Source organism: Argentina silus (genome assembly GCF_951799395.1).
Source record: "Argentina silus genome assembly, chromosome: 7".
NCBI lineage: Eukaryota > Metazoa > Chordata > Actinopteri > Argentiniformes > Argentinidae > Argentina > Argentina silus.
Genome location: NC_139661.1, coordinates 2,464,295 through 2,602,014, shown reverse-complemented (window position 1 = coordinate 2,602,014; position 137,720 = coordinate 2,464,295). Strand labels below are relative to the sequence as shown.

Here is a 137,720-nt window from a genome sequence, read left to right as displayed (position 1 = left end):
TCAGCTCTAATCCTCTCTCTCTATCTCTCTCTCAGGCGGTGATGAGCGAGCTGAACTCGTACCCCTTCCTGCTTCGTACCTTTGTGTCCATGTGGATGAACTCGATTGGCGTGGACATCTTCATGACCCGCACCGTCCACCAGGTGCTGTGGGGCTTCAAGGACCCTCTGCTCTCCCGTATCCACGCCATGAAGCCTGAGGTGGACGACACCTTTGGGCTGATGTGGAAGGTAAGCCCTGTTTTTTTACATTTTACATTTATGGCATTTACAGACGCCTTTATCCAAAGCGACTTACAACAAATACATTTGTTTAAGTAAGTGACTCATCTATCCATCAGTCATCATAAGATAAAGTTATCTATTCTCAGACCAGGGTTAGGGTTAGGAGTTAGGGTTTACGGTTAGTACAGGGGGGTAGTGGAGATGAAGAGGTCTTTAGGGTTAGGGTTAGTACAGGGCATTTGAAACTGGGATCACGTATGAGATTTTTACAGGAAGGAAACCTCTAAACGTCATTGAACCTTAGGTGCTGAGAGATGGAAAGAGTGAGAATGGTATATGCTGATGAAGCTGCTCACTTCCCCTTTTCTCTCTGAGACTTCTGTCCGCAATTTGGCATCACATGATGAAAATGTGCAGATATTGCAGTTTAACCAGCAATTGTCGGGACCTCACTGAAATTTGAGAAGGGGAAACTGAAGAGAATAGGTACAGGAATAGTATTTATGTATGAGAATATATAGAGCAATATTCATCCTGATGGACTATTTTCTATTCAGACATCACTCCTGTAAGCTGTAAATAAGTACCTTCCCAAAGTGTTTTTACAGCTTCAGAGGAAGATGTTCAAGTGCTGCTCGTCAGGAGATGATGTGACTGCTTCTAATTCTGTACCTGTCCACCGTTTCCTGGACATTTTTTGATTTATTTGTTTTGAGTAGTCTAACTGAACTGTGTGTCCCTATCCTTTTTCCTCTTAGAAAAATGGTACTCACGATGGAGAGTTTGTGTTCCTGACCGGTGAGGAGGACTTCATGGACTACGGCAAGGTCGACACGTGGAACAGTCTGAGGTAAAGCATGGGAAACGTCTTATGGTTCTGTAAATGTTATGAGGGAGAAAGAAATCCCTTCCCCTCAATCTTTTTTTGCCCTCTTGTTTTTCAAATAGTCCCCCTTACGTTGTTGTAATTAATGGATATCAGGACAAATTTCTCTTGTCAGCTTTTTGCTTTTTGATCCTTACCCCACAACAGTGGGGGCACTCCTTGCGGGAATGAGTTGGGATCTGGCCAAGTCAAGTATTCAAAGTCCAAGGAAAAAACCTTTTCCCCCCTGTCAGGGAAGAGCAGAGTGCAAAATGTGTTTGAATATCCTAAATGACTTTTTAGGGAATTTGAATGGAATCTGCACATGAAGTTATTGAATGTTTTAAATGTTCTAAAACCTTGTGTAAAATGATGTCTACATGTTGAAGTCTCTTATGCCTGTGTTTTCCTCTCTCGACAGACAAATGTCATGGTGGTCGTCCAACCAGAGCAACATGATCAACGGGACAGATGGCAGTATGTTCCACCCACTCTTGTCCAGGAACGAGCTGCTCTATATCTTTGCTGCTGACCTCTGCCGGTATGTCATTTTATCCAGTCCAAATCTACATGGGTTTATGGTTTGTTTACAGCCAAAGCAGCAAAGCAAAGTGAGGCAGAGGTTTAGGTAATTATGAGTGAGGCAGTAGAATTAGTGGGAAACCTCAGGTGACTCATATCCAGGTGAGGTTAATAAAGTGTTGCTGTGTTCAGCAGTGAACACCTCACCCTGGTTAGTATGATCCAGATCTAAAAAATAACCTAATTTCAATGTTGTGTGAGAAGCTTTGACTCAAGAAAGAAATCAAGGAAACTGGACTTTTTCCCCCAGTCATTAAGCATTCAGCACAATGCTTGACTACATGTGATCACACCATAAAAGCTCCATTTGGGATTAAATGTGCAGCAAACAAATGAAGAATACCCAAAACCTGATACATTTAACACTTGTGTTTCAGGGAGTCCCACATGTTCATTTATTATATGTAAGTGTATTTATTTCTGTGTCTATTTCCCTCTAGGTCTATCCATCTTGCGTATGTAAAGGATGTGGAGGTGAAAGGCATCCCAGCCTACCGCTTTGCCCCCCCAAGCGACGTCCTGCAAAGTCCTCAAGACAACCCCACCAATGCCGGCTTCTGTGTGCCAGCTGGTGACTGTCTTGGCACTGGTGTGTTAAAAGTCGCTGTTTGCCGAGAAGGTAAGAAACAGTTCATTGCCCCGGATTGCCCCTGGTTGCTGTAGCAGGTGTTCAATAGGCAAACCCCATGATCTACCTTTTTTAAACTGCAAAAAAAAAAAAACACTCCAAAAACACTCAAATCAATCCAGTTTCAACCGCGATCACGGCAGGGTGCGTATCAAACATGCTCTTGTTTGAGGAGCTAGATTTCGAATCCATACATGGTTAATGGTTAACTTGGATGATGGGCTGTAAAGCACTTCAACTTGTTGAGAACGTGAGTGCTACGATAAGGCCATCTCTATATGATTTCCTGCTATAAGACAATCTGCTACCGTTGTACCCTTTCGCTTAGTCCCGTGAGAAGAGTGAATGTGCTATTTTGAAGTCCCAGACACGTAAACTTCCGCTTTCAGTGTGGTGCAATGGAGAGTTCCATAGCATCCTTAGGATCTGGGTGATCACCGTGATCTCAGGATCTCTGGAGTAAACTAGGCCTGATTCCTTGTTAATGTCTTTTAGTCAGTTGGTATGAAGTCCACATATTAGTTCCTGTCATGAGAGTTATCAGCTGAAGTACCATGTGGACCTTCAGATGGTCATGCTGATCTCATATATATATATATATTGGGTTGTTTTAGGATGTAAAAGCTTATTATTGCTGCACTATCTGTTCTGCTCTCTCTCTTTTTAGGATAACAATACTAGATAGCACCTGCTAACTCGAACCTTTCTCTTTGTTGTTTCCTGTCCCCCATTTTTTATTTATTTCTTAACTTTGTTTCACTTATCTGTCATAGTTCCCGACCATAAAGGGTTGCTTGTCTTGATTGTCTCTCATATCATGTTTCCCCCCCTCTCTTGTTTGTTTGTAGGTGCACCTATCGTGGTCTCCTTCCCTCATTTCTATCAGGCTGAAGACAAGTACATATATGGTGTTGAAGGACTCACCCCCAATAAAGAGGAGCATGAGACATATCTGGACCTTAACCCGGTATGAATCGACTGTTATTTACTGTCTACTATATAGTGCTAAAGTCTGTGGGAGCTGGGATGATTAACCCTATATTCTGTTTGGTCAAGGGTTTGTTTGTCTATAAACGTGTAGCTATTTTGTTGAGGCAAATTGCAATTGTCGACTTTCAATATATCTTATATGGAAAGGTGAAGTTGTAACTGAACGAATGCATATTTCCTAATTCCGATTAATTAATTAATGTGTTTTAATTTAATTTCTAGATGACTGGGGTTCCCATCCGTGCCTGCAAGAGAATGCAGCTCAATATAATTCTGAACAGAGTTCAAGGCTTCCCGTAAGTTAAAACATGATGAAACCTCTACAAATTGTTATGTGTTCTCTACGCATTTTCTTTTGACCTTTTTCACTCACTTTCTCTGAGGCCCGAGAAGGCCTGTTGTTGAACCTGGCGTCCTCACAGCATATTTTCTCTTTCACAGCAAAACCAAACACCTGAACGAGACCATTTTCCCCATCATGTTTGTCAATGAGGTAAAAGAAAATATTTATGATACAACATTTTAGACCAAGATGCAAGTCAGCCTGTTCTGTTGATTTATTCTAAGACTCATGTGAAACCTAGGGGAATGCCAGTTATACCAGTTAATGACATCATCGCAATCTCCCTCCCCTTACAGACGGCGACCATTGACGATGAGTCTGCCTCCCAGATGAGGACGCTGCTGCTCATCGTAACGCTGGTGTCCAACTTCCCCCTGCTCATCGTGGGCATGGGAGCCATCTTGCTGGTGGTGCTCATCATCCTGGTCTGCAGAAACCGCCAGAAGAAGGTAAGACCTTAAACCATGTTAATGAATCTGGCCTCATATTCTCCTGGTGTGAAAGTAATGCAGTCATAATATCAGTGGTTGTCATATGAGTCAATTTAAAAAAAAAAAAAAAAAAAAAAAAAAAAAGGTTTAGTTTTGAATGTGTTCTTGCATGTTTTAACTGTTCTGATGGTTGGGCTGGTGAAGGTCTTCTCAAAACACTTGCATGTTAACATGATGCATGAACCTTATGAGCTGTAGTCAGCATGTGCTATTTCCAAACCTGGATGAAATGTTATTCTTGCTGTCCTTCTTAAATAGTTTAACAAACTGATGTCAGTAGGCAGAACATATGTACCTTATTTTAGCAGTTCCATATCAGCAGCCAGCTATGGCTACCGGGGTTGGGGATGAATTCCTTTTCAATTCTAAAGCTTTTTATTTTCATTTTGCAGAAGAATGTAAAGAACACACACATTTGAGTTGCTGGCTATTGGAGCATACAGTACAGTATACTCAGATTTGTTCAAGGTATTGAAAAGTCATTGAAAACTAAGGTGCTTTTTTTCAACCTTATTGGAATTCAATTCACTTCCGGAATTGAAAAGGAATTCCACCCCAACCCCTAATGGCTACCTTTAGCACCAGAGTCCAGTGAACTGTAGTAATCCCCAGGATATGCAGTGTACTTTCAACACTTTATCTGTGTTTGTCTAGGCTAGTCCCCCTAACTCTTGTGCATGACCTCATTCACCACCCACGATTTTTAGATACTTGAGGTCTTCCCCCTAAAATGTTAAGCTACAGACAAATTGTGTTCAAGATAACAAACTAGTTTATATACAGCAGACAGAGATTGGTATTTGAAATTGCTCAATCAATGACTGAAAGGAACTGTATAGTAACCGTACTATGATTTTACATTTTCTGTAACCCCCCCTTTTTTCCTTTCTGTTTTAGAATGAAGTAAAACGCATTGATTTTACTGAAGCTTTTCATTCTTTTACTGTAAGTCTTAATTTTGCCCGTTTGCTATTTTCTTTAATTTGTTAGATATTCCTGCTTATTATTGATCTTCATCAATAGTTATCCTTAAGGGTCAAATATTTATTTTGATTCTTGCTTCATAATGATTGTTTTAATTTTGTGAAATATTTTGGGTGTAAAGTTTAATAGTTGTGGTTTTGTACAATGATGTGAATTCATAAATCATTGACCATTTGTCTGATATGATTATATATGATATGATTACATTTAACATTGGATGATAATGTGTGTAAAATATTTTTACATAGTTAGTTTGTAAATTAGTTTGAAGACTGCCTGTCTTGTCATTTACAAAAAAAAATTTCCTCTCCCTCTCCAGACGGCAAAGGATGAAACGGCCTACACTCAAGTCAGTGACAAACCCGAGGAACCTTCAGAAAACCACACGACCACCACCACCAGCACCACCAACAACCAGCCAATGAGGAACGGCTCCTACATCGCCATGTCTCCCGTGGAGGCGCAGAAGTGTTGATGGAGGCTGGCCGGGTGGGAGGGAGCCGTGTTAGGGCGTGCTATAGACCAGGGTTTTTCTCACTTTTTTGAGGGCCAGCCCCAATAAATGTTGTCAATCAAGACGTTGCTCTTCTCAAAGACCCTCTTGATTGTCCTCCTCTACCTGCTGAGCATGGCCTTTCTTCCTGCCATACTGCAACACAACTCCTACTGTCTCTTCTTGTCTGTTCTGGTGGGCTCAGCACTGGTTCATGAGGGAAACGCAGGCTCGCCCCGGCCAGGACAAGCCTTTTGGGTATTGTCTGCTCTTCTGAGGGAATAAGTAGCATAGGCTGTACCGTATGCTCGTTGAGCAACATCCCCTGAGCAGTCCTCAGCCTTCTCACAGGGCTCCAAGAGCACTGACAGTTAGTATTCACCTGAACAAGGAAGGGGCTTCTCTAACAAAGGGTCCTATTTATTTAAGATTTCTTTTCCATCAGTGTTTGTGATATTAACCTCTAAACCAAGCCACCAGATAACCTGTGCAAATAGTGAAATAGTGACTAGTATTCCCTGAGTCTGCGGGCTCCAGAGTATAGATGGTTTTGCTAACAAAACTGTGGACTGACTTACCATATCCTTTTGTATGGAAAAAAAAAAGAAAAAGAAAAAAAAGACTGAGCCAAGCTATTTTTAAAATAGCATTTTTGCCTTTTTCTGATATGAATCAGTGCACACACACACACCACTTGTATCCTATAATCAAACAGAATTTGTGAAGGTGTGTGTGTAAGTGCTTGTCTCACTGCAATGTTCTGTTTTGATGGAATATAGGTGACTATTTTTCTTGATGCAGACAGTAGTATTATGACACCTGAGATACTAGTGATTTAGATTGTCCCCGTCCTTTCCCCTGTCTTTTTTTTTCTAAACATTAGTTAAGAAGTAGACATTTGGAGACCTTGACTACATTTCCTAAGTCTCAAACGTTAAGGCATTAGTAGATAGCTGCTGACTTGTTAGGAATGTTACCTACAGTTTAGTCTGAAGTAGATATGCCAGCTTTCATCTAATACAGAAAATGGAGGAAAAAAAACACCCACAAAACTTACAAGGGAGACTTGAACCTACTTTCTGCCTTACAACTTTTCATTGTGTTACTTCTTTATGTTAATATGGTAAAAGAAGAAGAAAAGAAAGCTGGAGATATTGTACATATGTAAAGGGGAAATACCTCTGACTAAGATCCAGCTAGTCAGAGGTGTGCTGAAGACACTATAATTTTGAACGTGTGTCGACCACTTTGTGCATCTGCACAGATACTTAGAGAAAGCACAATAGGATTGCTTAAACAATCCTTTAACAAGGTGACCCAGGTTTTCATACAAAGACAGTATCCTGTTAAAACACAGAAGGATGCTGTGTATTTCAAAGTGGAATCATAGAATAAACAGTCAGGCCCAGCACACCGCTTTCTGCTGTGCATGTTATGTCGAAACAAGAGTCATTTGGTAAGCCAAGGAGCTGTAGGTATTCAGACAAACATGGCACTTGAATCTCTGTTTGTCTTCTGTTGGATGTGTTTCGTTGCTGTCTGTCAGTAGTCTTGTCATGTTAAGCCTTTGCCGGTTGCTTCTGGAAAATGAATTAAGGCCATAATACTGTCAACTTGAAAATGTGATTCCTGCACTTTCCCCCCCAAAATTGTGCCCTGTGTTATTTTTTGGGGTCATTTCAATGTAAATGCAATGGTTCTAATGTGCATTTCAGTGGTTCACCCAGGTTCGTCTTCACTGTGGTGGGTGTTATTGTAGATAGCTACTTTGCCTTTGTTACTTGCTTTTCAGTCCATTGAGTTTTGTTATTATTGCTGCTAATAATTGCCATAACCAATGGACTTGTGTTTTGTCTATGGATAACCATGGGTGCTCACATTCTGTTTGGGGTGTTCCACAGAAACCTGTATCAACTCTTCTGAATTTGATATTTCAGGCCTCTGTAACGCCAGTCTTGGATGTCAAGGAATATTTGAGCACAGGATACAACCCAGAGCTTGCTGTCGTTTACTGGAAATAGCAGATACAGTAACTATAGATAGCAACATTGTAACATCAAGTGTCACGATTTTTCAAATGTGTTACTGCCACTCAGTTGTGGCCAATCTTAGTCGGTCAAAAGTTGTCCATGTTCAGATTATTTCATGTCCTAGTTGTTTTTGCGGGTAATGATAGGGTTTGATAAAACTGGAAACTCCGCCCATGGAGTTTTTGCTGGATGCCCTAGTAAACAAATGAAGGAGAGCTGTTGAAGCATTAGTTTGGTCGTGACATTAAGGATAATGTTTCGAGGCGCCTGTCAGACAAATGGCTTTAGGGATCTACTTTAAACTCTGTGGTCATGATTTATATATCAAGAACCATTCACAGTAGGCCTTCTTTTCCAACTGGAGAGAACCTACATACAGGCAATCATGGCCTCGTGCAAACTTGCTGTACTTGTATAATCACAGTATATCTTCACCATCCTTATTGACTTGAATCTAAAGACCTTAAACCTGCGAGTTGTGCGTGTGTGTGTGTTTAACATACCTGAGCCATTTCTGTCAGACTCCCGCCGCCCCCCCCCCCCCCCCCCCCCTGCCCACTGACCTTTGAGTCCAATCATTCAAGTCCATTGGTTCCCTCGTGCTTGACCAAAGATAACCTACATAGATCTGTTCCAGCTCCACGTTTACTCTCCTGAGAGATAACGGTCGTGCCACCACCACCACCGCCTACCTTCTTAAAACAGTGCCAGGATCCAAGTGCAGTCTTAACAACAGTGTTTGAGTTGTGTGTGCTTCTCCTAACAAGGCAAAAAATGTTTTTTTTTTACAATTCGATAAGTATTTCAGAGACTATGGTGATCGGTATTGCTTGTTCTGCACAAAAGCAAGGTCTTTAAAGGTTAAATAAGGCTCTAATGTGCGAAAATCACTCAGTATTATGTGTTGACACAGCAATACAAGGTTATGTAAAATGAAATGTTTATAAATAAGTGTTTTTTAATCAGCCACACAATATTTATGTATACTACAGTATATGTTCAAGGGTATCTACGTTTTCAGAACTTTTTTTTTTTGGTTGTTTGTTTATTTTGTTTGTGGTCCAGTTTCATTTCTATATTTTTTTAAGTACAGTATAGTAATTTTGTAAAAATTCAACTGGGGTCATAGAGTACATTTCAGTTTTTTTTTTTTTATTATTTCATTATTTTCCAACTGACACAAAGACAAGTGTAAAGATGGAACAGTATTTCACATTGTAAAATATCAGTGTGAGTGTCACAGCCCCCAAAATGTCTGCGAGACAGTTCCTTGATGGTTGTGAATTGTTTGTGTGGGGATGATGATGATGATGATAATGATGTTAGACCTATTTTCGTGGAGCCAATGCACTGTATTGTCAAACTGGAATGATATATTGGAAGGCTGATTATCTTTGTATACATGTGTAGGGAGATTGCCTCTGTGCCACGGTGGTCACTAGGGAAGTATACATGCAGTCTAACCCATAGATGAATGAAGCCCTCCTTCAGGGATGAACGCTAGTGCCATACCATCCTTATTTTCCTTAATTTGCTTTCAAGTATGAATTTGTTTAAGCAGTGTAGCAACTGTATGTTATTATTTCCGATTGCGTCTATACGTTCCTTAGTCTCAGATTCACCAACTAACAGACACTTCATGTTCCTTCTGAGAATTTTTCTTTTGCTGCTGAAAATGACAATCCTCAATGTCATGTTAGGTGCAAAGTTGATTTCTAAGTAATATTCATTTTTTGTTTTTGATAATTTACACTGCACAAATGTTTCTACAATGCTTTTGTAAACATTTTTAGTGTATTTGCAAAAAAATAAAATAAAGTTGCAACGAATGCAAAGTCTTGTGTTGATGGCTATTTTATTTGTCCTATATTGTTTGCATGTAACACACCACCAGTAGTACCAATACAGAGATCATTTCACTACTAATAGTCTGGATAGTACTTCAGCATGCCTTTTTACTGCACAGGAAATGTGAAGATTCATTCACACTGTATGTTAGAATTTCAGTAATCTTTTTTTTAAATAACTGTAGGAAATGAAGGGTTTTCATGAAGTTTACGCATCTTCACATGCTAGGTCAAAAAGACAACGATGATACACAGTAGGTTAATTAAATATTGATGACTGCCAGTCAGTGTTTACTGTGGATGGTCTTACTAAAGGAGGCCTGTGTAGCCCTGAGGGTTCCCAGATGATCTCTAGTCTGCTGTTCCCCAGTAGATGGCATGAGTCCGTTGGTCTTATGTGAAATGCTCCAATGTTGATAACATTCCACTCTGGGCAGCTGAACTCTAAGCTTTAACTAAATGTTTTTCTAGCAGTAGTTTGGATTCCAACCTTACCACTGACCTCATCTTAACCCCCCAAACTTCCCTCTTACATTTGATCCAACCTCAGTTCCAACCCTGGGCTCCAACAGCAGGTTTTTAACTCAGGCTTTTAGGAGAAGCCAAAGTAAATAGTATCCTAGACCACCTATGGTCAGGATTAACAATGGTTGTCCTCCACTGCTCCCAGAGCCTCGCTCTCAGTCGTCACCAAGGTGTGAGATGGGGGGGGGGGGGGGGAGGTTGGCTGGCTGGTTGGCTGTGACTGAGCGGGGGTTGAGAGGGCAGGCTGTGGCATGTTACTTCAGTCTATAGCCGAATGTACCACCCTCACATGATCTCACGTGGCTGAGAAACTAAAGAACACAGACAGTTGTTTGAACCTGTTTACTTTTTAACTACTCGTCCAAGTCAAGCATATAGGACTAATGCTGTTTGAGGGTAGGCCCTCTTCCTGTTTGTCGTGTTTGTGACATATTCCACAGGCTTATCCCTTATCTTCTACTAAAGCTGTTTTGAAAGAGTTGATAGCGGTTGAAAATTGACAGTTAGAACTGTAGGAAGCCTACCTAGCCTACTGCATACCATTAAACTGAATCTGAGGCGTGTTTAGGCACTGTTAGCCGTGAGTGGGTGTGGGACCTTATCTCGGTTACGTGTTCTCTGCCTCTCTATTCCTACAGCTGACAAGTAGTGCTCAGCTGTTCTAATGTCAGGCAACTCTGAACATGACTGAATGGTCATTCATTTGAAAACCTTTAGAAAATAGTGTCATATGCATGGGCGTAGGTTTGATTCTGATTGTGGGAGAGGCAATAACGCAAAAATGCAGAATCCCACAAATGTGGGAGTCCTCTTCCAGAAAAATGTGGCCTTATGTTAACACATGTTCTACATGTTCTTGCTTAATACTGAGCCACATCAACAGAGAAAAAAACACTAATCCATGTGTGGCAGGAGGGGACACCCTCCTCATCTCTAGAGAAACCTACTCCCATGACTTACTTGACTTAAACCCCATTGCTCTTTGGGGAGCAGAGGTCATTCACAAATTTCCTCCGTCAGGTTAGTTTATGTGGGGTTTTCTCCACTTCTTTCAGGGATGCTTTTGCTCCTTCTTCTATGCTCATGGTTGTATGCTAGTTTCTGATGCTTATGATAATAATAGTTTGTGATCCTGGAGTACAGAAGGGCCATACATTGACTGCTGCAAGCTACAGGTTTATTTTATCACTAAAGATGTGGTTGCTTTTCATTTGTTAGGTTACTTTTGTAGAGCATTTGCAAGAGAACTTTTTTCTCAGTCAAAAGTGTAGGCCTACAGAAGAAGCATTACCTCATGTTGATCAGCAGATGTAGCGTAGTAAACTACACATGATGCATGTGCGCCACCTGGTGGTACAGAAGCGGCAGTGTTTGCTGTCATTCAATGTTATTTAGAACTGCCCATTGCACAAATACACTGCGCTTTAGACAAAATATTTCAGTTCAGTAAAGCTTTATTGTCCCACAATTATATACATAAGTGTCTTATCAGTCATTTCCTGCAGGTTGCTTTTGTAATCAGATAAGGCTGTAAGCTAATGGTTTGAGATATCCTGTGAGAGGAGGGTGGGAGGGGGAAAAAGTTGACTTTATTAGGTCTTGTTGATGTGCCTGTTTGATTTATGGTTGGTATGATTTATGAATGATTAAAAAAAGTCAAAAAAGCTTGAATGTGTCTATGATATTCTACAGAGAGAAATTAAAAGAGATCAAAATTCTATTTATGACACACACACACACACACACACACACACACACACACACACACACACACAGCTCACACATGCACATACACATACACACACTCCCAGTCAAATTCAAACAACTACTGCCTTCCATTTCTGCAGTATTTACCCATACACACACGCTTATCATGTTTGTTTAAAAACATGAATCCAAAATATATGTACTGTTTACATTTTTACCAAATGCATTCAAAATGTTACTTTCCAATGTATTGAGATCACCCAACAATGTCACCATAGGTATTTTTGGGGTATGTTGATAGGAACTGTGGGACTGTCAGGTCAATTATAGTGATTGGTCCAATGGCTTCTCCTGTTGTGAAGTCTCATTAGTCGGTGGGTGATGCCATTGAGCTTGAGGTCTGCTCCAGGGAAACACTTGGCAGTTGGCAAAGACACAATACATAATGAGTGCATAGTCTCACTGAAAACAACATCTTTTTTCTATTGCCAAGGCACCAATAACAGTCAGTCTATGTGGACTAACTGAGATCTTTATTTACAGTATGCACGTCTGGAGAAATAAATTGGTGTACCAGCGCAATTAGTTTATTTTTCTGGAAAAACAGAATTGTTCAAATGGTTGTCTCTTCATTCGTCAAATGTTTGCCTGTACTGTGATTTCCCCGATACATCATCCCTTTGGGATGTAAAGGTTATTCAAAAACCTCCCCTCAAAGTTGATATTTTGAACTTTGACCTATTGGAGGTTGTATGAGGTGGCCGTCCTCTATAATCACCTCTTATCGTCAACACTACTGTGGTTGTCCATGTCCAAATGTACGTCATCAAAGCAGCTCTCCCCTCTAGCCTCTACAGTCTTTGAGGTAAGGAATAATCAGTCGTGTTGAACTTATCTCACTAATCCCTCATATGTTCTGGTCCGCCTCCATCTTGGGGAGGTCATTGGCGGTGCCCATGAACATGCTGCGGCCCCTCTCCAGCCGGCTCTTCTTGTCCGTCAGTCGGAAGGCCTCCATAAACTCGCCGATGTCAATGTTGCCGTCCTTGTTGGAATCTATAGTGACGGCCAGGTCTGATATACCCTGTTCTGTAAAGGGAATCTTCAGATAGGCACTCAGTAGCTTCCACGTCTGCCGGAAGTCCTCCATCGTGATAAACCCTGGGGGGGAGGAGGGAAAGACACGTAGAAAATGCTGGCTTTAGTTGGGCTGGATGACATACTAGAAGATCAGTGGGTTAATCCTCAATTTAGCTGGGAGAGGCAGGCACCACCTGCTGACTGACGTTGGCTTTAACCCCCTCGGCTGGATTACAGGCGGCTGCCCTCGATAAGTACCAGACTGATTATCTGGCTTCACAGTATGTGTACACTACATATACGCATCCCAGGATAAACACAGTTCCCAAATTACATCCTCTACTACCTGTAGATGAGGTAATCTCTTGTTGCTATTGACATGACCAATCAAAGCAAAAGCAGAGCAAAAGTTTAAAAAAAAAAGAAAGAGTGAAAGTCTATTCTCACCTGAGTTGTCTGTGTCCACTATTCTGAAGATGGTCTCAAGGGTGGAGCGATGTCGGTACAGGGTCTCCAGCAAACTCTGCTCGATGTGCTGAATGGGTCGACAAGGGGAGAATGGTCTGTGAATACTTTGATTATATTCTTTTTGAAGAGATTTATTCCATGATGTGACACGTGTTCTGAAAGGATGCTACACAGTATGCCTAAATACCGCACACAGACACTATCTGAGTAGGTAGTTATTAAGCTTGGGCTTCATCCCAATACTCTTACATGCCCCCTTTCTTTTAACCTTCCTCAACAGAGGTTCTACTCCTAATTCCATTGATGAGACACCTACAGTAGGAGAGCACTATCAGACACTACTTCATGTGACCTTGCCGAGACAAAACCTGTGGTCCTCTGAGTATGGCACAGTGAATGATTTGCCGTTTTACTACCTGCATGCTTGGCTCTTTTATAGCGAGTTCTTGGAACCATTCCTGATAGTTCAACGTGCCGTCAGGAGTCTTGCAGGTGATCAGCTGAGAGCCTAGCATCCTCCAGGGCAGGCCTAGGTGCAGCACGCTCTCCACAGCGGTGGCCCAGTCAGTCAGAGAGACCCGACCTGGGTTGGGGAGAGGGAGAGAAGGTTGGAGAGAGGGCAGGAAGGGTTGTTGGAGAAAGGGATAGAGTATTGGGTTAACCATCAGGTTCAACAAAGGTAAGTCACAGGTCTGTTACTCATGAAACTGGGATAGAATCGTGGGACTAAAAACCAGGAGATAGAAACCTGTTGTTTTGCTTGATGAGGATTACAAAGCTTAACATTCAATACAAAGGCATAGGCTAAAATTTCTTCACAGCAAGATATTCTACTGTATGTCATGAAATATAGACGAGTACAAGATAAAGGGGTAAGAGTTAGATTGCAATCAAAGTAAAACTTGATCCACTGGAACTTGATTATTTGATGGTGAAACTGATCACCTGTGTTTTCTACGTCAAAGTCTTGGAAGGCACTGATGAGGTTTGACTTGTGTGCAAACAACTGCTCTCGCAGAACCTTGAGGGCTGAATGCTCCGTCCGCCCCTGGCTGTTGACAGAGAAGAGGCAGAGCACATCATTAGAACTCAGACTCGCATCTTCTGTTTATTTATTTATGCATCTATCCTTTCTTCATTGTTAAAGTCCAGCTCCTGTTTTTCAAGGGAGACCGAGCCAAGATAGCAGTATTCCATCTCTACACCAAGTTACAGAGACCAATCTCATCCAAAGAGACAGCAATGATATGCCATATACAGTATATACTATCTCTATATACAGTATATCTATACACTCTTGAGATTTCATGTCTACTGCAGTATCACAGGGAAACCTTCTAAGGCTACTGGAATTGTGGAATTGTCCATTGTTTGTTGTTGTATCTTACCTTTGCTTCTGGGTAAGTTCTCGAGTCATGTTGCTGACCTGATACTGAATCAAATAAGGCACTAAGTCTGGTCCCAGTTTTATGTAAGCCCCCCTGTTGCTGCCCACCTCATAGTAGTTGGAAGCAGAGAAAATGGTGAGGACCTGTATAAAAAGTAACAATACAAAATAAGCACAAAGCATCATGAACTCTTTTACATGCTTGATAGGTTCTTGGATGTTGCTGCAATTGAGTACATTTTGACACTGTATTCAAATGCAGCCAACTTTAGGCCTACTTGAGAGAGAGGCTTATTTATATTGTAATTCTTAATGCTCTCCTTAGTGAAGTCAGATAACATGCTTCCCTTGGGGCTATGGTGGGCATGTTAGCATAATGGTCATGAAGAGATTTAGCATTTGAAAGATCCCATTACCCATCCCTATCAGTGGAGGGTGGTGGAGGTAGAAATCGGAGGGTGGGCTCATTGTAATGCATGGCCTCCCCTGATCCCTACTATCCCTGATCCCTACTAAACCCCTTGAGGCACCTAAAAGCTGCAGTCTGCATAGAGCCAGATACAGGTAGAGTAGATCTGATATAAATACTGCTCTATCTCACTGGTAGCATGTCTGTCTCACCCTGCGGTTGTGGCAGAACTCGTAGCCGTCCTGCTTGCACTCGTGGGAGCGGATGATGAGCTGCAAGTTGTGTCTGTTGAGGAATTCCTCAGTGACGTCCGGCCCCCAATAGCAGCCTCCTCCCCTCACCTCATTGGGTACGCAGCCGTCCTGAGACATGGGGTCACTCCACAACAGGTCCAGGATCTGTTGGTAAAGAAAGAGGTTGTGGCTGTTTTACAAATGGTAGGTTATAAGCTAGGGGTGAACTCCTAACTTCCTGGGTTGCTACTAGAAAATAGTCTTCCTGGGCTCTGGTTAGATATTATGTTTTTGTACAGTATATGAGTGTCACATTAACCTCTGAAGCTTTATACCCTATTTGACTAATTTCTACCAAAAAAACAGACCCAAACTAAACAGTTTATAACGTTAGAAATATGATGATCAGATGCAAAAGCAGGATGTCATTTGATCGGTAACACCTTGAAGTTTTGTATGGATATGCTCAGATCATAGTTCAGAATAACATATTACACATGACATGAGATAAAGTAAAACAATAATCAAATTAATACTGCAGCTTAAGAGGTTGCCTCTTATACCTGTGTAGGAAATGTGCTGTAAAGACTCTAGCAACAACATTAGGGATCAGCCTTTATTCCAACTCTGTAACAGCACATATAATAATCATAAAGCAATTACCAATGCACTGTGTAACATCATGGTAAAACAATGTTGCCACTCAAGTAACTTCAGATTTACTACACAGTTTCGGGAACCACTGTTCTAATGTGGTACAAACCTGAAACTCACAGGAAACACAAAATCAGAGAGCACTGCATAATGAAAGATTAATCGTCAATCATTATTTATAATCAGAATTAAATAACACACCTGGTAACCCCCTGCTGTAGCATTGAGTTAAAATACCAGAACAAGACATACCCACTTGGCATTGCCTTGTCAAACAGAGGCCTGTCCCAGAGTGTATGTGCTTATAGTAAGGATAGCCAACTGGAAAACAAGATAGCTGTCAAGGCAGACGGATTATTGATGCTTTGGCTTACAGGCACTTTAGCGTCATTCACAAACACAAGCATCATCACTGCTTGTCTTGAGTTAACATCCGTGTGACCGACTAGGATTATGTGGGTATTAAACCTGATTAATTTGCCTGACTCAAGACCAAGTTAGCCAATTGAGCCGAAGACTTCACTTTTGCTCTTCAGGGTAACATGCGTCCTCAAGTCCAAGGCAATCACACAATCATAGTTACACATAACCTCCTCTGCTACATATGCAGATATTCACCTGTTTCCACTCTTCCTTAATGGCGTCTACGGTGGATTCCTGAGATGATTCAGAGGAGATGGAAGGATTGAGGTTCCTGTTGGACTGGCTGTATCCGACCTTCAGGAAGCTGTCCTGACGCCGGCGCACCTCCAGGTCCTCCTCCACCGTCCTGTTGACCCTGTTGTAGAAGTCCTGGAGCGAGCGGCGCTGGAAGCTGTCCCGGTCGCCTAAGGGTTTGGCGTGGATGAGGGAGGTCCGCCGCTGGATGTTCTTGGTCAGGTCGTCCTCTGCGTCTGAGTCCATAGACAAGCGTCCCACAGAGCTCGGGCCCCTCCTCCTAGGAGGCCTCAGGGCTGACACATACTGGGGGAGCCACCGCAGAGAGCATCAAGAGTGAACAACACAACGGAGTGAATCTCAAACCAGAATTTCAGCAATGACATATGAAATGAATGACATCCATTTACTTATTTATCTAGGGTCTTAGTTAGCCGTGCAACAAAGTGTTTGTTTTCTTGTTGTTGTTTTCTTTCTTGTCATGAGTTTGTAGAGCAGCCTTGGGGAAAGAGGCCACCACTCACCCTGTGCCTGTCCACCCTGGCTATGAGGCAGAGGTCAGTCGTGTTAGAAATCCCCCCGTGGAGAATCAGCACCTTCTGATCGATCACTGCGGCCAAGGGCAACCAGCTGAAGATCTTCTGGATCAGCTTCAGGATCCGTTTGCCGTGCATCTGGGGGAAGACCCCAAGAGAAAGTCAGACCTACCCGGCCATAAATACGACATTGTTGAATAGATACTGTAAAAAGAGAATGTATGGTATCCATTGTGGGAGATTAACAGCAACTTTTTGTTCTGGCCAAAAACTGAGTTGTGACACCCGAAGGACCAGAGATCTGGGAAGTTGTAACTGTATTAATTTAGTTTTCAAATATGAATAAAGATCCATGAGGTAGAACACTTGAATAGGAGATTCAAACTGCTATGTGGAATTGCAGTCACCCATCCTCCTGACTCATTAAAACCCACACACTAAAGGACAGGTGACATCTTGGTTGGTGACCATATAATCTTCTTAGTTGCATAAAAGCATGACCCACATTGTATGCCCCTAGTAAAGTGAACAGGGTTTCCCAGTTAAACTCTAAGCTTACAGCAGTGGAAAGCCAACTGCAGTTTATCATTGATGCCAATGAGGCCATTAAATAAAGTAGAGAGATTGCCCTGTTGTTTCATAAGCAGGATAAAGAATGTGTGCCATGTGGTAAACAAACTTAAAGGAAAGTCTATAAGTACAATTAGAGTCCTACATGAGACTGAAATAAAACCTACCTTGTATTTCCCCAACACCTCCTTTGTGAAACCGTATCTAAACAAAGTGCAAAAAGAGGGTTGATACTCTGCGACTTTTCACATTAGGATAAGAAGATTGACTCTATAGTTGATCAATGTTGAACTGGACCTCAGGTTGACCATGTGGTCCTCGTGATTTCCTCTGTTGAGGTGAACGTCGCTAGGATACAAGAGCAGGAACGCAAACAGGATGAAGAGAATCTCCACAGAGTCTTTGCCTCGATCCACAAAGTCTCCATTAAAAACATAGGGCCTCTCCATTGATGGCATGCCATTCTAAAAGGTACACAACCACAAATCACAACAGGAATATCTTAAATGTACAGTACAGTATCACCTCATATCAGATTTTGTGACTGTTTTACTGTTATGATGAATGTCAGATTGATATAGCAAGTGCTAATGACTTACCTTGTAAAATATCAACAGCAGGTCTTCCAGTTGCCCATGTAAATCACCTGTAATACAGTAAAGCTGAATCAATACACAGCGGTATGTCCATCACTTAAGGGAGTAAAGAAAAACATTTGTTCAATATGAACTGAGCCAAACCCTGATCGCTCACCACAAATGGTGATTTCCTTGCTGTGGCAGGTGGAGATTCGACTGATATTTGGCAGCATTCGGAGCAATTTCCATGTCTCCAAGAGAAGTTGGAGAACATACCGCGAGTGGAGCTGCTACTGGGAGAAAGGTTTATGTAGTGAAGAGAACTTGTGATAAATAAAGCTAAACCATTCAAATTCAAGGTATCGCTCTCATTCAACGGTCACAGACACACACAACAGAGTTCAGAAGGTTGTGACCGATCACATCAATGAAGGATACACACAGAGTACATGGTGGCACCTACCCTCTTATTCCTGAAAGCATCCACAATGCCAGTGACTTGGTCCACTGTGAGAGGGAAGGTGAGATGGGGTCCTGAGTAGATCTCTGGCACCTCAATGTTCTTATAGCAGAAGAACCTCTCCCACTCTGTATCTCGGCAAACTTCATTTTCTCTGAAGATGTGACAGATCAGGTTTCCTGTTAGGAGGAAATAATAGTTGTGTACATACATGACATCTCCCAGGAGAGGTAATTACAACATGTTATAACATAACAACATTGTAAAAACATAAAAGCATAAATATAGGGTAATAGCATAAAACTTACGCTCGGTGCTAGATGCAGGCGTAAAGTTGTCCATGAGGTAGCCAAGGAAATTGTATAGCTGTGAAAAGAAGGGAGAGAGGACCATGATATTTCCTATGCATAGATATTCTATAAAGATGAGGTATCAACCACCCAATGTTATCTGAATGGGCACAAAATAAATGTACAGTAACCTAGACAAAACGTTTCTCACCTTGATTTGGGCCTGCTCCCCAGAATATTCAATAGACTGGAATATGTTCCAGGTGCATCTGCGCTTCATCTCCATACGGGCGACATACTGGCGGTACCAGCGCTGGATCAATACCGCAGCCTTCATCGCTACAGGACAAAGTAGAGAGGAGCTGTTCACGGGAGGGTCCAGCCCGACCCACAGATAGGAATGTATATGCATAGCTATGGCTGTAGATATATGAAGTAATATCCTTCCCATGCAGTGCTGTATCAATGAATTATTAAAAAAAAGAATCGATAGTGGAGCTAGTTAGAATTCTTCACACGTCGACTATTCTTGGGGATCTTTTGGGTAAGTCACTGAACCACTATACACACAGATGTACAGTATAACGGTGGTGTGAAAGTCGTGCTCATGAAGGGACGATTTCAGTGCTAGAGGAGCTGTTTATTTGTAGGATCAAAAGCACAACACTTGGTGTGTACTGTCATGTTCATACGAACGCTGGGAACTTAAATAAAACAGATCACAAATAGCCACTAAGACCACATATCTGTCCACTGATCTGCAAGTGCAGCAGACAGGGACCGGGATGAGCTGAGTTCCTGTGGTCACAAATAGCTCTTGGCTTTGATTCATAACGACTGATCACAACGACTGACTGATGATCAGATGAAGAAGGTGAAATAAGCATGGGATTAATGAGACATCCCAAGGAAGCCATCACAGACAGACTTAAGTGGTATGTGACACGTTCCAACAAGACCCTGACCAGACTTGACCCAGAATCACTTTGCTCTGACCATTTAATCTACTTCCTATTGTCAGCTACCTCACAATGTAAAACACTACGGAAGGGAAGCATTAGCTTACTTGTGACGGCTTCATGAAGTGTTGCAAAGAGAAAAAAAGGCATACAATCATTTAACATAGAATCATACAGGTGAGGATTTGAAATAGCTGAGGTATGGTCATGTTTATAAAAAAAAAAAGACAGTGAAAATGTGAAAATATATATATATACCGTACCAGTCAAAAGTTTGGACACACCTTCTCATTCAATGGTTTTTCTTTATTTTATTTTATTTTTTATTATTTTCTACATTGTAGATTAATATTGAAGACATCAAAACTATGAAGGAACACATGGAATGGAATTATGTAGTAAACAAAAAAGTGTTAAACAAACCAGAATATGGTTTATATTTTAGATTCTTCAAAGTAGCCACCTTTTGCTTTGATGGCAGCTTTGCACACTCTTGGCAAGTTTTTGTCCAAACTTTTGACTGGTACTGTATATATATATATAATATCTACTTCCTATTGTCAGCTACCACACAATATATATATGAGACCAGCTACTGTACAAGAAGTCAGGTGTACTTTTCTGAGGTTTCTGCTTCTGTTTGCATATCTGATTCGACTTTACGACGCCACTTCCCATGGCTGTTCCTGCCAGACACAAACAACCACAGTTTAGTGGGACTGACAAGAAAACAGGAATCTCATGTAAAGAAAGACAGGTACAGGGTAATGTCCACCTAGACAACCCTGTAATCTTGTTATCTTCTGGCTCATTCCTGACCCCTCTGATTGGCCTAAATCCTACTGGAGCGACTATGTCTGTATTTCTATGAAAGCTTATAGCATGAACTAGGCCAAATACGTCACTCTTGCCAGTTTGGCAAGGATATGGTACATACAGTATTTTATGTTTTGCAATATATTCACACCTGTCAATTCACATGCCATCATATTGCACAGTAGGTCACTACATGTTGTTGTCACATTGAAGGTCTTCATAGTGTCTGTGTTTCATAACTGACTGACCTTTTTGCAAGGTTAAATTCTACCAATTCTACCAGGTTCAAAACTACCAGAGAGAAACAGAGACATCTTTACATGTTCAATGGGCATGCTACATGAAATCTAACAACATCACTTTTCTCCAATCCACAAAAGACAATGATTAACTGATGGTTCAGTTTAATGATGCATGTCTCCTGAGAAACATCTTTCTTACCACTTAAAAATTAGATTTCATAGGTGTCCTCCAAAGAAAGTAGATAACTCACCTGGTCACTATATCTACCCTGTCAACAAGTTCCAAGGTCCTTCGGCCGTGAATGGTTGGTCTCAGGGTGTATTTCAGAAGCATTTGCGCCTTTGCATCTCTCTCAAGTCAGGCTTTGAAAGCAGAATACTACACCAGACCTGCTAGAGAGGTGAATAATAACATTCTCCACTATTTCACTACTGACTTGCTCTCTTGTTCTCTGGTGCGGTTTGTTTGGTCATATGGCTCACTGCAATCACTTAATCAAGGCAACAAGCCTCTAGTGGATTACCTTAGCTAATGACTTGATGCGGCTAGACTGTTCTTTATATAGATGGCATACTCTAGTGTAAAGGGTAGCATTTGTTGTTTTGCAACATACCAAGACATCAAACATTACAGGGGTGGTTCACTATTTTACAACGTATTACTACTTAAAAAATAGTCTATGGGCTAGGAGAAACTGCATGGTTCAGAGTTGGCCACATCACCTCAAATTAAATCTCTGACTTGGTTGGAAGTAATGTTCAGGTGATTTTTTGTTGTTGTTTCCCAATCACTCCTATTGTTTTTTGTTAGCGGTGGCTAATGTCGTTTTTTTTGTTAATGGTGGCTAATGTTAGTTGAATTCAGTAATGGCTATTTAAACAACTCTGGCCCATAGACTACTTTCAAGGTAAGGAACCATCTGACTATAAGGTGTAAAATAATGAACTATTCCTTTAACTACAGCTTCATGCTTTTTGAGTAAATGTGTCGATTTAATTTAATTATTTGTGTGTGTGTGGGTGTGGGTGTGTGTGTGTGCGTCAAAAGCTCCCTGCTTCCCCACAAATTAATCTACAGCGCACTGTATAAGTAATGGGACAGTGAAGCATTTTTTCAACTTTTGACTGTAAACTAAATCAGACAATTATTATGAGGTTAAAGTAGCTTTTATTTTATTTTATTTTATTTGTGAGCTTTTATTTGATGGTAATTGTGTTCATATTGGTTTCAACATTTAGAAATAGTCCCTCTATATTGAAATCTTTGCAAATCTTAAATATAGCCAAAACCTTAGGCATGCCAAAAATCTACAGTTTGGAACATCATTAAAAAGAAAGAACAAGCACTGGTGAGCTCAACAATCGCAAATGGGCTGGTAGGCCAAGGAAGACTTATACACTGGATGACTGAAGAATGCTCACTATAATTAATAAAAAATAAATAAAAACTCCTGTCCCACAGATCAGGAACACTCTCCAGGAGTGAAAGTGTCAGAGAGTACTATCTGGTCAGGTTACAGTTTTCTAAAAAGTACCTACAAAGCCTGCAGAGGTCTGGAAAAAGGTCAAGATACATATGGTCATGTACCAGAGTGATTGCAAGAGGAAAGTTTGGAGAAAAAAGGATCTGACTAAGATTTATAGCATGCCACCTCATCTGTGAAACATGGTGGAGGGGGGGCTATGGTTTTTGGCTAACTTGTCTTAATTGATTATGTAACTGCTGACAGTAACAGCAGAATGTATTTTAAAGTGTACAGAAAAATCTTGTCTGCATCAAGTATAAGCAAATGACTCCAAATTCATGGATGGCGCTTTATCATACAGTAAGACAATGACCCAAAACATACTGCCACAGCAACTAGGGAGTTTTTCGAGGCCAAAAAGTGGAAGGTTCTTGACTGGCCAAGTCAGTCTTCAGATTTAAATCCAATCTATATCAGCATGCATTTAATTTGACTGATGATAAGATCTTAGACAAAAATACCTCAAAACAAACAACAACTGAAGAGAGCATCCAGCGTCTGGTGGGATCAATGGGCCGCAGACTTCAGCAGTTATTGCATGCAAAGGCTTGTTGACCAAATACTAAACACGAGTCCTTGATTTGGACATTAATTTGAAATCCATTGGAGTCTATTTACCTTTGGTGCCCTGAAATAGGGCGGCTATGTATAAAAAGTGTTGTAATTTCTGAATGGTGAAACATGTACAAAAATACCCTTAAATAAAAGCTGACAGCCTATACTTCAACGTCATAGGAATTGTTTGATTTTAAATCCAAACGTTTGGAGTATAGAGCCAAAAGAAGAAAAAATGCTTCACTGTCCCATTACTTACACAAGGCACTGTATTTTTCTTTATGCTGACAGCTCCATGTTGAGGTTTATCTCATGGTTATGTGAGGATAAATGCGTGAGGATTTATAAAAGCTTTGGGAAAATAATTTGTTTGCAAATGTCAGCATTCATTAAATATCGCTGGATATGAGACAGACTGATAGAATGCAGCTAGCAATATTCTCTCTCACGCCCACAGATAATAAACAGTACAAATGTTTATGTACTGCATGGTAATACTAATCTAAGATATAGCAATATTATTCTTTAGTAATTCAAAGGAAATGTAAAGTAATCACTGGAATACAATTCGATTAATGTTAAAACCACTTGTTTTTGTATAATGCAAATGATTAAATGTGAAGTGATAACATTTTATTACTAAGTGTGAAGCAACATGTCAAGTGAAGGCCGTCCACAGATTCTTCTTTTCATTTCATATTCCTCATTCTAGCTATCCCACACTCCTGTCCCAGGAAGTTCATTTAAAGTGTCTATATTCACCATGTGTTATCTCCCAAGTCCCATGCACCATGAATTGAATAAAGTCTACACTGTAAGGTGCTCCTCCAACAAAGAGAGGTTTTTGGCATGTCTCCTGAGAAAGCTTCCTTGTCCTTGAACTGCAGATATGTATTGTGGGTTTCTGTCTGCAAGCATCTCCCCTTCAAATGGAGACCAGCTGTGCCACAGAGAGAGATGCCCACTCTTCAAGCCTTACTCCCACTGACAGGAGGAGTTGATTAACTGTAGAAGAAGATAAACAGCATAACAAAATGCAGCTTATTATGAATGACCTTAAAGCAGAGGTCTCAAACTCAATACCTGGACGGTATGTGTGTCTGCATGTTTCATAGTCTTCAGTGAGGACCTTGAATGGTTGACTGGACTGAAGCAAAAACATGCATACTGTACACAACAGCCCTCAAGAAAGTGAGTTTGAGACATTTGTCTTAATATCAACATAAAGTATTCTTTATGTATTCTTTATGATTCTTCTAAATATAGACGATTTCTGGTATTGCTTTTGTTTGTGCCTGCTGTTTATGAGAACAAGCCGTACTAAGATGTTTTTTTAACTTAATTTTTTTTGCTTCACATTAGCTGTGTTTACATTGCGTTAGGACGGTGGACGTGGTGCAGCTGCATGGACTATAGCCCATATGACCCTAAACAGCATGAAGGGAAGTCATTAGAGAAGATAGGGGTGTGATGCAGCTGTCCGCACCAGATATTTACCCAGTCTAAAGACATATTAAAGCCTTCGTGTTCCAGCAACATAGAGAAAATGAGTCTGCTTTTGGAGGCTTCCTCTGTGATGGCAGCCTGGCTGTGTCTGTTGCCATGTGTTTGTGTGATTTAATGCATCACTATGGACACTAGGCATGTCCTTTTCTGTTGTTCCCCGGTACATGTATGACATGGCTTGGAAACTGTGGCTTGGACACTGACTATCTGGATAACTGCTTTCAAAAATGGTCAACTATAATAGATCTGAAGATGCATAATGATTGCATTCCATTACACAAACAACATCACTTGTTCATGAGGGCATGGTTATGTTGAATGCATCTCTTTTCTTACCTCAGAGGGGAGGTGTTCAGTTCTGTGTTTACTGCAAAACACCTGCTGGAAAGGAGAGCTTTATCACCTTGGAGGCAACAGCTACACTGAGTATGTGACTGCCCCCCCCCCCACACACACACACCAAAAAAGAGCAGACAAAGAATAACAAATTGTTCTCTCTCTCTCTCTCTGTCTCTCTGGTATTTCTCTCATCCGATCTTACGTCAAACAATGTAAAATATTCCAAGGACGACCTGGTGTATGAATAGATAATACTGATGTTCCCAGGCTTGTTACTCCGGGCATAAAGTCACTCCTCATCATCTCCTCCTATTCATATTCATTAAACCATCCAGGATCACTTCACTCCAGCACATCTAAACAACAGTCGACTGACTAACCCACTGCATCTCTCTTGGAATACAACTGAAGGACCCTCATCATATCTGTTTAATAAGGATTCTGTCTTGGCTGTCCACCCTAAAAGGAGAGATGATTATCTTGCCATATCTGATGGTGGTGCTTTCTAGCTGGTCTTTGGGAGAGGCTTTCGTACTGAAGCGAAAATCAGTGGAAACCTCTATAGTCTCCACGTCTGATACTCCAGTCATCACACTTAACAGGTGAGCTACGCTTGGGATAGCTACTGTACACTAAAGAAGACCTGTCATCAAACATGATTGTAGAAAGTCAGTGATTGTACAGTCAAAGGATGGAGGATATGTCAACAAGGTTGTTTTTTCAGGCATAAGGTTATAGTTTTCGAGATAAGATAGATTAATATTACAATATGTTGCCCCATGTGTATTATGGAAAACATGATTGGAAAACATTGGATTTAAATGAAAGCTTTGGAATGAAAATAACAGTTCCCTATTGACTTGTTGTAGATGCCGAAGGGAGCCACTGGCAGAAATCAAACAGTTGTTCCTGCAAAGGCTGAACCTGCAGAGAGAGCCCCCGGTGGAGGGAACAGAGCTGTCCTCGCTGAGGGAGCAGTGGAAGGCTGTGTTCAAGACCCAACCAAGCTATGCTCAGGGAACCCAGGATGTCAACGGTAAAGCTGTTGCTAAGAAGACAATGAAATTAAATTGGAAAACCTCATTCACAGATAAAAACATACAGTGAATCAAACTGCACTTAGTCGATGATACACAATCAAATTCTCTCTACCCTGTAAACGTCTGGGTCTGATTCTACTTGTTTGAGACATGATTTACAACATTGTCATTCTATGTTTCAGTCTTGAACTCTGAGCAAGAGGTCTCTGGAAATGCAACAGGTCCACATTGCTGTCAACTGGTCTCCCAGATCTTCATACAAGGTTTATATAGTAGTTTGTGTACATTACATGTCAACTATCGCCAGTGTCAGTGCTGAGTGAGTTTTTGACTTGAAAGCACTTAGCCTTAGAATAATCATTGACCCACATGTTTAGTCAATGCTGTGGTGTGTCTCTGCCAGACCTGGGCTGGGAAAACTGGATCATCTACCCAGAGAGCTTCACCCTGGTCCAGTGTGCAGCTTGTACCTCGCAGTTGGACCCTGCTGGCCCGCGGTGTGGGGCCAACATTTCCCCACAAGACTCCCCTCCAGTGGTAAGGCATGTTTGTTATGAAGGACATATCTCATGAGGTGCTGGTCAGGAAAATAGTTGAAAAAAAACGGAGCAAGAAAATGTTTCCGTAGACTTGACAAAGATCCATTTTAGTCTAAATGTTCTATTATTTTATTTTTCATACTCTTTTGAGGCTTTTTTATTAGAAGTAATAAGGACATGCATGCAGCTGCCATATCTGCAGAATGCTTTGTCTGAGCAAGTGATAAAACGAGGAGCTCTTGTGCATCTCTCTATGTAAGGCCACAGGTTTAAGGCTTAGCAGCATCTTGCTTATCTGACTTTTTCTCACAATTGAGATGGTAGACTATAGCGGAAACAGCAAATGTCTTAAGAAGCAAATGGGTAAAATTCAAAAATACATTATTGTTGTGGCTCCAACCTTTTTTTGTTATCACAACACTGATGAGGACCTTTCCTATATTCTTCATTGAATCTATATTATTGATGGAACAAGTTGTAACTGCCCAGATAATACAATGATTACTTCATTGCTTCACTAATGTCAGCAATGAAATAATCCTCAAAAGAACTTTGATTTTAAAAAATGGTGTTAGAATAGTATTTAAAACGATGATCCCATGGGTCATTACAAAGCCTTTTCCTTTGTTCAGGTTTCCTGCTGCAGACCTGCATCCACACACCTGGTACCAGTGATCTACCTGGATGAGTTCAACACATTGACCATCTCCACCATGCATCTGACCCGGGAGTGCAGTTGCACAGATGACAAAACCCACCCTCTTACAAACTAAACACTGAACACCCACCCCCTTACAAACTAAACACTGAACACCCACCCTCTTACAAACTAAACACTGAACACCCACCCCCTTACAAACTAAACACTGAACACACACCCTCTTACAAACTAAAAACTGAACACCCACCCTCTTACAAACTAAACACTGAACACCCACCCTCTTACAAACTAAACACTGAACACCCACCCCCTTACAAACTAAACACTGAACACACACCCTCTTACAAACTAAACACTGAACACCCACCCGCTTACAAACTAAACACTGAATACACACCCCCTTACAAACTAAACACTGAATACACACCCCCTTACAAACTAAACACTGAACACCCACCCCCTTACAAACTAAACACTGAATACACACCCCCTTACAAACTAAACACTGAACACACACCCTCTTACAAACTAAACACTGAATACACACCCCCTTACAAACTAAACACTGAATACACACCCCCTTACAAACTAAACACATGTCCCTTCTCAGAGCTTCATATGCAGCACTGAACTGTAAATATGTATATATTTGGTCATGCCCTCAATATGGTAACTGTTTATCTAAAAATGTGGTTTCATTGTGGTGCATGCCTCATAACACATGAATATCTTTCAAATAATAAGGGAATCATTTATGTTTTCATTTGTGGGGAAAGCAGAAAAGAAAATGAATCAGATGTAAATGCGTAAATGAGTCTTCTGATGACTTCGAATGAAGTATGTTTAAATTGCTTTTGTTTTGCTGATCTGGGTTTGGATTTTTTTTTGCCACAAAATTAGAAGTATAATTCGACTTTTGTATTTATTGTACAGTATATTCTTGCCATGCAAAGTGTCACTGTGGTATTGTCAAAATAGTCTGTATTTGCACGTGGTCGTAAAAAATCTATTGAGGTATTTCATTTTCTCATTACACTATGTTTTTTTTTTTTAAGTAAATAGAGTATGTGAATGTCCATGTGTAGTGTGTCATATCTGTTCTGAGAAAAGATTAATTATATTTTGTTAAATTTAGTTTCAATTTTGTACAACACAAAAACATCACCTACTGGCCTTGAGGTGTGTTTTGGGGTTTTCAAATGGCTTCAATAGTGTATAATTTCTCAAATTTTACTGGAGTTATGCCAGCGATTATATATACACATATGTTCATGGTGACATAATATCCAAATCTTGATATCAAACTAACTGACGCAACTGGTATGATATTTATTAACCAACTTATTTTGCCATTAAAGATCATGTAAAGTGTGTTACGTTTATGTAGTAGTATGAATATTCAATAAACGTACAGATAAAACGTGCAAAGCTCATCCTATTGTCATGATTAATCCATGCTGTATCAATTCGTTAAATCAGTTCACTTTGCTTTTTGACATGGATTGCTGTGAGTGTGTTTATATTTATAGTATAGGTAAGGAAACAAATAAGTCATTTCAGAATTTGGGTGAACTATTCCTTTTAATAATTGGACATTCGGCCTGAAACAATTTAGACATAAACGCTGTGAAACGTTGCAGATTTTGAATGCATCATAAATCGAGTATCTGTGGGCGTACAAGGAAGAGTTTCCAGTGGCTGCTGCGATAACGGTTGTGAAACAGTACGTCCACATGTCCTTTACTACATAATCCTGGGCCTTCGATCCTATGTGTGAATGAACGTGGTGAGACGTGACTGAAATAATCTACCTCCGTTGGGTTGTAGGCTATAGGGTGTGCCATATAAGAAAGTGTACAGTATACATTGTGAAAGGTGTGACGAGAATGATTTCTGCAGTGAAACAGCTCTGTCTCTGCGCAGAGAAAGTTGTTTTGATCTAATGAATGAAATTTGCTTTTTTGACATTGTAGAATAGTGCTTGAAATGTGCATTAGCTTGGATTTATGTACTTATTCAAGACTAAACACGATTGAATGAATCTCATCTCTTATTTGACTCGCTTAGTAGTTATCTGGTGGGAGACAGGGTTCCATAAACCATGACTAAATAATGCTGGATGCCGACAGAGGTTCTCCTTAGGATGAAATGTACAGTAACAGTATGGCCCAACTCCTGCAACCATCGGCGGCTGACGCAGACGCAGGATGGAGTGAAGTGGAGTGAAGTTTTTAATACCAGCAACCTCTTCAAACGATTTGGACTTCTTGGTTGCATGTGATGCCCATCACTGTAAACATATCATCTGCAATCATTTTGTAATTTCTTGGTTAGATTTTGAGGATGAACATCTGACTGTTCTCTCTCACTGACCCCTTTTATCCTTCCACAGTTGCAGAAATAATCATTTAGGATGGATACACCACTCACCGTGTGAACAGACCTTCAATAGCGTTCACATTTCATGCTAGAAGAATCCTACTTTTATTCTCTGTAGTGCCTGAGGCAATCATATGGGCCATTATCGGACATTACAAATTACTTGTATTCTCAGTATTGCCCATAGTCCCCATTTGAATCATGACTTTGGAAAAAACTTTCCTTAAACTCACTATTCAAATGAATAAGATGTATTTTTCTACACTGAATATTATTGAGGATTAACTGTGTTAAGGTTTGGACTTCAGGGTTGCTTGTCTGACTTTTTGCAGCCATCATTAGTATATGTTTTCTCTCTAGGTGGTTGTGGAACACAATCGTAATCTACCTTTTAAAGAGGTGCACAGCCATCTGCAGTGCAGACATACTGTAGGCTAAGTGCTCTCGATGCTCACAGTGAACTACCGTTCACTACCTGGGTTACTAGTCCTTACTTGAACCTTCAAGTGTCCAAAAATACGAGTGATACAAATCTAAACTCTTTGAAGAGAATGAAACAAACAAACAACAGTGTCCATTCAAGTCATAGGGCCACTATGGCTACTATGACCACTAAACATGTCCCCGACAAATCCAAGCCATTTTATTTGGTATCAAGTATTTTTTGTATTCATAAAATTACAAATGTTATGGGTTCAGGCATGTACCACTTGCCATGGCACTGCCGGTGTCATAACAATAGTTTAAAAGTGATTTTAAAGATTTGGGGAATGTGAAACATATTCTGCTGGTAAACAACATATGCAAATTATGTTGGTAGTTTTAATTCATCCCTACTTTTCAGGATGAGACATGAGGCATGATTTATGAATTTAGAATAAAATGCTATACAAACAACTAAAACAAAGATTTCTTTCTGCCTATGCTTCATGATGTTATACAACATGGGCGTGAGCTACGCAGCTGACTATTAAAAAGTCATAGTTCGACCAACAACTCAGCTTCACTTGTAACTTGCACAGCTACTGTAAATGTGAGTCGTCTAACTCTCTAGAATGTTTTAGAGGAAGGGGAAAATAGAAGTGGCCTATCGTAAAGCAATCATCTAGAGATATCATTCATTTTTCAGAGTCTAAAGATGAGGATAGTCGTGCTCGGAGCCACGGGCCAGACAGGGCAGTATTTGGTGAGCCAGGCACTTCAGCAGGGACACACCGTCACAGCCGTCGTCAGGAACCCAGGGAAACTGACAGTGCAGCACGAGCAGCTAAAGGTACTGTCATGAAACGTGTCGACTGAGCTGTTCTGTGTTGCCTCTAACAGACTGGGATGTTACATGATTGAGCTGTTCACAAATTACTTTGATCCCTTTGATGATGCAGTACAGTACGTGTGTGGATTTTAGGCGACTAAATGGCCTTTCTGTGAACATCATGTATCGATATTGTATGTATGATTGTGCACATACGGTAGGATTGTGTGCACTGCTTATGCACCATTACGCCATACTGTACTCACTTGCACACAGGTAATACACACTAGAAAACCTTTCTTGCCACATTTTTTTCCAACAATACACTTGTTCTTGCAATGTTTTGTGGAGGCTTAACAAAGTATTTTTGTAACCCAGACACACCATGAAATTGCCTTTTTTCCCTGCTTCTTTTAGGTGGTTGAGGGTAACATTTTCTCAGAAGACAGCCTAAAACCTCACTTTAAAGGACAAGATGTTGTTATTTCATGCCTTGGGTTCCCTACATCCGTAATCTCTGGAGTCACAGGCTACACCCTGTCCATGACGGCAGCAGTCAACGCGATGCGAGAGGTCAAAGTGAACCGGCTCATCACCATGACGTCATGGTACACTGACCGTAAGTATAGTAAGAATGGGGTAGTATCACTGCATACAGTAGGGGGACTGAAATCCAAACCACAAGGTCCAGAATACTGCTTGTCCCCCCCCCCTACTTGTTAGTTAATTGATGGAGGCCCAGGGTTGAGAGAGGGTGGGATAATACTGTATACCTAGCTGTAGTACCTTACTGACCACTTTTAATCTTGTCTCATCTCCACAGCTAACTCTGGCACCCAATCGCCCTACTTCATCCGCTTCCTCCTGCTGCCAATGATCCGAAGTGTCCTTAACAACATGTTTGAGATGGAGCACTACCTGGAGAACACGGAGGATATTAACTGGACTGTTGTCCGACCACCTGGTCTCAAGAATCTACCTCCCACAGGTAAGACAGACAAGCAGTGTCCGGTTGAATGTTATACCTTAAGCAGAGTTTGAACTGAAAGACTATACTAAAAGACGCAACTCTTGTTTGATTTTTGCATTGATAGTCAGTTAAGTTACAGGATCCATGTTGTCACAAATATGTTTGTTAATACGCTGTAATGACTTTCCCCAGTTGTGTCTTTATTGCACCATATTGTATCCGATAGATTGAATCCCATATTGGTCTTGTAAGGTTCTTCTAAGTAACCCTGGCCTTGTCCTTAGGGTCGTTGTTCACAGTCAGCTCATACCCCTGACTGCAATACTGCCACAGTATTTGCACCTTCCTCTCACTAGACCATGTGAAATGGACTTTTGATTTACAGTAATGATAAAGATGGTGGTAACAAATGGGTTTCTTGTTGCTTTGTTCTTGTGCTTTCTCAGCAAAGGAGTTTCTGACCCACGAGGGTTACTTTGTCCCTGACCCCAATGGGAGTTCTGTTGGCAGGGGCGATGTGGCTCGCTTCATGCTCTCCCTGCTCAACAACAACGCCTGGGTCAGGAAGGGGGTCGCCTTCACAACCAAATGAGTTGCCTTTTTAAGCCATCACAATGACATCATGCACTATGTTGTATGTGGATGTAATTGCAATGTTGCATTATTTAAAATCCTTTGTTATCTGCTGAAAATGAAATGAAATGTGTTTATGCTGGTTTTCACAGAAATCTATTTATGTACAATTATGATGTTTCTATTCATGAAATAAATCATTTTTAATATGGAGATATTAGATTTGAATAATATTTGTTTCTTTTATGCATTAAAACATGTTCAGCTGTGTATTACTTACAGATAAATGTTATAAAAGCAAATACATAAAATGGTAGTACTATTCCTTGAAGACATATGAACTATTTAAAGACACCACTTGCTTTCTACATGTATCTTACACAGTTATGTTCATGTTGACCATTGACAGTAATCGCTCTGTACCTGTGATTATTATACAGTAAATGACTCTCACCACATGGGGGCGATACAATACTGTGTATCATACACTTTCTGTGAGCGCATCATTTTTTGGATACAGTAGTATACAGGTCTGTCAGGTGCTATCCACACTAAACTTGTTGTGCGTTGGTCCCATATTCAACAGACTTTCCAATTTGGCCAATTTTAAGATCAGGAGAGAAAGTGAGTCCAAATGGAAATGGAATTAAGGTTGAATTTGTATTATTAATTGTAAGTCATTGATTAGTCAACTAGACTTATGAATAAGTTACTCACATTGTTACACAAATATCAACAAGTAGGTCTGCCCAAGTGTTCAGTAGGATTCTGTTTGTTGGTATCGTGCAGATGACCAAATGTTGCAGTGCAGGTGTGAATATTGGTCAGTGTGTTTGTGAGAGATTATTTGTTTTTACATAACTTCTGTGTGGAGAACACCGTATCTACTAGGAGAGCTACTGTCTGCTAATCTAGGTGGTGACATCAGAGAGGAATGATGTTTGACAAGAAAAGAAAATAATCTTATATTCTCTTCACCTGTTCACCCATAGTTTTAATTTTAATCTCATGGAATGCTATTGAATCTCTTTATCTGAATCTCAATCATGGTAAGCATGCAACACAATCTAGACTAGACTATCTCCAAGGGTACTCACCATATGTTTGACAATCATTTTGTTCATATTGTTTCTTTTAATTTGGTCAAATGGGACTAATCTTCCTGTAGAATAAAGAAGCAGGTGCAGAGAGAGCTGAAGGATACACATGCAGGCGGAAGATGGAGGACAGCCTGCAGGACAACAACACAAGAGAGGTGTGGAGCAGCGTGAGGAAGATCACCGGTTACAAGCAGGCTAGTGACCCGCAAGTGGCTGGAGATCTGGACAGGACCAACGAGTTGAACCAGTTCTTCAATAGGTTTGACACATGGGGGCTCATTGTCTCCCTCCCCCTACCACTCCTCCTCCCTCCACTCCGCCCTCCTTCTCCTTCTCCTTACCCCAGCTCCTCCAACCCTGCTTAACTACCGGACCAGCCCCCCTCCCCTCCCCCTGCCCTGTCTGGACCCATTCATACCTCTCACCTACCCCTTTGTCCCATCCAGTACCCTCTCCCTTCCCTCTCCCTCTCCAGCCCCTCTGACTCCATTCACACCTCCCCTCCATTCCCCTCCTCCTCCAGCCCCACCATTTCCCCACTTCACAACTCTTCAGCACCCCCATCATTCTACCCCCCGACACCACTGCCACAGCCAACAACCCCCCCCCCCACCCCCCACTCCAGGGTCTTCATCAGTATGGCTCAGGTGAAGAGAGAGCTGGGGAAACTCCGCACCAGGAAAGCTGAGGGTGCTCATAGTCGCCAGCTGTGTTGGAGTACTCCAGTACCTCTTTAACCTGAGCCTCAGTCTGGAAAAGGTCCCATCAATGTGGAGAACATATTTTCTCTGGTACCGGTACCAAACAAAAGGAACCCCAGTGTTCTGAATGACTATAGACTGGTAGCCTTGACATCCCACATCGTGAAGACCATGGAAAGACTGGTGCTAGCACACGTGAGGCCCCTGGTGAAGACATTCTGTGTGGAGAACACCGTATCTACTAGGAGAGCTACTGTCTGCTAATCCTTGGACCCCCTGCAGTTTGCCTACCAGGCAGACATTGGTGTGGATGATGCCATCATCTACCTGCTACACAGAGCTCACTCCCATTTAGATAAGGCTGGCAGCACTGATAGGGTCATGTTCTTTGACTTCTCCAGTGCATTTAACACCATACAGCCCTTACTACTTGCAGATCAGCTGCTGAGGATGCAGGTGGACTCCCCCATTGTTTCCTGGATTACGAATTACCTGACCAACAGGCCACAGTTTGTACGGCTGCAGGGATGTGTGTCGGACTGGGTGGTGAGCAGCACTGGCGCCTCCCAGGGGACAGTTCTGGCTCCCTTCCTCTTCACACTCTATACCTTGGACTTCAGGCACAACACAGATACTTGCCATCTGCAGAAGTTCTTGGACGATTCTGCTATTGTGGGATGTGTCAGTGAAGGCCAGGAGACCAAGTACCGAGGATTGGTGGACAGTTTTGTTGAGTGGTGTGAGCAGAACCACCTGCTACTCAACATCAGCAAGACAAAGGAAATGGTGGTGGCCTTTAGGAGGACTAGGATCCCCCTGTCTCCTGTTTCTATCCAGGGAGAGGATGTGGAGGTGGTCCAGAGCTACAAGTACCTGGGGGTGCAGCTGGACAATAAACTGGACTGGACTGGTAACACAGATGTCCTGTACAAGAGGGGCCAGAGCCGGCTTTATTTCCTGAGGATGCTCAGGTCCTTTGGCGTGTGCAGGAGTCTGCTGAACATGTTCTACCAGTTAGTGGTGGCCAGTGCAGTGCTGTACGCGGTGGTATGCTGGGGGGGCAGCATCAAGGAAGGTGACACCAAGAAGCTGATCAAGCTTATTAAGAAAGCTGGTTCTGTCCTCAGTGTCACCCTGGACACTGTGGAGGAGGCGGCCAATAGGAGGATGAGGGCCAATCTCCTGGCCATCATGGACAATCCCTCCCATCCCCTACATGACACTGTGGCAGAGCAGAGAATCTCATTTAGCAACAGATTATTACAACCACGTTGCACTAAGGAGCGCTGTAGGAGATCTATTCTGCCTGCAGCAATAAGACTGTACAACTCCTCCTCCAGCTGGCTCGATCGGGGTGATCAGAGTCAGGCTGGGGGATGTTAAATCATACTGGACTGTTCTTACTGTATATAATGTTTCAGATGTCTATTTTATTCTATTATTCTATTGTTACTTTATTTTGATGTTGTTGTTTGTGATGTGAGCTGCTGTAATGCCTTAATTTTCCCTCGGGGATCAATAAAGTACCTATCTATCTATCTATCTATAGAATATTTATTTTTTTGTGTACATCCCACAAGAGAAATTCAGGATCTTGCTTGCAAGCAACAGTTTCGCCAATGACTACTGTATGTTATCAAGTAACCTCTCACCCTAGAGGAGATGTGAAATGTCAGAGCAATAGATCTGTTGCAAATGTTTGACAATCAGCCATATTCTTGCAACCTCAGTCCATCTGAAACAGCCTTGGGGCTTTAGCAATAGGCCATACCTAAAAATACTGGGCTATTACCATATGAAGACCTACCTATCCATTCTTGCTGGATATTTGAGTGGAAATCATAACCTTAGTTAGTTAGTGACTAATCTGAAGGATGGCGCTCTTTTCAGGTTAGTGTTGGCCACTTGACATCAAATAAGTGTTGCAAAATGGCCACATCCAGCATGGTGAGCAATGTCCTCTTCCCAGACGGTCTCCCACCAAAGTCCATGCCCAACCCTGCTTTGTCACAGTTGCTTCAGAGGAAGGGAAGTCAGTGTAGAGATGAAGCCCTTTAAAGAGCCCTTTAAAGAGTGCACTAAATACTCAAAGACAAAAAAAACACAGAGTGCAACATTTTACTGTGACGAGCAGGGCCGTGTGCTAAAGGTGACCTACTGTCTGTTCATCTAGGTCAAAGGTGGTGACGTCAGAGAGGAATGATGTTTGATAAGATAAGAAAATTATCTTATATTCTCTTCACCCGTTCCCCCAAAGTTTAACTAGAAGAGAATCTTATGGAATGCTGATGAACCTCTTTATCTGCAGATAAGTATGCAACGCAATGTAAACTAACAAGTTCTCCATGGGTGCTCAAAATATGCTTGAGCTAATCATTTTGTTCATCTTGTTCCATTTAACTAGGTCAAATGGGACTAATCTTCCTGTAGTCGGTAATGTGACTGAATACATGTACATAATGTTTACAAAATATCTCCCATGTTCACCATAACCCTAACCTGATCGTCGTCTCATGCTCATGGCTGCATGGCAAAAGCGTGCCTATTGCAGTTAGGGTTAGACAGCACAGTAGACATGTGTGTTCACCCGGTGCTTGGTTGCAGTGTTACTTAATACACAGCTTTTCCACGATCCTAACACCTCTCGTGCTAGGGTATGTGTATCCCAGTTTCTGTTACACCCCATTACAACACCACGGTCCAGGGAGTTCCCCATCTCCTTAATTGACCCGCCTCAGTTAATTGACCTGGCTGGAGAAGAGGGTTTTAATAATTAAGGGGTCACCTGAAAACAGTTCTTCAACAGATATATGAATGATGAGAGTATGGGGGTGTGAGATAGGCCAGAGAATAAGAATTAGATAAATTGGAATGTTCAGTTCACATTCTTTATTTGCTTACACAAAGCATATTCTAAAAAACACCTGTGGGGACTATTATTCCATAGTAATATGCCTCCAGGGTCAAATTCCAAATCACATTCACATGAGTCATTATATTAATTTTTTTTTTTTTTCAAAAACAAATTCATCTGCTTGTGCCAGTAAAATAATAATCACACAATTATCATATAACATGCATATTGTTGTTGTTTTTATTGCTCAGAACATGTTAATTGCCTAAATCCTTTCTACTTTTATTGATAAAGTTCATTAAATATGAGTCACAATACAAACATTTAATTTCTTTCTCATAAATGTACATAGTCATGATTCAAATGATTGTTTCCTTTACTAATAGTGATGTGTACAGCATACTGTAGCAAGATCAGGATTCTGCTTGGCTCCCAGATTTAAGGTTCAGATTTACAGAACATTGGATTGAAATCTGGCACATCTTGAGAGAACAATACAGTAGAACATATCTCATTGGACAGCGGTTACTGCAAATACTGATACTTTACAAATAATGTAGTGTTGCGCTTATGACAGTGATATGACTTCTAAGTATTGCAATGGTGAAAAACATAACAGTTAATCTTTGCAAAGTTACTTTTTAGACAACCATGCTGGTTTTACAGTTGTGGTCTTGTGAACATTAGATTTGGCGATGATGACATGGTTTATTTACAAAAAAGTGCCAATATAATTTCTGTGAAGTCTTATATACATTTAAAACAACAAAATCGATATGGAGCAGATACCAATGGCATAACTCCAGATAGCAAAAGCATTCAACAGTTTAAACATACAGCCAGGGCAAGGTTTTGTTCATACCTGACCACAAAAATATTGGTCCCTAGTTCTAGCCCACCGAGATTTTTCAATCCCTTGGGGTTCTTCGGTTATTCTTGTGCAACTCCATAAATCTGGTTGATTTTCCCTTGGTACATTTTGACAACAACAGCCCTCCTCAGCTTCATGGTAGGTCCTGGAGAGAAGATTAAGAATTTTTTTTAAAATTAAATCATACTAACTCTGTCAGAGACACAGATTTAAACATGTCGGGGTAAAATAATGGTTTTAATCAAACACTGCAACAATCGACCAGAATGTTGTTTGGCATGAAACAGTCACATGACTTGAAATTTGATCGAAAACTAAATGACTTCCTTGTTGAGTTCTTTTTTATAGCCTCTGCAGAGTGTTACAAACATACTGTGAGAACCCCTCATAATAATAATAATACCCTAAGCTTTACGAAATAACTTTTAAAAATTTATTTTTCTCGAACTGCAATAAACAACATACATTTTAGCTTTGTCATTCTGTATTCCAACCACGTGTACAAAGACGTACACAAATTCACTTGGATGCGATCGGAAAATGATAACAGCAAAAAGCACTGATTGCTGGGTCACATGCGTAGACCGAGAGAACAAGGCCAAAGAAGAAAAAACATTGTGTTGACTTCCTTCTCTGACTCACCAAGTTCTCCTCCAGATATGGAGAAGTCTCTGTCCAAAATCTCCCACTTCTGGATCTTCTGAGCGTTGGATGTCGACCTCGCGTTGACACGTTCCACGCCCTCCTGAATGGCCTTGTAAATGGCTGGCTCCTTATTGGATAGGATTTCAGAGACCTTGGTTGCCGTGACGCCAAGCTGCTGACAGAACATTACCGCCTCAGGGCTCAGCTCGTCTGTCGGCTCCCCGTTGTCGTCGACAACACACTACGGAGGGGGGAGAGGGTTTAGTAAAAGATATATAATGAGTCATTCGAGGGTTGCGATTGTTTGCTGAAAAGGGCAGAAATCTGACGCTGGAGGCCTCACCTTGAGTGTGAGCAGCATGGAGAGGAATTTCAACTTGTCTCCGATCAACATAGCGTTGCTGATGATGGCTGTCTCTGCCTTTACTGAGTCCTCAATGGGCACTGGGGGAATGTTCTCCCCTCCTGCAGTTATGATCAACTCTGTCCAGGAGAAGAAAAACAACACTTAGCTATTCATGTGTATCATTCATTACACTGACGCCCAGCTATCTGTGCAGTGAGCAGACAGGCTATAGATGATCATATAAATGCTAATATACAGTCTCTACATCCTGCACTGGCAGCCATGTTGAATTAATCCTTTACCTTTTATCCTCCCTGTGATGAACAGGAAGCCGTTCCCGTCGTGTTTCCCCAGGTCTCCGGAGTGCAGCCAGCCCTCTTGGTCCAGAGCCTCCGTAGTCTTGTCAGGCATGTTCAGGTAGCCCATAAAGACATGACGGCCCCAGAAGCAGATCTCTCCGTTCCCGTCTTCATCTGGTTTGTCCAGCTTCGTTTTACAGCCAGTCACCACCTTCCCACAGCTGAGGGAACGGACCAAAACAACATACGAGTCAGTTCTATGTACAGTGAATATGCTACACTGCTGTTGTATCTCTGTTTGACTGTTTTCAAAGTGACGTATGAAAAATTGATTCCTTGTAAGAGAGAGACAACAAGACATGGGGATAGTCCACATTATCGTGTGCAATTTACAATAGCAGCTTTATGTCACGTGAAGTTGTGTTAATGTCAATTATACAACAGGTGGAATTCTCATTGTCCGACAGCCTATCCTGCCCACGATACATTAGACAACATCCATGTCAACATCACATGTCAGTCAAAATGGTAGCATCATGCCCTTTATCTCTACTCCTGACCTCATAATCTGATAGGCGGATTCCCAGGAGACGGTGTGTGGGCCGGTGCTCTCGCTCATCCCGTACAGCTCATAAATGGGGATGCCCAGGCTCATGAAGTACTCCAGAGTGTTCTTAGTGATGGGAGCGGCGCCTGTGAAGCAGTTCCTGCAGCGGTCCAAGCCCATGGCGTATCGCACATTCTTGAACACCAGGTTGTTGGCCAACATGAACCCCCAGGGCACCGTATTCTCCCTGGAATCCACAACAAACAAGAAAGTCGTTTTAAGTTACATGCTGAAAGTAATTACGGCTTAGTCTAAGTCTAAGTCTAACCCGTTTCACCTTAAATACCATTGTGGAGTGAGTATGCATTCTTTAAAGCCCCTGGTAAGATCACGTCGACGACTGCGGGAACTATGACTTGCAGTTCTGCAATGCTGATTCATGCTAGAGTGCTGATTTGATTGAATAATGCCCATAGCCCTTATACTGTCCACACAGATACCTGACTCCAAAGCTAACTCTTACCCATTCATGGCACTGTAACTGGCCTGCAGTCCTATAGACTTGGCCCAGTCTGCCACTCTCTTCCTCAAAGGGGAGGACTTGGCGCCGACAGCTTTCAACCTCTCCTGCATCTTCTCCCACACACGAGGAACACCCAGGAAGCTGGTGGGCCGTACCTCTTTCAAGGTGGTCCCCAAGGAGCCCTGAGAAATGAAGAAAGCTGTGTTGACTATTCTTTGGTAAAGACATTCACTTTATAATATATAATAATATATCACTTTACCACACCATTATCTCTGAGCCAGTTACAACCTCAACACTCTTCAACCATTATTTTTTATATTGAAAATATATATATACTTTTAAGTCATACACATATATATATGTCATTTAGCTGACGCTTTTATCCAAAGCGACTTACATTGCAGTAACGAACCCCCAACCTAAGCGTTGTTAGCGACATGTTCTACTGCATCATTATGTTTAATGTGTAAGGAATTCTCACCTTCAGGGCGTCAGGTTCTGCAAAGTGAGTGATCCCTGCGTATTTCATGCAGATCCACATGTCGTTGACCTGGGCCGCCACGTGGCTGAGAGGCAGGTAACTCACTAAGTGCTCCTCTCCTGGCTTCAGCTCTGTCATGGCACCTGCTGCAGAAGCGATCCAGGTGATCTAGAGACAGAGAGGGCCATATTAACCCATGTTAGGCTTCAATAGTATAGTCCTCACATAATATACAGGAAATCTGGGTCACATGCGTAGACGGAGAGAACAAGGCCAAAGAAGAAAAAACATTGTGTTGAACTCTGACTCACCAAGTTCTCCTCCAGATATGGGGAACAATTAATAATGAACAACGAAACAATGAAATGTGAACTTTGTAATGTTAGAAGTTGGAAAACTGAGAGGGCTATGGGGAAGTTAGATTGATAGGGCTGACCTTTTTCCCCACTATTACTACTGTATTTACATTGGTAAATTCATATTGTGATTTGCAAACTCATTGCCACTGTATCCGACCCCAGTCAATCTGCAGGTGTTTACAGTATATCTACCAATGTCTCATAGGGATACACCTTCCTCGGGGAGGTGACTGGAACAGGAGCCAACTGGATACTTACGTTGTCATGGCTCAACATGACCCCTTTAGGGTTGCCTGTTGTCCCAGAGGTGTAGATGAGAGTACAACACTCGTTCGCCCTCTGACTGTCAATCACAGCAGTCAGGTCTTCTTCCGAAATCTCCTCGCCCAGCTTCATAAACTCAGCCCACTGTGGGGGCACACAGCACAGGTCGATGATCAGTAAGAATGTCCCAGTTACAGTGTGTGACAGATAAAACAGTACGCTACTGTATGCTGGCGGCTTTGCGTGGACAAAATACGGACACTCTTATCCGGGTGGTTTAAACATTATCTTGCAATCTTTGCTTTCTGCAAACTTACAGTGTACAGGTTTGGCAGCTTCTGTTGTAGTTCATCCTTGTATTGAACGATAGCCTTCAAGTGTGGCAGTTGGTCTTTAATCTGAGTATTAGATACACAAGACATTTTAGTATTCATCACCTCTTTCATCAACAAATGAGAATCGTGAAGCTAAAATGCTACGTTCACATTATTTCACAAATAAAACGGTAAGGGAGAGATGTTTGCGTCATTCCTATGGAAAGGTTCGGTGGCTGTTTCGTATTATTACACAACAGGGTGATGGTTGAGTGGGTTCTCCTGACCTGGAGGATTTTGACGAGCTGTTTGTGGTTCTCTACCACCAGGACATTGGCTTCACAGTTGTCTGCCACATATTGACATGCCTCTGGGGAGTTGGTGGTGTAGATCCCTGCTGCCAGACCCCTGTTGAACAACACACATCATATTTATCTCTTGTTTATGCATTTTAGTGTGATTTATGCATTTTAGTGTCATTTTAGTGTGATACTGTAACTGTCCCTGACAGGGACTGTTGAATGTGGTCAGACACAGCTTGAAATAACCTGTTTGTTTCACAGAACGATGTGCCTGGTCAGAAGCATGTCAGCAGACATACTAAATCAGCAACCTTTAACACCTAGCTAGTGCTATGAGGTTGTGTCACCTACTGTAGGTCTCAATGTGTTAAAAGGATAGTGAGGACATTTCTCAAACTAAACTCCCTGCTGGCTATAATGAGTTGTAGTTTCCCATTTCCAATAGGACCTCAATGTGATTCACAGTAACATGAGAGAGATACTGTTTACAGTGAAGGGATTAAAGGAGCACTTGGAGAATGAACACAGTGTGAGAACATCATGGAGCCCAATTATTGGAGAGTTGTGGTATTACCCAGCCAGGATGCAGCCAATGTCTGCAATGAACCACTCTGGAGAATTAAAGCCCAGAATACCAACTCCATGGAAACGCTCCAGTCCCAACTAGAGAGAGAGAGAGAGGGGGGGAGAGAGAGAGAGAGTTTAAAATACAGTAGATATGAATAAACAATGAGAACGTGGCATACTGCCTTGTTTACTTTTGACCTAAAAGATGCTACTTCATCAGCTCTTGACATGGCCATGAAACCAGAGACGTAACATAAGCTTTGAATCTAACACACCCACGTGTTGGTTTTCAGCACTCTATTCTTACAGTGAGACAGAAATTACAATGGGAGAACAAGAAAGGACACTATCACTGTGTAAACACCTCATAAACTTCCTTCAGGTGGTAATTTTTAAATAGTCAATATTAGGAGATTTTTCCCTGTAGTTGCACAGTAGGTATTGTAAAATTCCAAGTTACCATATAGACCAAAATGCTGAAGACAAACATTAATATGTTTGAGCAACTACAATTGTTTTCCTGGCAACACATCAACGTCAATAAAGATCAACTAAACAAGATGCAAAACCCATATTCTCATAAAACCCATCAACAAACAGACCTTGAGGAAGCTCTTGGCTGCCATTCTGCACTGCTGGTAATACTCCCTCCATGTCAGGGTGATCCACTTTTCTTCCTGCTTGGAAGCCAGTGCCGGCAGGTCTCCGTGGCTCTCCACCGTCTCCAGGAACATCTGGTGGACTGTCATGGGTGCCACGGATCCCTGCCCCGACTCCTCCATCCTCAGCTTGACTGCCTTGTCCCTGGAGTCGCTCCATAGCTGCTCCGCAGGTGCCAGGGACACATCACACAGCTTTATTGGCACAAGCTCTGGCTCTGGCTCTGTAGTGTGGGGACAACAGGGGCAGCAGTTAGCCGCCATCAGAGAGGCAGCTTTGTGGAGAAGATGCAGAGTATTCCCACTAAGGCTCAGTCAGATGCAGAGAGGGAATCAGCAGTGTGAGAAGCTGTGTCTGAGAAGGAGCTCCCTTATCCGTCTCTACTCTGTCCTTCCCAGACCGTCTCAGTGCACAGCACACATAGGAGTCGCAGCCTCTTTTGAGAGCTGTGCTGTCAGGTTACTTCGTAGAAAAAGAGGAAGCTATGGAATGCCCCTACAGTAGCTACCCACCAATCAGGTTTGTCAGGGAAACTGAGACAAGGATAAGTTGAAAGTTTGTTTACATGCTTCTAAGACCGGCAGGCAAAAATCATTACATCAATAGATAAGTAGTTTGCGTATTGTTTTAGTCACCTTTTCACCTTCAATTGAATCTGTATTTGATTCACAAGGGCATGGTATCAACCTGATTTACACGTTTCTAAAGTTCTGAAACTATCATTAAAAAGAAACAGCATACAGTCAGTCAAGCTCCACTAAAGATGGTATGGTAATAAACCATCTGCTTCAGTTCTGTTGGCATATATCCAAATGATGAAGCTCTGCTGTTATTACCATTGAGTGGTCCTTCTAGTCCTGGTGATCTGGGTAGCTTGGTTGGTGCATCAGATATGCTGGATGGGGTTATCATGGCTGGTTTGACACTTATCTCCAGGACGTCTTTGTCCTTGTTATCTGAGTCTGACACAGAGTTCGGCTGTGGGCTAGCATCTGTCTCTGGACCATGAGATTCTGCAGTAGAGGCACAACTCCTTGTCAGTGGGGCCTCTGTCTCCTCGGGCTCTGAGTCCACATCCTCAACTCCTCCGTTGATGAGGGGACTTCCATTCTGTTGAAGTTTGGAGTCTTGCGGCGACTGTGCTTTTTGATTGGGGATGCTGTGTGGAGAATTAGAATAGAACAAATGAAAAGAAACACTCTGAAACACTTTGAATAACAAACAGTCCTAAAATGTCATCATTTTAGAAATATTACCGTTAACAAATAGTACTCCAATAATCAAAACTAAATTCTATAACCAATGGAATATTTTTTTGCGTCTCTTAGTTGGAGGGTTGAAATTAGATCCACATACCTCTTAAAATCATTTTCCAAAACAGGAACCTCATCTGTGGCAATGGAATCCTCTTGGTCCATCTTGTAATTGCTTAAATGAAGACAAGATAATTTAAAATAAATTAATATTATATATAGAAAAAGTTAGACATGTACAGTAGCAAACACTAGATCATAAACACTATCTTTGATCATGAGCACTGGATATCAATTAATTGCAACTCATAGGAGGAAAAAACTTCTGTGATATTCGTCTGATTTTGTGAAAAAGTGTGTCCAAGTGGACCTTTATATGACACATGTCACTACCAATGGCAGATTGCGCCAATATTGGCTCTATTTAAGTGATATAGAGCCAAGTGTTGAAATTGAGGAGTCTGCCAGAATGTGTTTAACCATCCGCAGATCTATTTTACAACCTTTCACTTACTTACAGTTAACCAAGAGGGTTGACTTTTAACCAAGAAAATGACATTGAGAAAGAGTAACCTCCCTGGGTCTAGAAGTGCTGAGGGATACATTTTCAATCTTATCTTTGAGGTTATCTCATTCTCTGCATTTGACAGTATCTTTGACTCAAGTACAGTACATGAACATAGCCTAATGAAAATGTATAGATGATAGATGTATTGATGATGGATTACATGTCAATCAAATAATTGCCTCACAGTCTGCCCTGAGAGGGTGACATAAACTTTGTTAAAATGTATCCCTCACATACAGTGTATATAATGTTTTTGTTTTCTGAAGGCCAGGTTACTTGAAGGTCTCTACCCTTCTAGTGATTTCTGACACACTGTAGTCAGCCAGTGAAATTATGCCATCTAGTGTATAGAACAGTGCATTTCACAACTTCTTTTGCCTTAGCGATGAATAGTAAATCACAATAACATCACATCTTTGGGATTGTGAAATGCCAGGAAACAATATCATGTCAAAAATAATGATAGGTAACTTATACCAGTACTATATAGTGTGATTCGGCTCACAAATACCACACTTTGAACCGTTGACCTGACCTCTGGAACATTCGATGATTATGGTCAAGATTTCTCAGGGGCAAAGTTCATCATAATTGCAAAACTTAAGGCTAGCTCTACTTGTGTGGCAATATAAAGTAATCACGAAACCGTTGCACTGAATTATGCAAACATCCCTCCATTACTGTTCACACAGTGTTTCTGCAAAGAAATTAAATCACTTTACACTGGAACTGGAAAGTTCTCTCTCCATCTACTTCTTAAACAGATACACTAGCAATTTCACAGGGAAGTACAGTTGCCCCTACTGTACAGCACCTATGAGAAATGCATCAAACCTCAAAGTACTGAGCTAGTACATTTCAAATGGTAATACTGTATATTTTCAGATTTCATAGATGCTCACAGTCTGTGCAGAGCTCCTGCAACAGAGCCTCTTTGTGACTCAGCTGTTTGGTTAGCCTTAAACAACACCTGTGTAGTGGGAGACCATAAAGAATCAGGCTGGGTCTGTTGACCAAACAATAATACATGAGGAACCTGCTTAGTAAAAACATGCTTTATATCTATATAGTATAGTCTATTTAGGGATGCAGGTCATTGTGCTTGTTTTAGACACATTTACCATATATTTAAAGCAACCGACGCTTGCTACTTTAAACCTGTGTGATCATGCTATGACAACTATTTTCCACACTTAGTGTAAAAAGGCACAGTATCAAAAAATCACAGTTGGACGTGGCATGATCACACAGATACTTCATCAAATAGCATATTCATTCAACTACATAGGTTATACACACCATTTTTAACAGTTAACTCTCCGCCTTGCTCTTCTAAGCACTACATGGCCATAACCCCAAACATTCTTACATGTCCTATAGTTTAAAAAATGATTAACATATGCCAGGGTTGACAGACAGACAGGCAGATATGACCTCGAAGGACACAATACTATGTTGCAAGGTCTGTCTGTAGCTTGACTTTGTGGACTTAAAGCACACTTATTGACATGAATAGAGTAGCAACATGTACTATAGCAACACCAGCCACATGCAAAATGTGAATGAAGTTAAAGATATATATTTTTTTTAAAACAGTAGTTCCTAAGTTGGAGGCTAAATATAAACATCCTTGCAAACAAGCACAAATATCTCAATTGTATTTAGTGAATAACTATTCTACTGTATTTCATGAACTACATAGAAGGTTCACACAGCCTACCTTATTCAGAGACAGGGAGACAGAGGCAAGCAGGTGCAAAATGACATCTACTTGATGGGAGCAGGCAGGTGTAGGACAGAGGGGGTTGAACCTCTGCTTGGCAGGACATGCGACAGTCCCCCAGGTAGCTGATAAGCCTCTGGTCTTGCGTGTGGGGGGTCCATCCCACTCAGGCCCGCACTCTGGATAAGTTACGCAATCTTCCCAGACATCTACTAAGGTTCAAACCGCTAGTTAACAATCCACCAAGACCACTTGAACAAAGGTTACCTCCTGGAGGGGCTGGATAGTGAGAGACAGTGGAGTGTTTACAGTCTACATACAGAGTTGGGAGTTTTGCCTGTGTTGACAGCCAAACCTTATCTGTTTTATATATTGTGAGGGATATAACACAAATTGATAAAGCAAGATAACTCCTTCAAGTGTATGAAGAAAGAGGAGAGTTTGACCCTCAACACATGGTTTTGCATGAAATGCAGGTGAAAGTTCAACTATGCACTCAGATGACACAGGGTAACCTCTCTCCCAAGCACCAAGGTCATATACTCATACCACCCAGTCACCCCATACCTGTATTCAGCTCCTTCAACACTGAGTGTGTCTGGACATCTGCCAAAATAAAGCTTGAAAAAACTGCTGTGGATACAAGCGGCTACCTTCTACTAAAAATGATTAAAGATACCAGTGACATTGGTTAGTTGTAAGTTTTATTGCTTAGACTGTTCACAGAACAATATGTTTATTTGCAATTTATTTTTTACACACAAACTGTGCAATTTAATTATTTGACGACATAACATTTACACATTAGTCAATCAAATGGGGTGAAAATATTTGGCTTCGGAAATATTCAAATGGTCAGTCAGTCCAGAGCTTCATTATATATACCGCTGTTAACAACCAACCCCAGTCAGACAGACAGGAAACCTCTCAGCCTGGGGGCCACCCCATCTGTCTCCCACCCAAGACGTGGATGTGGAGGTGGTATACAGACTGAGCACCGTGCTTCCCATCGTTAATCACTGTAGAAGATGATGGAGAGTGATACATTGTAAATATCAAGAACAATCCACGTTCAGCAACATTTGTGTTGATTTTATAGGCTACTATGGATTATCCTTATGATCTCACTTACCCACTCTGTAACCTTCCTGTAATGCCTCTTTCTTCGCCACATTTTTAGCAACCACCAAGAGGTGCCCTAAGAGCTATACAGAGGGGTTATGAAAGAGATTTCAGGGTCAGAGAAGAAGGTATTTTTGAGGAGTGTGACAATACAATATATATTTTTTTATATATACACAGAGAAAAGGCAATACCTTAAGATCATCATCTTTGGCCTCACTAATTCTTGGGATAGGGACCCTTGGAATAACCAGAAAATGCACAGGAGCTTGGGGACTGATATCTCTGAAGACTAAACACTGGAAAAACACAATAACAAAAACATGGTCTCATAATAGGCCAAGTAAGCATTTACCTGTATGGAATATGACGTGCACCTGACTATTCATCATGGCAACGTGGAGTTAAAAACAATACGCATGTCAAAACATGTCAGGTTTGTGTACCTTGTCATCTTCATAAATAATGTCTGCAGGAATACTTCTGTCGATCACTTTTGAGAAGATAGTCGGGGCTGGAGAGCCATATCTCCTGCTTGCCTCTTCAGCCAGGCGCACCTCGTCACCTTTTAATGTGCAGAAGTGTCTCTGTGGCAAATGCAAGAATGCAGAGGTTGACCACATGGAAGTTAGCACAAAATAGTGATGATTGCAATGCTGTCCCAACCTCTTTTTGGTGAGAGGGAACTGCTCCGTGACGCACCCCCTCAGCCCTCAACATGAAACTACTGTTAACCACCATGATTAAGACAATCACGTTTATTCCCAGAATAGCTACCTCTACTCGACATGCAGGACGCAAAAGGTTGAAATGAGCACTGGTCCTGAGGCATGGTGTCCGCGAAATTAGTTGCCGAAAATTCATCGCTGTCAATGCTGCTGTCAATTCTGTCCGGAAGTGAAGTTCCACCCCCCCCCGCCCCGCCCCCTTTGGTGCATTCATGATCCGAAATGTTCCGTAGTGTTTACAAATGATGGGCCTTGCAATTGTTTGAACGCCACGATATCAACCTATGTTTTTCAATTGAATAACCTATTTCCAAATCGCAAAAACGAGCTAATATCGGTCTACCGACAGTAGCGCGGTACGATTTCACTGATATTTCAATCCTCATCCTTTCATCCACTTGGTGACGCCCGTGTGCGGTTGGGGGACACAACGATGGGCAGAAGAAGAAATCGTCATCAGAAACACATGCGAAAACATGGCGACCCGCACACGGTTGCCCTTGCAGTCATTACTTCACAAGAATGGACCTGTTTTTAGAAGCAATCGGATTGTTCATACAGAGGCAGCAGTTCAGGAGGCTGTATACCCACCCATAGTATCCTCCATCACCGCCAAAAGTAAGTCTGCAAAAGCGTATCAGATTCAAGAACACCTCAAGATAGTGAGTGCTGCCGACGTGCCCAACAAACTGAGGCTTCTCACCAGAGTTCAGCGAAAGAAATACGTCTTATCCCCGCAGACGTTTGCTCTCAATGCTGATAAATGGTACCAACATTTCACTAAAACGGCATATCTACCTGGCTTACCTGAGCAGTTCTCCATCGCGGAGGACACCACGATCAATCCAAATGCATCGACCGTCATTGAAGAAGCTGCGTTTGCTGAGATCCGGGCCCATGTCTGTCATTCAATTTTACAAGAGCAGTGGCACATGACGAAACGACGACCTTTCTTGCAGAAGGAGCAGGAACATTATGTGGCACCCTTTCTGAGAAACCTGGTGTCTGGACTCACAAACACTCTGGCCAAATACAACCCTGTGCTCCAGCTGTCCAGCTTAGGTAAACCATGTAGCCTAGAGGTATCCATTCTGAAAATGTCATGAGTTGCACAAGCTTGAGTGTAAGACAACGTTAAGATGATATCATTGATAGTCATATATGATTTGCGTGTGAAAGATGGCTGTTGAAATGTAATGTTAGTAGCTGACATCCCTGTCATGTTGATCCAATGGATGGTCAGTCTTTGTATCCATATTTGCATCCGTCTTTTGTCACATCATTCCGCTGTTTAGATCTCAACCCTCAGGTCAACTTCTACTGGATGAGGGGACAGAGGACCATTCCAAGGGGACATCGGAGTGGCCGCATCGAGCCAATCAGATTCCAGGTGGATGATAAACCACACAGCCAGATAAGGATACCTCAACAACTTCCCCAGGTAGCCGACTACTGTACACACATTTACACTGATATCTCACAACTTGATATATATCTGGCTATTAGATGGCCTTTACCTACAGCGGTGGCTTGAGACCTCCAAGCTGGGTTTTGGTTAACAGATTTCACTGGCTGTGTTGACCTTCATGTTATCCTTTTCCTCTCTTCCAGTTTGTCCCACTTGAGGCGGAGATCTCTGCTGAAGTTCCTGAGATAAAGTTTGCCCCAGACCTGCTTCCCATGTTTAGAAGACAATATGAGAACAACATTTTCACTGGTAAGGGAGTAGGTGATGAATGGAGGATGAGTTTCTCAATGTCTTGATTTGGGGAGTTGAAACTGATTTGCATCCAGGCTACATCGGTGCTAGATGTGTTAGGCAGGTATCAGTGCATGTTTTCACCTGGTTCCTCATCTCAATCCTTTTCCCAGGCGCCAAGCTTCCTGACCCATGCCGGTACGGTCATACCCAGTTCCACCTGGTTCCTGACAGGTTCCGCAGAGACAAGATGATCAAACGCAACCTGGCTGACCAGATCGAGGTCCACCTGAGAGCCAATGGCATCGCTAGTCTCTTTTCATGGACAGGAGCGCAGGCCATGTATCAAGGTGAGCAGAGTCATTGCAACTGAGTTCCATAGTCTAACCACCATTTGCTGCACAATTGTGAACTTGAATTTCTCTCTTTCTCTCTCTCTATCTGTCTGTCTGTCTGCCTGTGTGTCCGTGTCTCTGTCTCCCTCTCTCTCATCCATAGGTTTTTGGAGCAGTGAGGATGTTACCAGGCCTTTCGTATCCCAGGCTGTGATCAGCGATGGTCAGTACTTCTCCTTCTTCTGTTACCAGCTGAACACACTGGCCCTGAGTTTTCCGACTGACATTGGGAACGGTAGGAAGAACGTATGCTGGGGGACGGAGAGCATGCGTCTGTACGAGGGGGTGGAGGATGGCGCTGTGGTGGGGCTGGACGACAGCGTCCTGAAGCTTCTGGTCCAGTTCCTGATGAACAGGCCTTAGGCCAAAGTGAAGAGTTGACATTCCCAGGGGAAGGACGTGGATAACAGAGATTCAAGTCAAGTGTTCACATCTGGAGTAAACAGTGACAAATGTTAATTTTCAGTCAAAGAATTGACGCACTGTAAATGTATACTGTACATTAATTTCTTGTCTAATGTGGTAGAATACTTTCATTCTGAAATAAATGGAGAGTTGTGCTAAATTATCCAATGGGTGTATGAGGTTCTTTGTCAGCTGTTTGTAAGAAATTAACGTATAGCTCAAACAATTTGTAGGTAATATTTGTGGTATTGTGTATTCATTTGATCCTTTCTCATCCACGACATTGCTACTCCACCTCAACATATTTATCAGCAAGTGACAGTGTACAACAGATTCTAAATGTTCACTTTGGTATTTGCCAGTAGGTGGCGCAAAGTCAATGGGAAAAGCCATCTATATGAGAGACGAGACACACTGGTAAAGATTATATTTTTTGCATTTTAATTTCCCATCAGCATACAATAGGAAATGTGCATTTCAGTCAAGTGTAACCGCATTTAAAATATGATATTGATATTGTAGGCACACCACTTTCCAGGACACATGAAACACTGAAAGGCATGTAAAGTCTACAATATAACCAGGGTCTGCTATGGGATTTTCAAGGGATGAACATCAGCATAAGTTTAGCATAGAATGTAATTGGTTCTCAAAGTATAAGGCACTGCACACATAAACTAGCAAATGTGTTTAGGTTTAGTGCGGTATAAGTTCAGTTTGTAGGTAGACTAAGAGGTGATAAACAAAAACAGACAAAGGCATTTCAGTTAGACCACAGACACTTGTTTGAAAATCAGCAGAGGAGGCCTTGAGTAGTCTTATCAAGCAAACACACTAGCTACAGTATGTCAAGATATTGCTGTTGTGATAAAACAACCTCATAGGTTGCATTACTACGATAGTGACATGAATTTAACAACAAATTGCTAGTGAAATAATGCAGAAGAAATGTGTTTTGGACATAATTATTGATCCAAAAAGAGACAACATACACTGATATACTGATGTCATTGTGGAGCATTGGTAGGAAGTCACTCCCTTCTTGGTACAGAGGTTTTCTTCATCTCTATAGAAAAGGCATTGCTGCAACAGTTTCCCTATTTGGTAAGGCATGTCTTCTGAGATTGTTGCCTTTGGTCTACCATAATGTGTGGAAATAAACATTTGTATTCAAGCACACTCAAAAAACAAAACTTAGCTCCTCCATTTTCAACCCTTCCTGATATTATACCCTCTGTTGATACAGTTGTGTATCTGTTAAACCTTGCGTTGTCTAGTTGTGCTATGTTCCTCCATCCCATTACCTTCTTCCTGTGTCCTACAAGAAAGAAGAAGTTCATCAAATGCATCTGTTACTATTATACATGTCAAATGTCAATGTCCAAACAATCAATCAGACTACCAAAATGGAAGGTACAAGTACATTCATGAACACTCACAGTTTACTGGTTTGACCTGCTTGCATCCCGTTTTCTGAAAATAATGAAACATGTTAGTTACGTACAAGGAAAGTACAAGGAAAGCATAACAGCATAGCACTGTACATGAAGCATCCTTCTGTATAACAATGCATGTAACCTTGTTTGTGTTGAAAGAGAAGAAGTAGAATTTTGTTAAGTTCATTCTTTTTTACCTGTGGCCGAGTTAGTGTGCTTCTGTGTGTTCCGTCTCTCATAGAGCAGAATGAGGACGACCAAAATGATGACCTCTCCCACGATGGCTATGAAAGGCTTAAGAGGCTCTAGGAAGGTTATGACTCGAAGCTCCACATGTCCCTCACTGGCACTGATGTTATAGACAGCACTGCAGAAATACCTGCCAGAGTCCCCCTCCGTCAAGTTCAGCACCGTCAGTTTGGTCTTAACACCCTCATTGTGGATCTGGTAATGCAGGGGGTCAGAAGTAGCATTGATAGGTTCCTGAAACAAACAAGATTTTGTGATTTAATTTGCTATACCTCCGTCAATGCTGTAGATATTGCATTGTAACCGTATTGACCATTACCATCAGCATTGTCAATATTGAGATATGATTGGTGAGGAGTTTGAATAAAAAATAAAAACATCCAAAGATACAATATAGCATTCAAATCACAGGTAACTAGTTCTCCTTTCACAAGCAGTTATAACAGATGGGGCTACACACCTGCTCAGTGCCGTTGGCTCTGTACCAAAGCCAGGTGTTTGGGGCAGGCTCGATTTTACAACCAATCACAACAGAGTCACCCACATAGCTAACAATGGGCTTGTCTCTCACATCGCCCATCTGTGGAGCTGGTAGAACGGAAAGCGAACCAGCATCATGATCACAATATTGGACATACAGTGCATTCAGAAAGTATTCAGACCCCTTCACTCCACATTTTGTTATTAAATTAATTTTTTTCTCTCATCAATCTACACAGAATACCTCATAATGACAAAGCCAAAACAGGTTTTTAGAAATGTTTGCTAATTTATTAAAAATAAAAAATGGAAATATCACATTTGCAGAAGTATTCAGACCCTTTACTCAGTACTTTGTTGAAGCACCTTTGGCAGCGATTACAGCCTCAAGTCGTCTTGGGTATAACACTACAAGCTTGGCACACCTGTATTTTCTCCCATTCTTCTCTGCAGATCCTGTATTTTCACCTGTATTTTCTCCCATTGCTCTCTGCAGATCTTCTCAAGCTCTGTCAGGTTGGATGGGGAGCGTCAGTGCACAGCTATTTTCAGGTCTCTCCAGAGACGTTTGATCAGGTTCAAGTCCGGGCTCTGGCTGGGCCACTCAAGGACATTCAGAGACTTGTCCAGTAGCCACTCCTGCGTTGTCTTGACTGTGTGCTTAGGGTCGTTGTCCTGTTGGAAGGTGAACCTTCGCTCCAGTCTGAGGTCCTAGCGCTCTGGAGCAGGTGTTCATCAGGGGCGGCAGGTAGCCTGGAGGTTAAAGAGGCCGGCCAGCAATCGGAAGGTTGCTGGTTCGATCCCCGCTCCAGGAGGGATCTGGATGTGAGTTGGTGACTGGAGGGTTGCTGGCAGCATATCCAGGTCCCTACCACTGCCGTTGTGCCCTTGAGCAAGGCACTTAACCCCGAATTGCTCCAGGGGCGCTGACTTGGCTGACCCTGTGCCCAGAGCCCAGCGCTCTGTTCTCCCTGGGGGGGTGTGCACGTGTGTTGTCTCGGAGGGGGGGTGTGCAGTGCGTGTGTGTTGTCTCGGGGGGGGTGTGTGCAAAAAGACCCATTCCAACAATTGATGTGAATTGATTGCATGGCAAATAAACAGACTTTCTGACTTTCTTTCTGATCAAGGATCTCTCTGTACTACCCTCGATCCTGACTAGTCTCCCAGTCCTTGCCGCTGAAAATCATCCCCACAGCATGATGCTGCCACCACCATGCTTCACCGTAGGGATGGTATTGGCCAAGTGATGAGCGGTGCCTGGTTTCCTCCACACGTGACGCTTGGCATTCAGGCCAAAGAGTTCAATCTTGGTTTCACCAGACCAGAGAACCTTGTTTCTCATGGTCTGAGAGTCCTTTAGGTGCCTTTTGGCAAACTCCAAGTGGCTGTCATGTGCTTTTTACTGAGGAATGTCTCAGTAAAAAGCTCTGTCTGGCCACTCTACCATAAAGGCCTGATTGGTGGAGTGCTGCAGAGATGGTTGTCTTTCTGGAAGGTTCTCCCATCTCCACAGAGGAACTCTGGAGCTCTGTCAGAGTGACCATTGGGTTCTTGGTCACCTCCCTGACGATGGCCTTTTGCTCAGTTTGGCCGGGCAGACAGCTCTAGAGAGTTTTGGTGGTTCCAAACTTCTTCCATTTAAGAATGATGGAGGCTACTGTGTCCTTGGGGACCTTCAATACTGCAAAAATGTTTTCCCAGATCGCTTTCGTAGATCTGTGCCATGACACAATTCTGTCTCAGACGTCTACAGACAATTCTTTCGACCTCATGGCCTGGTTTTTGCTCTGACATGCACTGTCAGCTGTGGGACCTTATATAGACAGGTGTGTGCCGTTCCAAATCATGTCCAATCAGTTGAATTAACCACAGGTGGACTCCAATCAAGTCATAGAAACATCTCAAGGATGATCAATGGAAACAGGATGCACCTGAGCTCAATTTCATGTGTCATAGCAAAGGGTCTGAATACTTATGTAAATGTGTTATTTCAGTTTTCTGTTTTTAATAAATTAGCAAACATTTCTAAAAACCTGTTTTTAAAAAATAATTTAATCCATTTTAGAATAAGGCTGTAACATAACAAAATGTGGATCTGAATACTTTCCGAATGCACTGCATTTACTCAACACACCAATCCAAGCACCTTCTTGTAGAAAGAGGTTATTTCTTTGTTTTCATACCTTCTAATAATGAAATCAAGAGGAGTGTAAAATGACAGAGGATGGGTGTATAGAGGACACTGCTGTGAACATTTGGAATATGACAACAACATACCTGCCAAATGAAAGTCTATTTTTGCTTCCTTGTCCGTACCACCACTAAAGACGCATGTGTAATTCCCAAGGTTATTTCCATCGATGCTGAACCTGTAAGAGTAGATATACTGTAATCAATGCAAATGTAATCCAGGATTTACAATTAAACATTTGTGGGAAATATAATACATGCATGTAAAACAAGCGTATTGTCTTTATTTAATTTATAGTCTATATGTGCAAAAAATATATACATAGGTTTTGAGCTCTGGCCAGGATTGTGTAAACTCTGGCAAACAGTGTGTGTGTGTGTGTGTGTGTGTGTGTGTGTGTGTGTGTGTGTAGATTAGACTGTATTAACATGAGGCTTTTAGAACTCCAGCTGTGTATTGAGGGAGTGAACACAACAAACTAACAGCACTGGCTACAAACTTGTCCCTCATGATCTTGTTTGACTTGTTTATTCTATCTGTCCCTGAATCATTGTAATGATATAAAAAAAAGCAAACTGTTTAGGCTTTTTGATTTGTATACTTCCATTGAAAATGAGATTATTTTAACATTGTAACACCATTTCAATAATGTTTTCTGATGTGTGATGAACAAATAACAAAGGGAGAAATGCAGTGAACAAAGTAAAGCAATTGTATTTATATTGTCATTATGAGACACATGGATAAATGTGGCAACTCCTCTTTCTTGCTGCGAAACATTTTTGATTGGGCTAGTTTTCAGGCCTTGTGGGCGGGTTTGAGTGGCCATTGGGTTGGACATTTTAGCTAGACCTGGCAACCCTGCCTGATAACTCGTTGGATCAAATGACCAGCTGCTGTGAGACAAAGCAGACAAAGCCTTTCATCTCCAACATTGCGTAAGAGGAAGATTTCCAGTTCATGATATATCTAGTATTTATACAAAATAATACATAGCTGCTAGAAAACGAAGACTATAGATAGATATATTCCCGAAATCTCTGAATGACCGTATTTTTTAATTTACATGTGATGGGCGACAGACCGATAACTCTGTAAATATAACCTGATGGAATAATGGATACATACTTACACTTGTTTGAAATTATATTGTTCATTGTCCAATTTCAGAGTAACTCGGGAATTAGCAATTTCACTCCCATCTTTTCTCCAAAACCCAGTTATGTTTGGTAATTTCTTTTCATTTCCACTCCAGGTACACTCTAGCTCTAAATCGCTGGGTGTCAAGAGTTGCATCTTTTCAACGTGATTGTCACCTGTTTTAAGAATTACTGAGGAATTAATGGGATTTCAAAGACATGGACAAACAGGCTAACATGAGACAACTGATCATTCATGAAGTAGATCATAATCTGAATGAACATAATAATTAGAATTTTGCCGCAAAAGACATCTAATCTTTACAAGTATCCCTGCAAAACTGCCAGTACGGATGCTATTTGTAAAATCTAGTTACATTTCAAATATCTGATGAGACGTTATTAATTAGACCAAGGAAGTACACTGAAAAAAAAGGCCTTTGGATTGAATTTTTTTTGTGTGCATCGATTCCACATGACTGAAATTTGTTTTATCAACACAAATTTGGTCGAACATTAAGAAATTAAATAAATCAAAGAAGATCATTTGTGTTGATTAAATGTGGAACCGATGTACACAGTTTTTTTTCAACTCAATTCTAAATTCAAAGAATAAATAGTTAATAGCTGAAAGTTCATCATGCAACACAAACTAAAACAAGACATCTGTAATTACCTTTGAGGACCACTTTCTTGATGACTGGTTTGACCAGAACTATCGAGGCCCGAGTGGGAATTGTTTCTGCTAGAAGAGAAATTAATATACAATGACTCATTTGGTTTTATTGTAGGTGTCAAACATATACCAGCCTGAGTATAAATAGACACACATGAATGCATACATTAAAAGCACATTCAGATCATATGTCACATGTTTAGACATTGGGCACTATCATTCATTTCCTGAACTACAGAATAGTCAAGTAAAACAGCATTCATTTCCTGAATTACAAAATATTCAAATAAAACAGCATTCATTTCCTGAACTACAGAATATTCAAATAAAACAGCAAACAATTCATCGTTTTTGAAACTCAATGATATACAGTCTATTCACTGAACATGGTGTATGACATACACATGACATTGAAGTTACAAATGCTTGAAGGGTACAGCACATGTAATACCCATGTGAAGCACAGGTGCATTAACCAACTTCGGAGGCATCTCCTGTGCACTACCTCAAGTGACCAGCGAATGGAAAATTACATGTTAGGGGTTGCAGAACAGAAACTAACAACATACACACTGTGCCTGATAAATATAGGATCAAAAGCATATTGAATGTACCACACCAATACAGTTATTGTATATGTCTAATAAAGGTATAGTACAACATATTATGTTACTGGATTGATACAGCAAACTGCCATGATATTTCCATTGGCTACAAGGTCACATCAAACCAGCCATACAGAGAACCGGCTGTACAATGTTGATACATATCACAACCAGATGGTTATTTACTTGTATTGATGCCTCTCCAGGAGAGGAGAAGCAGGAGGATCTGAATGGAGTTGGTCCAGGCCGGTAACATGTTTTAGTGTTAGTTAGCCAGTCAGTTCCTTCTTCCTTCTACTGCAGTGAATTTTCTCACAGAGCCTTTCACTCATCTGCTGCTGCTGCTGCTGCTGCTGCTGCTGCTGCTGCTGCTGCTGCTGCTCTCCAGTGTGGGCTACACCGCCTCCCACCCCCACCTTTCCCTCAGCATCGGTGACGCAGCAGTCACTTCCTCCCGGTGTGAATACTCGATGAACACACACACACACACACACACACACACACACACACACACACACACACACACACACACACACACACACACACACACACACACACAGACCTGGGCACAGCCCTGTCCCGTGGTGCAGCAGGGGCCATGTAATGGATATGTTACCTCACAGTGGTTTGAATGAATTCTTTACTTATTTAAACTGATCGCATTCTGTGAGCTCTGTTCTTCTTCTCCGTTCTTAATGTGGTTCCACAACTGGGGGAGCATATTAAGTATCCTATTATATAATATATATATATATATATTATATCTGTTTTACTGTACAGTATCATTTCTGCATTTGGTTAGAAAAAATACTTAGAGAAAGAGCTGAAAAAATCATGTAAGATGTGATGAACTGGGTTGTGTGGTGTCATGAGAGGGGAGTTGACAGCTGAAGGTCACATGATGCTGCTGCCTTCTTGGAAATACCGCCACCTCCCCTCCCCCTTAAAAAACATCATTTTCATATTGGCCATTATTTGTCATATAGGACATTATGTTTCATATATTTATAACATGTATCAACTGCACCTGTTTTACAGCAAGAGTGGCATATTTAGTAAAAGGTTCTAATGGAATCAAAATGTTATCATTTGTTTCATTTGGATACGGCACTGCAGTCTGAGTGTAATTGAGAGATCTTATCAGACATATTATCATTTGATTTGAGGTTTTAGATGAACAGTGGTGAACAGATTATATTCTCTCTGCCTGTTTGGGACATCTATTGGCAAACACAATTTTGTTCTATGTAAGGAGATTAAGGTGTGCCAAATATGCACATGCAGCGTGGGTTAGAGTACTGTAGTAAAACATACTTCTACTACAAGTCTACCCCATGAAAGGGGCCATTTCAAAATCACTTCAAATGAATTTACTGTTCATTACTTATGTTAAACTTTTTAACTTAAACCTGTTAAATCTGTTCTCAAGAGGCTTAAACCAGATTATGGTGGTGTCCGAAATTCCTATTTCATGGCTTATTCTGTCAGTCGTCAACGTTGCCCTTGACAACTCCATCCCTCAACTTGTGGCCTCTCATTGGATTTACCCGCCAGGAGGCCAATCCAGGGGCAGTGACCAAAACCTGTGGACACAAAAAAAGGAAAGGTGCTCCCAATCCCTTGGTACTCAACCTGCTGGACCTAAGCTAGTGGAGTAGTTTGGTGAAGAGCAAGTAGAGTACAGCTACTGTAACTGTGTAGTCCCACTGCCAGAGGAGGAGTAGAGAGACACCATGGCCATTGAGGGGATGTCTAGAGAGGAGGCTGAGGAGTACCAGAAACAGTCCCTACAACAAGCTTTAAATTTGACTGTACTTCCAGTCTTCAAAAATGGAAATCTAACAGCAGCAAAGTATGCTTTGGGCTGGGGAACATGCTTTAAAGGGGCAATCTGAGATTCAAAAAAGTATATAGAGGTCTGCCCGCCACTTATTTTGGTAAACAGCTGAGGGATGGGGCTAGAGAAATGTAACTCATCTCAAATTCATAGGCAGAGCTATGGATGCAAGGAGTGACCATCCATGAGATCAAAAGGATAGATTTAACCATGTTTTGAAGCTATACAGTGTAAGTGTAAAACAAGCTTATATGTTAGGTTCTGATGGGGTAAGACAGTTAAACTAAGCTCATGAGACATTTATAACTTATATTAATCAAGAATCAATGGCTATATGTAAATAATATAAAGTCCCAAAAATGGATGTGCCAATCCCAGATTGCCCCTTTAAAGCTGCTCTGTTTTAATCTATTAAATAATGAGCAACGGTTGATACACAGTTGTAATAGTGAATGCACATTCTTTAACAGGAGAGGTATTTTATGTTCACCCATTTGTGTGGGAAATAAATGCACTGTTGCGTCAAACAACAACATATGATCAGTCATTTCTTATTACAGTACATCAGGTTCCTACAGTATCCCAAAAGTCAAATTGAAAGCAGACCTACATGTAGATCCCTGTATTTCAGACTGCATTGTCTCGTCTTCATTAGCTGAAGGATATGCGATTGAATAGTGTTGTGATAATTTGGAGATTAATATAAGAGTAATTACTTTGCTACCACAAAAGCTGACACATTTATCGTAGGTCATTTATATCATTCAATCATCCTTTATTACATTATTAGGGGCTGACAACTCATTAACTCATTAGATATTATGTAAATGATTGACATACATACAGTATGTGATCGATACTGTTGTTCAGTTAGACAATAACCACAATCAACAGCTATGACATTTAGTAACAGGGTTTCTGTTCCTTTCTTAAAACAGGATGAAGAGAGATGCAGTTTTTGGTACTAAAAGGCTGAGAGGGCATCCCTGCCAAAAGGTGAGGTTCCGTGTTTAGATTCTCATGAAAGGAGGATTGTGTTAAAGACATCACACATTACCAAAATGACCTTATTAAATCCGCCAACGATTAAGCTCTTACACACACAAACACTTTATTTAATTTTCAGTGTGTGACATGATGTGAGAACGTTACGCAATATAAAACACCACTACCACAAAGGAACATGACACAACGAGTCACATAACGCAACAGAGGCTTTGTGTGAGTCTCTCCAGTGTGTTACACAGTAGATGACCCCAAGCCCATGGGAGCCTGCCACAGAGAGTATTGTACAGTAGGCCTGAAAAGAGCCTGGGGATTACAGCATAAAAAAAAAGACTTTAATAACCGCGGATGAAACGTATTTGTTCCCAGGCCCCCACAATGCCCTTGGTGAAGGAGCCATCTGTCACAAAAGCCTGGCCTGACAAGAGGCTCCCCAGTGTACTGCTGGCAGTAACACAGAGAGCCACAGGAGATGCTAGTGGTATCTGAGGTGTTAGTTGTTGGACCTGATTTGCTATAGGATGGGGAAGTTATAATTGTTAATATAATAATTGTTTTTTTTTTCCTGAAAATGCAACCTGATTAGAAAAATATATACTGGAAGACTATAAGTAGGGCCCAGAGTGCTTGGTTTGGTCACAGGGTCAGGAAATAAACTATTTTTAGTCGTCATGAAACAGAGCAAACCGTTTGAGAAAATCAGGAATTAAACAGGAAATATACAGAATAATATGAATGCCTGCAAATGGATATACAGAAGGGCATTCCCTCTGCCAGTCTGACCTGTGCCTTGCCGTGTTTTCAGAGTGAACAGGATGCCAACATGCTGGAGATCGCTGGGGACGACATTGATGGGCCTGAAGAGCTGCTGAAGATGGTGGATGATGACACCACGTAGGAGGAGGAGGAGGAGGAGAAGGACTCCATCTTGGGCCAGATGCAGAACATCCAGAACATGAACAAGGACCAGATTAAGGAGAAGGCCTTGGCCACTTTCAGATTAGCCCCCCTTTTACTTCCCTGAAATATTCCAGCTTTTGAATATTCTAGGATGTGGACATTGATCTGGCACACTTGCAGTACATGAAGTCTAAATGTATCGGTCTTAGGTTTCCTCCTGGGGAGAGCACTCCTAATCTGTCTTTCTCAGAAAGCTGTGGTGAAGTAGTAATAAGGGACACATGACAGGGATGGGGCTATGTGAGAGTATTGTCACTGTTATGGCATCCCCAGTCATTGTATATGATCTTCTAATACAAGAGGGGGGGAAAAAAACATAGATAGAAATGCTCCAAATAGTTAAATTTTGAAATTTACTAAAATACATGTCTCTGAATTGTCTGTGAAGCCTTTGTTAATGAATGTGTACAACTGGATGTTGCACTTTTTGCTTGCTTGTGTAACGTCTTGCCCTGCTCCTTTGTTTATATTTGTCTTTGTTTCATGTTATTCATTTATTGTTTCCTGTTTATTTTTGTGTTCCTCACCTTGTCTCTCATTTCAGACACTTTACGACCTGCCCTTGTGTGTTTTGCGACTGTGTGATTGTCTACCCTCCCTGATTGGCTTCACCTGTTCCTCATCATCCTTCCCTGTGGACTGTGTGTTCCCCTGTCTCTGTGCCAGTTCGCCTTTGTACCTTCGTGTCATACGTCCCAGCTATTTTCCTAGTGGTGAGTATTCCTGGTTTTTGATCTACGATTGGTTTTCTGACTTTGCCTTTTTGCCTACTCCTTATCGGATTATCTGCCTGCCTTTTTGAACTGCTTACCTGTGTACTGAATCCTGCTTTGCCTACCCACTGACTGCCTACCTGTACCTTTTTGAAAGTAAAGATTATTCTGTTGGATTTAAGTTTTGTCTCCACGTCGTGCATTTGAGTCCTCTGCCTAAGTACTACAGTCTTTACAGTTTGTTTGTAATAAATACAGAGATGTTTCATAAGAACCCCAAGAAAATCCCCCAGTGGATGAAATAGTGACCATTTATTTTTGGAGTGATCTTCAATGGTCTACAAAAACCTCTGCAGTATAGATGATCTCTCTGTGACAGGCTGAGACAGTTTTTTTTATCTAAAAACATGTCCTAAGTGGCTAATTGTCCAAGAACATTTATAGTAAGTAGTGCTGTAAAAAGTTACACTTCAATTGAAAATCAATCTAATGTATTACAGCCTACTGTATCCTATACCCAGTTTGCACACGGACCATTCCTGGATTTGTAGAATCCTTTCGGTGTACAGACAACAGTTTCCTCCCTAAATTGCCCAGGTCCTCCTCTTCACTGGTGCTGAAACTGGAGACTGTTGATAAACACGGTCTGCAGCTCGTTGATGTCATCCGTGGTCTCTATGGGGATGCTAGCCCTGCACGGGGAGCCCAGGAGTGCTGAGTCATCAAAGCAGCCATAGTGAGGCTCCCTGCAGTTGTCATACGGCGTGGTGCTTCCATAGCCTCCCACAGCTCCCTGCAGGTGCTCACACACGGCCAGGTATGGACCAGGGCTGTGGGAGGACAGATGACCACCGTGCTGGTGGGGGTGGAGGTGCTCGGCTCCGGGGCTGTGGCAGGGGCTGTGAGAGGGGCTGTGGGGGCTCAGGCAGGTCTGCAGGCAGCTGTTCCTCCGCATGGCGCGGTGCAGGTCCAGTCTGGCGATCAGCGGCTTCCTGATGTTGACGTCTTTGGTCCAGTCCACCAGCTCGTCCATGGAGGCGAAGGTCCCCTGCAGGCACACGGTGAAGCACAGCTCCTCCTGCAGGAGGGACAAGAGAGAACACACAGGCAAGGAGTAGGAGAGGGGACTCAACACTGTGAAGAGCAGTAGTGTCATAGGAGTGCAGGTATTTAACAATGGAGTGGTCAGTGTAATAGCGATGTGACATGATAATGATGCTGTAGTGGTGGAAGTCTTACCCGGAGCTTCTGTAAGGAGCTGAGTCTGGTGTAGAGACAATGCTGAGGCAGACTGCTGGAGAGCAGGTAGATACCAGTCTCCTCTGGAGTCTCCCTGTTCATCTCTTTGGGATCAACATCAAGGTCCTGGACAAAAGAAATGAAAGGCGATCTGATTGGATGTATTGTACAACCAACCTTTATCAGTTCTGTGGCATATACTGAATTGAATTGCGATTTAAATGCCACAAAACGGACACATTTGGTTCAATTTAATTTCAGCCTAACCCCACATTTATCATTTATATGGTATCGGGACCTTGCTTCCTCTTCCCACACTGGGAAATACTGGGAAAGGACTGAAGTGTCTCACCAGGGAGAAGTCTGTGACGTGTGCTTGGCAGAAGGACATGTCCGCTGGTTTCTTCACGATGTGGGTGTAGATGACCAGCACATTGGAGAACTCTGCTGCAAAGCCCAGCTTGATCTGGGCCCCGCAATCAAAGTCCAGGCACATACTCTCAGGGAGCTCTATAATGAAACAGCGTTAAATACCTTTGCTTTTTTGTGTTTTTTCAAAACCCAGCAACTGTCTATCATAGAGGACAATTATTGTATGTCTTTTGCGCAGCCCCCTTATAAAATCCTCTACGTAGCTTAAAGCGTTAGCATTTTTTAACTATAATCTACATAAATGTATTTCCTCTCTGCAAATGATCATTGTTTGAGAGATTCTCTGGGGTGTGGCGTTACCGTGAGCCTTGGCCCATTGGCGGTTGTGTGCCAGGGCCATGTCAGAGCTGTCGCCGGGCAGAATAGGGTCGGTCAGAGCCCTCCTCTCAGACAGACTGCTACGGATCTCCAGAGCCTGCTTCCCCTTGGTGGCATCAAACTGTCCCATGTCTGGATACAACAATAACAACACAACGACACGTCATAGGGTTACAACATATGTAAAGACAGTCTAACATGGTAATGCATTAAAATACATACTAATTGTCATGATACAGCACTGGAAGCTCAATTGTTGTATTATATTGTGACCCTGCGTACAGTGGGGTGAAATCGACACAATCTTTCATTATTCCACTATTACAAAGTGGTCAATGGCTCTCTTACCCTCAGCCACTCGGTCTAGTAACACAGTAATCTTCTCATTGTCCAGAAGACGCTGCTTTAGAAACTTGATGAAGACACCATTAGTGGAACCACTTGAGCTCAGCTCGAACGCCTCTGCGTCTTGGCAGCTAAATGATAGGAGAGGTAAACAAAATGTGATAAAGCTATATTTTCCTTCGTTCATACAATGTTCTCTATATCTAAAAAGTAATGATCAGATATCCAAACTTACGTGGCATATCCAAAAACAATATTCGCTGTGACTCTCAATGTGATGTTTGGGGTGGAGTCGTCATGAATATTCCTGGTGAGAAATCAAACAGCTTTTTTTATAGAATATTCCAGTACAACCAGAATGAATAGTGGACTACACCTCATATCACCAACCAGGAATGGCAATAACTAGTTGAGCATGTGGAGAATATATGTGTCCACTGCCCACCTCTTTCTGCACATGTCCAGCAGGAACACATTCAGACCCGTCTCCTTCTCCTGCATCAGTCTCAGAATGCTTTGCACACACAGGCAGTTAGCTGAGCGGTACGGGTTTGGGGCGTCTACTGGTACCATGAAGCTGTTGCCATAGTTCTCATAACCATGTCCAGCATAATACAGTAAACCTATGGAAAGATTAGTATGACTATTCAGACTAATGACCGAAAATGAATCACGTCAAACCAAAGGTTGACTAAAACTCTAATACTAGGCCACAGTCACTTATTGCGTACCATAGACCCCCTTGTGTAGTAACAACAGAAACTCGTCTACGGCGTTGCGCATCTCAGACTCAGTGAGGTCCAGCAGAGACACCACCTTAAAGTTGAGCTGGCGAAGGAGGTTGGTGAGGTCGTAGACGTCCACCATGGGCGCCTTCAGCTGGGGGTGGTTCTGATACGACAGGTTGCCTATCAGCAGGGCCACTTTATCAGTCGCTATGAGAAATATCATCCAAGACCATGAGAAGAATTCGATTGGACAGGGTCACAATAAAACATATCAACATTGTCCAACACAGAGAGAAAATTGTACAGATTGTACAGTATTGTTGAGAACCATTCAATATTCTAACAGATCAGTAAAAAGAAAAAGGAAAAGCAATAATATATATGCCATTTAGCTTTTATCCAAAGCGACTTACATTGCAGTGAATGCATACATTTCAGTATATATGGTCCCAGCAGGAATCGAACCCCCAACCTAAGCATTGTTAGTGCCATGCTCTACCAACTGAGCCACAGAGGACCAAGCCAAGTTCTGTGGTTCAATTATTGCATGTATATTTTTGACATCACCAGAATATTTGTGATTTTCAAATGTTCATACTTCATGTTTCACATCTTATTTGTCTTTCGTTTATTCTTTTATAGTTAATTATAACCTGTTTCTGAGAACAGTGCTAAGTGGTGACCCAATAAATACAGAACCTTAAATAGCCTTCCTTTGGCCTTTTTATTTCAGCCCTGTGGCAAAGCACACATTTTTTTCTTGTGTCTTATTTTGTATTGTGGCTTTGGTCATCAAACCCACTACTATCAATTTTGTTCTGCTTACCATACGGCAGTTCTTGAGCGCTGTTCAGGGGTTCAATGGCACCTACAATCAAAACACTATAATAAACATGCTGTATACAGGTACTTCACAGTATGCATACTCATTCTGTACAAAAAACACAGTATATACCAACAATAGCCAGCTAAAAAATATCCTGAAAGAAGACATTGTCACTTACTTGCTCCAAAGGCATAAAAGTCATCTTGGTGTGGGGGGTTGGGGGAGACAATAACAGAAGAATTACTGAAATGTCCTTTGTACATTTGTATCTTTCAATCACATAGTAATGTTTCTCATTGATTAGGATAAGTCGGAGGCTATAATGACAATTAGCATGCGCCCTGTTAACCATTAGTAAATTGGTATCCACAGAAAATAAGTCCCTTATTAATGATAAGCCAATGCATCTTGTTAACATTATCATATACACCATCAGTGAGAGACAAGCGATTTCAAATCCAAACCAATTCAAGTTGATAGACTGTGTTATAAATGTGGGGATTTTTTCCGAGATTTTTTTTTAGTAAGAAGTAAAGATGTCGAGAGGAGAAAAAGGATATATTTTCTGTGGGATGAAGGATTCTTTTGTGCCCTCATGAGTCAATGGAGAGGACAAGAGAGTCCAAAGGATACTCATGCAATCCCTGCAGATGAAACCCGTAACCTTCCAGCACTAGATTGCATAAAGTCTGTCTTCATAACGACCCATGTAGGTCTGGATTAGCCAACCCGCTGAGATGCTCTAGTTATGAGGAGTTATTATGAACCTCTGCATGCAATAAGAGCATTGCCAGCATTATAAATTTAGGAGGACATAGGCCATGCCAATACAATAACCACATGTAGAACCTAGCCATGGCAGTTTTTCTCATATCAAAAGAGATATTGGCAATGCACTTATGTCCCAGATCCCCAAACTAAGAGGAACCACTTCAACTATACCTTCAGAACACTCCATTGCCCCTGAAAACTGGATAGATATCCTTGGTCCTTTCAGTCAAGAACAAGGGCAATTAAGCAGCAGAGAATTGTCACTAAATTAATTATCATGATCATGATTTACTCATACTGTACTTAACACTGACATACAGTACTGACCCTCTATTTGGGCTTGCAACATCATCATTGAGTTACATGAAACAAAGGGGACACACCTACTACAACATCCACCTCAGTTGTCCATGTTCTCTCCGAGTTACTGCAAATCTCACAGCGATACTTCCCATGATGCTCCAGCATCAAGTACGGGATCTGTGGACATCAACAAACAAGCACTTTCTCAAGTTATTTCAATGTTCAATTTCAACAAACATTGTGTGGATACATTGTGTGCCAAGTTTGAACCTACAGCCTCTGTAACAGTGGAATAGCTAGCTACGTCTGTTTAACTGCATGAGAGACAGCCATGCATTCATCGATCTGTCCTACCGCCAATCTCCTCTTGGAGGCGTTTGGGAGCGGCACCCCATTCCTGTGCCACTGGTAACGAGGGATCGGCCTCCCCACAGCTCCACACTCCAGCTGCAGGGAGTCCCCCACCAGCTTCCTCTGTGCCTGGGGCTGGATCATTACCTTCAGCCTGCCCTCCGCAGAGTGGGACCCTAAACCTGTGATGAAACAATTCTCTTCAACGTACTGTATGTTCGGTGGTTCTACTCTCTACGAGTCTTCCTCATACAGGAGGGATGGACGACGCTGAAGAAACAAGTGATTTTTCATTTGTCGATTGATTCATTTGTAATCAATCCATAAAACCATACATACTATGAATGGAGATAAGTTAGTGCTGTAGCAACTCACTAAGCATGAGGGGCTGAGACAGAGATAGTAGGACACTATACCGGCTCACCATAAGATGTGGCAACATCCAGGACATCCACCTGAGCCCACTCGCTGAACTCAAAGGCGTCGCCACAGTTAACCCTACAGATGTAAAACCCTGCGTCTTTCAGGCGAACAGGACTTATCATCAAGTCTGGAGAGGAGTTGTCTGGCACCTGGAGACATGCATACATACACATATACAGATATATACACAATATATATGACAAATATTCAATGTTCAACCAATAATCATTTAAAAGCTATGAAAAGGACCAGAAACGGCCACGATTACATCTGGTTTAAGATATTAGCCAGTGGTTAATAACGTGATTAATAACATGTTAATAACCATCAGTAAATGAATATGTAAAAACCACCTAGCCATCTACCCACCTCTTCCTTGGTCTTAAACCACTGGTACTGCACACCTGATTTTCCCACAGCGTAGCAACTAAGACGCAGGTTGTGACCAGCCATTATAGCCACAGACAGGGGTTGGATGAGGATCTCGATACCTGTTATTAGAGCATTTGAAAGAAGTGAGTTCAGCACTGTTATGCCCTGTCAATGTGTGCGATGACCATAATAATAACCAATCTGATCCTGTACAGAACCAAAGCTTATTGCTGTCTCCATAAACAATGTAGCAATGTATCACCATGTGGTTTCACCATCATGAATCTTTCCTACAAACAATCATTAGAAAACAATCCTCTAAGGATGTTCTGAATGGATACCTGGTGGTTTCACACACTGAAGGGCCTCCGACTGGCCCATTGTTTGGAGATGGTCGACCAGATGGCCGAGAGTACAGCCTCGATCCCCCATAAGTCTGAGCAGTACACGGCTGGGGCTGCCCTCCAGCTCCAACACCTTCAGAGAGCACATCTCCATCTCGTCTGAACTGCACAGAGGCGGGAAAACAGCCTTCGACAATGCACTAATACAGAAGTCATTCAGTCATGTGAGAAAATTACATCAAAGAAGCTAGTTAAAGCTCTCCGCACCCAAACCAGCAGGTTCAGAGGAAGCTTCTTCCCTGCGGCTGTCACCCTACCGAACTCTAACTCTGCACCTAGGTGACAACCTACAAACCCCTACACCCCCCCCCCCCCCCCTCCCCGGACAATTGCACTACTCTTACCCTATAGTATTACTATAAACTGTACATACTGCATCCTCACTTGTACACACTGCTCTTCTGTACACATCTGTCTATACTGTTCATAATGCACATATCCTTATTTTTTAATGCTACTGTTAATACACTGCACATCTGTACATACTGTACATATCTGTTTATACTTTTATACTGCATTCCATATTTATTCTGTTTATTTACTTTGTTTTAATGTTACTGTTAATACATATATACTGCACTGCCTAGTGCCTATACAGCTCATATGCTGCTTATACTGTTCATACTGCATTCTATTTATTCTGCTTATAATGTTACTGCTAATACATATACTGCTACACTGCACTACTTATACGTATACTGCACTACCTGTATATATTGTTCACACTGCACTTTTCTGCTTTTTTTGCACTTCTGGTTCGACGCTAACTGCAGCTCGTTGTCTCTGTACTTGTACTCTGCACAATGACAATAAAGTTGAATCTAATCTAATCTAATCAAAGTCACCCCCCAGTTTTAGCAAAGCTGCCCTTACCTCACTTTAAACTAGTCCAGGATCCCCAAACCGCTTTAGCAAAGCTGTCCTTACCTCACTTTAAACCGTCTGCCACTGCCGACCATCTCCCCAAGTTTACGCCATCCATTATTGTTGGTTTTATCCAGGACTTCACACAGCTGCTTCAGGACAGGCTCTCTCAGAGAGTTCACGTTTAAAGAGCGGTCAAATGAATCCGACATCTCAACCACAACAACAGGAGGATATTGATTGTCCCAAATGAAAATGTTGAAAAAGAAACCAAATCTTCGCTGTCAGGCGAATTTCAGCAGTAGGCTAGCTTGTCACAGGTGTGGCTGAAATCCATGCATGACACATACAGATAAAAGGAGTGCTAGCGTTCGATCGAGAGGTAGGTGCTCATTTTAGGGAGAGGTAGGTGTGTAAGACCATGGTCTGGGGAATTCCACCAGGTCATTTTGAAGATGCAAAACGACGTAAAGTTCAGGGTTTGTTACTTCCTGACAAAAAAACCCTAGAAGGTACGAAAGAGTGGGGAGAAGGACACGCCCCTCCACTAGGTGTCTTTCGTTTTTGGGCTCTTTTCAGATACATACATTCAAATACTTCTTCTAGTCATTTCAGTGACCGTCGATGTGTTTTTGGAGGAGTGAAAGGGAAGGACAGAATAAAGGGAAGGAAGGGAGGAAGCAAGGAATGATGTAAGGAAGGAAGGAAAGAAGGAGACATTCAACCTATTTGATTGGGGGCACACTGAGTCTTGCATTATAATAATATATGCCATTTAGCTGACGCTTTTATCCAAAGCGACTTACATTGCAGCGAGTGCATACATTTCAGTATATATGGTCCCAGCAGGAATCAAACACACAACTTAAGCGTTGTTACCGCCATGCTCTACCAACTGAGCCACAGAGGATCATGAAATGCTCACGATTTAGAAAGAGAAGTGAGATGCCCACTTTGACTCAATAAAACTGTACATTAGCAGCAACTTACTGTAGCAGGTATAAGGCTACGTCACGTCAGGCCACTCCCAGAGACTTGGTCTTCATACCTGGACACTTCCGCAAGACTGTGCAGGTAGTCTGGAGTCCGCCGATATCAACCATATCTCTTGCAGTCTTCGAGAACCGTGCAAAATCCTATATTTGAATCAGCATGCATCTTTCGTCAGCGTGTGATCGTTTTGTTGTTGTTGAAATGATAGTCTTTCAAATATGCAATTCAAGAACATATGTTGAGTCAAAGGAGTAACATTTTAAGCAGTGGCATCGAGCAACAGGTGAGTCGCGCTTGCAGCACCTTTATGTGTGACTTGATTAAAGGGAATTGTTGTTTTCAGCAAGACATGAGATTGAGATTTGTATTTGTTTATGCTGTGTCCAGTATATGCAAAATGTATAGGCCTGCATTGTTATGAATTTGCTGACTGTATCATGTATGGTACTGTATGTACTTTACACTACAACCCTACTGTAGGTGCAATTGGTAAGATTGCACTGACATGCACTATGTACGACATGGCTGTCAGAAACGAATATGATGTCTTTTTGAATGATATAGGGCCTATATGGTATAGGGCCTTCATTCCTATTGTCTCAAATGGCATAGCCCCCTTATAGGGTAACACATATACAGTAATATTAGTACATATGATAATGAAAAATATTTTTTTCAAAAAGATTTCATGAAATGTTTATGTGCAGTGAGAAGGCATGCATGTATGCGTTATGGAATGAACCCTAGCCTATTGTGTACATTTCCTACACTTCTCTGTGGGTCAGTGCGTGTAAGAATGTCCTACTGTACCTCAGTAAACAAGCTCTTAGTCAGAGGCCTTGGAGACAAGATTCCTCCTATACCAACTGCTTGTTTCAAAGTCCATTACCAAATGTACATTACCTTTGGATCACTTTGGTGTGAACATTTTGTAATGCTCAGGTCAGTTCACTGTAAAACGTTTCACTAATTGATACAAGGTCATTTTTTCTTCTTTGGCCCTGTTATGTAAATGGTGGCTAAATAATTTGCAATCCAAGTTTTCATTGTGAAGTGACAACTGACAATAAGTACAGATGAACAGTTACCACCATGGTTCATTACGTTACACATTCAAAATTACCTGTGTCGGCCCAGTGTGTACATACAGTACTATTGGTTGTGTCAATTGTTTTCCCATTATAAGTTTTGTTGCAAGTAAAAACATGACTTGCAGCCTGAGGCCAGAGCACATGTTTGACCAGGGGCTGATTAAGTAATGTGATGGTGTCATATCCCTTTTCAGAGCTCAACACTTGTCAGGGAGAATGTGGGGAGAAGTTGTGACACTTTATTTGTTGCTTTTTCTGCCTGAAGTGTTGGAATGCACTGGTAAGTAACCCAGGGTAGTTGTATTACTGTTATTGCTAAGATATATTTAAATCTTGTGAGATAAAGATTTCTCATTGTGATTAGAATATGTTTGATCTACTTGCTGCTGTTTAATTCTTTTAAATATTACTGGGATTGAATATGTACATATGTTTATATAATCACAATATGTTTCACAATGTGCAGGTAGATAAGCATGGGCTAATGTCCATCTGTCCACCTGTCTGTCTAGGTGTTTCTCCCCCAGGGAAACCTGTGCTCATCAACTGTAGATCCCCTGAGAAAGAGACCTTCACATGCTGGTGGGAGCCTGGCTCTGATGGGGGGCTAACAACCACCCACCAACTCTACTACCAGAGAGAAGAGTTAGTAGCACCCATTTATAACTTCAATTTCTGCTGTTATTGTTATGTTGTATATTTTCTACAAGATGCCTTTTCTTGCCAACCGATGGTCCTACAGACTGTGGAAAAGTACCAGCTCTTCATACTTTACACATGCATGTTCAGCCAACTGAACACACATCTTAGCCACTGAGCAAGTTACCCCAGACTGATTAATTCCACTAGAGCAGTCAACTCTGCCTTGCATAAGCACATCAAAGTGTTCACATAGAGTATGTTTTACATTTAGGTAACACTTTACTTAAAGCCGACAGACATAATTGTAATATCAGCCATATTACTTTTCTATAAGCATGTATGGGCATTTGTACTATGAGATATGTCTCTCTACTGTATGTTGCCAATTTGTTCAGATGATTTGAGATTACTGATAATAACTCAGGATTATTATGAAATGATAGGAGGAGATTATAAGAAGGATACTGTGTATGCACCAATGACATGGATGCATTTGAATGCATCATGCCTGTTGGCTTAAAGTTTTACCCACATTTGTTTGACAACTTGACAGTAATACCTTGGCCTGAGCCTTTAGTCTAGCAAATAAAAATAAATTAAAAAAAACATTCACCCCATCAGTGTCGCTAAAGGTTGTGTTTGTTTTTATGCAGCTCTGATGGAAAGTACGAGTGCCCAGATTACCAAACAGCAGGGAAGAACTCCTGTTACTTTGACAAGAGCCACACCTCCATATGGGTGAACTACAACATCACGGTCGTGGCCAGGAACACTCTGGGCAGTACTGTCTCTGACCCGGCCGAGGTGGATGTCATGTATATCGGTAAGTTGTTCTCTCTGTATTAGATCTGCTGTTTACATGCATTTACGTATCAATAGCAATGTGATAAAGTGACATCTTAGTTATCCAGAACTGGTAAATGTGCTAATATGCAGTAGCACACCTACTGTACACACAGTGCACCCTTTGAAAAACCCATTGGGTTCCATGTTGAACCCATTCCACAGAGGGTTCTAAATGAAACCCAAACTGATTCTTCAAAGGGTGCCCCTGCAGGGACAAATGACGATCCCTTCATTCTCCCTGAGTGACTTGGGAGAATGGAAAAGTACTGACTGGCTTGGACAAGGAAATCACCTGCGCTAACCTGAATAGAATGAGGATTAGCAGGTTTGAGAAACTTTGTAGAACTTAGATCAAATTCTGTACCGTCTTGTATGTGGTTACAATATTCCTGCTCTTTAAATTGGATCAATGCAAAGAAAAAAATCCTGGTAATTTAAGTGTTATTTTATCAATGCAGGTTGGAACTGCATCTGGTTATGTTTGTTTTTCCTGCTCAGGTATATGAAATGAAGCAAACTAACCACTGAGAAACAGTGAAACAAAATACTCCAGTGTTATCTGGCTTCTAATGCACTCCACTCTATGCACCTTGAGATTTTCAGGGAAAAAGTGTGTTACAAATAAAATGTATTATTATTATTATTATTACTAGTCTAAAATGATTTACATTGATTTGCAAATATGTGTGAGGAACATCCAGACCATTATTTCCACTGAATTAGAACATAGGTTTATATTCACTGTATATATAGCTTGAGAGTACTGAGGCTCTACAGAAATAACTGTTCTATTGGAACTCTGGCCCATGCAGTCCAGCCCAACACTCCAGAGAATGTGACGGTGTCTGTGGTGGAGACCGATGGAAGTCCACACCTGCTGGTGAAATGGGAGCCCCCTCACGGAGCAGACCTCCACTCTGGCTGGATCACTCTCACCTCCCAACTACGTGTGAAACGACAGAATGAGAAGGAGTGGGAGGTGTGTGTAGGACACTCTAAGCAGACAGACAGAAAATAGCAAGAACTAATCCCAGCCTAAAGTCTCAGTTATTCTATTCATCATGACATCTCATCAATGTTAATGAGTAGAAGTTGATAGTGTTGTATGTCGTGTCAATTCTCCCATAATTAACTATAACATATCCATTCAATCTTGGTATAATATTTCGGTCACAGGAACATTTGTCAGGAAAGCAGACCCAGTTTAACATCTACAGTCTCTACCCGGGGGAGGTCTACATGGTGCAGGTGCGCTGTAGTCTAGACCATGGCTTCTGGAGCGAGTGGAGCACCACTACATACAGAGAAGTCCCTGACTGTAAGCTTATTTACATGACTTATTCACATATTTACTTAGCAGACTCTGACACTTTATTATTATTGCCTAGCGAGCCTAGATGATCATTTAATAGTGTGTTTTGTGTTTATATTTTAGATACCCTGAAGGACAGATCAATCTGGATTGTGATGGCTGTCTTTTCTGTTTTTATATTCCTTGTGGTGACATCTACCTTGGCCATGAAGAGAAAATAGTATGTACTTTGTACATGCTACACGTCTGAAATTAATTACAATTACTTTCAGACGATACAAATAGTGAATTATTTTTCTCTCTTTATTGTTGCAGTGTAAAGCATTGTCTTCTACCTCCTATTCCCGGTCCTAAGATAACAGGATTTGATACACAACTCCTCAAGGTATTTTATAGTGTTATAGTTTATAGTGTGCAGTGAATAGACAAATGTGTTTGTTAATAGAGACAGACAGTACATATACTGACACAGTCCACTTTTAAAGAAAGTGTTTTCCTCAATAATAATTTCATTCGCTACTTTTCCAGAGCGGGCGGTCAGAGGACATCCACAGTGCTCTGTTCAACAAGGGCTTCCCTCCTACGGTGGTGGCAAGTAAGGACCAGCTGATGGAAGATCTGGTAGTGTTTGACAGCGATGAGGAGCTGACACTGGACTCTCAGAAAGGCCATACAAGAAAAACGAACTCCTTGGATATCTGTCAACTCCATCTTTGGATTGAAGCGAATATTAAGGAACTAAATGTGGATGGGAACAGACAGACCATAAAGAGACATGGAGGCCAGGATAACACTCAGGACAGTGTTGAGTTTACCTCAGGGAAGATCAACACTATGTCCACAGTCATTAAGCCTCACCCATCTGCTCAGAACAGTGTCACTGATGTGCCACAGCAGGGACTTGTGTCTAGCAAGTATCTGTCCTCTAGCTACCATAAAGACCTCTGGGAAAACGCATCTGGCAAACATACTAACTACAGGGGAATGGCGGTCAGACGACAATCAAAATGTGATAATGAACTCAATATTGACCACAACACAGAGAACGTGGTCACTTCCTCTAGAGTCAGTGGTTATGTGGACGTTCAGAGACAGAAAGAGAGCATCCAAGTGCCGGTGCCTGAAATGGATGAGAGTCAAGAGGATTACAGCAAAGTGAGTGGGGTGGACAGTGACAATGTACTATTGCTCCAGAGAGATATTGTACCCCTGGATAGCACTAGTACTTGCAAGGAGGTGGGGAACCAAGCAAAGTGCTCTTACTGGAGGCCAAGTAAACCTCATATAGCAATGCCAACAAAAGAAGGAGTGCATATCGATCTTAATGGATATGTGGAAACTTCATCAGCCATCTTGTGAAATGTAGTTTTTTTTAAATTTTTTATTAATGGTTGGGACATTTAGCAATTTAGCAAATGAAAAGAACAAGGAAACTTAATGTCTTAAGACTCTTCTTCAAAATGAGACTGAATGGCCACAGAGATGACGGCTGTTATGTTCCTCAGGATATTGATTGTATCTATATATATCATATACTGTAGATCAGGGAACCACACCACCTATACTGTTTACCAGGACACTAAGGTTGAGGTTTTTTTGTTTACTTGAAATTACTTGGGGGAAGAAAATGTGATTAGTAGAAAGTACCATTAAATAATCTTGAATTGGGTGTTTTCAATACAGTCAAATTCCAGTTAATGCATGTATACTTTATTAGGAACACTATACTAATACAGGGTAGGGCCTCCCTTTGCTCTCAAAACAGCCTCAATTCTTTGTGGCATTGATTCCACAAGATGTTGGAAACATTCCTTTGAGATTCTGGTCCATGATGACATGATTGCATCATGCAATTCCTGCAGATTTTTCAGGTGTACTTTCAAGCTGTGAATCTCCCGTTCTACCACATCCCAAAGGTGCTCTTTTGGATTCAGATCCGGTGACTGGGAAGGCCACTGAAGAACACTGAACTCATTGTCATGTTCATGAAACCAGTTTGAGACGACTTTTGCTTTGTGACATGGTGCATTATCATGCTGGAAGTAGCCATTAGAAGATGGGTAAATTGTGGCCATGAAGGGATGCACATGGTCAGCAACAATACTCAAATAGGCTGTGGCATTTAAGAGATGATTGGTTGGTATTACCAGGCCCAAAGTGGGTCAAGAAAACATTCCCCCACCATTGCACCACCTCCACCATGAGAAGGTATACAGGTGTTCCTAATATAGTGCCCAGTGAGTGTATATGTCTGAATCAGGGAAAATAATAGGGGAAACATAGAACATGAATGCAATTGTTCTGACATTTAAATTATAATACAATAACCACCAGTTCTGCTAAAAAATACATACTCCACAGAGGTCATCATTGCTAGGAGTCCATTACTGAAAAAGTGGTGCACAAAAAGTAAAATTAGTAAAGAGTACAAACAATTTCTGTAAATATATTTTACTGGTTGTAAGAGGCATTTACATCAAAATTCACCATATCACTTTTGATCATTATTGATCACTACTGGCAACCATATATTTCATTGTTTGTTACAGTACAAATCTGTTATAAATTATTAATAACTAATAAACTATTATTTGCTCAGAGTACGTTGCACATAAAATCAACAATAATTAGTGGGATCCAAATGATGTCTTTATTACAAGAAAGTAACAAAGACATTAAATGATTCATAAGCAACTTTGACAGGTCAAAAACAAACAAACAAAAAACATTGGGTCTACAGTACTAAGCAGTACAATCATAAAAAATAAAGTTCTCTTTTGTCTTTCCAGGGGGTAAACATGAGTAGTACAATCATTTTACCAAGACTTCATAGTGGTTGCAGTTAGCTAGTGTTGTTTGTTTGGCTAATGTCAAAGACACAGGGATCCCAGTGTACGACAGCAGCTTGTTTAACTCATATAGCTTTAAACTCTGAGGCAGAAACATAATGCCACAACACGTCATTAAATCTCAACTGATTATGAACATGATTGAAAAAGAGAAAAACAAGAGACAAATTTTACCACAAAAAAAAAAGATGGCGACAGTTTCAGTGGTATTGCCATTTCCATACAAAGACCAGAATGTGGACCTCTGCAACAGAATTCTAAAGGCCACCATGTCTCATCCTTACTTCACAGATATACTTGAATGATTGCAATCCATAAACTGTAGGCACATTAGGTACATCAAACAAACTCAAAATCTTTCAGGCATTTCCATAGAATCAAGATGGATCATGTGATTGGTTTGGTCCCAGGAAATAGATCAACGTGGATCTCTTTGTCTCCATAGGTGTTTCAGGTCGCCAACAGTACATTGCATTCATGCAGTGCACCAAATCTCAAAATCTTTGGAGATATATTTAACATCTTAGGATCCCCATCAATATTAAACACAGCCATCGCAGCTCTATTGCAATGTGGGTAACCTGGAACACAACCATAGTGTGCTGTCATTTCAAGGGCTACATTCCAGACTGCCTACATTGCAGTTGCACAATAGGCCTTGATAGGTGTTTAAGATGTCAGTAACCACATCAATATGATATAGCAATCTGCTGTGCTGTGACGCCCGACTGCAATGTACTGACGTCGAACGTAACCATTGGTTAATTTGTGCAGCATCACTGCTTCGCAGACAGTTTGGAACGTGGCCAAGTATTTCCATCTGGACTGATTGTCAGCACTCAACTGGATTAGGTGCGAGCTCCTTCATCATTAACTCTTCTCATCTTCATCTGTCTTGTCTTTGGAGTCACTCACCTTGGGGACGGAGATAAACTGCTCCTCAAAGTTTAAAAACTTGTGATTACATTCCTTCTCCAGCATTTTCTTCCAGAGTTTTACTGAAAGAGAATGAAACAGAATAAAATAATTATACAGTAGTATCACCATTGAGTTAATAGAGTATGTCATAGGCGTATAACTGAAAAAGGCTTCGTTAGCTACAGTATTGTAGCCATTTACATTATTCTTTCTGAATCTGGTTCCAGTTAATCTGGTCATGCAAGCATTAGGCCAAAGCAAAATTGATGAGGAAATCTACTTTCTTCACTCCACATCCAAGGAAAATGTCAATGAAAGAGTCCAAGTGTATGAAAGTGATTCCAAGCAAACTCCACAATAGAGTTTTCTATTAACTACATTACCTATGACAGAAGATGACTCTTTTTTTTTTTTTACTCTAGATGGTTAACTTACTGTACTCTGGTTCCTCCGTTGCTGACGAGTCTGTTGGTGGCTGTGGCTCGGTATTCGGCTGATCCTCAGGGTTCTCCTGTTCTTCTTCTTGTGACGTCAACTCCAGGTTCTCAATCATGACCTCATAGGCCCCCCTCGCCACGGATGACAGCTCAATCATTTTGTGATAATGGTCCTATATGTAAAAGACAAGATGTCTACTCATCCCAGAAAGACAAAAACATGCCCCACTACAGGACGATCATCATTGGTTGGGGACACACAGTATACTGTATGACTCTTATCAGATATAGCTATAATGAAGCTCTTGGGAAAAACCCCCAACTTTGATCAAGTTTAAGTGGTGCCCACCTGTGCTCCGTCGTAGTTGAAGATGCCCACCAGGGTGACGGGCACGGCCTTGTTGACACAGCGGCCCAGGGCCTTCCTGGAGAGGGCGAACACAAAGGGAATGCCCTGCTCTCGACATGTGTCGATGATGTTGTGGAGAGCTTCATCTAGACCGCCTGTGGGAAAGAGTGTACAAGCATTTTAAAAATCTCACCACAGGTTAAACAGCTTTGGGGTTATACACTGCAGACACCGAAAACCTGTTCCAACTCTAACAGTCGTAGATGCTGACTCATCTGTGCGGTTAAAGTCAATTTCCTGTCCTCATGTGTCATAACATTCTCCTAGCATGGTGTGTTGAATAAAGAGGTAGCTAGTGCTCTTGAGACCTTCTGAATTGAGCAACCAGAAATGCATGCTGAAGTTGTAGTCTCTCATATGGAACTGTACCTTTGGACTGAATGCGCTCGCAGTTCGGCGAGATGATGACACACTTGACCTTCTTCAGTTTCAGGTGCTTGAGGACCTCTCGCAGGCCCATGACCAGACGCCTCTTCATGCGGGCCTTCATTGGGTCCTTCTGGTACAGGCGGTCCTGGAAGCGCACTAGCTCCCTCAGCAGGTTACTCACACACTCGTCCACATCTTTACTCAGCACCTGGCTGCAGTAGCTGTGAGACACACACACACACACACACACACACACACGCACACACACGCACACGCACACACACACGCACACACACACAGCAATTGTTATGAGGTCAAACCAAACAAAACCATGCTCCGTTTCCCATTTCTGCACTCCGTTGTTGTTTGTGTGTGTGTGTGTGTCTGTGTGTTTATTATCTCCTCTTGAGAGTTACGAGAGTAAGAGTTAAGTACAGAACACTGAACCATGGTGGCTTACTCTCTGAATTTCCTGCTGTGGATTTTGGGCCGGCTGGGAGGGCAGGGCTGAGACGGGACATTTTTTTCTCCAGTTTCCTCAGCGTCCTTCTCAGTGTCCCCCTCTGCCTCGCTCATCTCAAGCCCTTCCTGCTGATCTTCCTCAAGCCCCTCTGGAACAGTTGGACTGCCCCTTTCATCTGAAGGATCTGAAAAGTACGGTATTGTCATTATAAGCAATGAACACATACAGGTTAACATTGTAAAACCAACCAACATTTACTCGACACATTTGTAGATGACCAACAGTAGGTTATTCTAAATTCTGATGGAAGTCCTCTAAGCCCAAACCTGTCGAGTCATGCTGGTCTTGATCTGCGTCAATGGTTTCACACAGTTCCTCTGTCTCTTTGCTGTCTGCTTTTGACTCCTCACTTGAAGGGGCTAATCCTCTCTCCTCCAGCAATCGGTTCTGTTTCCTCTCTTCCCTTTCCTTCAGAATGACCTGCAGATTGTGGAGAAATATATATGCATAACTAGGGATTATAATGCATGTGGACACCCAAGGACTGCAAGACACTACACCATAACAAAGCCTTATACCGTACAGCAAAGTTCCAAGGAAGCATTGAATGAGAAGAAGAAAAATAAAATATTCTATAACTGAAAAAATATAGCTAACACAAAAACAATACAGTCCTTGTATATCTCTAGATAGCTGGATCCCTACATGAAACTGACCCGTTTCAGAGGTGTGGGTTTCTTAGCTTTGGGAACCTCTCTCTGCTTGCCCTTCTTCACCAGTGGGCTAGTGGAGTCCAGGGGGTTGTGGGCGATCTTGTCCTGCTGCCATGGAAGCTTCTTCTGGAGAGGCTGGTTCTTATGCCCAACTGGTAGTGACCCACCAACTAAACAGTAACGAGACAAGATGACAAGATGAAGACAAGCCAACATAGCTAGCGTGATGCTAAATGAGGGTTTGGAACCTTGCTATGGAGGAATTAGGTTGTTATTCCTGCAGACTGAAATGACCTGAAAGGATGACTGGTTTGGTGTCCTGCTTGGTTTTCTGAGATTGTTGTTGTTTCTTCTCCAGAACAGCCAGCATGTTTCCAATGTCCAGCTGGACAGGAACTTTGCTCTTCTTCCCACTGGTCTTCTCTGATTTCTGATGATGAGAAGCAGATATCAACTGACCCATTTGGACAAACTTGCACAACCAAGACGAAGCAGGTATATTTGGACAAATTCTATTCCTCTGAGATGGTGAACAGAAGCCAAAGTTAATGCATTTATTTTTTTATGATCAATCAAATGAACCATCAATGTCTTGCCAACCTGTCCCTTCTTAGTCTCTATGGGGAGAGTTTTTCCTGCAGTGGCTTTGTCCTTGTTTTGGTCACCTGGCTGAAGTCCAGTTCCTTCTCTATGACCCTCCTGGACCAGAAATAGAAACCCCATTTAAGGAGCTGGTCAGTGAGCTGGTCAGTGTTCATTCAACACTGAGGAGGACAAGATTTGATTTGGGATGTTTCTTTTAGTTTTTTCCTTACCCCATTGCATGGCTTTGCCATGTTACTGTTGACTATCACATTTTGGCCTTGCACTTTGGGTGTACCAGCAAAGGCAACAGCCAGGTCTGGAAACTCTTCTTCATCCTGGGATGAAACATGAAAAACTTACTGCATATGGTTGAAAACATAAAACAATACATACTTTAACAAGTATTTTACGAGAGACTATTTCACCTCAAACTTTGGTGGCTCCTGGTAAACCTGTTCTGCCGGCTCCTCAACCTCAGCATCTCCATCTGCAACTTTGGATTTCTTCTTCTTTTTCTTCTTCCTTTTCTTTTCAGAGGCTTGATCCTCTTGCACAGGCGCTTCCTCCTTCTAAGCGAAGGGTCAAGAGAATAGGCCAAAATGACAGAAACATCTTGACTGACTCAAGTTTTATATTGGCAATTCCGATCGCTCTTGAAAACGTTCAGACATCTGGGGCCATGTAGGCCCCTGTAAGCTTGATGTCCTGCAACATTAAGATCAGCTAGACACACACCTGGGAGCGGGTACTGGCGTTGGTCTTCTCTCTTGGGGGGGCTTTCTTTGGAGGCTGTGAGGCCACATTGGCCCAGGAGGTCACTGCTGAACCACCACTCTGGGAAACGGCCTCGGTAGGCTGAACTACACGGATCAAGTTCTACGTTTAGCATACTATCTTACAATTACAGCACAGACCTTTGTGTTAATGTTATTAATTCATGCTGAATGCAACAGGTCCAGTACCTTGGATAACGGGAGATGAAACTTTGCTGTCTTCACTGGAGGGGGTGCACCGACCGGGGTCATTTCTTTCTCCTTTTTTTCTTGGAGCAGTCTACACATTCAGGCATTGACACATGACATTAACGATGGAATTGTTCGATTTCAAATTCAAACTTTTGGAGGATAGAGCCAAAAGAAGAACAAATGTTTACGGTCACATTACTTACGGAGTGCACTGTATAAGTGAGAGACACATGAGTAAAGGAGCTTGATAGACCCACCTTAGGTGTGGGTGGTGAGCTCTGAGGATGGGCAGGGTGGGATGGGGGAGCGGACCCAGGGTGGGATGGGGGAGCGGACCCAGGGTGGGATGGGGGAGCGGACCCCCAGCATGTTCCAGGTTTCTGGGTGGGAAGTACAAGACTGCCGGGTGCCACAACACCCAACTCTGGGAAATCAGCCATTTTCACTTCAAAAGTTACATGTTCAATCTGCACAACTTTGGATCGCTCTGTTGAGTTTGGGGCAGACCTGGTCCCTCTAAAACCTGTAGATGGGGAAAAAAACAAAACAACAGCAAGAGTATTGCAATTGGTGTTTTTGTTTTAGGAACACACATTATGAAATGTTGTTGGTATAAGATGAGTGGGCCAACTCAGTCAAGTGCTCAATGCAAACCTGGTCATATTTTGAAAAGTTGATGCTGAATATGGCAGTGGTGATTCTAAATAAAACGTTATACGTCCTCTGTATCAATGCGTGTTGTGTAACTTAAAGGATTACCTCTTCTTGGTACATCCAGTGATCTCCTGATCGTGTTTTTATCCTGAGATGCAAAGTCAGAAGTTGATTTTGATGCCTGTGATTAAGTTTGGGTAAAAGATTTTAGGTTTAGATATTCATACTGAAAACATTATTGTGTATGTGCTGTACTGTGTATCATGTGGTAAGCAACGAGTGGATTTGACCTTTGTCTGCTGATCCCGTGTGGACCGTTCTCTAGGTGGGTATGCATTGGCCTCGACCCCTCTGGTGCGACGGCTGCTGCTATAGCCATGTCTGCTCTGTGTGTCTCCTTGCAAACATTCCGTGGTTGTTGGCCTCTGCCTGGGTGTCTTCCTGGAGTCATCTGCTTCACTAGACTGAGCCGTCTGGTTCCTAGTTGGGACATAACATTAATATTAACTCTGGAGTTACTTACAAATGACACATTCCAATGATTACAAGCTTGGGGCTTGACATTGATGTCTATGAATAAGTCCTACCTTCTTGCTCTCTGCTCCAGCAGATAAGGATTTGGTAGGGTCAGAGGGAGAGAAGAGGCTTTGAGTTGTTCAGGGGGTTCCAGTCCGCCTAACCTCTGTAGTTTTGGAACAAAGGGCTGAACTGCAGGTGACAGTTTGCTTTCCTGGACACATAAGAGAAAATCTATTTCAAGACATTTAAAAGTTGTCTGGTCAAATGTGATCCGACTGTAACGTCACTAAAATGTGATACTAACCCCTGACCCAGGTCTGCTATCTACCATGCTATGAGAAAGCAGCAATAATCAACATCATACATTAACTATAACTAATTGTCTGATGATCACAAACATGCTTGCTGTGCCTAAATTGCTGAAAGCTCCGACTTTAGTCAGCTGTCAACTGGTAGCTTGCTATGGTTAGCTAGTTGTTAGCTAGCTCGTCCAGCTGAGCTCGCTGTCTATCCTAGTGAAGTTCAATCGTCTACCAAATGTTAGTCTAAAAACAGGGTGACTACTTGCATCATTAATTGCACAACGGCTGTAATGTCTGCCTTCAAGTGTTTGAGCAAATAGTACAACCTTAGCTCGCTTAGCTTAGCTCACGCATTAATTTCAGTTACAAAACCACCCGCATACGTACCTTGTCCATCTTCAGTTTCGTGTTAATGATCTAAATAGTCATATTTCGGTCTCTTAGCTGGCGAACGTACTATACTGTGACTTCATTAATCATGTCAGCACTAGTAAGTCAAGGCAAGTCAACTTGTAGCGAGGTGTAGAAAATGCATGAGCACCACTCGATGGAGTTAAGAGTGCATGCACTAGCTGGCTGACATGTTTACATTCCGTGTGACCAAGACCAAACACCAACCTCCAAAAGACTTTTATTCTGAAGTCAAGACACACGCCATACAAAACTATAGTGGCAGCGCCACTGGGCGGTGTTGTAGTGTAAGATTAATTCACATTTTGTTGGGTTGGGGCGGGAAAAAGAAGGAGTTATATGATATTGCACACAATGGTACAATAAAATAATAATAAAAAAACAATATTGCAAACTTTAACCAAAATGTAACCAACCTTTTATTTAAGTTTAAGTACTGTGACAATAGGTCTTTTGGATAATCTCAATACTGATACATTCAATGTCGTGAGACATTGCATAACATCTTTACATTCTTTTCCCAGATCATTCATTGATCTACTTTGCTTCACTTAGTCATACACAAACTGTACCTCAAATGAATAGAATAATGTACATCATTACTGCGCTATTCAACCTTATTCTTATACAGCATACGTTATACTATCAAATGATAAAATACTGTGACATAAATCCATTATGAACCGTTAGCATATTCAAAATTTAAGCCAAAAAATAAACGATGGTTGAACCTGATACACATTGCTGTACAGGGATGGTCTGCGCTAAAAATGTTCACTTGGTCTTCATCGAGTGAAAATGCATAGGCATATTTGAATGCATTGAAATGTGCATTATTGGCTGGTATATTGGCTGCTGCAATCATTTCATTGTGTAAGAACCATGCCCCACTGAGCACCTCTTAATCTAAATTACTTTCTTCTACCATTGATCAAAATACAGTTTTACATATTAAGGCTTTGTGGTAAAAAACATAAGAACAAATATGTATAGTATCAAAAGAAATTTGTAAATGACAAAGTATATTTTTCCCCCCATGTAGCTTGCATTCCAAGCAAATGTAAACACTAATATAGAAACGATATAAAAAACAGAAGAGTGTGTCAGCAATCAATCGTCCTTATTCCTCTTTGATCTCTCCTAGTCTTCTCAATAAAGCCAGGGGTATGATGAAACAGGCCGCGCTGACAATAAAGCAGGTCTCTGCTCCTGCTATCCAGTAAACTGCAAAGCAAAGAAAGGTTCAACTACACAACATATACTTCAAATCTCTGTCCATAAATCCAACTGTAGTTGTGCTCTCAGATTAAAATATGACATTACTCACCTGAGGAAGCAACGATGGGGCCTACTGCTCGAGCCAGGGCCCCAAGACTGCGTAAGATCCCCATGACCGTGCCTTTCTGATTGGCTGAACCTAGAGGAAGAGGATTTTCAAGTTACACAATTACTCTTTTTTTTTACATTCAAAGATGGTGTGTGTGTCTGTGTTCAGTGTTATTTTATTTTTGAACATCTTACCATGATCAGAAACCAGTGTTGAAATACAAGGAACAACAATTGCAGCAGCTGTGACAGGAATGACAATGTATTAGAGAAGGACAGTCATCTCAGCAATATAAAGTACTCATTTTCAGTTGTGGCTTCTTTTTAAAACGACACATTTACCTTTTCAAATGAGTTTTGAATAGGAGTCAACTTACCAAAGGAGTATAACACCAACCCAAGGTAAAGCATCTTCAAATTCCATGCCAGTCCGATGAGGACAAACGCTGGAATCAGTGACATGACTGCCTGAAATACATTTCACGGACACACTTAATGTGGAAAAAATTTAATACTTCAGTCTTAATATTCTATTTCACAGGCTTATCAACTTCAAACATATCAAACATTTTCCTGAAGATGAACCTATTTCCTAATCCATATGTAATGAGTCTACTGTATTTACCACACGAACAATCCTAATGTGGTGCCCTGGCTTGATTCTCCTGGCATATCCCCCTTGGATCAACGCCATGGTGATACCAATAAAAAAAAACATCTTTCCCTGCTGCATGCTGCAAAAAATAAGATATTTAGTTGAGGGGTATGTTAATGTATCTTTTTAGGTGCATACTGTACATTAAGCATATACTGTAGGAGTGTTGAGAACTAAATAGGCTGAAAGGTTCAGAGAAATCCTCCCTTGTTCCTTACCTTGTGAAGTGGAAACGTTGATGAGTGAGGAAACTCAATGTAAACTCAAGACCAGAGAAGAAGAAGAGGTAGCTGAAGTAGACCAGGCCCAACACTTTGAGGTTCTGCATTTCTGTTGTTCAAAAGAAAATAGGGGGAATTCAGTAAAAGGACTGTTGTTGAACATTGTAACCCAGTAGGGATATTAGTAAGATGTACAGTATATTTTCATGACAAGATATTGATGGGAATAGTGATTATGGTTGATTCATATACATGATGCATTAGTATAAGTGTTGCCTTCATCTCTCTGTCCACAGAATGATTTGTTTTGCCTTAAGCCAAGCTGTTGGTGCCATTCCCATACTCAGCATGGTACCACCTTTCCCTCAGGGTGGGCATCTGCTGCTCATATGATAAGACAGAGAGCAAGAGGGGGACTGAGCAAGGTCATTAGATTTGCTGTCTCTGGTACTTTTCCACTGCTTGTAGTTTATCTTAAAACTGAGGACTGGCCTTCAGCTCCTCAGAGATCCTTCCTACTTTGCTGTATCTCTCCCGACTCCTGTGATCTGATCTTATCTCTTGACCCCACATATCACACCTGAATCCAAGAATTCCTAACAATATACTAGTGACTGCAATTGACATTCAACAGTCATATTCATAGTGATCATACATGAATCAAACATTAGTGCTAATCTCTTTTATATTGTACGACCATTACATGAATCGGTACTCACTCTTTTTAGAGGGTGGCTCTTCCGTCCTGGTGACAGCGGAGAAATTGAACAGAGCCACCGGGTTAAGAAGATCCCCTGATTCCTGGGTCCCTGTGGAAACCTGGGACAGAGCGGTTATCATTAGTCGTGACAGTTCACTAATATTAGTCGTTATGTCAGGATTATAAACATTCTACTGGCAGAAGAGAACAGGAAGTGGTCAGGGCATGTGCTTTATGTTCACACCATACAATAAGGCATACTGCCAAGCCCCTGTTGGCAGTACCAACCCCTCACCTTGCTGTCCTTTTTCAGGGTCTCTGGCAGCATCACACAGATGAATAGTAGGTCAACAGCACTGATAAACAGAGCCAATAGAGCTGGAGCCTGGAAGAACACCTCCTCCTTACTGGAGTTGATAGCAAAATAGGCTCCCATCAATGGACCCACAGTGAACCCCAACGAGAAGGCAATCCCAATCATTGCCTAACAACAACAACAACAACAACAACAGCAATAGAATATGGTTACATTTAGGTTATATCACAACAATGCTGACAATGAGGGATCAGACAAGTGTAAATGTGCAATAGGGAATCGAATAACCTGTTACACACCCCCCCCCCCCCCCCCCCCACACACACACACACACACAGTCATCATACTATTAATTAAGATGTCATTCACTTTAGTATGGGCATAGGTGCCTACCATTCCTCTGTTTCGTGCTTTAGGGCAGGGCAGGTCAGCCACAATAGCAGTGCAGAGGCTCACATTGCCCTTACAAATGCCTCCTATCACTCGAGACAAAAGGAACATGGCGAAACTCTGGGACACGAACCAGACAGCATAGGAAGACATCAGTCCTAACTGGAACACAGGGCAACCAATCAAAACCACATAAATATGGCAGGCTTAAAACAAACATTTAACACAATGAAAACGGCAAAGAGTTTCACAAGTAAAGTGTCAGTATGTATTAAATGGCCATGACAAAATGACTGTAATAGAAAACAACTGAAATGTAATACTATACATTTCTATGACATTATACCCACTGTGGTAAGAATGAGTAGTGGCTTTCTGCCATGGTGATCAGAAGCAGCCCCAGTTAAGGGGGAAGACAGGAACTGTAGTAGAGAGAAGAGAGATCCAATCAGACCTGGGGAGTAGAATGTAGAGAGCATAATCAGTGTTTAGAAGATTTGAAAGAGGCCCTGTAAAACATCACATAAATCAGGAACCAACAACATTTACAGACTGTAAGTGTGTTTAATCTTACCCCCAAAGAGGACACTGTTGTATTTAGTTTCTATAGGAACACCGACAGCTTCCCTAAACCAGCCCACAACGCTCTGTAGTGACTGATATACAGTGTCCTGTTGGAAAAATATCAATTATCAAATGTCCAAATGAAGTAATTGGGGAAAACAACACATACTTGAAACAAGTGTCTCACCTAATGTTAGTTTTTATCACTTGTGCTACTAGATGTGTTATTCAGATTTCAACAAACAGCAATGATGAAGATTTAAATACATCGCTTTTTCAAGTACCCTACGTGCTCTTCAGAGGACTTATCTATTTTTACACTAATACTTACATACAAATAACTCAGATTGCTTATGTTTGTTGTCACCAATTCACTGTGTGAACTTTTTTTAAAAAAAGGTTATTTTTGAGTGGGGCAATCCCACTCTTATATTTAATTTTTTTTATTGAATAGAGATAGAAGAAAGACAGGGCATAGACAGGCGGTCAGTAGGTCATGGTGCTAGACCACTGGACCACCCCAGGCCACCACTGTGTGAACTCTTACCTGTGTTTGGCCATAGTGGTCCAGTATGGAGGGAAGCAGAGGTAGAATCAGGGTGAAGCCCAGCAGGTCCAGGAGCAGGGCAAAAAAAACAATGTTGATGACTCTTGAGGAGCCATTATTCTCTTGAGATTTCTTTTCACTTGACATTCCTCACAGGTCTTTCCTTACACAAAAACAAAGCAACGATTTTAGGGCCCATTAAATGCTTGATTTCACTATTCAATCACATTTTGTCAGACTCCAGTAAGTAGACACTATGAAAAAGTCAAATACAGCAAGCAATACTGAACTACACCTGGGAGCATTGAATTAATCAAAACCAATCAAATGAATTAGGGGCTTCTGGTTCACTTCAACATTGTAAGGGTTACATTTTATGATGAAAGTGACACATAGGGCATGTCAATGCTGGGTGTGCTTTATTGCTCAAGGAAGTTATAGTAACTTCCACTCAAACGTCCTTATTAGACGGTTTCTCTGAAATAGTTTACATACAGTAACTTCCTTCAAGTAAGCCTGCGACCGCAATTGTTTTACAGAGAGGGAGAGTTGGTTGTAAAAGTAGCTGTCTCATTGTTGCAACAGATTGAGGAGGTGAAGCAATAATAGTTCAAGGAAGTAGAGAATAATAATTTCGTCACTGTGACAGACAAAAAGCGCTGGTCTGCATGAAACACATAACTCACTACCGTTGATAATACATGTTTGATGAAAATACGTAGTGAACATGCTGACTACAATTTTTCATCATGACAGATCAATTGATAACACATACACAAAGTTAGTTAACAAGCCCTAGACTACGCAAACATCCTAGATTTCAATATTTCCCTAATATATTTATTAAAAAAAAACGTGTAAAACGATGTCAATGATATCCAAAGTTCTACTGTGATTGTAAATAGTTTACATTGCAAACCTACAATGGTGAGATGACAAGCGAGAACACATCATTCCGACATTTAGGTTACACGATCTAAAAAGACACGTATATCAAATGACAGTCATTGCTTTCGTTAAATCACCTACATTAGAGACATCAACTTGCGGAGAGCTGGCGTTGGGGATGTCTGAGTCTTGAAGTCGTCTATCTACCCAGGCAGCCAAACACTCATTCGATTCTGGACCAGGAAGCGTGTCCCGTTTCATTTGGGATGACAAGAATGTGACGTATGCGCACAGAAGAAAGGCCTCCACTGACTCAGGCAATGAACGCCCAGTTTGTTAACAATGATAATGCTTCGGTAATTGATAAGTGCAAAAATACCTTTAGTAAATGTATTAACATTTTTCCAATCTGATTAAACTGTGTTAGGTCTTTGCATATGTCTACTGGCTGGTCTTATCCCCCATTCCCAAATATTACAAATATTTACACCTTGATAATGCTTAGAATACTCATATGCCTTAACGGACTGATTCCCTGAATTTATCTTCTTGCGTTGCCCTGTTCCCTTTTCTATATTCTAAAGTGAGTTGTATTCACTTAGGTCTTTTGAGTTTAGGAAAAGTTGATATACCTATAATAATTTCATATTAAAAACTGCCTAAAAATAAAATGTATAATATTGAATAGGTTAAGAGTAGAATCATTTATTACAAAACATTTTAAAAAGTTAATTGGATCAACATATATACAAACCATCCAAAACAACATAAGAGAACCAGCTGTCATTCAAGCATTATATACAAAAATGACTGTCATTTCTCACAAGTATAATCAGAGGTGCAAACGGTAAACATACAGTAAGTGAAAATAACAATACATTCAATTCAATTTCACAATATCACTTAGCTTATCCAAAAGCAATCCTATGACAATATCTCTTATTTCTGTAACAGACCCTGTGTCCCAATTATCCATCATTTTCCCTGAAGTGTACATTTGGGGTAATATATCCCATGCTTTTAAATCTATGTAGGGGAGTGGACACGTGTATACTTCAGGAAAAAGGATGGAGAATTGGGACGCAGACATTCATCCTCATCAATTGCACATCCAGGCAGCTACATGCCATGGCGCATGACATGTCGTTCCAGTTCAGTGTTGTTGATGAAGGTTCGGCCACAGAGCTCGCAGGCAAACAGTTTCTCATTGCTGGACATTGGAATCAACTTCGGGGTTGTGAGGGCATCTATAGGACAAAACGCAGAGTTAGACACTACACAGGTTGTATCTCAAAAGGTGAGGAGAGGATGCAAGGAATCAAAGAGAGACTTGAAATTCTACCAGAGTTTGAATTTGGAACTGTTTCAACATTGAAATATTATAAATAAAGTCTGACTCTTACCTTTAGGTTCTGATGTGCTGCTATTTTCCTCTCCATCTTCTTCCCCCTCATTTTCTGGATTCTCGTCCCTCTTAGCCTTTTCTTCATGCTCTTCCTCCACTATAGGCACCTGCTCCTGGTTCTTATTGCACTGGTAGATGTTTTCTGTCTGCTCCTGCCTCTCAATATGACTTCTGTGCGTTTCCTCTTTAAGATACTCATTTTCAAGCACAGGCATCTCATGATACTGGTCCCCTTCTTCATCTTCCATCTCTTCATGCCCTTGGTTTTCCTCACAGTCCATGAATTGTTCCTCTACATCCACATTAGCATTGTTCTCTTGCTTCTCAGAGTATCTCTCATGAACGTCGCAGTCTTGAGCCACTCTATCTGTTGTCGTGTCATGGTCCTGGCACACATCTTTCTTATTGTTTGTCTCCTCCTTGTCCACCTCTCCCTCCTGGCTTTGCATCTTACATAATTCATTGTGATGTTCTGCAATGTTTTCTTCTCCATCATGCCCTTCATCGAATGGCTCTGTTATGCCCTCCTCTTCCTCCTGGCCTTGTGCCTCACATAATTCATTGTTTCGGTCTTCTAGGTTATCCTCTTTCTCCTGGCTTTCCTTCTGATGTAATTCACCAATTTGTTCTGCAACATTCTCCCCTCCCTCCTGCCCTACATCAAAAGGCTTTGTTATGTTCTCCTCTTTCTCCTGTCCTGACTTCTCAAGTAATTCATCAATTTGTTCTGCAATATTCTCATCTTCCTTCTGGCTTTGCTTTTCATCAAATACATTGGTTAGTTCTGCTATGTTTCTCTCTTCCTCCGGCCCTTCATTGATTGGTTCTGCCGTGTTCTCCTGCTCTTCCTCCTGTCCTGGCTTCTTGCCACATCTGTCGTTTGTTTCTTCATCTTCATTCCCTAGCTCTGTGTCACATTTCTTGTTCTCTTCCCAGTTCACCTTGCTAAGTCTGGCCTCCAGTTGCTCCAGATTGACCTGCCCCACAAGCTCATGGTTCCTCATAACCTATCGAAAAGAACAACATAAAACAGAACATAGTTACACCAAACACAGAAGGATGAAGGACTACAGAAAACATGATATAGGGTAAGGTGGTTCAGTATCAGCATTGGTAAAATAAATATTCAGTGTGACTATTTGTCAACAGCATCACTGTCCGATGTGGCGACTACGGAGTAGGAAATAATGCATTGAGGTGGTATAAGGAGAGTGTTCAGCACTAACATGGTGCTTTTCACACAGGTGTGCCTCCAACTCCCTCAGCTGTGTGCAGTCAAAGAAGCAAAGCCGGCATTTGTAAGGCTTGATGTCATCATGTTTGACCATGTGCAAACGCAGGTTCTCGTCACTGGAGCTGGTGAAGGTGCACTTATGACAGCGGAACACGATGCCCTGCAGGTATCGGGACAGCTTCGATCGACGCACCTCTATTGGAGCCACACGCTCCTCTGTGAGGGTAAGAAAATAGACAGAAAAATCAGGCTCAGCATAAAGTCAGGGCATTGTACATACAAAAAAGATGTGAAAGATGGTATAGTAGATCACATGAAGATTATGACAAAGTGTCAAACGAGTGCCTTCACTGTGTTGAATGTGTGAGACCTGGATTCTGCAGTTATTGTGTCAATATCAGGCATCTACCTACCACGATGGAGGAGGATGTGATCGATCATGTTGTTTTTGTTTTTGGTGTGGTAAAGGCAGAGAGGACAGCGCAGGTCCTTAAGAACTTCTGTTGGGCTGCTAGAATGTCCAGCGTCTATGTGCATATCCAACTTCTTCCTAATTGACGCATTTAGAGAAAAACTTAACACACTCTACAACGCTATGTATGAAGCATCCACCTGGTTAAGCATAAAAGATTGATATTCTTTGGACAATCATGGCATGAGTATGTCTGAGAGACAGCAAAGGCTAATAATATGCATTTGAGCTGATTCCACAAGTGAAAATAATATCTTACCTGAAGCCAGTGATAAATGAGCAGTCCTTGCACCTGAGGAGCCTTTTGCCATTGTGGCGATTCAGGTAGTGTCGACGGATACTCTGTATATGTCCAGTGGCGAAGGTACAAAACTCACAACTAAATAAGCCCTCTATGGTTGGCATGGTGGCTTGTGGGGCTGAAGGAGCCGAGGCCTTGCCCTGAGCGATCTGCCTGTAGTGATTCAGCTGGCGCTGTACATCTGGGGGCTCTGAGTACATAGGCTCTGTGAGGGGAAAGTATTAAATAGTATCCCATTACATTTAGCAGATACTCATCCTTGACCTTACATACAGGTAAAGTTTGGAGAAAAGGGGGGAATCTATGAATGTGTTTTTAATTGACCTGCCTGGTTAATGGTTAAATAAATTAAATAAATAACTATAACAAAGTAATCTTAAGGGTCAAAATGCAATAGTCAAGTCTAGTCAAGTCAGAGACTACTGAACAATGAACATGGTGGTAGAGGGCACTTGCTTTCAGTGAGAACAGCTTCCTGAGAATGTTCAGTCACTCCGTTGCCTTCCTGTGGTTCTGCAGGGTTAGAGGCCTCTTCATTTGGCCTCTGTGTGCTCTCCTTGTCCTGGCTGCTAGTCAAGGTGTGATTCTTGTCTGAGTACTCAGCTACTCAGACCAGACAAATACATTACAAGGTTTAAGATGTTATATCTCCCCTTTTTGCTAATGCAGTTAGAAACCTCAAAGTAAAATCTCAAATCTTAAAGTTTCTCACCTCCATGTGCTTTCAACAGGTGATTCTTTATGAGCCCAATGAAATTGGTTCTGTATGCACAGAGACCACAATGGAATGGTTTGACAGTCCCAGGCCGATAAGTAATATGCTGGTCAAAGCTGAGGAGACAAAAGCAGACAAGCAGTCAATTAAGAAGTGGATTTATCTAGATGGTTAATCATAGCATCAGAGGTACCGTTAAAAAAAACTAATTAAAATCACAAAACATGATAAATGTGATGGCTAAGAAGATGTGTTTTCATAGTTAACATAGTGCGGAAATATCTTTCCCTCTTACATTGTTGATGAGATAGAGTCTTGCCATTTGCCCAGCCTCTTGAGCGCAGCCATAGCAGCATGGCTACGTTCGTGTGAGCGCAAACCTTTCAAAGACATGAAAGATCGCCCACACTGGTAGCAAGGGAAACCGTCAACTTCTCCAGATCCCATCTCCGCTTCTGCCATCTCACTGGACATGGAAGGTGACCCCTGTGGACTCGTCCCCAGTGCAAAAGATTGTACTTTTGTCACATTCCAACGGGCCAATTCGTCTGTTGTCAGAACCTCAGGCAATTCTTGTCTTTCAAGCTGAAAAATAAGAGAGAAATTGTGGTTACATATATCAGGCCAAACAGCAGTCTTCATCCAGTGTTGTACTGGAACTATCTGCCAAACAATACAGTCCTATAGTTTGAATTTGACAAGTTCTGCGTCCCAATTCTCAACCCTTTCTACCCCCCCTATGAATTTAAAAGCATTGGTGTGAGAATGGATCTCATGCTTTTAAATACATGTGGGAGAGTGCAAATGTCCACACTTCAAGAAAAGGGTAAAGAATTTGGACATAGAATGTATTACATGCCACTTACCTTGACAGCTTTGGTCTTTGATTGTTCTTCATTTGCCAGCTTCCGAAACACGCCAGTATGGTGGTCAATATGGGAACAGAGCTCTTTCCTGCCCTGGATTTTAAGGTTACAGTATCCACATCTGTAGAACTCTGTGCCACCTTCGGAAGTACTTGAAATGGTAATAAAGTCCTGTTTGAAATCCTTGCTGTGAAAATGGGTATAGTGGATACTAAGCAGCAGAGGCGTGTTGAAATATAAGTTGGTGCACTTCCTGCATTGAACCGAAATACATTTTATGCCATTCTCAGACTGTGGTTCAAATAGTTGGCTGACCTTCTTCTGTTTCTCGGCCCGATTTGTTTTCACCGTCTTGGGGGTAGAGTGCAGACTGAAATTAGAACCTGGTTTGCTATATGGCTGACTGCTGCGGGGCACTACAGGATGGGAAGTCGTGTAATGGGTGGCCATGTCTTTTTCACTAGATGTTTGGAAAAAACAGAGAGAACATTTTCTCTTCTCAATAGCTAATATTATGTCCTTAATCGGAGAAGCCTGACAGTCTGATGAAGTTGAGGGAAAACCTTCTGGGCTTGACTTCTGACTTGAGCGTTTGAATACTGATACAAAGTAGGTGTTGTATTCAGCATGGCTATGACACCTCCTGTAGTGGGCTGCAAGGTACTTACAAACAGATGTTGAATAGGAACACAGGGAGCACTTATAGGAGAACACTTTGTTCTCAGTTTTGGGCGTATTGTGGCTATTATTCATGTGGCGGTCAAGGCTCTTTTTGGTTGTGCAACAGTACTTGCAAAGATGGCATTTGAATACAACAGATTTCCTTTTTTTGAAAATGGCAGCCTGAGCAATTGAGCCCTGGGTATTTCTGTATTTTGAGAGCAGTTGTTTTTTAAGGAGAGTAGACTGTTTAGGGGCTGATTTGAACATACTTGCAGCAGTCTGGTTATGATGTCTCTCATAGTGAATTTTTAACTTCTTCCACGATGCATAGATGACTGGGCACATTTTGCACCTGTAGCCTCCTATTCCTCCTTCTGGCCTCCTTTTTCGGATTATAGCACAATCCTCCACACTAGGGAACTGAACAATTTCCTTTTCTAGGTTCTCTGCCCTCGCTTTGAACGCTGGATGCTTCATCTGGCAGTGAGTGAGTACACCGTGAATACGTGAGTTAACATACGGACAGACTGGACACTTGTTCACAGGAGTGGCCTCACTTGTACTGGGTTCATTGTCATTTTCATTTGCAAAAATTGAACGATCATCTTTAAATTCTGGATGCTTCTTTCCGCAATGAGTGTACACACCATGCATTGTGTTGAACTTCGTAGAACAGACAGGGCATGTATAATGTTTGCTTGACGTTGAGGTTTTAAGGGGTAACTGCTCTGAAACAGTTTCTTTTAATTGTCCAGGAATGTCAAGTGGGTGCTTTTGACTGTCAAATGAACCAAGTATGGTATTGTGGACATCTGCCTCTACAATCTGTCTATTTTCAGTCAGCCGCCTACTACTGATCACATCTAGAACAGAGCCATCCTCCTTGACAGACCATGGATGAACTGCCCGGTAGTGGCTTTTGATACCTTCTATGGTAGAGCCCTTAAAGGGACAGGCTCTGCATGGGTAGAGCTTGGTCTCGCTCCTTCCAGTCAGTTGAAATGGAGATGTTTTCGGGCCTTCCCCAAGCTGAAGACTTATGTTCTCATGCTTAACGTTGTGCTCTGATTGAGCTTTCTGTTTCTTTGATTTACGCTTAGGGCCAGCATGTAGTGTGGAGGTGATGTACTCAACACTAGATTTGCGCCATGGATGATGTTCTAGGTAATGCTGAAAGAGTCCATTTGCTTCGGGGTGAATGCTCACACACCACTCACAGTGATAACCTGTCTCTAAGATACCATCTCGATAGGCCGAGCGTATAATTGAAATGACTGTGGCTTTCACCTGATGCTTATTCCCTAAATGCCTTTTTAAAAGATACACATGTGGAGTAGTGTAAGTGCATTTATGACACTTAAGCACCCTGGGCTGTGAATCTCTCTCCGAGTCAGAGAATGGCACTGTGATAGAGGACAAGTCAGGTTGACTTGTTTGTGGTTTTTCACTTTGGCCACAAACAATGGCGGTGTATTGGACTACTTGATCTGCAGTTGCCTTAAGATCACAATGTCTCAACTTCTGATGATTCAAAATCCCTCTGACTGTGGGATTGCCATAGTCACAGAGCTGGCAGAAAAAATGCTTGTCGTCTTCTTGGGAAACATCAGGTTTCAAGAGGGAGGACTTAGGTGAATCCACTTTTATTAGCTGAGATTTGCCAGTCTGGTTATGAACCACAGCAGTATATTTGAATACTTGCTTGGCAGATGACTTATGTTTAGGATGTCTTTTCCTTTGATGGTTCAGAACACCCCTCACTGTCGGGTTCCCATAATTGCAAAGATGGCAGAATAACATGCTCTCTGTATTTTCCTCCATAAGAGGAAGAGGTAAAACTTGAGAAGTGTTAGGTGAGTCTACATCTGTACATTGTGATTTTCCAGTTTGGGCGCGAAGCAGAGCCGTATGCTTGAAGATCTGCTCAGAAGTTGCTTTAAGATCACTATGTCTTTTCCTTTGATGATTCAAAACCCCTCTCACGGAGGGATTTCCATAGTTGCAATGCTGGCAGAAAAACAATTTATCTATGTCTTTGTCAACATTGGACCTGAGAAGGGAGGAGTTGGGTGTACCTTCAGCTTCATTTTCACCATGTACCTCTGCAGTATATTTGAGGATTTTATTAGCAGTTGCCTCAAGATCACTGTGTCTTGACCTCTGATGATTCAAAACCCCCTTCACTGTAGGATCGCCATAGTTGCAATACTGGCAGAAAAACAAGCCATCTACCTCATTCTCAATTTCAGGTCTGATGATGGTGGTGTTAGGGGAGTTGACTACAGTAGGCTGTGGTTTTTTGCTGTGTTCACTAACTTCAGCAGTATGTTTAAGGATTTGCTCAGCAGTTGACTTGTGACTGTGTATTAACTTCAGATGATTCAAAATCCCTTTCACAGTGGGGTTGCCATAGTTACAAAACTGGCAATAAAAAAGTCTCTCTGCCTCTTCCTGGGCAAAATCATTTTGGAGGGATGTGTTAGGAGTGTCTTTTCCAACAGACTTTTTGCTTCGACTACGAACCTCAGCAGTATAGATGTGAATGTGCTCAACCGTTGCCTTAAGATCACTGTGTCTTTTCCTTTGATGGTTCAGAACCCCCCGCACTGTGACATTGCTATAGTTGCATTGCTGGCAGAAAAAGAAGTGCTCAACGTCATTCTGCACAACATCAGATGTGGGAAGGGGAGTGTTGAGAAATGTTACTTCCTGGGGTTTGAATGGCTCTAAAACCACCTTTTGAGGTGATTCCTCCTTCAGTTTCTTCGATGAGGTGGCAAAAGATGCTTGCTTGATCTTGTCAATTGTCACTCCTGCCTTTGGATGTTTTTTTTGGTAGTGGACAAGCATAGCAATTACTGACTTATTACTAAACATACAATGTTTGCAGTGGTATAAATCCTCATCATTACTAGTTTCATTACGTGATGTCTGAGACCTCTCAGGAGATATAATGCCTGCCTTGCTTGGGCCAGAGGTTTGTCCAGATGTTTGAGTTTGAGAGAGTGGCTCTTGAGGATGTGTGGCTATATAACTGCAGTACATTAAGGAATTGTTCATTTGAAATGATGGATGCTCTTTGCTATAATGGATTTTCAAGAATCTACTAACAGGAGTGGTAAATTGGCAGGCAAAGCACTTGTACACCAAATTAAGCTGATCTGACCGCATCATGAACACATTTGGAGCATCTGGATGCTGATCCTTGTGGTGCTTCTTGAGGTCATCAGAAGTGGAAAACTCAACAGGACAATGAAGGCAGCGGAAGGTGGCACTCTTATCATCTGTATCCAGGATATATCTGAAGTTATACCTGATGTAAGGGTGCACTCTCTGGTAATGGGTGCTTACACTGCGGGAGGACTTGTGACTGTAGTCACAATGTTTGCAAAAGTAAAGTCTCCTTGGGTTGCCACTGCTTTTTCCATTTACTAGGTGAGCATCTTCATCCTTTTCAGTCCCTGAGAAACTTTTATCTGGATCATCCTCACTAACCTCAAAGTTGAAAGAAGAGCTCTCTGAAAGCTTACTTTTGATGACTATGCTTTGAGGGCTTCTTGTTTTTATGTCTACTTTGAGTTTTTTCTTAGCAGGACTTAAAGGGATGTCATCATTAGTCCTCTTGGTGCTCTTGTTAAATAATGGCCCTTTCAATGAACCACCACTCATTTTAGGTTCCTGCTGTTCAGTAGATGATGGGCCAAAACCTGCATGCATACTATAAAGGTAACTGTGCTTTTGCTGTTGGTGACTGCGAAGATCCATCAGAGAAATTGCAGAGAAATTACAGAGTGAGCAACAGTGAGTATTCCGCTGTTCACTCTCTGTATGAGATTGCTCAGTTACTTTAGAGAGACCTTCGTCATTGTCCTGGACAGACTTTGATAATGACCTCTGTGACATGAGGGTGGGTTTGTTGGCCAAACGTGGTGGTCCTGCAAGATTAGGTAACTTCATCTGTGAAGATTCCAAAGGTGATCCAGATGCCACTCTGATTTTAGAAATATTTCCTGAGGATCCCTTGTTTGTTTGAAGGTTCTTCAACAATAAGCTAGCATTAGGAATGCTTTTGGTGTTTGAGGTAGACATGGATTCAGAGGAACTCACTTTTCCTACTCCCACTTGGTTGCACTGGAGTGCCCACATCCCAGTCACAGTGTTGGTCTGCTGCACAGACGCTCCCTTACTAGACAGCACTTTGTGATATGCTTTTTCATGTTTGTCAATAACAGTCCTACTAGACGATGTAAAAACACAGTGCCGGCAAGTAAAAAGCTCCCCTAAATTGTCGTTGTAGAGGGAACGGTTGGTGTTTGTTTCTGTGGCAGTCGTGGAAGAAATTGAATTCCCTTCAACTTGAGAAGAATCCACGTCAAAGCCATGCACTCTTTTGACATGTTCGCGAAGAAAATACTTGGATTTGAAGATGAGTACACAATAGTTACAGTGGAATGTCTGACTCTGAGAGTTTGATTGTTGAGAGACTGTTTGACTGTGGGTCATTTGGTCGGACTTGAGGAAGTGCCTGGAATCTGTGGGAGTATAAAACACCAAAATCAATAGATGAAAACAACACGATATTATACAATAATGTGTAAAAGTCACTGAATGTGAAACGCAGAATAACAACAACAAAAAAAAGCAACAACAACATTTAAATAAACATGGTGGGATGGACTATGCATTAACCAAAAATGATCAAAATATTATATATTATGAGACCCATTTAGTAACAAGAGTTACCTTGGTCACATTTAAGATTAAGTAGTAGTATCTCTGTAATTAGCCTACTGTATTAATAACATAATATCAACATGCAGCTGTTACATAGAACATTAGCAATTGCTTCGTAATAATGCAATAATAGGGTTTAGTGGTTTGTGTTATTACACAAGAAGAATAAGTGCTGTTCCTTATTCCATTTGTGGAATAACACGAACTGCCCAACTCAATAGGCCTACCAATTATGCAATTATCTAATCACAATGTAACAACACGTTAATACAACGTAATTACAGTGTTACTACACAGGTAATAGGGGAAACTTGTGAGTCATCAGAGGGCAAAGCCCTAAAGGGAAAATAAGTTTAAAAAAAAAAAAAAAAAGGAAACCGTTACCTTCTTCCATCACACCTGGCTCAATGAGATCCCTGTTATCAGTGCTATACTGTCACACCAGAGAAATAGGCCTACCTGCAGAGAAATATAAAAATACCATAACAGAGTTTCTGGTCTAAGGTTACAAACCCAAAATATAGGCCTAGACTTTTCATGCAATAGAGGGACATTGTTCAACCCAAACCTCTCCCAAACTGAGACATTTACAAGCTTGTGCCTCTTAATCAGCATCAGAGTAATGGCAGACTTCAATAACATCAACAACAGGATGACTTTCTACTAAGATAAATCAAGCATGCCAACATGGTGGTCAGATTTTTCCTAATAACATGCACAGATGTAGGTCATCATTCTCAATTTCAACTGCACCTAAAGATTTCTAAGCGCATAAACAATAGGCTAGGCTTATTTCTTCTCTGAATGATGCTACCACATACAATCAATATAGCACCAAATACCGAAAATGCAATGTCACAAAAAAGGCCATAATATCAACCAGACTGCTAGTACATAATCATAACAAAGAAAAGACAGGTAATCTCACACCATTTTTCTTCAGTTGTCTCACTTGTTAACAGCTATAGTATGACACTACAGCACACTAACTACTGAAATTAGGGTCTCAGGATTTGCCTGGATGAAGTCAGCCTTATGAAAGGCTGGACCAGACTGTCTGTCTAAAGGGAATGTCTGGAAAGTCTCTGCTTTAGCCAATGAACAAGTCTTTCCAATTAACCACTATGATCTGAACCTCACTGCATTCACTGGGACAGCTGTTGCAAACCAGAGGCAGCTCAGGCTCTCATTAGAAAGACGCTGCCAAGTGAGAACCCTTTGAATCACTGTTCAGACCAAATCACACTACTCTCCCTTCCTCAAGAGGCAAAGAAGAATCACTTCCTACAAACGGTGATTTCAACACCTGATTAACATACAGTAAGATGTAAGCAAATGAATATTTCAGCATTTCCTTTCATGCTAACCTTAGTCACTCATAAACAGGAACCAATGCGTCGTGGAATCTGAACCCCTTCTCATTATCCACCCAGAAGCATCTGAAAAACGAACATTACTGTTCCAACATCTGCCAAACCTTGATGATGAAGTGACCTGCAACGAGCACACGAAAAAAGATCACGAAAGAGGCTGCATACTTACAAGAGCATTCAGAGAAACAGGGGGCATCAGACGATATTTTGTGTCCACAATGTGTGGCTAGTTCCGTAGTTGTTCGCCATTTTTCCCGCTCCGTCCTATACACAAGTGATGGGTCTTTCGCGAACGAACCGGCTCTTTGAACCGGCTCTTTTTGTTGAACGTTGTTTTTGTTTTGTTTTGTTTCTAAATGAACACTGTAATTATTCTAATGTGCATAGCCTAATTTCCTGACACCAGCATAGAGGACGCCCGTTACTTTAAATTCACGTGTGTATTAGTGTCTTACTTTTTTTGTGTAAGACATTAGCCCAGTCCAGACATATTTTTTTTTTTTTCCAGTTTTTATAATACACGTATCGCTAAATATTGTTATTTTGATAGTTAGAATACGGACATTCGGATTCCAGTGAACAATTTAAATAAAAAATGTGCACAAGGACCAATCAGAAGTCAAAATGTTGCTAAACGAGACTGATTTTAACGAAGAGCCGTTTGGGAGCCGAATGAACGGCTTTTTTATGTGATCGGAGCCGAATGACCGTTCGCTGAAAGGACTGGAAATGGAAATGCACATACACACAGTTTGATGCTTCTTCCGTTCCGGATCGGCCAGGGACAAGCAGAAGGAGACCACACAAAGAAACCCTGGAGCCTCGGTAAGCAAAAGCACCAGGGGGTGCAACGCACGGATCATCTGGTCATTGAAGAATTTCTTGGAGTGCAGTCTAGTCTAGTTCAGATTTGCTAAAAATGTCACTTCTGACGAATGACAATAATCTCTTATTTGAACAAATAGTACAAGTGGTATCTACGATTTGAAGGAATATTATTGCTACCCGACACCTTCATTCATTGACAACACATGCAGGGAAATGCAATAAACAGTAGGGAACACAAAGAATGGCCTTATAAAAAAAATGCATTGAAAATGCATTCATTGATATCGTCGAGACACTTATCTTATCGTTTTCATAGACTTTCATAAACAGCCCAGTGTTGACTTAAAAAAAATATAGCCAGCCAGCCAGCCAGCAAGTGAACCATGTCAAAACGATTGATCAACACATTTGTTGTTTTGATATCCCACGTGTAGTGGCTTGGCTACCTCAAGCACAACAATGTTTCCAGACGGAACGTTCAACACGACACACCGAACATTGAACGCGAACAGGAAGTCGGGCATCATTCATGCATAGATCGCCGTAGATCTGTGTTTCCTGTGAGGTATGCTTGTTAATGTATGCCCAGACATAATAACCAAGTGAGATCATTTATGTGTTCGACTTAAGTCATTCAGCAGGCAAGTAGCTCTCTAGTCCGGTGTGTCACATGGAACGATGTCAATTCATTCATTCAAGTTGGAAAGGCCAGTTCTACTACTGTAAACGGCTGTACTGTTACTCAATGACTTTGGCTTTGTTACTGGGTAGATGACAGTTGTTAGACTGATGAACCCCTCTTCTCAAACTGAACTACATGATTACATTTGGAGTTACATTACATTACGTGGTCCCTGGTTGATAGTGTGTCAGTGACATTCGTATCAGACTATATTCACCTGTGGCACAAAGGAAATTACCTCTAGGCAGAGCAGCTCCCCTATTGTTAGGTCTGCCTTTCGTGACAAAGAACATCATTTGTGTATGAATGAGAACTGCATGTTGTCCCTCGTTTCAGATGTGACCGGGGAGGATAATGTGCGCCTGACCACAGAGATGATGATCCCTACCAGGTTTACATCACAGCTCACACTAAACACCTTGAGGAGGATTCACCATGGGACCTGCTACTCCTGCCTCTCTAGTCTCTCAAACAGTCATCTGAACAAGGAGAGAAGGACCCAAGTGTCTCCCCTCCATGGGACGTCGGTTTTTAAAAGTGTCTTTCACAGCCAGAGATCATGGTTATTTCCACCTGCCAGACTCCCCACCACACCCTGTGTCAGAAGACAGTTCAGCCTGTCAGCTGCTGGGATTGTAAACTCAACGCCAGCGCCCGTGCAGCCGTACCTCAGATTGATGCGGCTTGATAAGCCAATCGGTTAGTAGCTTTAATGTAGACCTAAACCTTGAAACCTTGATTTGTGTGATGAATAACTTACAGGCCTAGTTTTCAATGTTCTTGAATCCACTGAAAGACATCCGATGTGAAGAGGTGTGTTTGTAGAATGTTCTTTTTTTAATCTGTGGGGATGCTTGAATGAATAAAGCCGTCGTTTCCCTCAAATGAACATACACATTGATTTCACCAGCTCAGCTCCCGTTCTAATGTCGATGTATATGTTCTGTATGTTGATCTGATTGTCTGGGCTGTGTCATGTAGGAACATGGCTGTTGTACTTGCCTTGCACCTGGAGCATTGGCCTGGCTGCAGACCCAGGGTGCCTCCCACATCTGGGCATGCTCACTTTATTCGGCGCAGGGGCTCTGCTGATGAGAGGAGCTGGATGCACAATCAATGACATGTGGGACAAGGACATTGACAAAAAAGTAATCCGCCAATAAACGCTTTTTTGTTTACAAATCCGTTTTTGTTCAAACTGTAACACGCTCATCACATATCTCTTTTTACAGAGGGCACTGCTCCCACAGATCACAGTAAAACAAAGTTGACCAGTTGATATAGAGAAACAATCAGGAGACGAACCCGGTGGGCTGTTGATTTTTGAATGAATGTGTCTGTGTTTTTGCAGGTAGCCAGGACCGCCACTCGACCCATTGCCTCAGGGGAGATTTCTCAGATGCAGGCTCTCGTATTTTTGGGTGGTCAGCTCTCTTTGGCACTGGGGGTTCTACTTTGCCTCAATTATTACAGGTAGGCTACACTGCTATGGAAACATTAGCTCTGGGACTGAGGTTAAGACCTAGACTAGTTCTGTGAACACTGCTCACATTTGGCTTTTCTTCTTCACAGCATAGCCCTTGGGGCAGCTTCCTTATCACTGGTTGTCACATATCCACTAATGAAGAGGATCACTTACTGGCCACAGCTTGTTCTCGGTAGCTATATCTGAAACTATCTAAACCTGCATTGGATATTCCACAAATCACCCTGAGGGAGATCTATTCTCCCTAGCTCCTGGGCAAATTCCAATGCTGTTTTCTCCTCAGGCCTGACTTTCAACTGGGGAGCACTGCTTGGTTGGTCAGCAGTGATGGGCTCCTGCGATTGGTCCGTGTGCCTACCTCTGTATTTCTCAGGAGTGATGTGGACATTGATTTATGACACTATCTATGCCCATCAGGTAAAAACAGTGTGTTGTCTGCTAATGCAATGTGACTCATTTCCTACCCATTCAAATTTGCTGTTGGAAATGCCTACTTGGCTTAAGCTGTTTGGTTGAGAATGTTCTGGACCGTTGTGTTTAACGTTTGTGTTGCCTTTGGTCCCCAGGACAAAGATGACGACATGAGAATAGGGGTCAAGTCTACAGCGTTGAGGTTTGGGGAGCAAACCAAACCGTGGCTCAGTGGCTTTGTCGTGGCCATGATGTCAGGGCTGGTCATGGCTGGGGTCAACACCGACCAGACTTTGCCTTACTATGCAGTCCTTTCCACTGTGGCCATGCACCTCACACACCAGGTGGGATTCATGATATTGTTTATGCATGTTCACTGTTATGTATGAACATGAATATGAATTCTACAATACAGTCATGTTAGAGTATCTCTAATCGAGTTGTATTTTTTGTTTTGGCCAATGATTAGTAAAATCTTGTAATGTGAATGTCTAAAGAGGACTATTTATCAGGGACCACCTAAATTCACACTACTTTTCATTGAATAAGACTAATTGTGATGCGTTATTTTGTTGATTTTTAGATTTACACGTTGGACATCAACAAACCAGAGGACTGTTGGAAGAAATTTGTCTCAAACAGAAACCTTGGACTACTCTTGTTTCTAGGAATAGTTGTTGGTAATTTGTGGAAAGAAAGAAGAGACACTTTATTACAAAATGAGGAGGAACTGCAATGAAGTCAGCAAATATGTCAAACTGTGAGAAGAAATTGGTCTCAAACAGAAACCTTGGACTACTTCTGTTTCTAGGAATAGTTGTTGGTTATTTGTGGAAAGAAAGAAGAGACACGTCAGCTAATAAGTTTGAAAACAATGAGTGTGCAGCTGGCTGTAAAGTTCTTATTTTTAACAGTAATTATTCTGTAACACAGTACAGTATGGGCTGTAGTCCCTCAATAAAACTCTTGGTTTAAAATTGAGTTTGGGTGAGGTTCAATAGCATTCATTGTACAATGTAGATTTGGTGGCGTTATCATGAAAAGTACCACCTAAAATAATTCATGATCTCATTATAACATGAAGAGCAATATGATATTAAGAAGAGGAAACACACCAATGTATGTCTTGTACAATAATCTGACAGAGGGAGTGCTTCGAAGCTCGACAGCAACAACAACACATGCAATGATCATTTGAGTGTTTACCCAACTCAGACAACAATACACCAACTTCCTCCAAGTAGATGTCATCTTAGGGCTCAAGTACTTGTGTATGTGGTAGTCTGCTTTCACAGCTGCAGCCCAGACGAGAAATCCCACAAACTGACCCAAATGTAAGCCGTGCCACCAGATTGAAAATCCAAATGTCATCATCAATGGAGCACTTTTGCATCTTTGGAAAATCAGCCTACGTAGCCATGTAGCCGTTGTACCATTCCACCGGCGCGCAAACTCTGACACTCTGCAAGACATCTCTGTGGTCCAGAGATCTCCGTCACTCACTCCATCCCAGTTTGGGGAGCTCCCCTGCTGATTTCCCCAGAAGCCAAGCCCAGCAGCATTGTTAAGACATTCACTAATCCTCCAATGGGAGTAGTATTGAATCCTTAATTCCATTGCAAGGCCCCATACCCACAGGACACCCGTGAGAGCATTGCAGTTGGCTAAACCAGAGGCATTGGCTTTGATGAAACGACTGAGATAATTCCTTCCCCACTCCAGAGATAAAACCTGAAAGGCCTTGTAGGAGACAACACCCAGGGGCTGTGGTGGAGGGCTGATGTTGATCTGCTCAACAAAAAACACAAACTGGGTGAATGAGCACAGGGGTCCCCCGAGTAGGGCAGGGAAGTTGAGGGCATAGCTGATGAGGGGGAGGAGGAACCAGACCCTGCTGTGGGGCTGTGACATGGACGGCAATGTCACTCTGCCGTCCTGGAGGTCCATGGACACAGAGGTGACTCTCTGAGTGAGCAGCATTAAGGACGACACTGCCAAGAGAAGTCTATAGGAAATATACATTTCAGATTATCCATTTTAGAACATTCAACACAAGTTTGGAGGGTCGAGAGAATTATGACTTTACATTACATTTTTAAAGGCATCCCTCCAGTCTGTAATGTATTATTCCAGTGTAAACATATTGGCCTCTATGCCCCAGATTAACAGTACAGACAACCAAGACACAAAGTAAAATCACAAAGTTTGAAAACTGTAGTAGCATCCTCATGAAAAATCCTAATTGAATGAGAATAGTACCTGATGTCAGTGGGCTCACTGAGGTGGTATTCTTTGTACTGTATGGATAGATGCCAGAGAGTTTGCCAGCACATCTGCACTCCAAGCAACCATGGATGGACACGCAAGGGCCTCAGTGACCACACCAGCAACACAAAGACCACCGTGGAGACGAATAGAAGCAAGCTGTATGTACCCATGGTGAGAACAGCGAGGATACATCCTCCCGATGCCAAGAAAAGATACCTGTCAAGATTCATGTTCACAAGTATTAAATCCACTTTTACACCTCTGACCACTCAACATAATTCAACAGTTTGTTTGATTTAAAGCCTTTTTGTGGAATGTTGTTAATTTATTGATTGTTTGGAATTTACTTTGTATGTCCCTTTTAATGTAACATGTATATCAACAATAGTGTTACAAAAATAATAATACTGACCTGTTTGTCAAGGAAAGATATCCCCGTGTAGCCAGACTATAGAATATCAAAGCAAATGGAACAGAAAAACATTGGTATATTAGAAATGGATGTTGCTCACACAACCACTGGAGTAGCTCCATTTCTAAATGTTTGTCGTAGTAGAAGAACTGAGTGAGCCCATATATAGGGTCTGTACATTCAGCGGGGATGTTGGTTTTTCCTTGATTGACTGTCATGAGCATTCCACCTGTGGTTAGCATTGAAAAAATCCTTATTGTTTACTGATAAGCAAGCAACACATTGGTGTTTCTCCAGATACACTTTGTTTTGACTTTGTCTATAGCAACCAGGACATTTAAATACTTCGCAACCCACTGATAAACAAGTGTGAGAATAGGCTTCTCCACCCTGTAATTGTGGATACATGTATCTAGTCGAGAGGAGTGGAAGTGGAATTTAAACGCCACAGACATGAGCACACATGAACCATCATCACTCTTTTAAAAACAGCCCCAAAGCAAGATTCACAAACACTACACAAGATCGTAATATGTGGCAGAAGGGGCAGGATTCAGTGGTACACCGAATGTGCAATATGTTTTCATCTGGACTCATCTGACAAGCGCTGATTGCATTATTGTTTAATTCTCATTCTGAGTTGTTCTGTTTGGCAACATTCTTACAAATATCCATAAAACAATTAAACAATACTGAATATAGCCCAGGTTGTCAGCAATGGACTAAGAGGTTTTGCTTTAGCTGTCGACGTGACCTTGATGAGGCCCTGGTTTGAATTCCATTCTAAAAACCTATTTTGCACCTTTCACAACTTCCTCTCATGAATTCTGAAATGACATGGCAGGAGTTAATATAGCAGGGCTCTCTCCTACCAATCAGGAAGGCTAGGTGGTGCCATATCACCATACTGCTTTCATTTGAAAATCTCCTGATTTGTGAAGGCAAGGCGTCAAGGACAGATGGAAAGGATTGAAATGGAATCCAGCCCTAGACTTGTTCCCTTTACCCCCCATTAGTGGTGAACACTGAAGGTGTCTCCTTAACACTTCTCACACATGCCAAGTTATTTATTATCAATGATTATCACGTGGAAAAGAAAACAACCTTGTTTAGACGTTTTCAATATTGCCATGCATAGGCTAGCATTTTATGTCGATTTAATGAGAAGATATAATGAATGTCCAAAATGTGGTCTACAATAGATTGCTGTTGTTAGAAATAAGATCCATTTAATGGGGCCCAATCGAATTATTAGAAATACGAATTTCCTTTTGATTGGAAAGCAAATGCATTTAGTTACGCTGTGGTTTCTTTAGGTTCGTCTCAGTTACAAATGTTGGAACATGCATCAAGTCCCACTTACAAAGTAACTAACAGCCAACTGGCGGTATGTGATAGACTGTCGATAAAGTTGCGCAACAGTTTTAACATTTCCATTGTAGACAGTGGGCACATGATATCTTTAAAGCAGCTGTTGGACTGGGGCTCGTCACCGCGTCAGCGACATTTCTCTTATCGATTGGCCAGTACTTGTGAAACGGGGAGGCGTACGAACTAAGCAGTTTGAAGTAGTTGGCAGAGTCTTCAGAAGAAACCACATCAGACCCAAGAGGGATTCAGTTTGGAGCGGCGAGCAGAATTCTTTTTTTTTTTATAAGAGATCATACAGAGAGTTTAAAATGCAAAGCTGTGCCAAGTCTTGGGGCATCTTCTTTGCCAAGTCGGTGAATCCCCATGCACCTTGCAGACACCTCAGTGGTAAAAGCCGCCTATTTGTAAAACTACGGACTAGAATCCCAAACCGTAATGCTTCTGTACCAGTCCGGGGTCTACGGATGTCTGCAGTCTTTGCTTCTTCCAGACAGATTGAGAGACTATTGCCAAGACATGATGATTTTGCTGAGAGGCATATTGGTCCAGGTGATAAGGAGAAAAGAGAAATGCTGGATACTCTTGGACTTGAGGTAAGATATATAAACATGTAAGAAATGTTATGGGAATTGACTATGTAGGTTAGTTCTAATGCAGAACAAATATCATGTATGTTGATTGTGACTTATGCATTATTTTCAGTCGATCGCCCAATTGATAGATAATACAGTTCCACCCTCCATCCGTATTCAAAGAAGTATGAAAATGGATGATCCTATCTGTAAGTTTCTCTTCTTTCCATTATTATTGACAGCACGTGTTATTGTTGATGTACGGGTTCTGAACATGATGACCATTGTCTCTTCAATCTGTTAGAGCTGTGTTATTTAAGTAGAGGTTTGCTGTGAATTCCCCTGTGAAAATAATCTCTAAATCTATTATTTATTTGTATTTTTTTTTTTTTACAAATGTTTTGTTCACCTATATAATAATATATATTTTGGATTCCGTTTATTGGTCTCGGAATGGTCTTTTAACATGGGCGTAAATGAAGGCATGCGAGTGGTTGAAATGTAGGTTGCACTCCTATTGTGTGCCATGCTGAAGCGCTCTTCACTGGTAAGTCTTCCTTTGAACATATTTGGAGTTGTTTTTGCGAAACTCAACGAGCAGCACCAATCTCCTGTTGGGAAGCCGATGCTAATAGGATGGCAATTGGAGTGTAAAGTTCAGCCTTGAGCTCCTGTCCCAAGTCCAGTTCAATCTGGTTATAGCGTTAACATTACATCACAGTTGAATGAAATGTGCTAACGGGCTTCATGAGATTCCTAATATGGTCAATTTGATCTCTTTTGATGATCCATTTTATTTTTCCCTCTTGAATGTTCTGTATTTTTTTCGACATGAAATATTAATCATTTGATGTTGATTAAGCGAATCGTGAGACATTTGAAACGTTTAACAATCAATAATGGTTTATTGTCTTCAAAACACTTACGAAGCGCATTTTCCTAAACCGCTGCATAATTCAGTCAGAGACCGACTGATACAGCTTCTCTCTTGTAAGGCATTTACCACACGCTATAAAACACTCTGTGAGCAAGGCAAAGTACTGTATATAGCGAATTGTTAATTTTTTGTAATGAATTTGAACAATAGCCCTAAACCAACAGGAGTACGGTGCCCAGTACATTGGTTACATTACTGTTTAACATATTCATAAAGAAAAAACTCTGCTGAAAAATAACAGTAATATGAAATGCAAAACCAACAAAGCATATTTATAGCTGTTTGACCCTTCTAATACTGTCACTGAATGCATGGAGGTATATTAGGGGCATGTTTTCACTCTGTTGGCCATTTATTTACATGTTCTAGAGACCCACACCTTTACTGCAACAAGGAGCAATATCATTCAAACAACAAGTGCATTGTTTTGGACGTCATGAATGAATACATAGAGTTATTACAGCATGATGCCCAAACTGTCAATTATTTTTCCATCAAGGTCTAGTGTTTTACTCTTTCTGTTCTCAACACTGGTCCTTGTGTTTGATATCCTGACCTGACCACAACTGAAGGAGTTGAACAAGCCTTGAATTGGTAAAGAAGATTTGTACCCTACTGTACTCTGAAGTACCATGTGGCTGATGAAATAACACATCACTATCTACATTAACTGCAATTTATTTGGGTGGTATTTTCGGCCAAATTGTAATGAAAAATGGTTGAGTGAATATTTATGAAGCACAGGGACAGGGGTTTTTAAGACCACCTTCAGTTACTCTGCCTCTGTCAAAATTAATTACGCAACAAGCCATGCTGAAGGAACAAACTGGAGGCCATACTGGTTTTTGCTTGTTCAGCTTTGGAGGGCTTGGTTTGCAAAGCCAGCAAGGGATTCTCTCCTCAACAATAGATGTGCTGGATGGTTCTGAATCAGGCTTTTTTGTTGGTCTGAGGAACTTTGGGACCATGGGAAAACTGTGCTGATGATGCTTTCATTTGTTTTGTTTTTGAATTAACTGTCAAATGTTACAGAAAATCCTTATAACAACTCCACTGTGCTGAGTCACTATCGTAGCTTTTTTTTTTAATGAATGCAGAATTGATTTACAGTAAAACACTTTCTGCAACCTCAATTCAAAAAATGCAAATGTTCACCTTTTTATGATAGTGCAGCTGGAGAAATCCCCCTTTTGAATATGAGAGTAGTTTGGGCACTTTGTTGAGACTGGTTGTATTGTTCATTCCTGGCTGTGGGAGTTGCTAAGCAGCAAGGGAATGCCCAAGGAATTCCAGTGTCTCGGTGTGCATTGGCAGATCTCACTTACAGCACTGAGGAATTAGGCTAGATAACTAGCCATCGGGAAAGGGTCCATATGTTACTAGTCATTCCTCTTTCCACTTGGATAGAAATGGATGCACTAACTGAAATGCATATACATGCACAGAAATGTGGTACACAATACACATAGAACATCATAAGAATATGAGGTGTATGGTATACCATTTTACATTTGAATTTGTATTGTTATACATCTCATTTTGACAGTGGATTGTTTTGATAGTGACCATGATCATTTAATTCTTTTTCACAGCTCATTTGTTTGGGTGGTTTGTTTAGAAAACTGTTGTGCATAATTGTTGGGGTCTCGTGCAAGCTTTGCTTCTCTTGCCTGATTAAAGTCGTGCAGTCACCTGCTTAGATAGGAGAAGGGATGCCATCAATTTTGAATGGTCCCATGTAGCTTTTTTTGGCAAAGACTGCCTTATTGAATTCTCTTTAACTGAATTCTCTAAAATACATTATGTCTTTTGTTTGCCAAGAATCTCTCTCAATCACACCAATACGGGAACATAAACATGTCAGAAACTCCTTAGTAATTGATTTTGTTTTGTCCAAATACATTTGATGCTCATGAAGAGCCTTTTAGGTTGGCAGTTGCCATCAAACATAGGCCATTTATCAGTCACACTAAGAAGGTTTGACAGGGAAGTTTAGGCTCTGTATTGTCATTAAGCATATGTTATTATTAATAATCTGACTCCATTTCACTGAATTTAACTAGAGCAAGAATGGTCATGGGAGAATAAATCAAATGAGACTTAATATTGTATGATTACAAGGCAAATATATCATGAAGAATAGGAAAAAAGGGCAGAACTCTTGCGTCCATTCTCTTTTATACCCACACATCAACTATCAGAGTGACGTGATCAAATGACACTCAATTCAGGAATGTACCGAAAGATGTCAACCAACACAAAACCCCACTGGAGGGGAAGGCATGTTAAACCGTCCCTGAGAGATACATTGAACCATGTACACACATAATCATGGCACTTCTCATTGCGTGAGTTTAAGATAACATGACAATACAGTTTGTTCTTTATCATATTAGACAGTAGAATACAGAGTTACTCAACTTCAAATTGAGACCCTTGTTTGGGTTGTTGGGGCAGACTTGGTTTTTCCGTCTTCACCAATTTTGATTTCCATTTCCATCTGCAGGCGAGAATGAAGTCTTGGAGACACTCCACAAGATTGCATCAAAGAACAAGCTGTGGCGGTCCTATATTGGAATGGGGTATTACAACTGCTCAGTACCCCCTGTTATACAAAGAAATCTTCTGGAGAATTCAGGATGGTAGGTGACACATCCTCACACAATAAGAACCTTTGAGAAGAAGTATTTATGGGCTTCTGCTAGTCATTAAAACACAAATTGCTCTATTGCAGAATAGCGTGGCCTTAATCAAATGCATCTTGTGACTTGAGGCGTAAGTCTAGCGATTTAGACTGAACTGAATTGAACTTCCCCACATGTGGGATCTTATGACCAGTTTTTGTCCAACATGAGTCCTGCATAAACTGTTATCACTTTCAATTCCAAATTTGGAATTTGATGAATTTTGTCCAGGTTTTGTATTCATATCCATATATTTAGATACTCCTTACCCACGTCCTCCGTGTCTCGTTTCCTAGAAAAATCGGTGTCTTGGCGTCTTTTCTAATCTGTTGTCGCTCTGTTGTGTCTGTGTGGCGTTTTCTCTCCAGGGTGACTCAGTACACTCCCTATCAGCCGGAGGTGGCTCAGGGCCGCCTGGAGAGTCTGCTCAACTACCAGACTATGATCTGTGATATCACGGGCATGGCTGTGGCCAACGCATCTCTCCTGGACGAGGGAACGGCAGCGGCTGAGGCTATGCAGCTCAGCCACAGGTAACCACAGGAAGGAAACAGCAGACCTGGGCCAATAAGAATTAGATTTATTAATTATTAATACCTTGGCTACGCTTGATTTAGTTTGCACAGTGTGCCAAGTGTGTAGTATTTACACTACTCCATTGTGCCAGGCAAACTAAATCAAGTGCACCTAAAGTATTTGAAGGAAAAAAAATTATACTCTCTTGACCCAGATTTGGAAAATGGTCCTTCACAAGAACTACGGAATAGCTTGTGTTCTCATATGTTGTGTATGTCCACCACAGACAGAACAAGAGAAGGACCTTCTACATCGACCCGCGTTGCCATCCCCAGACGATCGCCGTCGTGCAGACCAGAGCCAAGTAAGGTCTTCAAGAGATTCAAACACATCAAGATGAGAACTTTCTACCAAAACACCATCTTCATTGTTGTTGCTCTCTGGTTGTTGATTCACAGCTACATTGGAGTGAAGACTGTGCTTAAGCTGCCCCATGAGATGGACTTCAGCGGGAAGGACGTGAGTGGGGTGCTGTTCCAGTACCCAGACACCGATGGCAGAGTGGAGGACTTCACTGCTCTGGTGGACCGGGCTCACATGGGAGGGGTAAGGGTGCTGCCTCATCTGATAATGGTGGTGACAGTTTGTTAACCAACATATGAACTATCTAGTGTGAAGGTGTGAGAATCGGGGAGGGATTGGGGGTGGTATCTGGATACATCTCTCATGGTTTACAATGGCAGGACCTTCAACTCACTCCACTCATTTTAAATACAACAGTATATACTTTAGATGACAATCTAAATCTATATAATTTAGGAGACTAAGAGACTTTGATTTCAGTGACATAAGTTTGGTACCTCATTGATCTTAGCAAAGATGGTAATCTCCCATCCCTGTAGGCTCTGGCTTGCTGTGCCACAGACCTGCTGGCCCTGTGCGTGCTGCGGCCCCCTGGAGAATTTGGGGTGGACATCGCCCTGGGCAGCTCCCAGAGGTTCGGCGTGCCCCTCTGCTATGGCGGCCCCCACGCAGCCTTCTTCTCAGTCAAGGAGAGCCTGGTCAGGATGATGCCGGGGAGAATGGTTGGAGTGACCAGGTGAGAGCCCCTATACTCTTTTGCATAAGTTCGATTCTACAAATGTCCTACCCATATGAGTTATGAGAGTCTTTGTGTTTCCATATTAAGATGTCTTTCTCTCATGCAGGGATGCAGCCGGTAAAGAGGTGTACCGTCTGGCTCTGCAGACCAGAGAGCAGCACATACGCAGAGACAAGGCCACCAGCAACATCTGCACTGCACAGGTACACCCAAATAGTAACACACTGAGCCGTAGAAAAACACAAATGTTAGTTGACACCGGTCTTTATGCATGCCATTTTTGTGAAGAAACCTGAATACATTTACTGTACTGTACAATATTGCTTTGTTCATTAACAGATTTTCACCCTTGTTTTCTCTCATCCCCAAACTGTATCTCTCAGGCTCTGCTGGCCAACATGGCTGCCATGTTTGGCGTGTATCATGGACCCAAGGGCTTGAAGCACATTGCTGAGAGGACTCACAATGCAGCCCTGATCCTTGCTGAAGGTATTAGATTAGATTAGATTCAACTTTATTGTCATTGTGCAGAGTACAAGTACAGAGACAACGAAATGCAGTTAGCGTCTAACCAGAAGTGCAAAATAGCAGAAAGTGCAATGAACAGTATTTACAGGTAGTGCAATATATGATCAGTAAGTAGTGCAGTATAATATAAGCAGTGCAGTATAGCAGTATATGAGTAGCAGTAGCATTATAGCAGAATAAATAAGTTACAGTATGAACAGTGTAGCAGCATATGAGCTGTATGGGTAATGCAGTCTAGCAGTATATATGTATTAACAGTAACATGAGGTAGATAGCAGAATAAATATAAATATGGAATGCCGTATAAACAGTATAAACAGGTATGTACAGTATGTGCAGTAGTATTAAAGAAAATATAAGGATATGTGCATTATGTGCATTATGAACAGTATGAACAGTATGGACAGATATGTACAGAAGAGCAGTGGTATTGAGTAAGGGGAGGGGAGTAATAGTGCATTGTCCGGGTGGGGGGGGGGGTTGCAGGGGTTGGTAGGTTGGTAGGTTGTCAGGTCGGTGCAGTGTTCAAGTTCAGTAGGGTGACAGCCGCAGGGAAGAAGCTGCCTCTGAACCTACTGGTTCGGGTGCGGAGAGACCTGTAGCGCCTCCCGGAGGGGAGTGGGGTGAAAAGTCTATGGTTGGGGTGAGAAATGTCCTTGACGATGCTGCGTGCCTTACGCAAGCATCGTTTGCCCTGGACAGCCTCGATGGAGGGGAGTGAGGAACCGGTGATGCGTTGGGCAGTTTTCACCACCCTCTGCAGTGCTTTCCGGTCCGATGCCGAGCAGTTGCCATACCATACTGTGACACAGTATAATCCCTCCTTGAATACTGTTACCTTCAGATGAATGTTAGAATTACACTGATTTGAATCCATGAACTATTTTTTCCTTCTTTAATGTCATCTCTTTGTAGTCGTAACCTGTTGATTCCAACATCAAGTGTGCTGTGTTACAAGAAAGGCAACGGTATCACGGCCTCTTTGGATGAATTCCAGATACTCATGAATTGCTTTACTCTCTTATTTGAGCGTGTTCATTCAACAAAGAGCCTCTCTCCCCCTCTCTGTCTCAGGGCTGAAGCGGGCTGGACACAGACTGCACAGTGACATGTTCTTTGATACACTAAAGATCAACTGCAGTGTGGCAGCCAAGGACATCCAGGAGAGGGCCGTCCAGAGGGAGATCAACCTGCGTGTCTACAGCGAGGGAGTGGTGAGCAAAAGAATCCTCATAGATACCTTCGGTGTCCATGGCTGTTTATGTTTCACATTGGCTCTTTTACATTGGCTCTTTACTGCAAACTGAGCTATTGGTTGAAATTATTTTTGTTTTTCCACCACAGCTGGGTGTGTCTCTTGATGAGACGGTTACAGAGAAGGACTTGGACGATCTACTCTGGGTCTTTGGATGTGAATCGTCAGCTGTATGTTTCATTTTACTGACTTATGGTTAAAGAGATTATCCAAATGTATATTTGTAATATTCACAGTCATTTTTCAATGAATTCAAAGATGTGTCCTCAAACTTTTAAGGACTCGTATTTCTGATTTGCTGCAATTCTCTTCATAGGAGCTCATTGCTGAGAAGATGGGTGAAAGAGTAAAAGGCATTATGGGAAGTCCTTTCAAGAGGACTACCAAGTACCTGGGTCACACTGTCTTCAACAGGTCAGTCCATTACTGTAGCTTTTGTCTCATGTTGCAATGCCACAAGGAAACAACAATCATAATATACCATAATTGTTATAACTTTTGTGATGACAGCATTAACAATTTGTGACACTAGACTGGTGAGAGCCATAAAGTGTTTTGATTATTGTTGATTATTTGTAAACATAGAGCAGAGTTTTGGAGTAGGACAGCTTAGCCCCCAAATGTTTCTTCATTCATTTTGATAATCTCTTGCAGTTACCACTCTGAGACCAACATTGTGCGCTACATGAAACGCCTGGAGAACAAGGATATCTCTTTGGTGCACAGCATGATCCCATTGGTGAGTCTCATACAACACAATGTTTGTCACTGGGGATTGCCTTCAACAATGGGTTCAAATGGCCAAAAGTAAAAAAAAATATGCATATCCAACCTATCAGGTGCAGGATGTATCAAAAAAGAAAGAAAAAAGGAATGACCACAACTCTGGAATGCTCCCATAGTGATTTAATCAAACACACAAAACACACAGCATTTTGTGGACCCGACGAAGATCCAACTTGGATTCAAACGTCTGTTTTGTGCGTTTGAATAAATCACCATGGGAGCATAACAGAGTTGTGTATATTCCTTTTTTTCTGAAAATGGCCAAACCCAGCAAGCTACTTAAAGATAATCCCGCTACCACACAATGCAATAAAACATCTTCTTTTGATTTTCAGGGTTCCTGCACCATGAAGCTGAATAGTTCTTCAGAGCTCATGGTGAGTTGGTGACCCTCCTTTCTCCCGCTTATTGATCCTTCATGTTTGTCCTTATTTCTCTCAGTTAAAAGAAAAGGTGCTCTTTAGATTCATGATGGAGGCGTATGCTTGAGCTGTCATTTTATGGTGTTGCTGTGTACATGCTATGTACTTGCACAATCTATCCAATCCTTTGGGTACCATGTTAAGTCTTGTTTATTTGCCATTACATTGAATACAAGTATACAATGGAATGAAATCCCTGAGGCAGAGCAGCTCTACAACATCAATCAACATCAACAACAACAACAATAGAATGTAATAAGGATAATTGCTAAAATATAAACATTAACAGTAATAACATTAAATCCAGTAAAAAATAAAATATACCGAATTTTCATTTCAGCAGTAAAGGGAGTAACCACCAGGATGATCTCTCTCACTTCTTTCATTCCTTTCCTCTTTTCTCCCTTCTTCCCCTCTCTCTCTCTCTAGCCCATCACCTGGAATGAGTTTGCCAACCTCCACCCCTTTGTGCCCCTGGACCAGGCACAGGGCTATCAGCAGCTCTTCAAGCAGCTGGAGAGGGACCTCTGTGAGGTGACGGGCTACGACAAGATCTCCTTCCAGCCCAACAGGTGAGACCTCTCCTCTCAGCTCTGACCTTTGAACGGTGCACGTTTTAATCTACTGAGACAGGAGTATGTGCCTGCCTGGTACATGAACAGTCTATTGACCTTGTCTTTCAGTGGTGCACAGGGAGAGTACGCTGGCCTAGCTGCCATCAAAGCCTATCTGAATTCAAAAGGAGAGCCCCATAGAACAGTAAGTATGGTCCCGTAGAAGGTCCCGTGATTTGTCCAAAAGGATAGTTTACCCCGGAATTCAGAACTATCCATATTCATTTATCTGTTGTGTAAACACTGGTACTGTATATCCTTTTGAAGAATTCTACAGGCCTTAAACCCAAATGAATGGACCTCTGTTCAGATATGAAAACAACATAGGGGGGAGTGCAATTCCATAATATGATTACTTAATCACTGGTCTGAGTTATTGCTCTAATCAGCAATTTCATAGTGAACAGCTAGCTATTTTAATTAATAGCAAATGTATGACTTTCCAACAATGATTATCAGTACAAAGTGCAGTCAACATAAATGAAGATTTATGCCAGCCACTCTGTGTAGATTAGACCTGCTTGATTTTGAAGTAGACAGTTATGTTTTAAATACTTATGGAGGAGCTGTTTTAAAAGTGTCACATTGTGGCTTAAGGGCCTTTACAGAATATAACAGAAAACGAGGACATGAATGAGATAAGACGGCTTGTAATTATCTTTCTGGTTTTGTAATTTCGCTTTTGCTTATTAGCAACTCCCTTTTATAAGCATATCTTAGATAGTGGTGTGAGCTCTTGAAACGGTCAAGGTCCAAACTACGAGTCCTGCAAATAAAGGACAGCATCGTCATTCTGAAGGTTACTTGATTTCAAGATTCCATATTAGGTGATTTTAAGACTATGGGAACAGTGAGCCATTGGAGAAACTGATAGGGTAACTGGGCCATATTTTTTCCCTGTTAGGGATAAGTAAACGTTACCTAACACACAGGTCTTGGTGCCCCTGTGTCCTTGTGTGACAAACAACATTGCAAAATGTAAAAATCAATGTATGACTTGCAACTAAATCATGCATTGAGTTTAGGGCATGTCTTACTGTTATACTGTAGTTGACTTGCTCAGTCGTAACTGCTCTATCTCTGCTCTGCTTTGTGATGGTCTGTCCCTAACAATTCCTGATATTTCCCTTTGCCCAGGTTTGTCTCATCCCTAAGTCAGCCCATGGCACCAACCCAGCCAGTGCCCAGATGGCTGGCATGAAGGTTCAGGTGGTAGAGGTGGACAAGGATGGCAACATTGACCTGGCACACCTCAAGGCACTGGTAAGACCTGGTTTGAGTCTGAGAGTATCCTCTGTAATTTTATCAGTGAGCTCATCAAGTGAGCTCACATTCTCCTCCATTGTCCTTCTCTCAGGTGGACAAGCACAAGGCTAACTTGGCAGCCATGATGATCACATACCCCTCCACCAACGGTGTGTTTGAAGAGGGCATCGGGGACGTGTGTGACCTCATTCACCAGAACGGTGGTCAGGTCTATCTGGACGGTGCCAATATGAACGCCCAGGTGAGGAGAACAATCACCTTTCATGTAAAGTAAAGTTTGTCTGTCCCCTTTGCTGCATACTATGATACTGTAGGTATTTATTGCTCACTATCCAGTTAACTGAATCAATACTTTTTAAGTCCATAGGGATGCACTCTATTTCAAATCCTGAATGGTTTTAAGACCTACAGTATCAACATTTGGTTCTATTTAGACTGCACTGAGTATAAAAAATGTACAAGATATTTTCTATTTTCAGTTGTATTACAGGCAGCTAGTTGAAAGAACACAAGAGGGTCTCTGTACAGTTTCATAGAAGTATGAGGGGAAGAAGAGTGACCTTTGAATTCAAGTGTGTAACAAAAGTAATTACCTTAGACCTCCTTCCACCAGCAGCCAACGGTCTACAGACCCTGCCCCCTGTAATTCCTCTCTTGCGATTAAATCGTCCTAAAGTGTCCCTCCCCGACCGATGGTAACCTTTTACAGTCTATCGAATCTAACATAAGGAGAGTGAACTTTAGGAGGGGAAGACTTTGCCTTCCAGATTAGCCACATTCTTATCACACGCATGCATTGTGATCAGCACCAGCAGAGCAGCGACCTCTTCTGTTGATGGCAGGAACTTTGCGGAAGCCCCCTATCACCTTCTGATCATCTTTTTCCTCTCCATCTTCCTTCTCTGCTCTCTACAGGTGGGCCTGTGTCGCCCAGGTGATTACGGCTCTGACGTGTCTCACTTGAACCTGCACAAGACCTTCTGCATTCCCCATGGGGGCGGAGGGCCAGGGATGGGACCTATCGGAGTGTAAGTGATGGTGATGACCGTGCCCCTTCAATATTCAGGAGACCTGTCACTAAAGTGTATGAGAGCCAAACATGACCTAAACCTCAATGTGATTGTTAGTGTGTAAATGTTATTGTGTGCCTCAAACAGGAAGGAGCACCTTGCCCTGTTCCTGCCCACCCACCCAGTGGTCAGCATGCAGTTAGTCAACTCCAGCAGCTCCCTGGGCACCATCAGTGCTGCCCCCTGGGGGTCCAGTGCCATCCTGCCCATCTCCTGGGCCTACATCAAGGTCAGTTCAGCTATCCTGAGGTCCACTCTAATAGAGTTTGGATGGTGATGATGATGATAATCATGATAATGATGAAAATGTATCTATATTGAAACAGTTTATCAAGATTCTAAAAGTTCTTTACAGATGACCCCCAAATAACAGTAATCAAAGATCTATAGTCAGTCAAATGTTAACAAAATAAGTCAATGTTCATACCCCATATACTTGTGTGATCTCTGTGTAAATCTTTTGAGGTCTCTGTTGATGTGTGTCTTGGAATGCTCTCAAACTGAGGCAGTAGATGAGTTAATATTGAGCCCTACTGTTGTCTAGATGATGGGAGCCAAGGGGCTGGTCCATGCCACAGAGGTGGCCATCCTCAATGCCAACTACATGGCCAAGCGACTGGAGAACCACTACAAGGTCCTCTTCAAGGGCAGGAAAGGTGAGTGAGGGGTGACATTCATATTTGGCCCATATCCATGGTCTGTGTACGCTAACTGTGTTCGCTAACTTTAGCTGAGTGCTAAAGCTCCTACTAGCAAGTGTAGATTTCTATGACTCACAGCAGTTTGATGACCGCAGATTGTTCCCTTCCACAGGTTTTGTGGCTCATGAGTTCATTCTGGATGTGAGGCCGTTCAAGAAAACCGCCAACATTGAAGCGGTGGATGTGGCGAAGAGGCTGCAGGATTATGGTGAGCTGAAGTGCAGTTTTCATGACTGAATAGTATACAGATTATTTTTTTTTTTTAAATGAACTGTGTTCTGTATCCTCCCCTAACCATGAGGCACCCCTCTGTGTCTCACTCTGACCAGGTTTCCATGCCCCCACCATGTCATGGCCCGTGTCTGGAACCCTGATGATCGAGCCCACTGAGTCTGAGGACAAGGCTGAGATGGACCGCTTCTGCGACGCTCTGATGGGAATCAGACAGGAAATAGCCGACATTGAGGAAGGCAGGATGGACTCTCGCATCAACCCACTGAAGGTACGTGAAAGGCGTGACTCATAGTGAGATGTTGCCGACACTGTGCGTGTTACAATACACACTGCAGTTGAGGCTCCTGGTAAACCTTGGGTTCTTGAGTATGAATTTATGTCAGGGACAATGTGTGTGTTAGAACCGCTCGGTGTAGGGAGAGGTGCTAAATGTAGCCAGGGCTGCCGTATGATGTCCGTGTGTGTGTGTGTGTGTGTGTGTGTGTGTTTGTGTGTGTGTGCGCGCCACAGATGGCCCCTCACTCCCTGGCGTGCATCTCCTCCTCCACCTGGGACAGACCCTACTCCAGGGAGTGCGCAGCTTTCCCCCTGGTGAGTATCCTCCTGACCCCACTGGCAAAATCACACACTCAAACAAACATTATACACTTTAGTTCACTCTTCTATGTTCACGTTTTGATGTACACATATCTTTCAACTCTCCCTGTCCCAATATTTATACAAATTGTTTCTAGTCTTAGATTTAAAGGATATACATTTTATTTTTACTCTCACTGCACTTGTCCTTCACAACTTCCAGCCATTCGTGAGGCCCGAGAACAAGTTCTGGCCGAGCATCTCCAGGATCGACGACATCTACGGTGACCAGCACCTGGTGTGCACCTGCCCCCCCATGGATGTGTACGAGTCTCCCTACGAGGAGAACAGAGCTTCCTCATGACACTGATGTCCTTCCCTTGACACGAGCCACGGCATCACACTTCCAAATTCTGAAAACCCAATAAGAGTTGTGTATCGTACATCAAAATGTTTTCTTTTGACTGTATTTCCATAATACTGTATGCCCTTGGTGCCTCAACTCTCTTATTTGTTGTACAAATAGTTGCCTTGACTCTCCCTTCATGCTGTTTTCTTCTCAGAAATACCACACTGGGCTGACATGCGTAGTTTTAAACTTGTGTAGGGTTTTTGTTAATATTTGCTTTTTTCTGTCTATGAAAATGTGTATTTTGACACTTGGTGGTCTAATCACTGACTCTAGACGTAATGTTAAGATGTTCATTTTTATGGTTAAAGTGTTTTTTTTAATTATCTTATAATGATTTGTTTTCAACGTTTTAGACAAATAGATATATTAAACATTTTGTCTGGATCTTGACTGATTTTTCTGTTCCCTGTTAAGGAGTTTTGAAATGATCCTTGGCTTTATCACATTCTATGCTGCCACCTAGAGGAGCCTAATATCAGCTCTCTCTCTCCCCGCTTTCTTCCCTCCCTCCTTCTCACATGACACAGGGCTTATTGTGTACACTATCTTGAACTCCTAATAGTATACATATGGACATTGAGTTACCTGTTATCACCGTACAACATATTTGAAGGCTACACTGTATTATTTATTCTGAGACTGAAAGTGAGTATTACAGTTACCATGACTTTGTGTTCAACACTGACATAAAAGCCTTTATCTAAAGTAATTGGCCTTAAAAGTATCCCTGTTCAAATAATAAATGTCCTCCTTGATCTGCTCACTGATATGACATGAGAGCAAAAGGGAAGTTCCCTCCAACCATTAACATCGATAATCCCAGGTGATACTATTGAACTTTGACTCAGGTGGCCAATTTCGTGTGATGGTTTATGACTATGAAAACATGATTTGTAGCTCAATCTCTAGAAGTTACGGTCACATGACCGTACTGTAACCTTCAGACTTATGTAAGAAGCTTTACCATGTTTTGAGTTGCATAACATGCAAACCCCGTCATTACCCTTGGTTTATGTTACACATCCCTGGCATGGAGATCCTGTTCCTGGAATGCTGGTGGTAAACTCTCCACTGGTAGTGTGCACAGCCTCTGCCTGCTTTCTATGCAGAGTAGTGATGTTTTGAAGAGTGTCAATAAATGCTTTTAAGATCATTAGTCACATTTCTCAAAATACTTAATAGGTAGTTAAGCCTCAGTTGGTGAGACTTTTTGCACGCACGCACGCACACAGTCAAAGTTTAGAATACATGCTGTAGGGAAAAGGAAAGCTTTAACCTTGATTTAGTAGTACACACTTAATGCCATCAGATGATCTCAAAGGATGACAAATGGCATCACAACATTTAAACTCCCCTTTCTAATGTGTATGGAAGGAATGCAGAACCTTTAAACTTACACTTAAACTTAAACAAAACCCGCACATAAGGCCTGAATTTGGAGTGGAGTTGCCACATTTATCCATGTGTCTCATAATGACAATATACATACAACTGCTTTACTTTGTTCTCTGCATTTGTCCCTTTGTAATTTGTTCATCACACATCAGAAAACATTTTTGAAATGTTACACAATGTTAAAATGATCTAATTTTCAACTGAAGTATAGAAATCAAAAGGCCTAAACAGTGTGCTTTTTTATTTCATTAAAAAAATTCAAGGACCCGGGGGCAGATAGAATGAACAAACCAAACAAGATCATCAAGTTTGTAGCCAGTGCTGTTAGTTTGTTGTTACATGTTCAGTCCCTCAATACACAGCTGGTTAATACAGTGTTAATACAGTCTTAGACACACACACACACACACACACAAATTGTGAGAGTCCTGTACTCTCTCAACACACACACACACACCCTCCAACTCCCCCTCCCTTCCCTCCCTTCCCTCCCCACTCACTCACTCATCAACAGCCTGCCTCACTGTCTCATAGTCAGCAGCAGCAGCAGGTCACAATGAAAAAGAAAAATGCCCTGGCGGCTGCGTGCAATTTAGAAGTAACCCAAAAACCCGAACCCCGCGACCAAAACATTTTCACCCGCGACCTTGGACATGGCAACCCTGGTGTTGAGCCACAATTCCAGCTCTAGATTGTCCAAATTGTGCAATTACCTGATGAGTTAAGGCACAGGGGACTTACGTTCAAAAATAACATTTAGAAGATGGACCAATCCTATTACCCCGTAACACGATATAGAGTGAAGGATCAAACATACATGTACCTCTATGGATAAAAAAGAGCCAAAAATGACCTTTACTTTGATTAAAACAACTCAACAACAACTGGAAAACTTTCCACAGGTACAGTGCGTAAGTAACTGGACAGTGAAGCATTTGTTGAAGCAAAATTTGGATTTGAAATTGGATTTACTGTGAGGTTAAAGTAGAGATTCTCAACTTTTATTTGATGGTATTTATGTAAATATTGGTTTCACCATTCAGAAATTACAACACGCTTTATGCATAGTCTTCCTATTTCAAGGTACCCAAAAGTAATGTGTCAAAACAGTGTCAATGCAAGTCAAGGAAGCCTTTATTAGGCTGAAAAATAAAAAAAGAAACTGTCAGAAACATAGGCAAAACCTTAGGCTTGCCAAAATCAACAGTTTGGAACATCATTCAAAACTGGTGACCTCAGCAATCGCAAACGGGTTGGTAGGCCAAGGCAGACTTCCACAGTTGATGACAGAAGAATGCTTAACATATTTAAGAAAAACCCCAAAACAACTGTCGCACTGATCAGGAAAACTCTCCAGGCGGTAGGCGTGCATGTGTCATAGACTACCAATGACCCAAAACATACTGCCAGAGCAACTGGATAGTTTTTCAGGGCCAAAAAGTGTAAAGTTCTTGACTAGCCAAGTCACTCTTCAGATTTAAATCCAATTTAACATCCATTTCATTTCCTGATGATAAGATTTTAGGCAAAAATACCTCAAATCAAACAACTGAAGATGGCTGCAGTACAGGCTTGGCAGAGCATCACCAGAGAAGATACCCAGCATCTGGTGGGGTCAGTGAGTCGCAGACTTCAGGCAGTTGTTGCGTGCAAATATTTGTGAACATGAGTGCTTAATTTGGACATTTGATAAATGTATTGCATCACTTTTGGGTACCCTAAAACAGGGGGACTATGCATAAAAAGTGTTGTAATTTCTGAATGGTGAAACAAATATGTACGCAAATACCATTAAATAAAAGCAGAGAATCTCTACTTTAACCTCAAAGTAATTGTTTTATTTCAAATCCAAACTTTTGGAGTGTAGCCAAAATAAGAAAAAATGCTTCACTGTCCCATTACTTATGCAGGGCATTGTATGAGCTGAGAATCTAGGCAAATTAGTGAACGAACCAATTATACAGTGACAGGCATTATAAGGGATCTTAAACAACTTGTTCTTGTACAACTGAACATCCATTTTGTTCAGACATATTTGTATGTTTGTAGTTATGCAATAGCCTCTGGCTAGAGGGACAAGATTTGCTGTTGCTCTCATTCAAGAAGTCGCCTTGCTTCTCACCCTTCTTATACGCTGGAGTCCGGATCAGAAGACAGGTCTGTAGTCTCACTGGGGGCTGCCTTTCTCCTCTGGATGAGGCGGTCGACCAGCACCACGAATACACCAGACAGGATGAGACAGGATCCAGACAGGTAGAAGCCTGCACTGTAGTCATGGGCCCAGTCAACCAGCCAACCTGCACCAAGAGGTGTAGAAACGTCAGACCACACATTCAACAGCTGCCCAAGATGAATCAACAAGTAGCCCTTCACTGGTACTGAAGTACTTAGAAACACAATTCAAGGTGCAAATGCATGCAGACATGCAGGTAAAATACCCAAAACATCTGCCAAGACGTATATCCACACTAAAATAGATATATAATCTAATGGATTTACATTTACTCAATGGACGCATCTCAATAATCTTAAATCAACTCCTCTCCTCTTTGTTGATGTGAAAGAACTGTGCAGATGAAGGCCAATGTCTTGTGACTTTAAATTCATGTAAATGGAGTCTGTTTTGTGCGTTTGAATAAATCACCATGGGAGCATAACAGAGTTGTGTATATTCCTTTTTTTCTGAAAATGGCCAAACCCAGCAAGCTACTTAAAGATAATCCCGCTACCACACAATGCAATAAAACATCTTCTTTTGATTTTCAGGGTTCCTGCACCATGAAGCTGAATAGTTCTTCAGAGCTCATGGTGAGTTGGTGACCCTCCTTTCTCCCGCTTATTGATCCTTCATGTTTGTCCTTATTTCTCTCAGTTAAAAGAAAAGGTGCTCTTTAGATTCATGATGGAGGCGTATGCTTGAGCTGTCATTTTATGGTGTTGCTGTGTACATGCTATGTACTTGCACAATCTATCCAATCCTTTGGGTACCATGTTAAGTCTTGTTTATTTGCCATTACATTGAATACAAGTATACAATGGAATGAAATCCCTGAGGCAGAGCAGCTCTACAACATCAATCAACATCAACAACAACAACAATAGAATGTAATAAGGATAATTGCTAAAATATAAACATTAACAGTAATAACATTAAATCCAGTAAAAAATAAAATATACCGAATTTTCATTTCAGCAGTAAAGGGAGTAACCACCAGGATGATCTCTCTCACTTCTTTCATTCCTTTCCTCTTTTCTCCCTTCTTCCCCTCTCTCTCTCTCTAGCCCATCACCTGGAATGAGTTTGCCAACCTCCACCCCTTTGTGCCCCTGGACCAGGCACAGGGCTATCAGCAGCTCTTCAAGCAGCTGGAGAGGGACCTCTGTGAGGTGACGGGCTACGACAAGATCTCCTTCCAGCCCAACAGGTGAGACCTCTCCTCTCAGCTCTGACCTTTGAATGGTGCACGTTTTAATCTACTGAGACAGGAGTATGTGCCTGCCTGGTACATGAACAGTCTATTGACCTTGTCTTTCAGTGGTGCACAGGGAGAGTACGCTGGCCTAGCTGCCATCAAAGCCTATCTGAATTCAAAAGGAGAGCCCCATAGAACAGTAAGTATGGTCCCGTAGAAGGTCCCGTGATTTGTCCAAAAGGATAGTTTACCCCGGAATTCAGAACTATCCATATTCATTTATCTGTTGTGTAAACACTGGTACTGTATATCCTTTTGAAGAATTCTACAGGCCTTAAACCCAAATGAATGGACCTCTGTTCAGATATGAAAACAACATAGGGGGGAGTGCAATTCCATAATATGATTACTTAATCACTGGTCTGAGTTATTGCTCTAATCAGCAATTTCATAGTGAACAGCTAGCTATTTTAATTAATAGCAAATGTATGACTTTCCAACAATGATTATCAGTACAAAGTGCAGTCAACATAAATGAAGATTTATGCCAGCCACTCTGTGTAGATTAGACCTGCTTGATTTTGAAGTAGACAGTTATGTTTTAAATACTTATGGAGGAGCTGTTTTAAAAGTGTCACATTGTGGCTTAAGGGCCTTTACAGAATATAACAGAAAACGAGGACATGAATGAGATAAGACGGCTTGTAATTATCTTTCTGGTTTTGTAATTTCGCTTTTGCTTATTAGCAACTCCCTTTTATAAGCATATCTTAGATAGTGGTGTGAGCTCTTGAAACGGTCAAGGTCCAAACTACGAGTCCTGCAAATAAAGGACAGCATCGTCATTCTGAAGGTTACTTGATTTCAAGATTCCATATTAGGTGATTTTAAGACTATGGGAACAGTGAGCCATTGGAGAAACTGATAGGGTAACTGGGCCATATTTTTTCCCTGTTAGGGATAAGTAAACGTTACCTAACACACAGGTCTTGGTGCCCCTGTGTCCTTGTGTGACAAACAACATTGCAAAATGTAAAAATCAATGTATGACTTGCAACTAAATCATGCATTGAGTTTAGGGCATGTCTTACTGTTATACTGTAGTTGACTTGCTCAGTCGTAACTGCTCTATCTCTATCTCTGCTCTGCTTTGTGATGGTCTGTCCCTAACAATTCCTGATATTTCCCTTTGCCCAGGTTTGTCTCATCCCTAAGTCAGCCCATGGCACCAACCCAGCCAGTGCCCAGATGGCTGGCATGAAGGTTCAGGTGGTAGAGGTGGACAAGGATGGCAACATTGACCTGGCACACCTCAAGGCACTGGTAAGACCTGGTTTGAGTCTGAGAGTATCCTCTGTAATTTTATCAGTGAGCTCATCAAGTGAGCTCACATTCTCCTCCATTGTCCTTCTCTCAGGTGGACAAGCACAAGGCTAACTTGGCAGCCATGATGATCACATACCCCTCCACCAACGGTGTGTTTGAAGAGGGCATCGGGGACGTGTGTGACCTCATTCACCAGAACGGTGGTCAGGTCTATCTGGACGGTGCCAATATGAACGCCCAGGTGAGGAGAACAATCACCTTTCATGTAAAGTAAAGTTTGTCTGTCCCCTTTGCTGCATACTATGATACTGTAGGTATTTATTGCTCACTATCCAGTTAACTGAATCAATACTTTTTAAGTCCATAGGGATGCACTCTATTTCAAATCCTGAATGGTTTTAAGACCTACAGTATCAACATTTGGTTCTATTTAGACTGCACTGAGTATAAAAAATGTACAAGATATTTTCTATTTTCAGTTGTATTACAGGCAGCTAGTTGAAAGAACACAAGAGGGTCTCTGTACAGTTTCATAGAAGTATGAGGGGAAGAAGAGTGACCTTTGAATTCAAGTGTGTAACAAAAGTAATTACCTTAGACCTCCTTCCACCAGCAGCCAACGGTCTACAGACCCTGCCCCCTGTAATTCCTCTCTTGCGATTAAATCGTCCTAAAGTGTCCCTCCCCGACCGATGGTAACCTTTTACAGTCTATCGAATCTAACATAAGGAGAGTGAACTTTAGGAGGGGAAGACTTTGCCTTCCAGATTAGCCACATTCTTATCACACGCATGCATTGTGATCAGCACCAGCAGAGCAGCGACCTCTTCTGTTGATGGCAGGAACTTTGCGGAAGCCCCCTATCACCTTCTGATCATCTTTTTCCTCTCCATCTTCCTTCTCTGCTCTCTACAGGTGGGCCTGTGTCGCCCAGGTGATTACGGCTCTGACGTGTCTCACTTGAACCTGCACAAGACCTTCTGCATTCCCCATGGGGGCGGAGGGCCAGGGATGGGACCTATCGGAGTGTAAGTGATGGTGATGACCGTGCCCCTTCAATATTCAGGAGACCTGTCACTAAAGTGTATGAGAGCCAAACATGACCTAAACCTCAATGTGATTGTTAGTGTGTAAATGTTATTGTGTGCCTCAAACAGGAAGGAGCACCTTGCCCTGTTCCTGCCCACCCACCCAGTGGTCAGCATGCAGTTAGTCAACTCCAGCAGCTCCCTGGGCACCATCAGTGCTGCCCCCTGGGGGTCCAGTGCCATCCTGCCCATCTCCTGGGCCTACATCAAGGTCAGTTCAGCTATCCTGAGGTCCACTCTAATAGAGTTTGGATGGTGATGATGATGATAATCATGATAATGATGAAAATGTATCTATATTGAAACAGTTTATCAAGATTCTAAAAGTTCTTTACAGATGACCCCCAAATAACAGTAATCAAAGATCTATAGTCAGTCAAATGTTAACAAAATAAGTCAATGTTCATACCCCATATACTTGTGTGATCTCTGTGTAAATCTTTTGAGGTCTCTGTTGATGTGTGTCTTGGAATGCTCTCAAACTGAGGCAGTAGATGAGTTAATATTGAGCCCTACTGTTGTCTAGATGATGGGAGCCAAGGGGCTGGTCCATGCCACAGAGGTGGCCATCCTCAATGCCAACTACATGGCCAAGCGACTGGAGAACCACTACAAGGTCCTCTTCAAGGGCAGGAAAGGTGAGTGAGGGGTGACATTCATATTTGGCCCATATCCATGGTCTGTGTACGCTAACTGTGTTCGCTAACTTTAGCTGAGTGCTAAAGCTCCTACTAGCAAGTGTAGATTTCTATGACTCACAGCAGTTTGATGACCGCAGATTGTTCCCTTCCACAGGTTTTGTGGCTCATGAGTTCATTCTGGATGTGAGGCCGTTCAAGAAAACCGCCAACATTGAAGCGGTGGATGTGGCGAAGAGGCTGCAGGATTATGGTGAGCTGAAGTGCAGTTTTCATGACTGAATAGTATACAGATTATTTTATTTTTTTAAATGAACTGTGTTCTGTATCCTCCCCTAACCATGAGGCACCCCTCTGTGTCTCACTCTGACCAGGTTTCCATGCCCCCACCATGTCATGGCCCGTGTCTGGAACCCTGATGATCGAGCCCACTGAGTCTGAGGACAAGGCTGAGATGGACCGCTTCTGCGACGCTCTGATGGGAATCAGACAGGAAATAGCCGACATTGAGGAAGGCAGGATGGACTCTCGCATCAACCCACTGAAGGTACGTGAAAGGCGTGACTCATAGTGAGATGTTGCCGACACTGTGCGTGTTACAATACACACTGCAGTTGAGGCTCCTGGTAAACCTTGGGTTCTTGAGTATGAATTTATGTCAGGGACAATGTGTGTGTTAGAACCGCTCGGTGTAGGGAGAGGTGCTAAATGTAGCCAGGGCTGCCGTATGATGTCCGTGTGTGTGTGTGTGTGTGTGTGTGTGTTTGTGTGTGTGTGCGCGCCACAGATGGCCCCTCACTCCCTGGCGTGCATCTCCTCCTCCACCTGGGACAGACCCTACTCCAGGGAGTGCGCAGCTTTCCCCCTGGTGAGTATCCTCCTGACCCCACTGGCAAAATCACACACTCAAACAAACATCATACACTTTAGTTCACTCTTCTATGTTCACGTTTTGATGTACACATATCTTTCAACTCTCCCTGTCCCAATATTTATACAAATTGTTTCTAGTCTTAGATTTAAAGGATATACATTTTATTTTTACTCTCACTGCACTCTCTGTGCATGGTAAACTCACATTTTTGACACTGCCTTGTCCTTCACAACTTCCAGCCATTCGTGAGGCCCGAGAACAAGTTCTGGCCGAGCATCTCCAGGATCGACGACATCTACGGTGACCAGCACCTGGTGTGCACCTGCCCCCCCATGGATGTGTACGAGTCTCCCTACGAGGAGAACAGAGCTTCCTCATGACAGTGATGTCCTTCCCTTGACACGAGCCACGGCATCACACTTCCAAATTCTGAAAACCCAATAAGAGTTGTGTATCGTACATCAAAATGTTTTCTTTTGACTGTATTTCCATAATACTGTATGCCCTTGGTGCCTCAACTCTCTTATTTGTTGTACAAATAGTTGCCTTGACTCTCCCTTCATGCTGTTTTCTTCTCAGAAATACCACACTGGGCTGACATGCGTAGTTTTAAACTTGTGTAGGGTTTTTGTTAATATTTGCTTTTTTCTGTCTATGAAAATGTGTATTTTGACACTTGGTGGTCTAATCACTGACTCTAGACGTAATGTTAAGATGTTCATTTTTATGGTTAAAGTGTTTTTTTTAATTATCTTATAATGATTTGTTTTCAACGTTTTAGACAAATAGATATATTAAACATTTTGTCTGGATCTTGACTGATTTTTCTGTTCCCTGTTAAGGAGTTTTGAAATGATCCTTGGCTTTATCACATTCTATGCTGCCACCTAGAGGAGCCTAATATCAGCTCTCTCTCTCCCCGCTTTCTTCCCTCCCTCCTTCTCACATGACACAGGGCTTATTGTGTACACTATCTTGAACTCTTAATAGTATACATATGGACATTGAGTTACCTGTTATCACCGTACAACATATTTCAAGGCTACACTGTATTATTTATTCTGAGACTGAAAGTGAGTATTACAGTTACCATGACTTTGTGTTCAACACTGACATAAAAGCCTTTATCTAAAGTAATTGGCCTTAAAAGTATCCCTGTTCAAATAATAAATGTCCTCCTTGATCTGCTCACTGATATGACATGAGAGCAAAAGGGAAGTTCCCTCCAACCATTAACATCGATAATCCCAGGTGATACTATTGAACTTTGACTCAGGTGGCCAATTTCGTGTGATGGTTTATGACTATGAAAACATGATTTGTAGCTCAATCTCTAGAAGTTACGGTCACATGACCGTACTGTAACCTTCAGACTTATGTAAGAAGCTTTACCATGTTTTGAGTTGCATAACATGCAAACCCCGTCATTACCCTTGGTTTATGTTACACATCCCTGGCATGGAGATCCTGTTCCTGGAATGCTGGTGGTAAACTCTCCACTGGTAGTGTGCACAGCCTCTGCCTGCTTTCTATGCAGAGTAGTGATGTTTTGAAGAGTGTCAATAAATGCTTTTAAGATCATTAGTCACATTTCTCAAAATACTTAATAGGTAGTTAAGCCTCAGTTGGTGAGACTTTTTGCACGCACTGAATTTGGAGTGGAGTTGCCACATTTATCCATGTGTCTCATAATGACAATATACATACAACTGCTTTACTTTGTTCTCTGCATTTGTCCCTTTGTAATTTGTTCATCACACATCAGAAAACATTTTTGAAATGTTACACAATGTTAAAATGATCTAATTTTCAACTGAAGTATAGAAATCAAAAAGCCTAAACAGTGTGCTTTTTTATTTCATTAAAAAAATTCAAGGACCCGGGGGCAGATAGAATGAACAAACCAAACAAGATCATCAAGTTTGTAGCCAGTGCTGTTAGTTTGTTGTTACATGTTCAGTCCCTCAATACACAGCTGGTTAATACAGTGTTAATACAGTCTTAGACACACACACACACACACACACAAATTGTGAGAGTCCTGTACTCTCTCAACACACACACACACACCCTCCAACTCCCCCTCCCTTCCCTCCCTTCCCTCCCCACTCACTCACTCATCAACAGCCTGCCTCACTGTCTCATAGTCAGCAGCAGCAGCAGGTCACAATGAAAAAGAAAAATGCCCTGGCGGCTGCGTGCAATTTAGAAGTAACCCAAAAACCCGAACCCCGCGACCAAAACATTTTCACCCGCGACCTTGGACATGGCAACCCTGGTGTTGAGCCACAATTCCAGCTCTAGATTGTCCAAATTGTGCAATTACCTGATGAGTTAAGGCACAGGGGACTTACGTTCAAAAATAACATTTAGAAGATGGACCAATCCTATTACCCCGTAACACGATATAGAGTGAAGGATCAAACATACATGTACCTCTATGGATAAAAAAGAGCCAAAAATGACCTTTACTTTGATTAAAACAACTCAACAACAACTGGAAAACTTTCCACAGGTACAGTGCGTAAGTAACTGGACAGTGAAGCATTTGTTGAAGCAAAATTTGGATTTGAAATTGGATTTACTGTGAGGTTAAAGTAGAGATTCTCAACTTTTATTTGATGGTATTTATGTAAATATTGGTTTCACCATTCAGAAATTACAACACGCTTTATGCATAGTCTTCCTATTTCAAGGTACCCAAAAGTAATGTGTCAAAACAGTGTCAATGCAAGTCAAGGAAGCCTTTATTAGGCTGAAAAATAAAAAAATAAACTGTCAGAAACATAGGCAAAACCTTAGGCTTGCCAAAATCAACAGTTTGGAACATCATTCAAAAGAAAAAAAAGCACTGGTGACCTCAGCAATCGCAAACGGGTTGGTAGGCCAAGGCAGACTTCCACAGTTGATGACAGAAGAATGCTTAACATATTTAAGAAAAACCCCAAAACAACTGTCGCACTGATCAGGAAAACTCTCCAGGCGGTAGGCGTGCATGTGTCATAGACTACCAATGACCCAAAACATACTGCCAGAGCAACTGGATAGTTTTTCAGGGCCAAAAAGTGTAAAGTTCTTGACTAGCCAAGTCACTCTTCAGATTTAAATCCAATTTAACATCCATTTCATTTCCTGATGATAAGATTTTAGGCAAAAATACCTCAAATCAAACAACTGAAGATGGCTGCAGTACAGGCTTGGCAGAGCATCACCAGAGAAGATACCCAGCATCTGGTGGGGTCAGTGAGTCGCAGACTTCAGGCAGTTGTTGCGTGCAAATATTTGTGAACATGAGTGCTTAATTTGGACATTTGATAAATGTATTGCATCACTTTTGGGTACCCTAAAACAGGGGGACTATGCATAAAAAGTGTTGTAATTTCTGAATGGTGAAACAAATATGTACGCAAATACCATTAAATAAAAGCAGAGAATCTCTACTTTAACCTCAAAGTAATTGTTTTATTTCAAATCCAAGCTTTTGGAGTGTAGCCAAAATAAGAAAAAATGCTTCACTGTCCCATTACTTATGCAGGGCATTGTATGAGCTGAGAATCTAGGCAAATTAGTGAACGAACCAATTATACAGTGACAGGCATTATAAGGGATCTTAAACAACTTGTTCTTGTACAACTGAACATCCATTTTGTTCAGACATATTTGTATGTTTGTAGTTATGCAATAGCCTCTGGCTAGAGGGACAAGATTTGCTGTTGCTCTCATTCAAGAAGTCGCCTTGCTTCTCACCCTTCTTATACGCTGGAGTCCGGATCAGAAGACAGGTCTGTAGTCTCACTGGGGGCTGCCTTTCTCCTCTGGATGAGGCGGTCGACCAGCACCACGAATACACCAGACAGGATGAGACAGGATCCAGACAGGTAGAAGCCTGCACTGTAGTCATGGGCCCAGTCAACCAGCCAACCTGCACCAAGAGGTGTAGAAACGTCAGACCACACATTCAACAGCTGCCCAAGATGAATCAACAAGTAGCCCTTCACTGGTACTGAAGTACTTAGAAACACAATTCAAGGTGCAAATGCATGCAGACATGCAGGTAAAATACCCAAAACATCTGCCACTCCTCTCCTCTTTGTTGATGTGAAAGAACTGTGCAGATGAAGGCCAATGTCTTGTGACTTTAAATTCATGTAAATGGAGAAAGGAAACTATAAACTAATGACCAAGATGTCTACGATGGACGTGATGTGGATGGACACGACACAGCCGAACAGGAAGCCGTACAGCGAGGAGAAGACCAGGACATCCCAATAGTTCTGACCCAGGGGCAGCAGCAGCAGAACCAACCCCAGCATGACCACCACCATCATCAGCAGTCGCAAGGTCCTCACCAGCCTCATGTTGGCCAGCCAACCACAGACCAGCTGACCCCCCAGGTCAGCAAATGCCAGCACAGACAGGATAGAGGCGGCCCTGTAAGGCGGCATGCCCAGGCTGTTGGCATAGGGAACCAGGAAGATAGGGGGGATGAAGAAGCCTGCAGCAGCAAAGATACCAAACAGGATGTAGAGCAGCAGTTCGGGCTTCTTTAGCAATGACCACTGGAAGCTCAGCTTCTTCTTTGGTGTGGGGACAGCAGCTGTACTGTCCAGATTGTCTGTACACAGTGTTTGGCTCTGGAAGGGGGACTCTAGAGGTCTCATGAGTGCGCCACAGACACAGAGGTTGAGCTGGAGGCCTCCGATGATGAGCAGAGCACCCTGCCACGTGTAGGCCTCGATGAGCCACTGGAAGAGAGGACTGAAAATCATGGCAAAGACACACTCTCCTGTGATGGCTATGGCATAGGCTATAGGCAGCCATTTCTGGAAATAGTGGCTCACCATGCTGTTGGCTGGTATCCAGCAAAAGGCTATCCCCACACCTGGAAAAAAGAGGGATAAATCTTTAAATTATGGCACGCCTGATCATAAGATTTAATTAATTGTTAGTGTGATTTTGTCTAGGACATGGCCTATAATCTGTTTCTGGGAAACCGCCCCGTAATGTTGATCATACTGCAAGAGGAATCAGTCCAATCATTACTCTTTTCATTTTAAATTCTGCAGTACATAATGAACAGGGTCAAAAGGTCGCACACCAGGATTAACCAGCAAGGACTAATTTGTGGAAGCTGATAGCTACCCTGTGGGTTGGAGGTGTTTTCCTTGTTTTATTGTAACTGATGGTTTTGATGATTGTATTGGTCAGTTTTATGGACTGTTGGTAATAAATGCTGGTGGTTATCATGTGATTGGTTACTGAAAACAATTCTTTAACTCTGTTTGGTAACTTCTGAACTCCACTGCTGTAGATCCTCTGTATAAAATTCAGTAAAGTATGTTTCCCTTGTCTTTTTTGAATATTTGATTGAGCTTCACTTCAAGAGACGACCTTACGGCACACCCAGGCTGAGGTACATCCAGAGGCCTACCTTGCAGCACACCCATGCTGAGGTACATCCAGGGCAGACTGAGGTCCAAAGATGCCAGGATCATCCCAGAGGCAGCAAGCAGCCCTCCCACCACAATGACCGCTCTGTGACTACACTGGATGCTCAGGGCATTGGCCACTTGGGCTGAGGAGAGCACAACCAGAAAAAAACAGTCGTTTTTGGGAGATAGATTTCTCTAACCAGGAAACTCTAACAAAATACTATGATGATACTGTACACTTCACACAATGCATTTCGAGCTGTATATATATATATATATCGATAGATATAATATAATATTACTGTATTCATAGAAATAGACAAATGAAGTGTTATGGTAACGAGTCTCCTTAATGACCTCCTAAGTGAAATATGGCGAGAGTGGTGGAGGTGACCCATGATGTGGTGCTGGTGAAGACTCCAAAGTGGTTTTGGATCTCCAGGAAGAAGAGGCCAAAGTTCTTTTGGACAGCAAGCAGTGAGACCCATGATGAAGAAGGTAGAAGTGACCACCATCCAGCCATAGCCCCCATCAGGGGGACCAGTCTGACAGGCCTTCATACTGGGGCTCTGCATCACAGTTCTTCAGCCTAAAAAGACAATATGAATTTGATAGTAAACTACACTCAAAATACAGTATGGAAACCTCTTTCTGCAAGCCTCATGTCTGTTTGACCAAGCCTGTTTGCTTTAGACCTATATAATATAATAATGAACTTGGGAGACATAAGTGTAGAAAAACATTTAAATATTTTGGTAACATACAGCTTCCAAGAATAATCACGAACAT

At 41.8% G+C, this 137,720-nt stretch overlaps 16 protein-coding genes and 1 pseudogene across 26 annotated transcripts in view; 7 read left to right on the top strand and 10 right to left on the bottom strand.

The window, feature by feature from the left end:
- Nucleotides 1–9,459, top strand: part of scarb2a (scavenger receptor class B, member 2a) — a 14,757-nt gene extending 5,298 nt beyond the window's left edge. Inside the window, exons 4-13 of the mRNA XM_083672855.1 lie at nt 36–230; nt 983–1,074; nt 1,511–1,630; nt 2,112–2,290; nt 3,148–3,266; nt 3,512–3,585; nt 3,731–3,782; nt 3,929–4,081; nt 5,021–5,068; nt 5,427–9,459. Of these exons, the coding sequence (XP_083528981.1) occupies nt 36–230; nt 983–1,074; nt 1,511–1,630; nt 2,112–2,290; nt 3,148–3,266; nt 3,512–3,585; nt 3,731–3,782; nt 3,929–4,081; nt 5,021–5,068; nt 5,427–5,582 (1,188 nt within the window). The 3' untranslated portion in view covers nt 5,583–9,459. The remainder of the gene's footprint in view (nt 1–35; nt 231–982; nt 1,075–1,510; nt 1,631–2,111; nt 2,291–3,147; nt 3,267–3,511; nt 3,586–3,730; nt 3,783–3,928; nt 4,082–5,020; nt 5,069–5,426) is intronic.
- A 3,157-nt stretch (nt 9,460–12,616) lies between these two features.
- On the bottom strand, nt 12,617–21,382 carry ppef2a (protein phosphatase with EF-hand domain 2a; the record flags this gene model as incomplete). Its single annotated transcript, XM_083673236.1, has 16 exons — nt 12,617–12,870; nt 13,237–13,324; nt 13,674–13,840; nt 14,203–14,309; nt 14,646–14,788; nt 15,266–15,451; nt 16,559–16,903; nt 17,122–17,271; nt 17,871–17,907; nt 18,001–18,167; nt 18,745–18,920; nt 19,050–19,107; nt 19,243–19,370; nt 20,608–20,676; nt 21,087–21,097; nt 21,300–21,382. 16 exons carry the CDS (start codon nt 21,380–21,382, stop codon nt 12,617–12,619), a joined length of 2,169 nt encoding a protein of 722 aa, XP_083529362.1.
- Nucleotides 21,383–28,949: 7,567 nt separating this feature from the next.
- Nucleotides 28,950–32,958, top strand: LOC310807628 (flavin reductase (NADPH)-like). 2 transcript variants are annotated; one of them, XM_083674178.1, is made up of 5 exons: nt 28,950–29,000; nt 30,723–30,866; nt 31,263–31,464; nt 31,669–31,833; nt 32,262–32,958. In XM_083674178.1, exons 1-5 carry the CDS (start codon nt 28,992–28,994, stop codon nt 32,405–32,407), a joined length of 666 nt encoding a protein of 221 aa, XP_083530304.1. In that variant the 5' UTR covers nt 28,950–28,991; the 3' UTR covers nt 32,408–32,958. The 2 variants fall into 2 exon arrangements, with proteins under 2 accessions (XP_083530304.1, XP_083530305.1); XM_083674179.1 differs by lacking the exon at nt 28,950–29,000 and adding an exon at nt 30,544–30,626.
- A 4,111-nt stretch (nt 32,959–37,069) lies between these two features.
- On the bottom strand, nt 37,070–46,903 carry LOC310806658 (long-chain-fatty-acid--CoA ligase ACSBG2-like). Its single transcript, XM_083672840.1, has 15 exons — nt 46,766–46,903; nt 44,581–44,652; nt 44,061–44,383; nt 43,167–43,447; nt 42,572–42,660; nt 41,983–42,103; nt 41,699–41,779; nt 41,376–41,525; nt 40,759–40,926; nt 40,275–40,456; nt 39,765–39,998; nt 39,208–39,425; nt 38,903–39,042; nt 38,557–38,800; nt 37,070–38,059 (listed from the first exon to the last, which is right to left on the bottom strand). Exons 2-15 carry the CDS (start codon nt 44,640–44,642, stop codon nt 37,974–37,976), a joined length of 2,379 nt encoding a protein of 792 aa, XP_083528966.1. The 5' UTR covers nt 44,643–44,652; nt 46,766–46,903; the 3' UTR covers nt 37,070–37,973.
- A 561-nt stretch (nt 46,904–47,464) lies between these two features.
- On the bottom strand, nt 47,465–48,787 carry hint2 (histidine triad nucleotide binding protein 2). Of its 2 annotated transcripts, none has more exons than XM_083674172.1 (5): nt 48,668–48,787; nt 48,337–48,477; nt 48,085–48,189; nt 47,901–47,973; nt 47,465–47,787 (listed from the first exon to the last, which is right to left on the bottom strand). In XM_083674172.1, the coding sequence occupies exons 1-5, from the start codon at nt 48,752–48,754 to the stop codon at nt 47,696–47,698; spliced, it is 498 nt and encodes a 165-aa protein (XP_083530298.1). In that variant the 5' UTR covers nt 48,755–48,787; the 3' UTR covers nt 47,465–47,695. The 2 variants fall into 2 exon arrangements, with proteins under 2 accessions (XP_083530298.1, XP_083530299.1); XM_083674173.1 differs by having other exon boundaries at nt 48,557–48,668.
- A 304-nt stretch (nt 48,788–49,091) lies between these two features.
- On the top strand, nt 49,092–51,261 carry mrps30 (mitochondrial ribosomal protein S30). The gene is made up of 5 exons (XM_083673770.1): nt 49,092–49,680; nt 49,914–50,059; nt 50,230–50,335; nt 50,491–50,667; nt 50,816–51,261. The coding sequence occupies exons 1-5, from the start codon at nt 49,095–49,097 to the stop codon at nt 51,073–51,075; spliced, it is 1,275 nt and encodes a 424-aa protein (XP_083529896.1). The 5' UTR covers nt 49,092–49,094; the 3' UTR covers nt 51,076–51,261.
- Nucleotides 51,262–51,546: 285 nt separating this feature from the next.
- Nucleotides 51,547–58,253, bottom strand: emb (embigin). 2 transcript variants are annotated; one of them, XM_083673749.1, is made up of 8 exons: nt 58,080–58,253; nt 57,289–57,357; nt 56,606–56,789; nt 55,560–55,651; nt 53,263–53,390; nt 52,751–53,036; nt 52,557–52,590; nt 51,547–52,435 (listed from the first exon to the last, which is right to left on the bottom strand). In XM_083673749.1, the coding sequence occupies exons 1-8, from the start codon at nt 58,147–58,149 to the stop codon at nt 52,375–52,377; spliced, it is 924 nt and encodes a 307-aa protein (XP_083529875.1). In that variant the 5' UTR covers nt 58,150–58,253; the 3' UTR covers nt 51,547–52,374. The 2 variants fall into 2 exon arrangements, with proteins under 2 accessions (XP_083529875.1, XP_083529876.1); XM_083673750.1 differs by having other exon boundaries at nt 57,289–57,354.
- A 2,272-nt stretch (nt 58,254–60,525) lies between these two features.
- On the bottom strand, nt 60,526–70,286 carry malt1 (MALT paracaspase 1). 3 transcript variants are annotated; one of them, XM_083673585.1, is made up of 17 exons: nt 69,848–70,286; nt 68,858–69,024; nt 68,514–68,635; nt 68,146–68,293; nt 67,725–67,903; nt 67,451–67,547; nt 67,239–67,286; nt 66,475–66,498; nt 66,297–66,338; nt 65,474–65,677; nt 65,188–65,365; nt 64,978–65,049; nt 64,746–64,873; nt 64,380–64,529; nt 64,000–64,157; nt 63,648–63,773; nt 60,526–63,486 (listed from the first exon to the last, which is right to left on the bottom strand). In XM_083673585.1, exons 1-17 carry the CDS (start codon nt 69,994–69,996, stop codon nt 63,016–63,018), a joined length of 2,463 nt encoding a protein of 820 aa, XP_083529711.1. In that variant the 5' UTR covers nt 69,997–70,286; the 3' UTR covers nt 60,526–63,015. The 3 variants fall into 3 exon arrangements, with proteins under 3 accessions (XP_083529711.1, XP_083529712.1, XP_083529713.1); XM_083673586.1 differs by having other exon boundaries at nt 67,725–67,897; XM_083673587.1 differs by lacking the exon at nt 67,239–67,286.
- A 244-nt stretch (nt 70,287–70,530) lies between these two features.
- On the top strand, nt 70,531–76,350 carry prlrb (prolactin receptor b). The gene is made up of 9 exons (XM_083672850.1): nt 70,531–71,060; nt 72,063–72,148; nt 72,381–72,513; nt 73,164–73,333; nt 74,169–74,335; nt 74,533–74,674; nt 74,792–74,888; nt 74,984–75,053; nt 75,197–76,350. The coding sequence occupies exons 2-9, from the start codon at nt 72,085–72,087 to the stop codon at nt 76,025–76,027; spliced, it is 1,674 nt and encodes a 557-aa protein (XP_083528976.1). The 5' UTR covers nt 70,531–71,060; nt 72,063–72,084; the 3' UTR covers nt 76,028–76,350.
- A 136-nt stretch (nt 76,351–76,486) lies between these two features.
- Nucleotides 76,487–84,419, bottom strand: LOC310806662 (selenocysteine insertion sequence-binding protein 2-like). Of its 3 annotated transcripts, none has more exons than XM_083672847.1 (18): nt 84,239–84,419; nt 83,618–83,760; nt 83,321–83,510; nt 83,136–83,211; nt 82,580–82,899; nt 82,374–82,464; nt 82,147–82,271; nt 81,837–81,977; nt 81,642–81,746; nt 81,427–81,525; nt 81,121–81,256; nt 80,830–80,996; nt 80,440–80,593; nt 80,111–80,297; nt 79,651–79,871; nt 79,222–79,376; nt 78,871–79,045; nt 76,487–78,515 (listed from the first exon to the last, which is right to left on the bottom strand). In XM_083672847.1, the coding sequence occupies exons 1-18, from the start codon at nt 84,245–84,247 to the stop codon at nt 78,388–78,390; spliced, it is 2,622 nt and encodes an 873-aa protein (XP_083528973.1). In that variant the 5' UTR covers nt 84,248–84,419; the 3' UTR covers nt 76,487–78,387. The 3 variants fall into 3 exon arrangements, with proteins under 3 accessions (XP_083528973.1, XP_083528972.1, XP_083528974.1); XM_083672846.1 differs by having other exon boundaries at nt 81,837–81,980; nt 84,239–84,418; XM_083672848.1 differs by having other exon boundaries at nt 81,837–81,980; nt 82,634–82,899; nt 84,239–84,418.
- Nucleotides 84,420–84,663: 244 nt separating this feature from the next.
- On the bottom strand, nt 84,664–90,106 carry LOC310807078 (major facilitator superfamily domain-containing protein 10-like). 2 transcript variants are annotated; one of them, XM_083673363.1, is made up of 13 exons: nt 90,011–90,106; nt 88,982–89,139; nt 88,445–88,541; nt 88,221–88,324; nt 87,874–88,032; nt 87,460–87,648; nt 87,184–87,283; nt 86,462–86,573; nt 86,214–86,322; nt 85,966–86,056; nt 85,784–85,831; nt 85,590–85,679; nt 84,664–85,486 (listed from the first exon to the last, which is right to left on the bottom strand). In XM_083673363.1, exons 2-13 carry the CDS (start codon nt 89,126–89,128, stop codon nt 85,383–85,385), a joined length of 1,350 nt encoding a protein of 449 aa, XP_083529489.1. In that variant the 5' UTR covers nt 89,129–89,139; nt 90,011–90,106; the 3' UTR covers nt 84,664–85,382. The 2 variants fall into 2 exon arrangements, with proteins under 2 accessions (XP_083529489.1, XP_083529490.1); XM_083673364.1 differs by having other exon boundaries at nt 88,982–89,144; nt 90,011–90,091.
- Nucleotides 90,107–90,563: 457 nt separating this feature from the next.
- Nucleotides 90,564–94,001, bottom strand: LOC310807123 (uncharacterized protein). Its single transcript, XM_083673436.1, has 7 exons — nt 93,994–94,001; nt 93,738–93,847; nt 93,240–93,486; nt 92,922–93,058; nt 92,501–92,724; nt 91,273–92,281; nt 90,564–91,116 (listed from the first exon to the last, which is right to left on the bottom strand). Exons 3-7 carry the CDS (start codon nt 93,479–93,481, stop codon nt 90,989–90,991), a joined length of 1,740 nt encoding a protein of 579 aa, XP_083529562.1. The 5' UTR covers nt 93,482–93,486; nt 93,738–93,847; nt 93,994–94,001; the 3' UTR covers nt 90,564–90,988.
- Nucleotides 94,002–102,155: 8,154 nt separating this feature from the next.
- On the top strand, nt 102,156–106,020 carry coq2 (coenzyme Q2 4-hydroxybenzoate polyprenyltransferase). 2 transcript variants are annotated; one of them, XM_083673461.1, is made up of 9 exons: nt 102,156–102,457; nt 102,895–103,025; nt 103,479–103,841; nt 104,124–104,290; nt 104,494–104,615; nt 104,715–104,800; nt 104,912–105,045; nt 105,195–105,383; nt 105,623–106,020. In XM_083673461.1, the coding sequence occupies exons 3-9, from the start codon at nt 103,517–103,519 to the stop codon at nt 105,776–105,778; spliced, it is 1,179 nt and encodes a 392-aa protein (XP_083529587.1). In that variant the 5' UTR covers nt 102,156–102,457; nt 102,895–103,025; nt 103,479–103,516; the 3' UTR covers nt 105,779–106,020. The 2 variants fall into 2 exon arrangements, with proteins under 2 accessions (XP_083529587.1, XP_083529586.1); XM_083673460.1 differs by lacking the exons at nt 102,156–102,457; nt 102,895–103,025 and having other exon boundaries at nt 103,406–103,841.
- Nucleotides 106,021–106,110: 90 nt separating this feature from the next.
- Nucleotides 106,111–107,537, bottom strand: mboat4 (membrane bound O-acyltransferase domain containing 4; the record flags this gene model as incomplete). Its single annotated transcript, XM_083673235.1, has 2 exons — nt 106,111–107,044; nt 107,299–107,537. The coding sequence occupies 2 exons, from the start codon at nt 107,535–107,537 to the stop codon at nt 106,111–106,113; spliced, it is 1,173 nt and encodes a 390-aa protein (XP_083529361.1).
- A 1,797-nt stretch (nt 107,538–109,334) lies between these two features.
- On the top strand, nt 109,335–122,969 carry LOC310807293 (glycine dehydrogenase (decarboxylating), mitochondrial-like). Its single transcript, XM_083673708.1, has 25 exons — nt 109,335–109,683; nt 109,793–109,871; nt 113,106–113,241; nt 113,652–113,816; nt 114,086–114,163; nt 114,258–114,405; nt 114,702–114,898; nt 115,008–115,104; nt 115,285–115,390; nt 116,504–116,643; nt 116,774–116,854; nt 117,001–117,098; nt 117,339–117,423; nt 117,806–117,847; nt 118,322–118,464; nt 118,576–118,651; nt 119,644–119,769; nt 119,864–120,013; nt 120,688–120,800; nt 120,930–121,071; nt 121,387–121,498; nt 121,656–121,751; nt 121,873–122,045; nt 122,288–122,368; nt 122,577–122,969. The coding sequence occupies exons 1-25, from the start codon at nt 109,399–109,401 to the stop codon at nt 122,715–122,717; spliced, it is 3,090 nt and encodes a 1,029-aa protein (XP_083529834.1). The 5' UTR covers nt 109,335–109,398; the 3' UTR covers nt 122,718–122,969.
- A 3,962-nt stretch (nt 122,970–126,931) lies between these two features.
- Nucleotides 126,932–131,879, top strand: LOC310806953 (glycine dehydrogenase (decarboxylating), mitochondrial-like; the record flags this gene model as incomplete). Its single annotated transcript, XM_083673234.1, has 12 exons — nt 126,932–126,968; nt 127,443–127,585; nt 127,697–127,772; nt 128,771–128,896; nt 128,991–129,140; nt 129,815–129,927; nt 130,057–130,198; nt 130,514–130,625; nt 130,783–130,878; nt 131,000–131,172; nt 131,413–131,493; nt 131,739–131,879. Exons 1-12 carry the CDS (start codon nt 126,939–126,941, stop codon nt 131,877–131,879), a joined length of 1,383 nt encoding a protein of 460 aa, XP_083529360.1. The 5' UTR covers nt 126,932–126,938.
- A 3,372-nt stretch (nt 131,880–135,251) lies between these two features.
- Nucleotides 135,252–137,506, bottom strand: LOC310806952 (monocarboxylate transporter 12-like; annotated as a pseudogene). The gene is made up of 4 exons: nt 137,289–137,506; nt 136,931–137,074; nt 135,674–136,381; nt 135,252–135,421 (listed from the first exon to the last, which is right to left on the bottom strand). The product of its transcript is annotated as a monocarboxylate transporter 12-like (transcript).
- Between the last annotated feature and the right edge of the window lie 214 nt (nt 137,507–137,720).

Bases quoted from the DNA above. Each gene is read 5' to 3' on its own strand.
- LOC310807628 (XM_083674178.1), top strand. The intron at 31,465-31,668 runs GTAAGTATAGTA...TCATCTCCACAG, and splicing joins GACGTCATGGTACACTGACC to CTAACTCTGGCACCCAATCG. The intron at 31,834-32,261 runs GTAAGACAGACA...GTGCTTTCTCAG, and splicing joins CAAGAATCTACCTCCCACAG to CAAAGGAGTTTCTGACCCAC.
- LOC310806658 (XM_083672840.1), bottom strand. From the start codon at position 44,642: ATGGACCAAGAGGATTCCATTGCCACAGATGAGGTTCCTGTTTTGGAA. The intron at 44,384-44,580 runs GTATGTGGATCT...TTCTCCACACAG, and splicing joins TTGGAAAATGATTTTAAGAG to CATCCCCAATCAAAAAGCAC. The intron at 42,661-43,166 runs GTCTGTTTGTTG...CTCTCTCTCTAG, and splicing joins CAGCCAAGAGCTTCCTCAAG to TTGGGACTGGAGCGTTTCCA.
- hint2 (XM_083674172.1), bottom strand. From the start codon at position 48,754: ATGAATTTTCGGCAACTAATTTCGCGGACACCATGCCTCAGGACCAGT. The intron at 48,190-48,336 runs GTACACAAACCT...GTGTTTTTCCAG, and splicing joins TTATTTATGAAGATGACAAG to TGTTTAGTCTTCAGAGATAT. The intron at 47,788-47,900 runs GTAAGTGAGATC...CATCTTCTACAG, and splicing joins ACAGGAAGGTTACAGAGTGG to TGATTAACGATGGGAAGCAC.
- mrps30 (XM_083673770.1), top strand. From the start codon at position 49,095: ATGGCGACCCGCACACGGTTGCCCTTGCAGTCATTACTTCACAAGAAT. The intron at 49,681-49,913 runs GTAAACCATGTA...TCCGCTGTTTAG, and splicing joins GCTCCAGCTGTCCAGCTTAG to ATCTCAACCCTCAGGTCAAC. The intron at 50,668-50,815 runs GTGAGCAGAGTC...TCTCATCCATAG, and splicing joins AGCGCAGGCCATGTATCAAG to GTTTTTGGAGCAGTGAGGAT.
- emb (XM_083673749.1), bottom strand. From the start codon at position 58,149: ATGTTACCGGCCTGGACCAACTCCATTCAGATCCTCCTGCTTCTCCTC. The intron at 56,790-57,288 runs GTAATTACAGAT...TTCTTAAAACAG, and splicing joins CAAGAAAGTGGTCCTCAAAG to GTGACAATCACGTTGAAAAG. The intron at 53,037-53,262 runs GTGTGTAGCCCC...TGTTTGTTTCAG, and splicing joins GAGCCAACGGCACTGAGCAG to GAACCTATCAATGCTACTTC.
- malt1 (XM_083673585.1), bottom strand. From the start codon at position 69,996: ATGTCGGATTCATTTGACCGCTCTTTAAACGTGAACTCTCTGAGAGAG. The intron at 69,025-69,847 runs GTAAGGACAGCT...GCCTCTGTGCAG, and splicing joins GGCAGACGGTTTAAAGTGAG to TTCAGACGAGATGGAGATGT. The intron at 66,339-66,474 runs GTAAGTGACAAT...TTTTGATTGTAG, and splicing joins CTTTTATGCCTTTGGAGCAA to GTGCCATTGAACCCCTGAAC.
- prlrb (XM_083672850.1), top strand. From the start codon at position 72,085: ATGTGGGGAGAAGTTGTGACACTTTATTTGTTGCTTTTTCTGCCTGAA. The intron at 72,514-73,163 runs GTTAGTAGCACC...GTTTTTATGCAG, and splicing joins CTCTACTACCAGAGAGAAGA to CTCTGATGGAAAGTACGAGT. The intron at 74,675-74,791 runs GTAAGCTTATTT...TTTATATTTTAG, and splicing joins ATACAGAGAAGTCCCTGACT to ATACCCTGAAGGACAGATCA.
- LOC310806662 (XM_083672846.1), bottom strand. The intron at 82,465-82,579 runs GTAAGTAATGTG...CTGAATGTGTAG, and splicing joins TCACTTATACAGTGCACTCC to ACTGCTCCAAGAAAAAAAGG. The intron at 81,981-82,146 runs GTGTGTGTCTAG...CCCTTCGCTTAG, and splicing joins ACGCCAGTACCCGCTCCCAG to AAGGAGGAAGCGCCTGTGCA.
- LOC310807078 (XM_083673363.1), bottom strand. From the start codon at position 89,128: ATGTCAAGTGAAAAGAAATCTCAAGAGAATAATGGCTCCTCAAGAGTC. The intron at 86,323-86,461 runs GTAAGGAACAAG...TATTTTTTGCAG, and splicing joins CAACGTTTCCACTTCACAAG to CATGCAGCAGGGAAAGATGT. The intron at 85,680-85,783 runs GTAAGATGTTCA...CTCTTCCTCTAG, and splicing joins AACACTGGTTTCTGATCATG to GTTCAGCCAATCAGAAAGGC.
- LOC310807123 (XM_083673436.1), bottom strand. From the start codon at position 93,481: ATGTACTCAGAGCCCCCAGATGTACAGCGCCAGCTGAATCACTACAGG. The intron at 93,059-93,239 runs GTAAGATATTAT...TGCGTCAATTAG, and splicing joins TCATTTATCACTGGCTTCAG to GAAGAAGTTGGATATGCACA. The intron at 92,725-92,921 runs GTAGGTAGATGC...TTACCCTCACAG, and splicing joins TCACATCCTCCTCCATCGTG to AGGAGCGTGTGGCTCCAATA.
- coq2 (XM_083673460.1), top strand. From the start codon at position 103,445: ATGAATGAGAACTGCATGTTGTCCCTCGTTTCAGATGTGACCGGGGAG. The intron at 104,616-104,714 runs GTAGGCTACACT...TCTTCTTCACAG, and splicing joins CTTTGCCTCAATTATTACAG to CATAGCCCTTGGGGCAGCTT. The intron at 104,801-104,911 runs GTAGCTATATCT...TTTTCTCCTCAG, and splicing joins CTGGCCACAGCTTGTTCTCG to GCCTGACTTTCAACTGGGGA.
- LOC310807293 (XM_083673708.1), top strand. From the start codon at position 109,399: ATGCAAAGCTGTGCCAAGTCTTGGGGCATCTTCTTTGCCAAGTCGGTG. The intron at 113,242-113,651 runs GTAGGTGACACA...TTTTCTCTCCAG, and splicing joins CTTCTGGAGAATTCAGGATG to GGTGACTCAGTACACTCCCT. The intron at 117,099-117,338 runs GTCAGTCCATTA...AATCTCTTGCAG, and splicing joins GGTCACACTGTCTTCAACAG to TTACCACTCTGAGACCAACA.